General features: G+C 42.3%; 2 protein-coding genes across 2 annotated transcripts; one reads left to right on the forward strand and one right to left on the reverse strand.

Moving 5' to 3' along the window:
• Window positions 1-23,267: 23,267 nt before the first annotated feature.
• On the reverse strand, window positions 23,268-34,419 carry MTX3 (metaxin 3). Its single transcript, XM_028114584.2, has 9 exons — window positions 34,338-34,419; window positions 33,761-33,830; window positions 33,312-33,388; window positions 32,254-32,346; window positions 31,513-31,695; window positions 31,293-31,369; window positions 30,643-30,800; window positions 29,282-29,370; window positions 23,268-26,642 (listed from the first exon to the last, which is right to left on the reverse strand). The coding sequence occupies exons 1-9, from the start codon at window positions 34,416-34,418 to the stop codon at window positions 26,532-26,534; spliced, it is 939 nt and encodes a 312-aa protein (XP_027970385.1). The 5' UTR covers window position 34,419; the 3' UTR covers window positions 23,268-26,531.
• A 37,699-nt stretch (window positions 34,420-72,118) lies between these two features.
• THBS4 (thrombospondin 4) lies at window positions 72,119-116,530 on the forward strand. The gene is made up of 22 exons (XM_028114525.2): window positions 72,119-72,221; window positions 76,962-77,165; window positions 90,567-90,814; window positions 93,104-93,212; window positions 93,595-93,677; window positions 94,010-94,061; window positions 94,273-94,475; window positions 95,961-96,098; window positions 98,404-98,472; window positions 100,213-100,365; window positions 104,163-104,267; window positions 105,041-105,148; window positions 105,392-105,551; window positions 107,446-107,564; window positions 108,438-108,490; window positions 110,950-111,143; window positions 112,118-112,296; window positions 112,923-112,971; window positions 113,069-113,265; window positions 113,887-114,059; window positions 115,800-115,939; window positions 116,469-116,530. The coding sequence occupies exons 1-22, from the start codon at window positions 72,134-72,136 to the stop codon at window positions 116,528-116,530; spliced, it is 2,886 nt and encodes a 961-aa protein (XP_027970326.2). The 5' UTR covers window positions 72,119-72,133.
• Window positions 116,531-144,179: the final 27,649 nt, after the last annotated feature.

The following is a 144,179-nucleotide window of genomic DNA, read 5'->3' on the forward strand; positions in this document are numbered from 1 at the left end:
ATGATCTCAGGGTCCTGAGTCGAGCCCTGCGTTGGGCTCCACACTCACCAGGGAGTCTGCTTGAGATTCTCCCTCTGCCCCTCCTTCCAGTATACTCTCTCTCTAAAATAAAATACATAAATCTTTTTTTAAAAAAACAACTTACTGGACTGAAGGGAAAGTTTGAACTATGAAAAAGCCTACATTTCATAATTCTAAAGAAATCTATTTGCTCATCTATTCACCAGCAAACATTTATTGTGCATTTACTGGCAGGAGACCAGATATATAACAAGCATGCCTTCACGCCCTGCACCCTAACCCATGGCAGATATTGCTAGTCAATTAAGTACTTTGCCAGAGAATCTCGATGAAGCAGTATCTTCCTCAAAACTGCACTCCAGGAAATCATTACCAATCAATAGGAATTGGCCTGTGAAATAAAACCAATTTGCTATTTCTAATCAACTGCACATTGGTAACATTAGATCCTACAGATATAAAAAATAAGATGCTTGCCTTTGAGCAACAGCTGGGTGGCCCGACATGTGGCATCTATCAATACGGGCTTTGAGGGAGGAGGGCTGTGGTAATTAGGGAAGGCTCAACTGAGGAGGTGATATTCACATAACCAACAGGAAAACATCACAGTGGAAGGAAGAAGTAGGGCATCCCAGGCAGATGGAGCAGCACCATCAAAGACAAGTGGGCATGAATGTCCACAGTGTGTTGGGGAATATCTTAGGGGATGGATTATAGTACACAGAAGAGAAGGAGGGAGAAGTAGGTTGAAGCCAAACTTTGAAGGGCCTAAGGAGATTGAATGTCAGTTAGAGGACAATGAGGAGACAACTGAAGGTTTCTAAAGAGGGTAGTGATAAGATCAGATCTGAGTTTTAGAAAATGAGTTCTGCTTCCAGGACGGACAGTAGATGGTAAAGATGTGTGACTGGAATCAGGAGGCCCGGTCATGAAATTAAGTTGACAGACTAGGCCAGTGGCTTTCAGTTAATACTTACTGAATAAATCAATGAGTGACTGATGGAGGCATGGGGTGAAGGAGCAGGGATTCAGCCCCACCCCTGCTCCCGCTCTCTTTTTTGTTTTCTGTTTGTTTGTTTGTTTGTTTTTTAAGCCTGAAAACCATGCTGAGGGCAGGAGGTAGTGAGGGCCTGAATTAAGGCAGCATCCATGAGAGAAGAGAAATAAAAGGCAGTTGAAGAGAGATTTCCAAGTGCACAGGAAGGAGTTGGTGACCAACAGGATATGAATATGGTTTTGGTTTTGTTTTGGTTTGCTTTCAAGAACAGAATAACACACCAACAGGATGCCAAACAAGGTCTAGCCAAATCTGTCTCCAAAATATTTGTGTTTTTAATGAAATTTTGTATTTTAACATTATTTTAAAGATCCTATTCCTAGGTAGATCAAATGTTTCCCTGTAAATTTGTTTGATTTGCTTAGTTACCTCTCCTTCCCTCCCCCCGACACACCTCATGAGTAGTAGGTCCTAACTGAATGATTAGTCTCTACCTGAAATATCATGCATTTCTAATTCATCCTATTAATAAAGTTTGAGGTGCCCTTGGCTTACCCAGAATTTTTCTTATAAACCATTAACGAAATATTCTGAATGAGTGAGCCACGTGCTCCTAGGCACCAATGGTAAAAAAACAAACAAAAAAACTGGGGACCCCTAATTCCCATCTGGTCTTATGATTCACCTTTGGTTCACCTCTTGCAAAGTCCTGAGGAATGAACACTACAGCAAAAAGCCTTCCCCTACCAACCAGAGAAATGGGGATGTATTGAGCAGCAGTTCTCAGAATTGGAGTTCCCAAAACTATAGAATGTAGTTCTGAGCACTGACAATGTAGGACTGCCAATATGTTACTTTTCCAAAACAGAATATTAAGAAAACATGTTGACTACAATCACTTCCAAAAAGACAGTTTAGCCCCAAAGGCAAGAAAAGTCATCTCAGGACTAAAGGGTGGTTCTTTAAATTGAAAACACTTTGCTTTGTGGGAAACTTTCTGCATTGGGTGTACATGTCGTATTTCACCTTAGATCAGTCAGACCTCTGCCAGTGACCAGAACCTTCCAAGGGCCAGATATGACAGCCAGCACTTAGCAACTTCCCAGAGTTTGGGGGAGAGTTCCTGCCTCTTCCCCTGACCCCAAGACCCAGGAGTCCCAGGCAACTGCATGGGAAACCACCACCATGGGAAAAAGAGGAAGATGTGTGGCTGCCTCCCGAGCTGGAGCCTGGAATTTTTTTTCTATGAACAAAACAGACTTATATATTAAAAAAAATTTTTTTTATTAACATATAATGTATTATTTGTTTCAGGGGTACAGGTCTGTGATTCATCGGTCTTAAACAATGCACAGCGCTCACCATAGTATCGACCCTCCCCAATGTCTATCACCCAGCCACCCCATCCCTCCCACCCCCCACCATTCCAGCAACCCTCAGTTTGTTTCCTGAGATTAAGAGTCTCTTATGGTTTGTCTCCCTCTCTGGTTTCATCTTGTTTAATTTTTCCCTCCCTTCCCCTATGATCCTCTGTCTTATTTCTCAACTTCCTCGTATCAGGGAGATCATATGATACATGTCTTTCTCTGATTGACTTATTTCACTTAGCATAATACCCTCTAGTTCCCTCCACGTCGTTGCAAATGGCAAGATTTCGGGGGTTTTTTTGATGGCTGCATAATATTCCATTGTATATATATACCAAATCTTCTTTATCCATTCATCTGTTGATGGACATCTAGGCTCTTTTCATAGTTTGGCTTTTGTGGACACTGTTGCTATAAACATTGAGGTGCATGTACCCCTTCGGATCACTACATTTGTATTTTTGGGGTAAATACCCAGTAGTGCAATTTCTGGGTCGTAGGGTAGCTCTATTTTCAACTTTTTGAGGAACCTCCATACTGTTTTCCAGAGTGGCTGCACCAGCTTGCATTCCCACTAACAGTGTAGGAGGGTTCCCCTTTCTCCGCATCCTCGCCAACATCTGTCATTTCCTCACTTGTTAATTTTAGCCATTCCGACTGCTATGAGGTGGTATCTCATTGAGGTTTTGATTTGGATTTCCCTGATGCCGAGCGATGTTGAACACTTTTTCATGTGTCTGTTGGCCATTTGGATGTCTTCTTTGCAAAAATGTCTGTTCATGTCTTCTGCCCATTTCTTGATTGGATCATTTGTTCTTTGGGTGTTGAGTTTGATAAGTTCTTTATAGATTTTGGATACTAGCCCTTTATCCAAATGTCATTTGCAAATATCTTCTCCCATTCTGTCGGTTGTCTTTTGGTTTTGTTGACTGTTTCCTTTGCTGTGCAAAAGCTTTTTATCTTGATGAAGTTCCAATAGTTCGTTGTTGCCCTTGCTTCCCTTGCCTTCCGCGATGTTTCTAGGAAGAAGTTGCTGCGGCCGAGGTCGAAGAGGTTGCTGCCTGTGTTGTCCTCAAGGATTTTGATGGATTCCTGTCACACATTTAGGTCCTTCATCCATTTTGAGTCTATTTTTGTGTGTGGTGTAAAGAAATGATCCAGTTTCATTCTTCTGCACGTGGCTGTCCAATTTTCCCAACACCATTTGTTGAAGAGACTGTCTTTTTTCCATTGGACATTCCTTCCTGCTTTGTCAAAGACTAGTTGACCATAGAGTTGAGGGTCTGTTTCTGGGCTCTCTATTCTGTTCCATTGATCTATGTGTCTGTTTTTGTGCCAGTACCATACTGTCTTGATGATTACAGCTTTGTAATAGAGCTTGAAGTCCAGAATTGTGATGCCACCAGCTTTGCTTTTCTTCGAAACAGACTTATAAATGGTGTCTTGTAACAGTTGGAATATCAGGAATTGTCAGGTACTTCAGGTAAAGTTATGTATTAAATAAGCTGGCCTAGACGGACCTGGGAATTTAACCAGTTGTTTCATTGTTTCTGCCTGGAAGTATATATGGTTTCCAAACTAAGGACTTGAAAGTGAACTTGAAGCACTGTCTGATCAAAGCTAGAGGCAGCCTATATTCTTATTGGCTTCCAGGTCCCTTTGGATTCAACATGCAGTGTCAGTCTTGTCCCTGGTCCCCAGATGCTGGTCTTGATTGGTGTTTCGATGGCACCTCTTTGTTAATGTGCTTAGAGGACTTTCTGGAAATGTGTGCTCCTGGCACCTCTGGGACATTCGCTTGCATGGTGGAGAGGACTCCAGCTGGGAGCGAGGAGCCCGAGTTCTACTACTGAAGAGGTCTCACATTAGCTTGAAGCCTTTGGGCAAGGGCGAGGGACTGGGCTGTGTACCTTTAAGATCCTTCCATCCAACATTCTGTGATTTATGATTTTATGGCAAGTAGATCATAGATGGTGACAGAATCTTTCCATAGCTCCCTTTTCTGGTCAGATTGCAGTGAGAATAGTCCAAGAGCTTTATTAGGATGTCTTTATTTTTACGACTTTTCCACCAAATACATTGCTTTCTTTCATTGGTCTGGGTTTTGGGGACATAGACTTGGCTATTATGTCCACAAATGCTCTTGACAACAGGCCACAGAGGATGTGGGAGCTGGGAGCTTTGGAAGTTCTGTAACTGACAGTTCCTGCTGGGGTTTTTTTTGATTTGATGAACCTGCTTCATCTTAATAAGTTGCTGAGGCTTCTCCTTCCCCGGAATCATTACTTGTGTCTTTGTTCCAAAACAGCCAAAGAATGTGCTCTAGACATTGGCCATTTCCCTGTTTTGAAGGTGAAAGATTGCTGTGTGTCCCCCAGAAAAAGAGAGCTTTTCTCTTAGCTGTTTCTGTGGTTCCAAGCCCACGGAGGGATGTGCCTTTGACTTGGCAAAGAAAGTCATCGTTTGAAAAGCTATTTCTAACCCAGCACAGCTGTTCATGGCTTGGGTTCAGCAAATGGCATTGTTTTTGCAGACTCAGTCCCAGTACCCCCAGAGAAATGATGACAACCCAAGGGTGTGACTTTGATGCGTGAACAAAGAGTGACCACGTGTCCAAGGTCTCACAGAAGTCACCCATTGGACATTTGATTATGTTCTCTCTTCTCTTTGCTGGCCTAATGCAGGCCCTGAAATGCAAAAAGCCAAAGAGAGTCTAAAACCTTCTGGTTCCTGCCCTGGTTTTTTGCTTAGTGAAATGAAAGGATTAGGTGATAATAGCGCTAGTAATCATAATAATAACACAAACAGCCACAGTAGCTACTCCCATTGATTTGGTCCGCATTGCCTGGCAGGTGATATGCCAGGTACTTTCCAAAAACTGTTCGGCCCAGTTACAGATGTGGGGAAAGAGATGTAGTTTGCAAAGAACTCGATAGCTCAGAAATAGCCTGGAATTTAAACCCAGGTCCACCTAGGAGGGATGTTCATCTTATTCTACTGTGGTGCATGCATTAAAATGGTGATCTAGAGACATGGGCGTGGATATCTGTAGCTGCTTGGCTCCTTCTAGCTTCCAGATCCTTGTTAAGTTTCTTTAACATCTTGCCCTTAATTCCGCTGCAGTAGAAGCCACCTCCCCAGCCGGCTCCCGCCTGCAGAATGACAGCACCTTCTCCCCAAGCCTTCCCTCTGTGTCCCAGGAATATGCAAGCAGCAGCGCAGGAGGCTGTAGCCCACAAAACCCAGCCACTGCTGGCTCCTGTCTTGTTCCTTTCTGCAGGCCTCTTAATTGGCCATGTGATGCCCATGACCTGCCAAAGCTCCTGTGACCTCTCATAGACTTTGGGCCATCTCCCGTCCTCTCTCCAGGTGGTCCTGGGGCCGTTGGTGTCTCTGTGATCCCCGGGGCCTCTCTCTAGCAGAGGGGGAAGGACTCTACCTTCCGTGTCCTGCTCTTTTGTGCATTTCATTCTGCGTGTTTAGGGAAGGGGTGGGAAGATGGAGACCACTAGCACCTGGGCCCATTTCTCCAAACAGCCTTCCCACCCAAGGCCTCTAAGTACCCCGGGGCTGCATCAGAATGGTTCACCTAGTGGGTGTTGTGCTCAGCTGATTGAGCCAGGGCTCTTTCCCCAGTTAAAGGAAAATTTTTCTCCCAGGGCCCCGGTCCTTCCCTGTAATTGGTGTGCATGTTTGTGTGTGAAGTCATAGGTTTGTAGGTCCCTAAAAATCAGTAAACGTGGCTGAAGGGAGTGAGGTAGTATTTCCTAACAAACACAGGGTGTCCAGGTCTCATTAGAGCAAGTCAGGAGAGGTGTGTGTTCAAGCTGGATAAGATTTTGAGCTATATATCTATCATGATTTTATTCCTTTTTCCTCCTTTCTTTGCATTCAAGCAGATAATAGCTAACTCTGCTTCTGCCTCACTGCGGCGCTCCATAAGCTCCAGAAACACTGGCCTACACAGCCAATGGGGGGGGGTGTCCCCAGGAAGGACTAGGGTTATGCGTTTTTTGTTTCTTTGTTGTGTTTTCTGTTAGCAGGAGAAATGAGACCCTGGCATTGGGAAATAAGTTATTGTAGAAAGAGAAGGCAGTTATTACTAAACCTTGAGCTTGCAGACTGGGACCCGTGCCAACTCGCCCATTGCTACCCTTTTCCATCCCCTCCAGGAGGGGAAAGGCTGGGCTGGTGCTCTGGCTGAGTATCTGGCAAGACTCAGACCTTTTGTCCTGAACCCCAGAGTGGGTAGCCTCGACCACGACTGACTTCATATGGTGCTTTCTTTTCCATTCCAACAATCATTCAGCGAAACAGTTTTAAATGGAAAGCATTCAATAAATGGTGCTGAGTTTTTCCAGGACCTAAAAATTTAGAGGGATGTCACAAAATCATCTGCAGAGAAGTTGAGTGCTTGTAAGGTCAAAAAACAAGAGTCCTTCAAGAAAAGTTCTAATTATACAGAGCAGAGCACTATATTTCCTGCCTTGTAATTGTGACGAATGGTATGCCTTTGTTTTTAAACAACACCTAATCTTTAAAATGACTCTGCTGAGAAGCCTAGCACTTTTTCCCCCAGAATATGTCCACTGTGTATATTAAATTGACTAAACATTCAGAAGAAGGAGCACAAATCAGACCCGGGAGAGTGTATTGCTTTAGTGAAAGTAGGAGGGAGGGAGATGTTACCAATACTGAAAATACACTAAAATTCTGATTAAAATACCAGATCCAGCCCGATGCAAGTCTCTTGGGAACACTCAAACTGTTGAAAATAAAATGGAAAAAAGCGATTACCCGCTGGCATCAGCATCTAATTGTTTAATGAACATTACATGGCCCGGATCCTATTACTAATGTTTGTCTTCTTCAGCGTACGTCCACTGATGAAGGAAAGTTCTTTTTTTTTTGGTTGCAAAGTGGCCTTCAGAAGTTGGATGCTCTGAGAGATGACAAACAGGCAATATCTTTTTCTTCTTGCTCACAAGTAAATTTCTGGCAGTTTTTGACAGGTCATAAACACACATGAAATGCTAAACTTAGTGAGTTGTTAGATGCTTTTCTTAAATTTGAAAAACATTTTTAAAATAAATTTTCCTTATGTCTTTTTTCCACATTCTCAACTCTGACATTCAAGTGCACTTCACAAACTGATGTGTAATAACATTTGAAAACCAAATTCAGAAAACCCTCATGAATCCAGACTCCACTCTTGGAGAATTTCTAAGGTTTTAGGCTAGGGCTATAGAAGGGAGCTTATCTTAGCATTCTTAAGGACAGACAGATGAATACTGTAAATAAGATAATGAAGAATAATGTTTACTTAATTAAGAGGAATTTTCCTGCGTCTTATCTTATCTCAGGCAATGGGTTACCTTGAAGTTCTCCTTGTTTGGGTCTTTTTGTTAGAGCACTGACAGTCATTAGACCTCTCTGCAAAGGGTCTCATCCGTTGGTGTCCCTGACATCACTCTTCCTTGGGTTTCCAAATGGCTGTTTGGACACAACTTCTCAAATCAGTTTTTGTTGGCTCCTCTTCCTCCCCCACCCACTTAAATGGTGGAGTTACTTAGGATTCCATCCATGGACCTCTTTTTTCTCACTCTCTGTAAACTGACTGGGTAATAACCCTAAAAGCTTTCCTTAATTCTAGGGAGCTAAAGCTTACATTTGTGTCTTTAGCCCTGCCTTCTTCCTTGGGCTCCCTCATGTGCCTCCTGCCTTAGCAGGTGACCTCACAATCTACTGCTTGCCTAAGCCTCAAAGTCCTTCATTCCTCTCTCCCTTTCCCGTCCTGATCCTAAATTTCACTTTTGCCATCCACTCTGTCTCTTCCCACAGTTGCCAGCTTATCCCTGCTGTCAGCATTTCTTGCCTGGATTTCTAGAACGATCTATTAACTGGGACTTCTGCCTCCAGTATGTTCCCCGCACTGAGGCCACTGGGACCTTTCCAGAGTACAGATCGGAACATGTCATCCTCTGCTAAAATCCCTTGATCCAAACTCTGTAGGCTGACAAGGGCCTTCATGATGGAGACCACATTCACCCCTCAGCATAATCTCCCCTCCCCAGGTACACAGATGAAATGTACTACATTTGCATTTTCTGTTCCCTGTGTTTAGAATACCCTTGCCCCTCACTCCTACTGTCGCCTCAGTCTGTTAAGCTCTCTTTTGGCCAAGACATCACTTCTACTAGGAAGCTTTCTTTGCCTTCCCAGGACTTCCCTGTGCTGTGTGCTGCTAGGTACTCCCTGGTAATTTCCACGTCACAACACTGAACATGCTGAATTGTGATAGCAGGTTGACTCATCAGTTTTCTCCAATGAACTATCAATGCCCTTCGAGGAGAGATGTGTCCTGGTCATTGTAGCCCCGTGATCAGTTCATTCCAGATGCTCAATGAGTATTTGAAGGATGAATGAATGCAGCCCTACCTTAAAGATCTGTTTCTCAGTTTCCTGATTCTAAATTCTGAACAGGGAGAATCTCGGGCCAGTTTCTACCCCTGGTCCAATGAGCTGAGTTAGGGGTATGAGGGTAGGGACGGACTCTCTTAGAAGGGAGTGTAGGGTTGGAAGCAATGGGTAGCATGCTTACTAGAATGATACAGTGTCCTTCATTGAAACAATAAAACTGCATTTTATTTTAAAAATCATACATTTTTCACTTATTTATAAGGCTTCCTCCATTAGCCCACTGTAAAGAAGTGAACCTGTACTTTCATTATAACACATAAAATAAAAATAATATAATCACTTTTATTTAGTGTTAGTCACTCACTCATCCATCCATCCATCCCTTCAAAAATACTACTAACTGCCTACTAAGGGCTAGGCTCTGTGCTAGGTACTGAGTAGACAGTGGAAAATAAATCCTTGTTTTCATGGTGCTTCCTTTAAAAAAAAAAGCACAGGGCGCCTGGGTGGCTCAGATGGTTAAGCGTCTGCCTTCGGCTCAGGTCATGATCCCAGGGTCCTGGGATCGAGTCCCGCCATCAGGCTCCCTGCTCCTTGGGAGCCTGCTTCTCCCTCTGCCTCTCTCTCTCTCTCTCTGTCTCTCATGAATAAATAAATAAAAAGTTTTTTTAAAAATAGCATAGACTCAAATGTGTAATTATCAAATATGAGATATACTATAATAGAAAAGATTTGAGAAGGAGTTATTGAGGGGGGGTGATTCTGGTATGGAGGTCAAGGAAGTCTTCTCAGAAAAAGACAACAACCTTTAAGACCTGGCTTCTTGGGGAAGAATGATGGGGTAGCTGGCTTGAGGCAGAGTAGACCAGAGGACAAGAGTGGAATTGGAGAATCTCCAAGGAATCGTTATGATAGTCTTGGCCAAAGGCTAGGGCACCTGTGATGGAAAGAGGTAGATGGATTCAGGATAGTTTTGGAGATGGAACTACTCGGACTTCTGATAAGCTGGATGTAGGGGTGAATCAGAGGAAGGTGCCTAGAATAATAGTTGGTCTAAAGGTTAAGCACATGGACTCTGATGGCAGATGTCTGAGTTTAAATCTCAATTTCACCATTACACCATTGTGTGACCTTGGGCAAATTATTTCACCTTTCTGTGCCTTGGTTTCCTCATCTATAAAGTGGATGACAGTAACAGTAGCTACCTAACAGATTTGTTAAAAGGACTAAATAGGTTACTAAACGCAAACATTTCAGACAATGCCTGGCATATTAGTAGGTTTTCTTATTAATGAAAAAGAGGTTCATTTCCAGGTTTCTGATTTCAGCAATGGAGTAATTTAGGTGACATTGAGGTGGGTAAAACTAGCAGAGGAAGCAATCGTGGCAGAGCGAGGATCAGAGTTGAGCTTTAGATAAAATTTTGAGATTGCTGCATACCCTTTGGACATCTTTGGATAGAAATCTGATCTCAGAAGAGATGCCTGGCCTGGAGATGTCAATCTGCGAAACTTCAAAATATAGGCAGTATTTATAGACTGGGGAATGGAAAAGACAAACAAGGAAAAGTGTGTAAAGTGGTGTGCAAAGTAAGTGAGTAAAGTGTAAAAACTGGGCCAAGGATTGAACCATGAGAGTTCGCAAAGCCAAGGAGAAAAGAAACCAACAAACGATTGATTTTCAGTGCTGTTATACGTGTGTGTTAGACTAGCAGAAATAGAAACATCTAGTATAATCTGAATATAATGAATACTGAAACAAAGGACTTCCTTTCCATTTCTATTTTAATGGAGCCTGAAGATTTAATTCTGTTTAGTCTTGTTCGGTTGATTTTGTGCCTTCTATTACTCATTGGCGCCTCCTCATCCCAAGACTTTAAAGAAAGTATGGGGATGGGATAATTTTGGAGATTTCTCTAGTTTTGGTTGCTGGATCTTCAATGGTGAGGACAGAAAGTGAGGCATAGTTGAACATGAACCACATAATTCAATGTCTTATAAGTTAAGAAGCTTGGGCTTGATAATAAGGAGCCACTAAAAGGTATTAAGCAAAAATGATGCATGATCATTTTGCACTTTAGAAAGATCACTCTTAAACAATATGGAAAATGGTTTGGAAGGGAGCAAACACAGAAGCTCAGAGACCAATGGTGTACCTGCAGCAGTGACCCAGGACAGAAAAGGCCATGGGGGAGCAGAACCACTCTTACTGGAGTGATGATCAGAATGAGGAACGGAGGGGAGTAGGTGCTTGACTAGATAAGAGCGGGCGAGAGAGAAAATGACACCCAGGCTTCTGGGTTGTTTTCATAGATATGTCTGAAATGCCTTTAAAACATTACATTCTTCCTAATATGTACTTAGGCTTCACACAGCATTCTCAGTGCTTTCTATAGTGATAACCCTTTAATTTTCGACTATGTTCTCATCCTGTCCCCTGATGAATGCGCACGGTCATTAAGTAGCTCACGTGGAAAATAAAGATGCAGATTTGCTTCATTTGGGCTCAGTTCTCCAGGCCCCAGGCCTAGGTAGAAGAAACAAATTCTATTAACCTAAACTGCAGAAGCTGAAATCCTCCAAATAAAGAAAATACTCCAGTGACTGACTTGGTCTCTGTATCATCTGGCTTAACTAATACTTGATGTATTAATATGCTAGACCTTATTTACAAAAGAAAATAATTTAGCTCATCATTGTGAGAAAGAGCCCATGTTTCAAATAGCAATATTTTTGTAATAAATAAGAAGTTCCTTGACAAACTCTGTAAACCCCATTTGGATCTCTGTTAATGGGGAAGATTTCCTAATAACCTTGCTCAACACTGCCGGCTGCATGCTGACTTGATTTGCAGCTATACATAAATATACATAAATAAAGAGGTAGCCTCATCCTTGATGGGACCTCAAGCACCCAGGGGAAAGCATTTTTACCTCTAGATATCTTTCCCAGCCTTGTCATGTCACACTTTTTACAATGATCATATTCATCATTTGCTTCTTCTCACTCTTCCCAGTACCTTTCCTTCTAGTCTCTCTTAAACCTACTCCTATCCACCACTCCACCCAAACTACTCGTCAAGATCACCAATGATTTTGCTAAATTTGATGGTCAAATCTCAGTCCCCATCTTTTATGACCCATCAGCCACATTCATTGCAATGACTCCCTCTTCCTTGATACACACACTATTTTTCATTTGGCTTCAAGGATGCCACATTCTTTTGATTTTCCTCTTGTTGCTTCCTTGCTGTTTCTCTCCATGATCTTGTAGTGTTCAGAATGTCCTCGGGTTCTGTTCTTAGTCCTTTTCTCTATAACTTAAACTCATGATGATTTCATTCAGTCATATGGTTATAAATTACATCTCTATCCTCTTTATGACTCTTCAATTTGTAGCTCCTGAACTCCAGACTTATAGCTACCCAGGTGCTTACTCAACGTCTCCATTTGGGTGTTTAACAGACATCACAAACTCAACATGTCAAAAACAGAACTCCTAAACTCCCCGCAAAAGCTGTTCTACTCATAGCCTTCCCCACTCAGTTGATGGCGACTCAGTCCGTCCAGTGCTCATGCCAAAAATCTCCAAGTTGTCCTTCTCTCTTTCTCTTACAGCCCATATCTAATCAGCCAAGAAATCTTGTTGGTAGTATCCACAGATTACATTCAGAATCCAATCTCTTCTTCCTACTTCCACTGTTACCATCCTAACCCATCTGAGCTACCATCACCTCTTGGCTAAGTTACTATAACATACTCCCAACTTGTCTTCCTGCTTACACACTTGTCCATCCTCAGTACCATAGCTCAAATAATCCTTTTGAAAACTAATCAGTGATATCACTTCTTTATTCAAAATCTTTTTTTTTTTATTAAAGATTTTATTTATTTGACAGAGAGAGAGACAGCAAGAGAGGGAACCCAAGCAGGGGGAGTGGGAGAGGGAAAAGCAGGCTCTCCACAGAGCAGGGAGCCCGACTCTGGGGCTCGATCCCAGGACCCTGGGATCATGACCTGAGCCGAAGGCAGACGCTTAACGACTGAGCCACCCAGGTGCCCCATTAATTCAAAATCTCGAAATGGCTCGGAGTAAAAGCCAGAGGCTTGCAAATGCCTGTAAACTCTTACCTAGTCTGCTCCCACCCTTTAGTTCACTGACCTCATTTCTTTTACTTTCCCCCTTGCTCACTCTACTCCAGAGACCCTGGCCTCTTGGCTGTTTCTCAGATATGCTAGACAAGCCCTACCTTAGGATTGTTACTCCACCTGTATCCCAAATGCTCCTTGTCAGGTATCTGGAAGACCAACCCAACACTCTTTCAAGTCTTTATTCAGATGTCATCTTCACAATGAAGCCTACCCTGACATATTTAATACTGTCATGTGCCCCCAACCCCAGCACTCCCAGCCCCTTTGTCCTGCTTTACTTTTTTCTTTTTCCACAGCACTTGTCACTTTCTACTATATTATGTAATCTGCTTATTCATTATGTTCATTGTTAATTGTCTCCTCTGCTAGAATGTAAGTAACACAAGGGCAGTGTTTCATTGATAGATCATCAGTACCAGGAACAGTGCCTGGAACAAAGGAGACACTCAGTAAATACTTGGTGAATAAACAAACGAATCAGTAAGTCCTGGACACCTTTCCTTTCCAGCTTACACCTTCAACATAAACTTTGCACAGTGTTGTCTTGTCTTGTCCTCAGGATGGGGGATGAATACATTTAACGTTGTCCTCCCTAGAATATTTTGGTTCTTTTCCTCCTCATCTCCATGGGATCCTTACTGTGACCTAATTCCTCAAGCCCTTGTAACTGAAAAACATGAGTAGTGGCCCCATTAAAAAAAAAAAAACAAAACAAAAAAAACAAAGGAGATTCTTGAATTAAGCCAATCCACCAATAAATCTGATTTAGTTTATTGACATCTAGAGGAAATACAAATGGTTGCTAGACTTTTACGCAAGAGAGAAGGATAAGGAATAGTAGGAAATCCGAGCCAAGGGCTGGGATGGGAGCTGTACATTATTAGAGCTCAACACAAGGGCACTGGAAAAGAGAAGGAGAGGGGTAGGGCTGGTAAGAACAGACTACCTCATGGGTAGCCACTATGAGACACACATCTTATTTTTGCTTAAGTTGGACTCCAGTGCTAACTCACCAAAGGTTCTGTGGTGCCCCCATCATGCTGCTGGCAACTAGGACAGCCTGGAGAAAACTGCATCAAGGATTCTCAGAAACACCCACTGAGTAAGAAATGCCTGGGGTAGGAATGTGGAGACTGACCTTTCCTACCAGAGCTTTTTTGAAGATTCCAGGCCATTTCCACAGTGCTCTCCAATACTGGTAATACTAACAATAGGATCAACAGAGTTAGGCTGAGCTTTTGTTTAAGTACTGAACTTTTGTACATAATTCATCCTCAAAAACGCTTTTGCTCACATAGCACTGAATTGCTTAACCTTGATCAAAAAGAAATCAACACATTCATGTTTTCATTTTCTTTGGGTAAATACACAGTAGTGGAATTACTGGATCATATGGTACTTCTATTTTTAATTTTTTGAGGAACCTCCATAGGACTGTTTTCTACACTGGCTATACCAATTAGCATTTCCAAAGAAAACAAAAACACTAATTTTTTTTTCACCCAGGCGTCCCAACACTAATTTTTTAAAAGAGATTTTATTTATTTATTTGAGACAGAGAGATACAGAGAAAGAGAGCATGAGCAGGGGAGAGACAGAGGGAGAGGCAGGCTCCCCGCCGAGCCAAGAGCCAGATGTGGGGCTCGATCCCAGGACCCTGGGATCATGACCCGAGCCGAAGGCAGATGCTTAACCATCTGAGCCACCCAGACGCCCCCAAAAACACTAACTTGAAAAGATATATGCTCCCCTATGATTATTGCAGCATTATTTACAATAGCCAAATTATGGAAGCAACTCAAGTGTCCATCCATAAATGAATGGATAAAGAAGATGAGAGATAGATAGATAGATAGATAGATAGATAGATAGATAGATAGAGATATAACAAAATATTACTCAGCCATTAAAAAAAAATGAGATTCTTGCCATTTGCAACGTGGATAGACCTAGAGGGTATACTGCTAAGTAAAATCAGGCAGAGAAAGACAAATACCATATGATTTCATTCATGTGGAATTTAAGAAAACAAATGAACAAAGAAAAAGAGAGACAAACCAAAACACAGACTCAAAATTCAGAGAACAGCTGGTGGTTGCCAGAGGGGTGGTGGGTGGGGGATGGGGGAAAGAGGTAAAAGGGATTGAGAGCACACTTACCCTTATGGTGATGAGCACTGAGTAACATGAGCACGGAGTAACATATAGAGTAGGAAAGTGGGGGATGGAAGGAATTAACACAGGGAAGTACCAAATCGTAGTGTCGGGCACACAGCAGGCATTCAACAAACACTGGCTTCTGCTTCCCCGCTCTCTTGTTCTCCTCTGGTACCACCCCCCAGCCTCCTTTGAGATGACTATTTTCCATGTTTGTCTCTCTCATGGTGTATCTGTATTTCTTCTTATTTGGCCCCACATGTCAGATTGGCTTGCGTTACTACAGCCTGAATCATTTGATTTCCTGTCCATGTTCCTAACCTTTCCAGCTCCTTTTGTATCATTTCTCTGTCATTCCTGCTGTTTACAATACCTCTCAATTTAAAGCCATCTGCAAATCTCATTAACAAACCACTGACTCCTTCTCCCCCACAGTCACAGGACATATTGAATAAAACAAGACCTAACACCGATCTTCTTCCTTCCATTTGAGGCACCACCACTCTGGGTTACTTTAAATTGTAACCATTTTGAAATACAATTACATTATTATTACATGTTACTTCCACTCTAGGCAAATATGTGAAAATCAGGATTAGTCATTTTTTAAATTTACTATTCACTGTATAAAAAATTTAATTATTAATCCCCTTAGTCACCTTCCCTAGCCTACTTAAAATATCCTTTTGCTTACAAAAAGAAAAAAACATCAGTCAACTTTTCAAGGCTACTTACAGCCTTGAATATAGGTATTTAGACCTATATTAGACCATTTCAGTCTATAAAAAATTGTTTCTTAGTAGAGTTTTAAGAATAAAATTTAAGTTCTTCCATTTTAATAGTAAGCTTCTGAGGAACCCACAAGTTTTCTCACTGCTGATTCACTGGATCTTGGCTTCAACTTTTCTCACTTCTTTTCCTGATATACTCGAAATGTTTTCAAATTCTATCTATTCTTCCTTCCTCAAAAACTTTTTGCGCTCCTTCTATGTTCCAAGCGCTGTGCTAAGGTAAGCTAAGGTAAAATAAAGAAAAGAGTCTTCAGAAATGAGCTAGCTTTCAGAAAGTTGCCTAGAAACTAAACGTAATAGGGAACCCTCATTGACCACTCAAGCACATAATGAGACCCTCGCAGAATCATGTTAAAGGACCAGTTTCTTGGAAGTCTGGTGTTCCCAGTGCTGGGCACGTTGGTGTCACCCAGGAGGCTGAAAGCATTTGAGTTCGGCAGCTTTTAGCAAGCCTACCGTATACAGATTAGGGCAGCCACTCCTGCTTTCCTTCTAAATCCAGTTCTTCCACAGAAATCAGCCTGTAGTTTATATAGGATGTCCTTCCACTGTCTGCCGTTGACTTACTGTAGCATTTTACTGCTCACTTCACTTTCCAGTCATGTCTACATGTACTGTCTTTCCCTCTTTGGACACCCCCCCCCCCCCCGCCCCAGCACTGACCCTCCTTCCTCCCCGTTGTACCCTGACTTCCCTGCCCGCCCCCTCAACTGCTCAGAGAAGACCGCAGTAGGGGGCGCCACGCGCCCAGGAGAGAGGTGGGGGGCTGGCTTTTACGTGCAAGGAGGATGCTCCACGTTGTACATGAAATGCTCTGTAGACACCGTGGAAAGCTTTGGAGATTTTGTTTCCTTCACCTGAGTCTTTGTGATGCTTGTATAGTTGGTGATGCTCACAGTTTTTTCTTTTTCTTCTGTTCTTCCTTTTCCTTTCATTCTTTTTATTTTATTTTAGTCGGAAGGTTCTGGTAAGCCGTGGTGTATTTTTTTTCTATTTCCCTGTGACCTTTTTTTTTTTTCCTTCTTCTTCCTCCCCTTTACCTTATCCATGTGTCTTCCCACTATGCACAGATAAACTTCACCTACAAACTCCTTAATCTGATCTGTGGAGAATGTACAGTTGAAACACATCCTCCAGGAGCTCTTAATCCAGGAAAGAACATGAAAGGAAATAACACTGTTGAGCAACTGCATGGTCTGGATGTGCAACATTATCCCATTTAGACCACATGGAAACCCCATCTTACAGCTAAGAAAACAGGGCTTCAGGGAAGTTCAATAATTTGCCTTTTATGCAGAGGATGAATAGACAACTCACAGGAGAAGTACAAATGGACTATAGACATATGGGGAAATACTCAACTTTACCAGTGATCAAAGAAATACATGTTAAATAGATAAACAGGTTATTTTTTACCTCTCACGTGGTGAAGGCAGAGAAAACCGTGGAAACCCGCAAGGTTGCAAGAATGCAGGCTCCCCTACCTGGGGTGGCACAGAAGATGAAGTGGTGCAGGCTTCCTGAGAAACAATTTGATAATATGTAACAAGGACCATTAACAGAGAAATTTACCTTCACCTCCATCACCAGGGAATGAAATAAACAGTGCTCCATCCATACAATGAAATTGCACAGAGCCTTTAAAAAATCGTATAGAATATGGAATGACCTACAAGATTTTCTATTAAATGAGAAAGCATATTACAGAATGGTACATGTTATGGGATTACAATATATACAGGATTGTGTATGTGAGTGTATAGACAATAGAAGACTGAAAAAACAGATGCCAATGTTAACACAGGTTATTCATAAGAGGTAGGGCTTTGGGGGTAGCTTTTAAATTTTAATAATTAAAACAAAAAAACAAACTTGGGACGCCTGGGTGGCTCAGTAGGTTAAGCGTCTGCCTTCGGCTCAGGTCATGATCTCAGGGTCCTAGGATCGAGCCCTGCATTGGACTCCCTGCTCAGCGGGAAGCCTGCTTCTCCCTCTCCCTCTGCCACTTCCCCTGCTTGTGCTCTCTCTCTGACAAATACATACTTAAAAAAACACACATAAAACTGTTCATACGCTCAGATCCGCTTATTCCGCTGCATTGCATAAACGGCAATGCAGGCTAAGAATCAAATAACTTGCTCAAAATCACCAATTGGTATATTGTGTTAAGCTGGGCTTTCTAACTCTTAACATCGTCTTTCTACATTCCCTCCAGCTTCATCCCCAGAGCCCCAGTGACATCATATCTAGAGTTTCCTTCTCTTGGGTTCTTTTTCCTCCTCATTTCTGCACCTACTATATCCCTTCACACTTTTTTCTAACCTTTACTGACCTCTTTTAGCAGTAGTCACCCTGTAAATTGGCTGTTATATGTAATACAAACTAAATCATGTTCACTAAATGAAAAAGGCAATCCCCTCCCCCCCCCGCCGGAGAAAACTGGGACACATATCAGAATAGGCACAAGCTGAGAGTCTTCAGATAAGTCGGTTAGCTTTATGCATTTAACTTAAAACTGAAGTCTGTTTGGTCTTAACTGTGATATTTGGACAATGTCATACTTTCTTCTATACCAAAAGATTGCCTTTTTCCAAATGTGAATTCTTAAAAGCACCACCTTCCCTGAAGTAGGAGCTGAGGAACCAATCCTTCATTGTATTTATAAACATTAAATTTCTCCTTTTGTTTTCACTTGGCTTACTCAAAAAGTAGGATAAAGAGAATAGCCTCTGTCTCACTTGGAAAAGAACAACTTTTGGAGCCTCAAGTTGCTTAGAAATGTCTTTGATATGCACAGCTGTCTTCATGTCTTCATCACAGATGTCTCACGCATTCCGGGAGGCTGACTAAGGTACCTGGAGAAATGAAGCATGGTTTCTCATTCTTTCCCCTGAAGCTCTTGTCTGACCAAGTAGGGACTAGTTTCTCCTTTCTCTACACCTAGGAACTTAATTACAAGATGCTTTTGAGTAAGACAAATCCTTATATTCCTCCCCAACGCTTTCCTTCTTGTTGTCATATATGCTTGTCTCAAACATGTTCTGCCACACTTAGTGATCTTACTGGTTCCCTTTTATCTCAGTGTTTCTCCTATGGAGACGCACTTAGAAAAGATCCCAAGATGGTGAAACGTAAAAGTTTTCCTGCAGATAGCTGCGATTAGTGGCAAAGGAGAGAGAGAGCATGGTTTATGTCATAGCCTACCATCCACTGAAGGCCATCATACTAAGAGTCCCCAAACAGCCCTAGACCAAAGCCAAACCCCTGAGCTGAGCAATTAAGAAGCAAAATTTCTGGAGATCTTTGTTGTGTGGTTCTCAGCTTTAGAACTCCGAAGAGTTCGCGTTCCTCCATTATTCCACAGTAGCAACTCTTCTTTCCCGCTCTCTTGCAGAAAGCATCACTAACCACCTCAATTTACCCAGGAATCTTCCACCTAGAACCTAAAGTTCATACGCAGTTAAGATTTGTGTTCTTTGGGGATAGAAGTATCAAAAATGATGTAGCCAGCTTTTCGTGTGAGAGAAATACTTACTTAGCTGACACCTCTATTTGGAAGATCGACGCATTTTACTATATGTAAGTTATACTCAATTAAAAAAAAATTAATTCTACTAACAAAGACACTCACCCCCTCAGGGAAGCTGCCCTTACTTGACTAAGTTCTAACGGGGTTCTCTATACCCATATACCCTTCCCCATTTATAAAGGGAGGGGCAGCAAAGAAACATGAATCTCTTCTCCCTCACACGTACCCCAACCCCTCACCCAAACTGCATTTTCCCTCAGTGTATGTCTTCCATTCAGTTACATGGAACATCGCTGGACTGTATAGGTGGGCAAAAGGGAAAATTTAAGAGAAACTTACAGGGCCAAAGGAATGAGCTAACTGTAGCCCTGAAAAATTGTGTGAGCTGAGTCATTTCCATATCGGTGGCTGAGCGAGCAGCCTCTAACCTGCCTCAGCATGGGGTAAAAAGAGCACAAGTGATCTCAACTCATCAGAGAAAGAATAAACATCTTATAAAGAACAGCCTCCTATTGAGTTCACTCCCAGCACTGAATAACCACTTTCAACCACTCAAATATTCTTTCCAGTGAAAATATTTACCTCAAGGAATAAATAACCTTAAATGAGAAATAAACATTCAGGCAATTTGAGATTTTATTGTGAAAATAGCTATTTTGACATTGTATCCAGTTTCTCATTTATCAGAATAAGTTCTTTACAACATTGATCATCATTACCACTTCTGGGTATTTATACATAATCTCTGAGTAAAATATATTCACACTAGGCATGACTAGAGTACTTAAATAATGACCAACATTGCTTATTTTAAGATGTTTACTTTACAACAAAACTATAGTATTTGTATACCAGTACAGATGTTTAAAATATTTACCAAAGATAGGCTTGGTGGAACAAAACCAGTATGTGTACACAGATATTTCTTAATCTTCTTTGCTGTCAATCTTCTAGAAAGCCAAAGTTACATTACAAACACCTCAAATTTCCATTTCAAGATGAATAGAAAAATGGAAACATGTTATTTCCTATTATACAGACTAAAACATCGAGTCAAAAGCAGAATAAAGCTCATCTTTATGCAATTAACATAAAAGCCCGGTTACAGCCTTCCTTCTCTGAGAAAGAGACACCAGCACTGCAAGAGAAGTAGCCTGCAGTCCAAAGAACGAGTGGTCAGCACAACCCTTTCTATAGTGCGTGACTTGCTGAGGACTGATGCAAACTCTCACAAGTCATTTTTCTTGATTTCCAAGAATCTGGGATACGTAAAGTAAATGATGAAAAGGCATTTCTCTGAATCTGCATGAGGAAAACTAAAGAATCAGAACAAAGATCCAACCGCTTTTCACATGGCTAGATGTTCACCATTACACAACTCAAGACCAAAGGCAAGCTTTCTATCAAATATATATCCAAAGTGTGAAGCTCCAAATATGCAACCGTACACACTGCAGAGAAGAAACAAAGAGCATCCTTACACCTGATTAGTGATCCCGTTTTATACTTTGAAATGAAATCAAATAAACTTAGTCCTCTAAAATTTGGAGGCCTAGTGATGTTTAAATTTTTTAGGACATAGAAACCACTAGAATTTAATGAAAACTGTAAACCCTCATCCTAGAAAATCTACACACAAACATACAATCCTTGTTTAGAACGTGGCTTCAGTACTAGAATAGAGCTTGAAAACATTAAATTTCTTTTGCTTTGTCATTGAAGCAACTGTATAAACTTTCTACACCAGTGTGTGTCTATATGCACATATATATGTATGAATATTTATATAGGTATAAAATAAGCAGCTTGTGACTTTAATGCTATGAATCCCATCACCTTTTTGGCACTTTTAAAGCATAGCCAAAAATGATTTGGAAATTTGTTCTGGAATTCCAAGTTGGCTCCCTCTATTCGGAGACACCTAAGAGCTGCTGAGTTCTCTGGAGCCACCAGGTCATGCCCCTGTACAGCTGTTCCAAGCCAGCTGGGATTCTAGGGAAAGGGGCTGGGGCCTGGGGCTGACCAGGGGCCTCACACGTGCCTAAGTAACCCAACTGTTTAAACCCACGCCCCTCCCACCAACTGCAGGGTGCAAGGAAGTCCTAACCTATCTTCCCATTTTTTTTATCACCACTCACTAGAGGGGCACCTGACAACAGCAAACCTTTGCAATTAGCACCAACAAGCAAAAACACTCCAGGGTAGCATTTCCCTAAGTATATTCCTCAGAATACAAATCCCAGAAGATACCTACTTTAAAAAAAACAAAAACAAAAAAAACCCCAAAACCAAATACAATAAATCAGGGAAATAGTGTATACAATACAGGCCCTTCTCGGAGAGTGAAACCACACAAAGGTTCAGAAAAGCCTATAGTAACTTTTTTTTTTTTAAGATTTTATTTATCCGACAGTGAGAGACACAGCGAGAGAGGGACCACAAGCAGGGGGAGCAGGAGAGGGAGAAGCAGGCTCTTCGCTGAGCAGGGAGCCCGACGCGGGGCTCGATCCCAGGACCCTGGGATCATGACCTGAGCCGAAGGCAGCCGCTCAACAACTGAGCCACCCAGGCGCCCCAGCCTATAGTAACTTAACCGAGCATTTCCCAAACTCATTTGGCCATAGAACCCTCTATTCACATAACAATACAATCTGCCAAACACACCTCCTTCCCAAGGAACTAAAAGATGGTTTTTAAAAAATCTTACAGTATAATTTCAAATTAATAAAATCAGGATACAAAGACTTGTTTTCCTGTCATTTTTTTTTAAAGAAACTACTTTGTTTTGCTAAGAATGTTGCTCTCGCAACATTCCCCCAGCTCAAAGTTACCCTTTCTTATATCATTATTCAAGAATGTTAATTCTCATTAGTAATCATGGGCCTCCTCATCTGGAACAAATAATTTCTGTATGCTTTTTGATTCTGAGAATACCTCTCCACTTCAATCGCTGTGGTTTTAAGTCTAGGGCTGGTAACCTGGGCTTCTAGCAAACACAACATCCCAACAAGATTTGGGGCTTCCTAGCAAACCCTAACTATATCCCAACAGGGGCTAAAATATTTTGCAAGCCCTTAAAAAAACCCAAAACTTCATCTTTACTCTCTGTGAAAATCAGCCCTTTGAAGATCTAATGACACTTCAGTTAAACCTTTGAGGGTAAGAGGATTACAAACCTTTAGTTCATGTAATTAACAACAAATTTCTTAATATTCTATTCAGGAAATATGAAAACATTGAAGAGCAAATGTAAATTCCACAGAGCTGGACAAGAAAAAAAAGGCAAAAGATAATTCTTAATGCCAACAACATATACAAAAGACCATAATCAAAACCCAAATTATACTCAGTGGCTCTGCTCAGGATTTCAATTATATAAATAACCAAACCAAGACAAAGTCAATTACTAAATCCCTATGAGCTTAGAACAAAAAACAGACACATGCTGCACTTTCTTCATTAAACCAGTCCTAGCGTACGTCTTGTCACCCTGTATAATTAGAGAGAACACGGCAAAGCAAAGAACTACCACCACATGAAGACACAGAAGAACTTTTTTTAACGTATTTTATCCTAAAAAGTAAACCCAGGTACCATGGGAAGAAGATACTACTGCAAATATAAAATCATAGGATATTTTATAAGGAAATGGAGTTCTTGGTTTTAGGTTGTTGTTTTTTCTTTTCTGGTAAGGCAAAACAAATCTTTAGATAATCATTCATTACAAACCTGAGGTGTTCTTTAAACGTAAGGAAGTAAATTATATTTAATTTATAGTATGTATTTGGAATTGAATACTAAATACTATGTTTGAATCATTAGATTTAAATCACAGTTTATGTAGATAATAAATTTATTTTTTAAAACCCTTTTATTTTGAAATATAGACTCACAAGAAGTTCCAAAAATCATACAGAGACTGTATATCCATCACTCAGCTTCTTGTCTTTAAGTATTTATATTTTGGTTTTAAAGGGTTAACACTTTTGACAGTTTATGGAAAACTGTCAAAAAATCTAATAGGCCTGATGAATGTATATTCTTGGAAGAGGCTCTAGGAAAACATACTGCTGACTTCAAAAACCATTTTTATCACATGAAGGCAGCTTAAAAAATTGGTTTTCTGAGATTCTATCACTGTTACCAATTTCTGCCTCTTTTGACGTCTAGTTTTTGTAGACTTCTGAAAATTGTAACTTAGCTGTGATTGAAATAAGCTCCCTTATTCCTTCATGTTAATAAATCTAGCAATATTAAATGAATGGAAATTGCAAATGCAAATCAAAATGCTTTGGATTTATTGTAAAAATCTTGAATTCTCTAGTACCCCCAAAATAATACAAACATACCTACGGTGAAATTTGTCAGTGCCAATCTTTGTAGGGGAAAAAAAACCACTGTGAAGGAATGACTCTCCTCAATGCTCTTTACAGTGTCTTTAGTGTTCAAAGAAATGGTCAGTCTTATGGATGACTGATGGCAGTTTGTTGATGGAGGATCTTTATCTTATGGGAATTATCTGACCGATTTTCTAATCTTATACTAGCAACAAATATAAACACAAACATAGTCCCTTTGGTCATATTCCACCATCACGTCCTAAAGAAAGTAGCTCACAGTATTTTGTTAAACACTGTGGACCATTTATCTCAGAAACTCAAACTTTACCCAAAGCATATCCTGACAGGCTGATCACAAGCTCACTGCCCAATCTGGAAAGTTGTTCCTTTCTAAGAGCTTCCTAGCTGTGTGTCATCCCTGGAGTGCTTTAAGCTCAGTTATAGTTTCCTGGCATCTTGTTGGCTTATCCCAAAAATGCTCAACTAAGTAGCCCAACGTATAAACACTCACTTTACCTAAATCACATTTTGCATCTTAGGAAAGGTAGTCTGGAAACATCCTAGCCTCTGTAGTGCAAGGCTAAAGGCAATTCAAAGCAGGAATGACCAAAAGGAAGGAAGTCATATTTACAGCTGTCTTTTCTACTAAAAAATGACAAATATGTTATTCTAAAATGCTATCTTTTGATTAAACTTTCAACACGTGAAACGTTTACAGTACACTTACTGGCTGAATTCTGTGTCATAAGAACACGATCTCTACATTCTTATAAAAATTTAAACACATTTTCCTTAGCATGGATATTAGTCGTTTCATTGACAGAAAACTTTACATAAGCCAGTATTATTTTTGTGCCCATGGAGAAACCTGGGAGTTAAATTTACCGTTTGATTTTAGAATCTGTTAGGGTTGGTATAGCTCTTTCTCCCCCATTTTTTATTTTTCCCAAAACTAATTTTAATTGTCCTGTTTTATTTATGTTTGACAATTTTAAGCCACTTCAAATGCTTCTTGGAAGGCTTAATATAAACCATAATTGAAAATGACCAACCCTAACTAAAGCATAAACAGATGTCTGATTAATGTGTTGACCACCCTTCTCCAATATATATCAAACCCAGAGGACGATAAAGTCCTATGGTCATGATTTTCAGTATAGAATATTCATACAGATTTTGGATTGCTGGAATCTAATAGGATATTAATATAAAACACACAAACCCATTGCAGACGTAATGTGAAACTCATTAGTTACTTTCCCTAAATACATCCAAACAGATGAACAAGATTTTGAAGACTACCTTGTTTCTCATTTAATTAAAACTTCCAAGAAAAAATATTTACAATGACTTAAAGACTCCCGCATCCACAGCTACCTAAATACAGAACAAATTGGGAGGATTTAGGTCAAACACAGCTGAGCTCCACTGAGCTCAAATTAGGTGAGTCTCTTGACTACAAAGCTGTTTTCTTAACATGGGGGTTTCTGCACGACGTGATAAGATTTGCTGAGCACCATAGTAATCTTTTGAGACACTAATCAAAAACATGATCCTATATTTTAAAAACCCCAGAAGTGGTTTTAGGACAACAGAAGCACCTCAGCCACTAAAATTAGACAGATTCTGTTATAAGTAAAATCACCTGCACAGCAAATCCTTTAACAGGTCGGCAAACAATAAATAGAAAATATTCTTTAAAAACTACCACTATTTCTGAATATTCCATTAGATCCTTAAACTGTAGTTAAACTATATGGAAAATAATAAGTTGCCATAAAGCTTTTGATTATGTGACAGTCTTCTTAAGAAAGAACACTGGTCCAAGCATGATGAACTTGGTCCAGGCACACAGTAGGTATTTCTATTACTGTAGCCGAGTAGTGTCTGACAATTGGGCAAATTTCAGTAAGACTTTACAGCCTGGCATAATAAGTGATGACCAACATACTCAGTTCTCCTGAAATTAATCCAAGAAAGAGAGGACTAGAGTTAAAAATGTACTACAAATACATAGGTCTAAAGCTGCCATTGGTCCGATAAACTAAGAGTCCTTGCTAGCCTTATACTGAACACATCAGCAAATACCAATGTTCTAGTGAAGTGCATATAGTCAGATGAATATTATATGTAACCACCTTTGATACATATATATATCTCAGACATATATATATAGTACTGATCCCCCAAAAGATTACACTTCTGAGAGCATAATTAAGCACATTCCTCGTTGCTGTTTAAATACAGGCTTTTCTACTGAAGTAAATAGAATACTAAAATATTACATTTTTCCTAATGTCTAAAATTGGCATCAAATTTCTAAACAGAAGAAAAAAAGCCTCAAAGAGCCACATATTAGATATTCAAACTGTTCTAAGAAAACTAAATAAATTAACTTGAATAAATAAGAGTGCACATTCAGAACAGAATTGTAGCTTTTGGTCAGCAACATGTGAACTAAAGGCAAAAATCTGCCGAGATTAAGGCAGGGTTCTTTGTTTTTTTGTTTTTTTCTTTTAAATATACAGTACAATGTGGTTTTTTACCCCCAAGTTCATTTAGCATTCACTCTGATGTGATCTAAAGTGCACTGCCAAGCTAAAATACAAGCTTGCTAATTAAGAGAACCTAGATGTCATAGAAAGTTTCTTGTTAGAGCCTTCCTTATACCTACTAATGGCGTTTTCTTTTTGCCTTCACACAGGTAGTGTAAGAGATGACTGCAACAATCATGACTTTGGACACAAAGCGTGATGACTGTCAGGGTGATAGCCGTTGTAAGGAATTACTTTCTTCTTCTGCTGGAGTCAATTTAAGTGTTGGCAGTTTCCGGGGAGGAAGTTGAGGGCTTTGGCGAAGATTGTCATCCATCTGTGGAATGTACAAAAGGTACATTTGACGGTGGTCTCCCCGTTCAAACTACAGCCTAGAAGAGTACAGAACCCTGTGGTTCCAGGACTGCTCGAGAAACCTTTTTCTTACAAGTGATCTCTCGATTGTTGAACTCGAAATGTTGTACCTCAAATACCAGCTAACTCAGTATATGTATAAAAGCAATACTGCTCATCTTTGATGACTTCACAAATTATTGTAATTCCATAAAATGAATATTCTACTGAACTCAACCAGATCACAACTTGATTTAAGAAGTCTTCCAATAGTAAGTGTAAAAGCAATACTTCTGACACACTGAGCTCCCCAGTGTATAAATTATGTTCATGTACAGTACCTCTTTTGATCTTCCCAACGCGATTGTGAAGGCAAAATGGAAGATGACCATTCCCTATCTTACATATTAGCAAAACGGAGCTCAGCACGGTTAAGAAATTTGCATTAGGTTGCAAAGCTAGTATCATGAGTTGAAATTAGAGCCCGGGTCTTCTTATTCCAATACTATTGTCCTTTCAATTAGACCTCAGTGCCTCAGTGAAAATGACCTTCACTCCCCTCAGGAGGACATTAGCATCCCTGGAAACTCTAGAAGAGGGATTACTTAGAACCCGAGTCAGACCTTAGGAAGCTACCTTTAAGCAGGGGCGCCACAAATAAGAGTGCAAGGTTCAGAGCCTGGTGTTGAGCTCTCTGTCAGCTCAACTTCAGGAGACTGGAAAGCAGCCACCGCCAAGGATACCAAACCAACAGCATATAGCATCTGATTACCCACTTTAAAAGTAGACTTTTCTAGAGTTTTGAGCATGTACAGAGCAAAACTCTCTCTTATCTTCTCCAGATGCTCCTATATAGCAGAGAGGAAATGTCTCCGCAGAGGTACATGCAACTTACAGGAAAACAAAGAGAATATAAGATTAACTTTTAATTTGCCAATGGAAAAAAGTATTCCCAGTGAACAACTTGAATCAGTTGTGTTGTCATGCTTTTTTCTTGCAAGAACTAAGTTCCTCAAATATTACTCTTTCTTTTTTTAAGCTCTAGATTTTCTGTCCAAATGGTGAACTGTAGTAGCCAGTAGGATTTGTTGCTCTAACATCTTATAGCCAACAGTGAACCATACTGAAGAGCAGATATGAAACAGGGGTGGAAAGGAGAGTGCCCGATTTAGAGTTAGGGAACTTTCATATATTGATGATGACCCAAGATGGAAGTGTACAGAGTGGTCACAGGGCCTCTTGGGTCCCCTTTCTGCACAGGCAGGTATCTCGTGGTTCCCTCTACATGGCTGTCATGAAATTGCCACACAGAGAAAATGAAAACTCTACTGGATGGCCCTCATCTAGCGGTTAAGTGTCTAAAACAATCCGAATAATCTTTCCACTACCTACACTTAACACTCAATATATTTCCTCTCAAGGGATTGACTGAGTTGGGCTAAGAAGATAAACTTGGCGTGCAGTCAGCCCACCTAAACTTTAGTACTGGTCTTTTACAGCTTTACTGCTCAGTCCTACTCACTTTTCGTGTTCTAACAATACATGAAATATTATAACAAGAAACAGAGGGTCATTCCAGAGAGTGGCGGAGGTTTCTGGCTACTAATACTACTAGTACTGGATTCAGAATTCCATGTATTTCCTTCATTTGCAACCGACCGACTGCAGAGCCCATGCTGGAATCCAATCTCCAGGGTTCAAATCCCCTCTCTGCCTCTAGCCCCCTGAATGACCCTGGGTAGGGGACGTACACTACTCTTGAAGCTTCAGTATCCTCATCTGTAAAACAGGGCTGAGAGAGTAGCTGTGCACACAGAGCTATTGTGAGGATTCAATGAGACAACTCATAAAGCTCACACAACTCGGTGCCGGTTACAGAGACCTCAGAAACTGCGAACCAGTATTATTAGGGCACAGTGCCTCATTAGTTAGTGAAAGAATAAAGTATCGTGCACTGGTATAAGAAAAAAAGCAAGTTTATCAGACACTTGGTGGAGAAATGCCTAACTCTCTTGTATTTTTTTTCAATTAGAATCACCTTTAAAATTTCCATTACTGGCTATCTCCCCTACTACTTCCTCAATATCTCTCTCTCATCAAATAAGCAACCCCAAAGTGGCAAAATACTCCCACTGATGAAAACCCATAGGCAACATTTAGAACAGAGAAGGAAAGGAAGGAGAAAAAATAACACAGTTTAAGTAGAAGAAAGAAAAAGACATCATAGTGCTAATAACAAGAAAGGACAAGCACAGGTACTTGTGATCTCAAGACATTATTAACCTTCAGAGACAGAACAGACAAGTAAGAAGTGTTTTGGTTTCGTCTTCTTTTTTTAAGGCCAGACTTTTGGGTCTCCTAATTTGAAAAATTACTACTTATGTGGTAAAAGTAAACCCAATACCACTATCAAAGTAATCAGGCCACTACTGGCTTTGAAACACTATATTATGTACAACTTTAATAAATGTATATTTGAGCAGCTTAGTGAAAAAATAAACTCTTAAAAAAAGCTAAGAGGGTAAAGTTAATGCATATTAACTTTACAATTAAAGGTATAATATTAATTTCAGAAAGGAAAATACTAAACTACTATAAAACAATGATTGAAATAAACTTGACCTTTTCAATCAAGTTGGATTCCTTATTTACAAGTTGGGTGAGTTTCTGCAGATTTGCGTCTACTGTTTCTTGTCCAGCAGGAGAGATGCCTAAGAAGCCAGGACAGAAATCAGAAAGACAGAAAATTTTGAAAGTCTTTAAAGCTGTTTAGACTGAAAGAATTTTGAGTCTATCCACCCTCCCAAGTACGCCACCCACCAAAAATAAATAAATAAAACCAGGCAAAGTGAAAAACCATTATGGGTTCAAAGGCAAAGTTAAGAGGGATGGTAATGCTCCAAAACTAAAACCCTAAACCAAAAGACTAAATTTGTCTATTAAGCAGACAGCCAAGTGTTACACAGTTAGCCAAAGTAATTAGTAAATGAGCACAGCAGTCCTCATTTCCTTCTCCAATTAGAGTTGTTCCTTCTCCCCACTCATACCAAATAGGCCCTTAGTCACAACAACTGGGATAGCTTTCTAAGGCAGCGACTCCCAAACAGCGATCAACCAGGCATCAACAGTATTTGGAGGGACTTAAAAAATACAGATTCCTGGGCTCCATCCCTATGAGATTCTAATTTAGTAAATCAGAAATAGGAGCCAAGATTCTGTATTCGTCCTCTAGCCAGGTTTGCTAATCACTGTTCCAGAGTAACAAGGTTGAAAGTTACTTAGTTTCATGACTCTCAAACTGCTAACCCCTCTCTCTCTCTAAAACACATAACCCACCCTGAAAAATAAACTGTCCCTAAACCAGTTATCCTTGTAACTTCTGTCTGTTAAAAGGACAATTTCTGCCAACTCTCCCAATACAGCTTTCGTATCCCGATCACTAAAGCACAAGGCCCCACACTCCCAAGGAATCATATCCTAAGTAACGGGTACCCTCTATTTACAATACCTCCAGTCTGATGCAATCAGTTTTCAAGTAGTGGAATCATGGGAATGTACCTCACCCAAATCAATCTGCTGCTGATTTCTGTTCATGCAGGAAAATGCCAGAAGCAACATTTAAAATAATTGCCCATTTGCATTAGGATAAATGCTATCTTTCAACAGGGACTCAATAAATACCTGTGGTTAACTTTTAGAAGAAAATGATCCACTTTAGAGGGGCAATATTTAAAGAAGAACAAGAGGAAAGAAATGTATAAAATCTAGAAGAATAGACCAAAGGCAAATATCTATTTCTCTTTTTAAAGTAGAACACATGGGAATAAATTTGGAAAAATGCAACTGTTTCAAGTGCTATAACTCAACATTTAAAGATAATACACACACGTATTCAATAAGTCATTAATTTTGCTTCTACGTCCATATGAGAATATGCAGATATTCTAGGCAAACACAGATTAGCTGAAGAGAAGCCAGTTTACCTCCAAGACTAAGCCTAAAATAACTGTGCAGGATGTCGTCACAGAAGCGGCACAGGTTGGAGAGCCGTTGCAAATGTCCTTGTAACTGACCTTTAGGAAAGCGTACTTTATAAAGGGGCGCGAGGAAACCAAACACATATGCATCCAAGGTAGACGGCCTAAAAATAAATTAAGTTTTTTTTAAAAACACATAAGGAAATATTAACTTGGGATTATGTTAAAAATATTTTTTCTCAAATACGTTTGCCAATTCTGGAGTATACGATATAGACTTTTAAAAGATCTACTACACATTTTAGCTTATAAAAAGGATGTAATGAAGGTTTTGTTCAGTAGTTCTTTTTAATATTCTAACCATTTATTTTATTTAGAAGAAAAGTTATAAATTAAAGATGCATTTTTACTCACAAGTGTTACATACAAATAGGAAGACAGGGTGGGAACAGCCTTAGATATTTTAAATTCACAGATAGCACACTGAGTCCATGTTTGATTACCATGGATAGAAAAAGTTTACTAGAGTAATCCATTAAATCTTTTTTTAAAGTAAAAAACTCATAAGGGGGGGGCAAGAGGACTTGCTTTAGGTAACTGTTCATTGACTATATGCATACAAAACATCAAAATGATTTGTAAGGGAATGCACTCACGTATCTCCAAAGAAAAACTGAGATGTTCCCAATCTGTTCGACAGAAGATTTAGGCACTCCTTGGCATCTCTGTATATCTAATAAGGATGAAATTACAACTCAAAAGTAGGAAGGATGCTCTAGAACTCCTTTTAGGCAGGCATTTAGGTATGTTCATCTCTGCTGTCTCTCTTGTCCCTCCTCTGGAGGGCCCTTGCTTTGAAAGTAATCCCAACCATACCTGAGCTTCCACTTCTCGGAGGTGGTAAAGGGGAGGCTCTCCTCTGGTCAGAAGAATTCTATTTAGTGCTCCCTTAGACATCCTTCCAGGCAGGATCAAACTCAAGGGAAATGGAATTCGTGAAGCAAACCACGGCCTTGTCACACTAAAGTAATTGTCACTCTCAACCCAGAATGTGTGAAGCTGCAAAACAAACAAAAACAACTAAAAACCAAACCAAACAAAACAAAAACAAACAAAAAAACAAAAAAAATCAAACCCACCACAAGCATGTTCTTTTATTAAAAGAAAGGTCATCCAATCAATGTGAAAGTTTTTTGATAAATATCTTTGTATAAAGTGGCTTCATACAACTTTCCCAATTAGAACGACTCAAGGATACAACAAGATTTTAAATACATGAATTTGTTGATTGCTATATACCAGGCACCCAAAACAAGGCCTGGCACATATGCACTCAATGAATATTTACTGAATGAATGAATTATAGTTAGCTAAATTCTATACATGGGAGCAACAAACTCCATCTTCCATAAATAATTTTTATTTCCAAAATGACATTATCTTTCACTTCATTGTTTCATGTCTTAGTTGAATGTCTAACAATCCAGTTTCACAGTAACACAAAAGAATCAAGATTAATACATAAACGAAATTTCCTCTCTTAAGCCTTTTTCATTATGTTCCTTATAAACAGACTGAAGTATATTTTTTGTAGGTCACTATAATACCAATGCTCACCACTGCAGGAAGAAGCTTCTCTTCGATGAGAGCAATGTAAGCCAGTGTATCTGCCCCCTGTTTTGCTGAGAGCTCATAATCAGCATTATATTTCTATTAAAAAATATAAAACCAAGAAACTTGAGAAGTCAAGGGCATCCCAAAACAGTGAGGCTAAAGATTCCTATTCTTCCTCAAAAAATGGCAAATATGATATTAAAAAGCAGAACGATACATACAAATTCAGTGACAAATGCTGCTTAATGCAAATAAAGCTCTTAGCACAACATCGCACACACAGTAAGGTCAATAAATATTGTGCTCTTTTTGTTAACTGCTATTATTCAGTGATTGTTTATGAGCTAGTTTAGTTTAGTGCATGGCATATAGTACAAACTTAATAAACAGAAGTTACTATTTTTAACAATAAGGAAGAAGTTCTAATTGGTTACATTTTTCCCCATGAGAAAAGAAAGAAAAACCCCCAATTTAAAACAGTTCTAAATTTTGTTGACAGAGGACTTATTTTTTGAAGAAAAGTATTGGCAAAACCAATTATAACTTTGCTTTTATAAAAATCTTTACATGTTTAAATATTCTGGATACATTATACAAATCTTTACATGCTCACACATTTTAGATACATTACTTCATGAAACATGTAATTGCAACTCTCCAGTTAAAGTGTTTTTTAAAAATAAAATAGTTGCTAGTTGGTGGGAACTCAGATGTCATCTGCAGCAGAAAGTGTGTAGCAGCTTTGTGACTAAATTGACAATCATATCAATAAGCATAAGAGTGAAGATGGCTTCGTTGAATCTGCTTATGTCTAAACTTCAATCAAATCCAAAAAAATACATGAAAGTATAAATTGAGTATACCTCATTATATGACTTTCAAATCACAATACAACTCGTGAGTCAGAGTAGTAATTCTCAAGTCTAGTTTTATATCAAACCTGAGGTATCTCCAATTATCTGATTTGGTTTAAAAAAAATTAAAAACCAAACTTTACAATGTTTTTGTTTCTGTTGTTTTTAAGTAACATGCAGGGAACATGTTAAAAAGGAAGCACCCACCTGTTTTCTTAAAAAGTTTAGTATTTTTGCAGGCTGAGAAATGATGTTGTCTTCAGTTGTCAAAATTGGTACATCTCCTATAATCAAAAACAGTTTACATACTAGGAAACGTTTCTATTTCCTCTGAAGAGATTCCGATCCCCTAAAAACTATACCAATTGCACATCTGGAGGGGGAAAATGAGTTAAGCTCATCTTAGCTTTTTGCAATTTCACAAAGCAGTTCTGGAGAACATTGTCATTTCTCGTAATTTCCATCGATCTGGCTTGTATTTTAAAGTATTACTCATAATGATCAACCTATAAGCAACATACAGCCAAGGTCATGGTAAGAAGAAACTAAAATCCCAAGGTACTCCATGGCTATATACCTCACAGCTTTAAATTCGGGGAGGGGGGGAGTCACTTAAAAAAAAGAGCAGAAAGGTGTATTAAATGTTTACACTGTACCTCTTGAACCTCTCCAGGTGTTATCTATGACTTTGACTTTCAAGGGTGCACCAGAAAATTTGGCGTAAGCCTGAAACAAAGTTTGCAATAAAACACTCAGACTGAGTACGTAGTGCAAATCTGCAGGGCAGCTTTACTTTACAGCCTGGTCCCCCGAAAGCAGAAATGCCTGACACGCGGGCTGTGTCCCTCTCCGGCTGTCTAGCCGAGGACCCGCGCGCCAGATACCCATCTTTCGGGGACTTTGTTTCCCCAAAGGTCTGGGGGATGCAGAGCGGGGCGTGCGCGCACCCAGCTTTGGCTTTTCATTCCACCGCCCAAAAAGCTCTGCAAGGCTGAGAAGACTCGGAGCCCAGCGGGAAAGCCTTGACTCTCCCGCCAGACCTCGGCGGGGTCACAGGCCAGGCTGTAACTCCAGGAGAAGGAACCCAGTGCGGTGTAGCGAGAAGCACCCCGGCCACTCTGGGCCCTGCAGCGCCGCAGGGAACCGCGGCGAGCGGCTGAGACCAGGCCAGCCAGCCTCGCGCCTCTGGCCCCGCCCATCTTTTCTGCGCCCTGGCCCGCGGGGCGGCCTCACCATCACCACCAGGGACTCGCTGTGCACCGATGGGAGCCCCCAGCCACCTCCCCAGCAACTGAGTTCCAAGGGGGCCGCCATCTTGCCGGGGCCGACCTTTGCTACACCGGAAGTACTTAACTGCCCAATTTCCGGCACGTTGAAACACGGGGCGGGGCGAGGGGGAGGGAAGAGTATCTTTGGACTGTGAAGAGATGCGGCAAGGATCAGTGGAGGGGTTAAAAGCCCACTTACCTTGGCTAATCGAATTTAATTTAAAAAAATAATAAAATAAGTAAAAAATAGAAGCCCACTTAGAATCAGCCTGGCCTAATCGTTAAGAGTCCTGGCCCTTAAGATACATCCTCCAGGTAGTCCTTAAATATTTATTGGATGCCTAGTGTCCTCCAAACCCTTGGAACGTTACTACCTTGGGCCTAAATTAGCCCATGTGTAAAATAGGCAGGATTATTGTGTTTGAAATTATGACACAGGGAGAAATAACTTGACATACAATAGGCACTCAATAATTGTTCAACCCCTTACCCCATATATTTGGCTTTTGCTTCTTTCCACTCTCAATCTTATGTCATCCTCATGTTCACTTGCTCCACTCTCCTTAAAGGTAACCCTATTATTGAAATTTGTCAAATGAATTCCACCTTTCTTCAGTCTGGAATATCTCCTTTCCCTTCCACTGCTCCCTCAAAAGTGAGCTTAACTGCCACCACCTCTGGGATGATTTTACAAAGTTAGGAACTTCAGGGTTCCTGCAGACCCTTGTACGCACTTAAATTGTAGCTTCTATTCCGTACAGACTTTTTGCCTTTCGCTGTACTGAAAACTCTCTGAAGACAGGACAGGGCTGGCTTTGTAGATGTGAAACCTGTGTAGTCACACAGGGCCCTGTGCATAGAAGGGCTCAGAATTGCCTTAATGTTCTGCTGCCATTGTCTTGAAATTCTTAACTTTTGAACAAGGGGGCTTCCCTTTTTTTTTTCTACTAGGCCCTACATATTATACAGCCAGCCAATCTGTGGGCATGAACCAAATGTTTTTGGACATCACACTGACAGTTTCTCAGAGAAACTGTTCTCAGAGAAACTGTCAAGGAGGGAAAATAGGCCTTCAAAATGCCACGATCTTATCATGCTTACAGGGTCCTGGAGTTAGGACTTGGGTGCTGGGTCCTTCTAGAACGTACAACAGTCTTTCTGGGATTTCTCTGAGTTCTTTCCTTAACTCTGCCGCACTGAGGTAGTTGGGTCCCCTTAAACAACTGTAAGCTCAAAAGAAACCTCTGCAAATTTTCATAAAATTACAATTCAACAAAGAATTGATAGGCATTCCCTAGGATTAGATGGTTTGTATAGCCATCTAAATTACAACATTAATCTGCCAAAGCTTTTTTTTCATGTTTCAAAGGCAAGAGTTCTCAGAAATGGGAAGGATAAAGTATATCAAAGGTGGGAATCCATTGATAATACTTTATAAATGAAAAATGCTTAATATATGTACCATTGAAGCCAAATATGAAAACATCCATTGAGCAACTACTGTATGCAAGACACTGTAAGGCTCTGGGAGGATATAGAGATAAATAAGCCCTGAACTCTATCCTCAGGAGTTTATAGTCTACCAAGGAAACATATAACTAAGTGTAACAAGTCAGATTATCATGGGTAAAGTTAGAGACATAAATAAAATACTATGGAAGCATAAATCAGGAATGATGCATCCTCTCTAGGATCAGCAGAGGCTGTCTGTTCAGTCTTCAGTATAAAGAAAGTAATTCAACTTTCAAATTCAAGAAATAGGACCTCCCTGTTTTGAGGGCTAAAATCCTAAGCCATAAAGCTCAGAGTCCATATACTGCAATCAGGCATTTAAAGTAATCATATACAGCTTGGGGCACCTGGGTGGCTCAGTCAGTTAAGCATCCGACTCTTGATTTTGGCTCAGGTCATGATCTCAGGGTGATGAGATTGAGTCCCACATCAAGCCCCACATGGGGCTCTGCGCTCAGCACAGTCTGCTTGTCCCTCTCCCTCTGCTTTCCTCCCTGCTCGCTCACTTTCTCTCAAATAAATAAAACCTTTAAAATAATTATACACAGAGAAAGTGGATTACCTGAGTCTTGTTTGCAGGGTGGAGGGGGGTGGTTATTTTTTGTGGACACATAATATAATTAGTCAGTTCAGCCTTCTCCCTTATTGCTGCTGTTAAATATGACAATTTCATTTGCATTAAAGAGAAATGAAATCTCTCCTCTTAGCATTGAATTGAGACAGAAAATAGGCTATTGCTTCTGATGAGAGAATCCTTAGACACAGGTTTATTTGTGTCTATTTAATAACAATCTTTTATTGGTGCAATTCCTCCTGAGAGTCTGTATTTGCTAGATTGAATTTTAAAATCCTAGCACAGCTGATTGCACAACCAGGCTGAATGTTGTTCCAGAGAACCACACAGAAAGTTGAAACCGTCAGAAATTATGCCTGGTATGGATAGTTGGCCCCTGTGCCTTTTTTCTGGCTGCTAAAGTGTGTTGTTCAGAGTTCATCAAAATCATAATTTCAGATTCCTACCAGGAAGCATATTATCTGCAAAACATTCACATATGTGTGGGATGACTTGAATCACAGCTTTATAATGAGTATTCCAGACAATATTTTCTCTTAAAAAGAAATATTATTTTTCAAGAGATGGACATCAAAATTGGCCTCATCTAGTGATAATCATGTGAACTCAGGGGACCTGACCTTGGCATCAATTTCTATCCCTCCTATGTTTCCTAACTTGAAAGCCATGGTGCAAGTTCTATTAGGATCTTTTTGTCTGGGTGATTAAGATATCTGTGAAATGCTACTGTCAACAAAGATGAAAGGTTTGTGACAAGTGATTGTGCGGTATGATAATGTGTAAGAAAGTTGAACTAAAGATGCTTGAATGTCCCTTTCAACTCTAAACTTCTATAATTTAGTTCCGTGTTCAGATATAAAATCCTTGGGGAGGAAAAGCAAACACTGAATAGAAGTCAGAAAAGGTGGTTTCTGAGTTTGCCTCTAATTAACCATGAGACCTTGAGCCAATCATTTTACCTTTATGTCTCAACTCATTCACTTATGAAGTGAGGGTTCTTTTAGCTCTGCAATACTATCATGCTATGTGTAATAAGCATTTAATAATAGTTAACATTCATGGAGCAATTTCTACATGTCAAAAACTGTCTTGGGACGCCTGGGTGGCTCAGTCGGTTAAGCATCTGCCTTCGGCTCAGGTCATGATCTCAGGGTCCTGGGATCAAGTCCCACATCGGGCTCCCTGCTCAGCGAGGAGCCTGCTTCTCCTTCTGCCTGCCACTCCCCCTGCTTGTGCTTCCTCTCTCTCTCCCTATTAAATAAACAAAATCTTAAAAAAAACACACAAAAAACTGTCTTATGTATCTGACATAACTCATTTGATCTTCATAATGACTCCATTAGGTAGGTACTGTTATGTTCCCCTGTTTTCAGGGAGGGAAATCAAGGCACAAAGATGTTAATTAACCTTCCCAAGCTCACCTAGCCAACAGATGATAGAAGCAGGATTTGAACCCAGGCCGTCTGGGCTTGTACTCTTAACCACTATGTCATACTGCTGGTAGCTTTCTAAGTAGTCCATTAAAAATCCTAGTTTCATTCAAAGTGAAGTTATCAATGCCATGATAGTACTATCATGACCTGTTCCAATAATATTTATTTAGTATTAAGGCATTAAATAAGTTCCTTAAGCAACTTCTGTCTGCCCAGCACACACTCCTGGGCTATCAGATAATAAAAACTTAGGTTCATTGTTCATGATTTCAGAGAGATAGTTGACAAGGCCTACATATTTGAGGTAACTAGAGGTAATTAGGGGTACCATCTTGTCAAGAAACCCCAAGTCTAATGTAGTTTTAGACAAAGGACCTTAATGTACTGCACTGTTTGGCAAAGGTCTAATGGAAGAGGTAGGACGTTAGCTGACCTTGCAGGAAGGCTGGGTGGGTACATTGGATTTAGATTGGCAAAGGGAAGGGATTCCACATGGGTTATGCTACATTAGTTAAGTCATAGAGATGGGAATGAATGTGGCAAAGAATCCTAAATAAATGGATGCTGAATTTGATAATAAGCTGGAGACTGATAAGGAAGACTGTTGATTGACCAACTTGAGAACCAGATTTGGTGATATTGGAAGGCATGGAGATACATAGTTTTGAGAAGGTAAAAAAGAAGAGTAGAAGTCTAAATACAATATCAACAGATGCACATAGACAGGAATGGGAGGTACATGGACACCATAGGAAGAAGGGTTTTACGAGCCCATCAATTGTACTAAATGAAACAAAATGTTGTGGAAAATGAAGTGAGGAGATGCTGGTGAATATTAGAAGAAAATCCCTGGCACCCTTGTACTGAGCATTTTTCATTTAATAGGTTGTTAGAAATCAAATTGCAAGGGATTGCTGAAGAACATGGTATTAGGAACAGGGACAAGTATAAGATCATGAGGCATGAGGCAGATAAAGAAAGGAAAGGAACGGGACAGGAGCAGAAAACTCAAGAAAAACATTTTGAAGGAGATGACAAGGTGTATCTACATATATATGAAGAAAAAAGTGGCTGCTAGTGAGCAAAGTCTGAAGATGCCACAGAGAAAAATGCCTAGTATCTTATTCCTAGGGTCCTCAGAATTACCCTAAGATTTGAGAGGCGGAGATCAGGAGAAGGGAAGTTGGCAGTGAAAATGAGAAAGGCTTTCTCTCTGACACTAAAGGAAGGTTCAAAGAGAGCATGGGGTGCTGAGTTAGCCCAAACCAGTTACCTTCAAATTTCTCTGTTACATTAGAAAACAAATCAAAAGAGTCTGAGAGAGAGATTGGGGCTTTAAACAGAAAGGAACTAATTTAGCAAATGTGCCGGGGAGTTAGTAAAAATTGAATGGAGGGGCACCTGGGTGGCTCAGTCGGTTAAGTGACCAACTCATGATTTCAGCTCAGATCATGATCTCAGTCTTGAGATAGAACCCTACATCTGCCTCTGTACTCAGCTCAGAGTTTACCTGGGATTGTTTCCATCTCCCTCTCCCTCTCCCTCCCCCTCTGTCCCTCCTCCCCCTCCCCCACTCATGCGCAAGCTGCATGCACAAGTATGCACATGCTCACTCTCTCTCTCAAATAAATAAATAAATAATCTTAAAAAAAGTCAATGGAAGCATTGCTGACAGTGACAAAGGTCAAATTTAAATTAGTATGATGGAGACAAATCAAATGAGAGCCATGGACAGGCTAATCATTAGGTACCCTTTCAGTTATTCTTTAAATATTTATTCAAACTTCTTTAAAATTGAAAAGAAGTTAGCTAGAGAACATAACTGGATCAATTTGAATTTTACCAGTTCCTTCTGTTAGAAGTCCTATGTGGAGACCTGGGTTCTAATACCACTTGAAGTTTGGTCCTGAGGATAACAGAGAAGAGGGAGAAAATTTTATGAATTGTAAGAAGATGGAACCTATAGCTTCAGCAGTGGGGTTCAGCCAGCTTTAAGTCTAACTAGGTTAGCACCGTTGTGTGGCTTCCTCCAATGGTACTTTGTTGTCCAGAAGTTTAAATAGGGGGCCAGCTTCATTTATTCATTTGGTATGGAAGCCATCAGGCAAGTGGTATATATTGAAAGGGATTCATTTTGTTCTTCCAGCATAGTAAGCCTGATGTCTGTGTTTTGTATGAAAAAGAATTAAATGAAACAAAAACAGTAATGTCACAGGAAAACTCCATTTTTAAAAGTTTTTTGATATTTAAAAAATTTATTCATCTGAGAGACAGAGAGCGAGAGAGAGCACAAGAAAGGGGAGGGCCGAAGGAGAGGGAGAAGCAGACTCTCCACTGAGCAGGGAGCCCAAGGCGGGGCTTGATCCAGGACACTGACATTATGACCTGAGCTGAAGGCACACGCTTAACCGAATGAACCACCCAGGCGCCTCTGGAAAATCCTATTTTAAAAGTGAAGATGGTAAAGGGTCCTAAAAGGAAATAAGGTCTTTATACTTCACTCAAAGTGATAAAGCATCATATACCAGGAGACCGTATATTGTAATACTGAGCAGCCACTAAGAAGAGTATACAAAGAGATATACTCAAAAACACTAAATAAGCCTAAATAGAAATCTAAGAAATGTTAAGACAAAAAACTGTGCACAAAAGTTCATCAGAGCTTTACTCATGATTGCCAAAAACTAGAAAAAAACCAAATGTCCTTCAAAAGGTAGATGGTTAAACAACTGGCTCATCCTTACTCAGCAATAAAAAAGAATGAACTATTGATACATACAACTTGAATGAATCCACAGGCAATTATGCTGAGTGAAAAAAAACCTTCAAAGTATTAAATAGGGTATGATTCCATTTATATAATATTCTTGAAATAACAAGAGATGAAAAACAGATTAGTGGTTACTAGAGGTTGGTTAGCAGTGGTTACCAGGGCTGAGGGTAATCAGGTGGGTGTGACCACAAGAGGATAGCTCAAAAGCCTTGTAGTGATGAAATGATTTTGTACTTTGATTGTGGTAGTGGTTATTCAAATCTGCATGTGATAAAATTACATAGAACTATATACACACAGGCACTTGCAAATGAGCACACGTGCAACTAGTGACATCTGAAAGGCTTCACGGATTATACCAATGTTAACTTCCTGAGTTTTATATTGTATTACAGTTATGCAAGATGTTACCATTGGGGAAAACAGTATGAAGAGTATACAGAAGCTCCCTGTACACTTGTCTTGGAATTTCCTATGGGTCTTTACTTATCTGAAAATAAAAAGTTTTTTTAAAGAATTATGATGTAATGGTGTGTGATGCAAAAAATTAGTACATAAACTATCCAGAACCCTCAACCAAATGGCAACTAAAAATGTGGACCATCTGCCTTCATGGACCTTTATATTTAGGACATTTTTTCATCAGCAGGGCCGTGCCATTTAAATGTTTTCCCAGAAGTGGTGTTGAGCTATGTTCAGCCGACCACATGGTTCTCCATAATCAATAATGATGAATAAGGATGGGCAGCTGGGATTAAGGAACTTTGCAGGACACAATCTCAGCACCAGATGTACTCCTCTGTAGCACTGGGATTGAGTCAACCTTGGAAATCATTGGAATTTCTACATGACCTTCAAATAATCCAGCAACCTCTATTTTGGCTAAAGATATATTTTAGAGTTTTTCTTTTTAAAGCAATGTATAAAATTGCATATATTCAATCCAATGGAGGAAATATAAAGTAATTTATATATGTATATAAAATTATATATGTACATATAAGTATACATACATTATGTATGTTATATAGTTATATTAAATATAACAATTACAATAATAAAATTATAGTTAATATGATTATATTATATATTTAATGTGATATTACACATAATCATATATATAATTTTATATGTATACAAATTCTTTTATGTTTCCTCCATTGAATTAGCCCAATTTACTAGGGGAAAAAAACATTAAATTCAAATGCCTAATTTTTATGGTAGTAATTAAAAAGTTGTAAAGTACCATCTTCATAAATATTTTAAATGAATGTATAAAATAATCTTCGTTATTTCCAGAACTTAAGTCACTCATGACATTGTTAAGTTTTTAGGGAGCTGCATTAACTTTTCCAGATTAATAGGTTACCCTTAATTGTGAAGGACAAACAAACCTACCTTACGAAATCTTGCCATGTGGATAAGTAGGGGTTCATTTGAGGGATTCTTTGCTTTATACATAAGTAGTTTTAAACAGCAAAGGCCACTAGCATTTAAAAAAAGTCCATGTATATAAATTCTATCTATACACAATCATATCAGTTGTGTAAAATGACACATATCTGGTCTGATACCCTACTTCATGGAATCTCCTCTTGAAATAACCATTAATTACATCAGTGTTTTAAATGTTATCTTTGTAGGCACTAAAAGGAATTAGTGCATATTCTGAGTGATGGAAGTGAATTAGAAAGAGGAAAAGACAGAGTACAACGCATTTGAAATGGCATCACAGGACAGTTTTACATGTGTGTATTGTCCACAGCTCTTGAACTCTTTTTGTTCCCCATATTCATCAAGGGGCTGGGTGACAACATTACAACCAAGCCAAAAGGTATATTGAGTAGGTATATCAAAGAATGGAATATATGTTGACTACTTGACAAAATGTCTCTATGTGAATAATTGTGAATTTTTCATAACTTTGTATTATTGTATCTACTCGCACCAAATGGTTGTGTACACATAAAGTTGCACTGATTTTCTGCTTCAAATGCAGGGCCTAAGTCTTATATCCCCCATGCCCAACAAGCACATCATAGATCATAGTTGATGGAGTTCCCTAAAAGGGGAGAGAGGGACACAAAACATGTTCAACTATTAAAAGAACAAATCTTTTAAAAGAGCAGACACTGTTTCTTTGGTTTCCAGTGTCTCAAACTTACTCATTGCATTTCATCACAACGTCCACCCCTTCTTTGTTTTTTGGTTTTTTTTTTTTAAGATTGATTGATTGTTTGATTGATTGATTGATTTTGTGGTGGGAGGAGAGTGGAAGAGGGAGGGAGAGTCCTAAGCAGACTTCGGGCTGAGTGTGGAGGCTGGTGTGGGGCTCAATGCAGGGCTTGATCTCACCACCCTGAAATCATGACCTGAACTGAAACCAGGAGTCACCAAGAGTCCAGGCACCCCAATATCCACCTCTTCTTGTAGTTCTGTCTTTCCATTGCATCTTCTCTCCACTTCTGGAAACTTCTTCCTTTTGCTGGCCCCTGTCTCTATAAAGCATATCCATCTGTCAGCTTCCCAATACTTCATGCCTTCTACTAATGCCATCACAGCCTTCCACTCTGCAGCTCTGCTTCCCTCATGAGAATGAGGCAGTAAGACTACTATGTGAATAAATACAGTTTTTGTGCCTTTCCCCCTCTTTGCTGGAGTAGATAATTAAGTGACCTTGAACTCTCATGCAAGACTAACTAAATACTGAAGACCAACAGGATAAAGGAAAGTGAGCAAGGCAAGTCCAGAGAGGAATCTCTTGGGTGTATTTTCCAGTGTAGAACAGTGACTCAACATGAATAACCAGGGTGGTGCTTCCAAGAACATGTATGTGTGCAGTAGTGGGTGAAGGAAGGGTTACAAGGCAGGAATTGCAGTAGAAGCTTCCTCAGGCAAAAGAAATATTCCCAGAGGATCTCCACTTTGAAGAAAAAATTCTCTTTTCTCTGATCTTTTTATGCGTAGATGTATTCATTATGTATATGGACTTGTTTTTAAAATAGTGTATTTTTAAACTCATTCTTCTTTAAAATAATCTGTATTTGCAGATATGGCCAACAGTTTATAAAAATTAGAAGAGATCAGTTGACTCTCAATTAAACTGCTCATCTGATCCATAAGTATCTTCCCTCTATTTGGATTCATAAGCCAAATGGTGTCTTCAAATTGGCAAATACAGTTGCAATTCTGTTGAACATATTTTTTCATGGAAAATGTTATGAGTACAAAAAAAAAACATCTTAGAGGTGACTGTCAATACATATTTTCCTTGCAAGTACTATATATTTGTTTCTGTATTTTAGAAATACCCTAGGAGAAGGTTGGGTAACAGAATTAGCAATAGCATTCTTAAATTTCTCCTCACAATAACCCTAGGCATAGAATTATACTTATTTTATAGATATATCCCTTTCAATCCAACAAACATTTATTGAGTCCACTAAATGCTGGCATAGGTAATACCAAGGTAAATAAGATGTGGTTCTTATCACTGAGTGGCTTACATCAGAGCAGATAAGCATATAATATACATTCTGTGCAGTTTGTGCTCACTGAGATAAATTCAGGATATTATGAGACTATAGGGGAAGGATAAGTCACCCATCTGCAGAGGCTTAGAGATGAAGCAGTCTCAGGCAGACACCCCTTGGAAGCAGATGGCCAGGAAGGAGTTCCCAGCAGAGATAACAACTCCAGTAAAGACATGGAGTAGAACCCACTGAATGGGAGAAGATACTTGCAAATGACATATCTGATAAAGGGTTAGTATCAAAAATATATAAAGAACTTATACAGCTCAACACCCAAAAAACCAACAATCCAAATAAAAGTGGGCAGAAGACACAAACAGACATTTCTCCAAAGAAGACAGAGATTGCCAACAGACACATGAAAAGATGTTCAACATCGCTCATCATCAGGGAAATGCAAATCAAAACTACAATGAGATATCACCTCACACCTGTCAGAATGGCTAAAATAAAAAACACAAGAAACAAGTGTTGGTGAGGATGTGGAGAAATAGGAACCCTCGTGCATTGTTGGTGGGAATGCAAACTGGTGCAGCCACTGTGGAAAATAGTATGGAGCTGCCTCAGAAACCTAAAAATCAAGCTGTCCTATGATCCAGTAATTACACTACTCGGTATTTATCCAAAGAATATGAAAACACTAATTCAAAGGGATATATACACCCCATTGTACATTGCAGCCTTATTTACAATAACCAAATTATGGAAGCAACCTAAGTATACATTGATAGATAAATGGATAAAGAAGATGTGAGATATACATATATCCATTGTAATGTTTTCTGTATCCACACACACACAGAAAACATTTCAATGGATATATTCAGCCATAAAAAAGAAAGAAATCTTGACATTTGCAACAACATGGGCAGAGCTAGAGCGTATAATGCTAAGCAAAATGTATCAGAGAAAGACAGATATCATATGATCTCACTCATTTGTGGAATTTAAGAAACAAAACAAACCAACAAAGGTAGAAAAAAAAGAGACAACCCGAAAAATGGACTCTTAACTATAGAGAATAAACAGAGGGTTATCAGAGAGGAGGTGAGGGGGGCTGGGTGAAAGAGGTGGTGGGGATTAAGAGCACTCTTATCACGATGAGCTCTGAATTATATATGGAATTGTTGAATCACTATATTGTACACCTGAAATGAACATAACACTGTATGCTAACTACACTTGAATTCAAATTAAAAAATAAAATAAAGTAAAAAGACATGGAGTAAGGAAATAGTATGTTGAGGCCTGAGAAATATGTATAAGTTAATTTTTCAGGAGGGTAAAGTGAGCAGTAGATAATGATGAGAAACAAGGCTATAGGCATAGTCAGAAGCTTATGTAGCCACACTAAGGAATTTGCACTTGGAGGCACCAAGGGTAAGTATCTCGTCCTGAAAAGTGATTACATGAGGATTTTTACCCAGTTCCATTTGTCTCCAAAGCCTGTGCTTTTTACACTATTAGATATTTACTCCACAGGCGTTCTTAAGGTTAACTATTTACCAAAGATGTAAATAAATCATATTGTAAGTAGAAAAAAAGTAACTTTGATTTGGAAAATACTTGAATAACATTATTTGGAAAATGCATGTTATAATCATACTTTCAATAGTCTTTGAACTTAGACATCTTACACTCTGCTATTTTATACCATGCCATGTACTCTATTTGTTTTTGTTAACTGTCATTACTATTAAAATAGCAAACTGATCAGCATCTAATACTAGGATAACAGTTGGTGGGTACTCCACAACAGGCACTCTGCTTTTTGAGCCTCCAGCTGCTGCCTTCAGTAGCTACCTGACATAGTTTGGATCTGAGACCAGACCTTCGCGTCAAGGGCATTTCTACCAAGGTACATCTGCTGGGCGTGATGGGAGCAGAGGTCCCTCCCAGTCCTGGCATAGGGGACTGACATCCCCTCAGTGGAGGTCAGGGGAAACCTAGTTGCTAAGGATGACTCTGCTGCCCCTAAACCATTAGCGTTTTCCAAAGAGGAACAGAGACCCAAGGACCATGCCCCCTGTCATATTTAACAGTTGTACCGCCTCAGGAAGTCTAGGAAGAACCCTCTCAGTGACCTCATGCTCCATCCTGATGTGAATGGTCTTCATCCATTTTCACCAAATCATTTAAATAGAGAGGGTACAGAGAAAGTCAGCTATAATCACTTGGTGCATAGCAGAGAGCAGAGAGAGCACATTTTATATTCAAGAATAAATTGTCCAAGCAGTAAATGTCATTCGGGTGAGTCCTGTAACGAGACAGGAGAGAAACCTCAGACAGTTGAGGAAACTCCAGGAGAGAAAAGAAAGCTCAAGAACTAGATGAAAGAGCATTAAGATTATACAGATGCAGAAAAAGATTTCTGAACAGAATTGCATCGATGGTGCTGAAAAGCTGAACCAGTACATACCCCTACCACAGAGGGTGCGTGGAGGAGCTTTTATTGCAACGGAAGTTCATGTGAAACACCTTGTTTCATCTTTCTCTTTAAAAGTTTTGATGAAATGCTCCAATTCTTATCATAAGAACAAAGAACGTAATTCTTTTCAGTAAGAACAAGTTTGTTGTTTTAAATGTCCATATTACAGTCTGTTGCAGATGCATGCATGTTAAGTATTGTGTTTAACTCCTGGGATGGAGAATGCAGGGTGGCTATTACCAGGAGAGGGATATGGAGGGGGCTTCAGTAATTTGCAATAATCAACTTAGCTGAGCAGTGGGACCGACAGTTTGTTGTATTATTCCTTATACCTCTGTCTGTGCCTGAAGCATTTTATATATGTTTAAAAAGTGAATTGGAGCTTCAGGCAATATTTAGAGAAAGGACAGAGGGAGCAAGAAAGAGATCAAAAGGGCAGGGGATGAGACGAAGAGAAGAAATAAGGAAGAGATAGAAAAAGACAAGAAGGGATGGTTTTTGAACCTACAAGAGCTTTTTGACTCCATGCTGTCTGCTAGTGGTTTGCTCTATTAACTACTGCCCTGATAGAGTAAGCTCTCTAACCGTTTCCCATCCCACATGGGGCTCAAGCCGCTGCCCTTGGCATTCTGATTGCGACAACCCAGACACAAAAGCAGTTCTTCCAAAGGCAAAAAGAGAGAGAGAGAAAAAAAGGACAGCAGATGCAGCTCCTTCGAGAAGAAAAGAAAAAACAATGAACACATATGTATAAATGAGCCTAAAGCCACTCTAACTACTCCCCTTTGGGGACAGAAGCAGATGCCTCAGCCAAGTTCAAAATGAAATCCCATATCCCTCCAGACCCTTTCTTTGCCTTTACTGTGTAATTTACATGCAAGTTGTCTGCATAGTTAATCTTCTCCTGTAGCATATGGTATTTATCATCAGAAACAGATTTGAGGGGAGATTCTGGAGAAGCTCTTCATCTATTGTGGGTTTTATACATTTCTCTGCAAGTCTATTTCTTTAAGAGTTGAGAGTGCAGCTGAGTACAGGGAAATATGTAATAGGAAATAGGGGACACATTACTAGAGAGGTGAAGATAAAGGGAACTAAATTTTACAGCTAAAAGACTTTGAAAATCTTCCAGTTCAGCTCCCTGATTTTCAGCATATGGCAGGTAGCTTTCACAAGGAACACTAGCCACAGTGGCTGAGCTAGAACTAGAAGCTAGGTTTTCTGAAGTGTCGTTCAGGGCTGACTTAAGGTTTGATTTTTTTTCCCCCCAAATGGAGAAAATGGAAAGGTTTTATTAGATTATCCATTTTAAAGTGACAACTAAGATGTGTAAATGATATTGTTCAAATTCATTACATGGGATCAGCACTGCCTTCAACTGGCCTGGGGGAGTCAGGACTCTGCCTTCTGTGCAGGTGCTTCCAAATGTTTGTGATGGAAAATAATCTCTCAGTGTTCATTCTCCAGGGGTGAATCTGAGATCCTGCCAGATACATCATGCAGGCTAGATCTCTGCAGGACATTGGGTTGGACCCTTCTTCCTTCTCACCTATGAGAGCCTTCCCTTCTCTGTGGGCTGTAGATTTGATTTAGAAATTCAGAAAAATCTAGAAATAAACAAATAGATGAACGTTTAGAGAAGCATTTGCGCATTAGGGCAAAACTTCAACTTTTAGCATTCTGTAACTGTGGGAAATGAAAAAATAAAAAAAGGTAAGAACCAATTTAAAATTAGAATAATGATTAGAGCACAGAAATGACAGTAATTAGACAAAGTTCATGTGGGACAGTAGCACTCGATATATTTTGGAATAAGGTAGGTTTTCCTTGTTCTTTTTCTTAGCTCCTTTTGCATACATTTATTTTAGAAAATCCACAAAGTATTGTAAATGTCTTCACTTTTACTGTCATATTCTTCAGCTTCCCCACTATTGGCAAAAGTAATGGATTAAGATTTCTCGAAGTTTAGCAGCTTAGAGTTCCATGTGTAATAAAAATAAGTATAGTTAAAAGTTAATTAGTAAATTTGCAGTTATCTCAATTAACTATTGTTTAAAATTTAATTTACCAGACATGACAATTTTGTGATTAAATGAAGTCATTCCTAATATATTTTAATGTACCTAAATCACAAAGTACCTTAAACTTGGTATAGAGAGAGCCTGGCCTAGAGGGATGAACACTAGATGTGAATTCTAGCGAGTTGGAGTTGGCCACATGTTGGCCCGAGCAGTTCACCTTACTTCTCTGAGTTCTAGAGTCCTGATTTGTGTAGAGGGTGCACTGGTCATCCTTCTACTTGGCTGGGGGAGTGTCGTAAGAATCCAGAGAGACAGTGCATGTTAGAGATGTTTATAACCTGGAACAAGGGCACAAGTATATGTTGTGTTTGCGGCATTGTTCTAAAGTAAAGGGTTTTATATATGTTTTGGTTTTCCTGGAAAGCAACGGTTTTCAGAGAAGGAATTGGGGCAATTTTTTTCTCCTCATAGCTATAAAATATCACTTCCGCAAGTTGGTCAGTCCCTCTGCTCTAGTTAGTTTTGGAACAAGACCTCTTCCCTCAAAGTGGCTCTTGCCACTCCTGGTCATATTGGACGCTGCTCCCCTCACTGGACCTGCTGGCAGAGCCCCCAGGAGTGCAAAAGTCTGAAGTGGGAATGGCCAAGGAAGGAGTTTCACTATTGTCACAAGAGCTGGCTTAGAATAAAAGAGGCAGGCCAATCATTCATTCAGTAAACATTTAGTGGGCACCAACTATGTGCCAGGTACTCTTCAGCATGCTTGGGGTGCATAAATAATTAAAATGGACAAAAATTCCTTCTCCCGTGGTGCTTACATTCCTGAATATGAGTCCAAAGACATCAAAGTCCCAGAAGGATCAGATAGGAGGGCGAGTGGCTGATGCCCCGTGCCCAGGAGATGTTCATCCTCTTTCATAACTTCATAGCCCGTAAACATACACAGACCCAGACTTTACCATAATGTGACTGGATACCAACAGGGAGTAATTAAGCTTATTTTTTCTTATGAATTTCCCAAGCATTATAAAATAACATGGTTAAAAAGGACTAAATTAATTTAATGCTAGTAATTTTTTTAAACTTTCCAGTATTTAGCGTCAGTTCTTACTTGTCCCAGCCATGCCCACTGGTAGGTTTGTGGACATTGAAAGGACAGTGTTCATGCTGCTCTGAGTCAACAAAAGCAGAGCTGAGTGCAGGGGCATCCTGCACTTCCTGAAATTAGTTTGTACCATGAAGCCAGGTGGCTAGTGTTCAAGGTCAGCCCCCCCAAGAATCAGGCATCCCTCCTCCGTCCACTATGTGTGCCCTATCTGTAGGACACACGTGTTACCCAGATCCTGGTTCTCAGTCTGATTCTACCTCAAGACTGGAATCCTGTCAATTGACATAGCTCTTGGGGTCCATTTGCTTCAGGGTCCCAACTTGTCTATGAATCAAACTGAAGCCCAAGAATTGGTGAGAGGCCCAGAGTGAGCCCACTAGCAGAACCTCATCCAGAATGCAGGTCTTCTGATACCAGGCCTGGGCCCATACACGTATCACATATTTAATGAAAGACAAATATTATTGTTTCGGGTCTTACTGTCACTTTTCTTCCGGTGATGTGGATGGTATGTTGAGTCTGAGATTAACACTATCAATTATTCATATTCTTTTCAAATCATAACTACTTCATTTTATTTTGAGAGTGAAGAGGGCCATAGATGCCCCCGCAAGAAAAGAAAATGTAAGACCCTGATTTGTATATTTGGGGTAAGATCTTATTACAAACTGAACCCAGGTCCAAAATACATGTGGACCATCCTAGCAGAGCTTAGTAGTATTAAAATGTTTATTATCACATCACAACTATGCTAACAAAAATCAGATTGGTATAAACTTCAGAGAAGAAAATAAAGATACACACACTCAAGCTGTGTTCAGAGTAATATAGTCTTTGTGAAAGATAATTAGCTTGTTTATGTACTATATTAAAAAATTATTTTAAAGACCAGTGAGCATCTTCTAACTAAAATCAATGATTTAAGTTAAGACATAAAAATGGTTCTCCCAGTGAAAAACTAAGGCAAATGTTTCCATCTAAGGTAAGGTTGCCAGGCAAAATACAAGATGCCCAGTTAAATTTGAATTTCATGTGAATAACAAATAATTTTTATATTAGTAAAAACTTTAACTCAGCTTCCTGTATTTTTATTTGATAAATATGGAAACCATAATCTGAAGGGCAAATTTTGTTTCCAAACACTGTTCCTGTATAAAACCAAAGGATATGATGGCAAATTAATTTGGAAAGTAATTAAATACAATTTCAAATCTTACTGAAGGCAGGGTTTCCCAACATTGGCACTACTGACATTTTAGACTGGATAATTCTTTGTCATAGGGGCTGTCCTGTGCATTGTAGGATGGTTAGCAGCATCCCTGGCCTCTATCCACTGGGTGCCAATAACATCCCCTAGTTGCAACAACTAGAAATGTTTCCAGACATTGCTAAATGTTCCCTGGGACACAAAATTGTCTCTGAGGGAAGAAGCTTATTTATAAGTAAGTATGGTGTGTGTGTTTTCTGGTAGAAAACTAGCCTGTCCTGGTGGTTTTTGTTTTTTTAAGATTTTATTTATTTATTTGAGAGAGTGAGAGTGAGAGAGAGAGAGAGCATGAAGGGGGGAGGGTCAGAGGGAGAAGCAGACTCCCTGCTGAACAGGGAGCCCGAGGGGGGAAGCCTGGGACTCCAGGATCATGACCTGAGCTGAAGGCAGTCACTTAACCAACTGAGCCACACAGGCGCCCTCCTGTCCTGGTCTTGAAGAAAGAAGGGGAAAGCCATATTTTATACAGTTTTCATTTTAAAGCACCTTGGGAGACACACCAATGGAGAACTGATGGAAAGTGGTTGAGGAGTTGGTAGACATGGGATTGTTTTGCAATCTGAGGCTCTGTGAGAGAAGCTTCGATTTCCTCTTTGAGAGAGAAGGGCAGGAGAAAGGACTTATGAGAAGGCTCAGTTTCCCAACATAGCCTTCATCCAGGCTCTGAAAGAACAGTTAGTCCTGAGTTTCCGATTCTGGAAAAGGAGTGTTGTATTTGGATAGCAATAATTGAAATTCCAACCTAGACCACCTAGCTGAATAATCTTGTGTGCGTCCAAAAAAAACCAAATTGCTGAGAGATTGTTGAGAACCAGAGTGGGGAAAACTGTTTACTGTTTGATCTCTGGAAAACAATTTGAGAGGAAACTTTGCTATGGTGTCGTTACTTCTGTTTTCCCCTAGAAAACATATGAATTTAGTTTGCTGTCTAAATCAAGAAAGTAATGTGGTACACATATTACAGAGAATTTTTTAAAGAATTAACCTCTCGAGCCTTTGTGGCTCTAATTACTGTTCTTTGGTCGTACATAGGGAGTCACTAATCATTCCTTCCTCCAGAGAATTTTCAGCATAATCCTATTTTCCACTCAAGTTCTACAGGATTGCCAGATTGGAGTGAAAAATCAAATCAACTTCCAGTGGAGAGAGACTCAGAGAACAGTGGTTCAAACAAAATTCCAAAGAGAATACATGAACTTCTTATTCTGCCTTTATTAATTTGAAATCTACAATTTCGTATTTTGTGAGGATAGTGCAAAAGATGTCTTTTGATGGAGTCATTCTAACTAAATTTAGGGGACAAATATCCCTATTACTGTTCTTTTTTTAAAATTCAATTAGCCAACATATAGTACATCATTAGTTTTTGGTATAATGTTCAATGATTCATTAGTTGCGTATAACACCCTGTGCTTATCACATCATGTGCCCTCCTTAATGCCCATCACCCAGTTATCCCATCTCCCCCACCCACCTCCCCTTCCGCAACCCTCAGTTTGTTTCCTGGAGTCAAGAGTCTCATATGGTTTGTCTTCCTCTCTGATTTCTTCCCCTTCAGTTTTCTCTCTATTGTCCCCTATTGTCCTCTGCAGTATTCCTTATGTTCCACATAGGAGTGAAACCATATGATAATTGTCTTTCTCTGATTGACTTATTTCACTTAGCATGATACCCTCCAGTTCCATCCATGTCACTGTAAGTGGTAGATATTCACCTTTTCTGATGACTGAGTAATATTCTATTGTATATATGAATCACATCTTCTTTGTCCATTCATCTGTTGAAGGACATCTGGGTTCTTTCCACAGTTTGGCTATTATGAACATAACTCCCAAGAACATTGGGGTGCAGGTACCCTTTCTTTTCACTACATCTGTATCAATGTTCTTTTTTTAAAAAGTTGTGTCAAAGCAATTCTGCTCTAAGTGTGAAGCCCCTCAGTTCTGGTCTACAGATCTTTCTTTAGAAAAACAACATACACAATGTCTGAAGATGCAGCAAAGACCCATTGCCCTTAAGATAAAGTCTTGAATCCTTCCTGCGGTCTACAAGGTCGTAAATTATCTGACTGGAGTTGATCACATTTTCTCCAGCTCCTAAGGTATAGGCTAAGCTGCTCTAATATAGAGACCCCAAAGTAGAGTGGCTCAAATAAGAATAAAGTTAATTATTTTCTCACATAACAGATTAGAATTATGCAGGTGTTCAGTGGCCCAGGGTTCATGGGAATCTTGATCCATGAGGTGATCCAGTGCTCAGAGACTCTTTATCTTGTTGCTCCTCCACCTTCTAAGGCATTCCCCTCATCCATATGCTCAAAGCTCACTCACCGGCACTCTCTCTGTGCTCCAGCCATAGAGGGATGGGCAGAGTGGCGGGCAAAAAACTCTCTTTTAAAGATGTGTTGCAGGTTGGTTTCCTAGGCAACGGATTCTGAGATGGGGATCAGCATGCAGGAGGTTGGTTAGGGAGTGCTCCTTAGATCAACAGCTGTAGGAGGAGAGGAAGGAAGCAGAATTGAGAAAAGAGAAATTAGGCTGCAGGATAGTCATGACAAAGCTTCAGCCAACCTTCTAGAGAGTCCTGAAGCTGAGATGGCCCTTCAGAGGTGGGATGGAAAGTTGGGCCTTTATATCCCTTGACCAGTTATCAGCTGTGAACTGCTTCAGGCATGGGACATGACCTTGGATGGGATGGCTCTTTTCAGCTGAGGCAATTCCTAAAGAGGGCTGTCATCCAACAACCATCTGGATGGCTACATGGCAGTGCAGCCCAGCAGCCAGGACACGACGTGACCTGGAAGTTGCACAAATCCCTTCTACTTACAGCTTCTTATCTAGAATGTCTAGAATGGCCACCGGAGTTGCAAAAGAGACTAGGAAATATAGCCTTTGGCTAAGAGGCCATGTGCCTAGCTATGACTAAAAGGAAGAACGGAAGAATGGATATTGGGGAACAATCACAAGAGGGAAGGAAATCATTGCTTGAGTTTATTCTGCTTATTGACTACTTTAGATCAAAAATTATTTCATTGAGGAAGCTACCTGCAAAGTACAGAGGCAGAAAGAGAGCTAAAAATGGGGCAAGAAAAACAGAGGTTGCTTATACCCAGTGATGTCCTTTGAATAGTGATGACTACACATACCTTAGCTAGATTTTGGAATGAGCTAGAGACTGATTCCCCAGAGCTCTGCAGGAAGAAGTTCCTGGAGGTTCAATTCCAATCTACTTCTCCAAACCCCAAGCTACAAGGAAAACCAAATAAAGCAGTATCTCCATGAAGGGCCCTACTTTGGGCTCTATCTATAGCCAACTATGGGACTAGATGCTTTTCTAAGACCTGCTATATATCAGAACAAGTCACTTAATGTAGAGGAAAAAGTACATTGAAATATGATTCTGATTCTATAAAGAATATAGTAATTGTTCTGACCCAAATCAGGCACAAATCAGATTGCACTAATATAAATTTACCATTTTCTGCTAAAGGTACTTGGATTTTCAACATAATGGTGTGGAAAGGAAGGAGACTAAGAAAATCTTAAGCGCCTGTCACCCCCTCTTTCTGAACAAAGCAGCCACACTGCTTCCTGTCCCTGAGGGGACCAGGGATTGGAATCTAAAATTAAAGCCACCACTATAGTCTGAACATAGGGAGATCAGCAACCTCTAAAGAAGTCTGGTAATGAACTCTTACCAATAACAGAACTGTATTAGCTAGCATGGGACTAACCAAACAAGTGACCCTCTTGTGCAGTTGGAACAAGACAGAGGCGGAGCCAGTATGCGGTCACAGGAAAATCATAGTGAAACTATAGAGACCAAAACAGAGGGAGTATGGGGTACCATAAGTCTGACTTCAAAATGGCCGATGGACTCCTAGAGGTATTCCTCTCTCCTCTCCCCTCTGCTCTGATTCCCATCCTCTCCCACACACCCGGGGCTGGAATTCAGGGCACTTCTTAGCTGCATACAGGCAGGTCCATAGGGATCCTCAAAATGGACCACATTTCTTCCCTCCCCCACCAAAAAAATGTTTCATTTCTTGACTCCAGAGGAGTTTTGCCAGGATTCTGCATACTGATATTTTAAGAATAAAGTGATGTTGCCATGAAGGGACTACTTTGAGCCCCATCGATGTCCATCTCTGGGATTTAGCCATAGCCAAGTACATGTGGTAGGAGGTAGTGATGGCTGGCCCTAAATGTATTTGTACCAGGCAGTATAGGATAAAGATTAAGAAAGCAGTCTCCAGAATTCCGCAGATCTGGGTTTAAACTTTAGCTTTGCCACGTATTAGCTATGTGGCCTTGGGAAAGTCATGTATCCTCTTTAAGCCTCCATCTCCTCATTTGTAAAATAAGGACATAAGGATAGTATCTGCTTCACGGGGCCATTCTAAGAATTAAGTGGGGCAAAATTAGCTCTTGGCACAGGGTCTAGAATGTAGTAAGCACTCACAAAATGACAGCTGTAATAGTAGCTACCCCATAAATAAGACTCCTTGGCAGAAATTTACTAAAAGGTAAGAAAAAAGTCAATTCGACCCAGTTAAAAAAAAAAAAAACAAAAAACTCAAAAGGAGAGAATCTGAATACAGTTTGGTGGGGCCCAGCTCTTAGCTCCATTTCCTGACCTACCTCCCCAGCCATTCATCATCAAATTCCATGTGGAGGTAGGATTATAAGTAAGTTATGAAAAGAGCTATTTCATTAAAAACTCATTAAGGCTTTGGGGTACAAGGCAGTGTTGCTTCAGCACCACCACCAATTCCTACAATATATATATGTTCCACCTGACTGGGGGAGAGGTAATCCCTCACCCTTCCCTTCAATACGCTGCCAGCTTTGGAATCTCACAGGATCCAAAGCATCAGAGGTGATACCCAGCAAAGATGACAGGTTTTTCCAGCAGACATGACTGTGGTCCCCAAGCTGATATGATGACAGTACCTAGTAGGCATCAATATGGTTCCCAACAGATGTAACAATGATCTCCAACAGACATGACAATGGTTCCTAGCAGACATGGTGGTATCTCTGAAAGAAGCATAAATGGTGCTCTGTGGATGCAGCAGGACCCTGGGAAGCCACAACAGTGTGAGACTGGTTGAGACCGAGTGGTGCTGGGGACGAAGGCTGTGGTATTGGCCAGTGGTTGGGGGAAGAGAGGAAGAAAATGGCTGACACCAGGGAGTAGTTGCTGGTATTCACTCAGAAACATATGCAGGTATAGCCCAAGGCATAGAAATGTGGGTATGAGGCAAGTGGAGAAGAGACTCTGAGGTGAGCTGGAGTGAAGAAGATAGGCAAGGAGGTATGGCGTATGCTTCTATTATCTGGGATCCCTGTAAGAGCCAAATGAAAAGCTTTGTTTACAGCACCGTATTTCAGTGAGGAAGTGGAATGAGCACTGCACCAGGAGCCCCCAACACTAGGTTTTCATCCCAGCCTGCCACTGACTCTCTGGAGAAGCACCTTCACCTGTTTGAACCTCAGCTTACCCATGTACAGAAAGGAGGGAAGAAAGTCATACTCAGTAACAGAGACCCTTTCTGTAATGGTTTTATTTCATCACTAACAGATTCAGACAAAGCCAAGGTCCCTCTAACATTCTTTTCCAGTTGAAATATGTAACTCCCAAGAATTTGGAAATGTCACCATTCTGGTAAGTAATCTTTTCATGGAAATAGTCCATCCTTTAAAATAATTAACATTCAGTATTCAACCTTAGAACATTATCCAAATTTAGATGAGAAAAGATGAAACAAGGAAAAAGGTGTTACTCTATCATATGTTTTCTTTTGGGCCTTCAAATACTCAATTAGGGGATGGGGAAAGTTTTAGTTTCTTTAGCTCCAGGTTGGTGGCCCCAAAAGCTAAGTAGGAGTTGACTATGTCAGGTATGGACTTCCCTGAGGTGATTCAGGTATCTAGGCCACTTCCTTGCCACCAAGGCAAATGATGCCCTTCTGGGGCTGGCATGCTTGGTCACAAGTAAGAAAACTCCTATAGAGGCCTACAAGTCCCTGGGGAGGTAGGGGGCACATTCTAAAGGCCTAAAGCTGGACTCACTTGGGAGTTGGGGGGTAGGCAACCCGTACCTCTATGAGATGTACCAGGAAAGGTGAACTCATGTTCTGGAGCTTATCCCTATGCCTTCAGGCACATATCTCCCTCTGATAAGGAACCTCTGCTAATCGTGCATTTCGTTGTAACAACTCTAACCTCATCATTAGTAAAATGATTGCTGATTGTGGACATTCGTGGAGAAGGTCCCTGGGGAGGACAGGTGTCCCAGGGAAGACTGGAAGACTGGCTCCCAAGAGGAGTGTTCCTTTCCATGGTGAAACTGCCAGAGCCCAGCGTCCAGGACTCAGTCTTAGACATATAGAAACTCTTCTCTTGTCAGTGTGTGAGGGAGGCTGGAGAATAATCAGCAGATGGCCAGTATTGCCATTAAAAGTCAAGGTGTCTTTTAGGAGGTTGACATTCACATCAGCCTGGCAAGTACATCCTTAGACAAACTGCAAGGAAGCCAATTTAACAGCAACTTGCCTGGCAAGCAGCAAAGGTGCTGCTGAATGGGGTCAACCTGTAATTAACCTGATGCGTCCATTTCCACCGTGTGGCCTGCCTGCTTCTTGGACCAGAAGGATTGTGTTTGGGGCCAGGACAACCCTTCCATGGACAGCACTCACATGTCCACTGCCAACCTTTTCTCACTGACTCTTCCCATGCCACCCATTTCCAAACTGCAATGTCTGACCGATTCCCTTTCTGACTGACACAGTCTTTCCTTAAATGTGTTAAAATCTTTCATCAGGACAGGTCACATTCCAAGATATGGCTGTACACTGGGTTGACCCATTACACATGCTCAGCTGGCAAAGGCTATTTCCTTTCAGAGCCTAATTCCTGGGGTCACCCCATTGTTGCCCTCCTCCCATATAACACCTATACTGTAGTTTTAAAATGTCATTTTGTTTTATTTCATTTCACTTTTATTTTCTGTTCTTTTGAATGTCTCCACTGATTTTTTGAGTGGGATTACTCTGAGAAAGGATGTTATTTTTAGCATAAATTGAATCAAGTGAGATGAAATCTTGTAACAAATTCCACTGCCTTAATCAACTTCATTATATCAAGGGAGGGCAGGGTTTTTTTTACAATTTCTCTTTGAGAGATAAAACTATGTTCAAATAGTGAAATGAAGATACATATATTATCACATTTAGAATTACTATTAGCTCTAAAAGTTGGTCAGTAAAATCCTGGCAATGTGAGGTAATAAGTTTTTATTTCTCTTTTTCATAAGATTTTACTTGTCTTGTTAGTGTTTTGTAACCACTAGCAGCTACTAAAAACCCCAAGCCTAGATATACTGCTTGTGATTCCAACCTTAGATGAACAGATCCAAACAGGTAGATTAATCCATACCTCACTCCCAGTAACAAAGAACACTAAAGAGCAGGCGACATAGTTGCTGCTTTCCAGATTTCAAGATTCTATTTGCTTTAGCCATTTGATTTTTATTTATTGATCCACTCACTTGTATATCTTTTTATTCCTACTTGATTTGTTCCACAAAGCACCTAGGACAGATGACAAGAACACAAGATGGAAGTTAGGATCGGGAAAAATAAAAATCAATGTGAGATCAAGTGAGAGGGAGGAGTTACAAGATATATAGGATAATAGTAGTTCCTGCATAATTATTAAAATGGAGGTCAGTGTTTGGGCCGGGCTTCCTGGTGGCAAAAGGAAAAATGAGAATATAATAGATGAAATTACCTATTACCCATAAAGAAAATCTCCCAAAATAAACAAAGCACTTTTTTTGGCATTTAAAGCTGAAAGAAATTTCTTACTTACATCTTTTATTTTTTAAGATTTATTTATTTATTTATTTACTGAGAGAGGGAACACAAGCAGGGGGAGTGGGAGAGGGAGAAGCAGGCTTCCTGCCGAGCAGGGAGCCCGATGCGGGGCTCGATGCGGGGCTCGATCCCAGGACCCTGGGATCATGACCTGAGCCAAAGGCAGATGCTTAACGACTGAGCCACCCAGGCTCCCCCACATCTTTAAATAAGAAAAACTCAGTGAGGGGCGCCTGGGTGGCTCAGTCGTTAAGCATCCGTCTTTCGCTCAGGTCATGATCTCAGGGTCCTGGGATCAAGCCCCCCTTCAGGCTCCTTGCTTAGTGGGGAGCCTGTTTTTCCCTCTCCCTCTGTCTGCTGCTCCCCTGCTTGTGCTCTCTCTCTCTCTCTCTGTTAAATAAACAAATAAAAATCTTTTTAAAAAAAGGAAGAAAACCACAGTGATATGGATGACACCATCCCACAATATAGTTTGGTAATACACAAACCAAAAGAATTCTGTGTTTTTTGAGGGTTCTTTCTCCTTGTTCATTTTCTTCCTTTTACTAGAGCAATACATCCTCTGTCTATTCTTCCAGATGTTAGCATACATGTTTTAATATTTAATAACATCTAAGCTTAATCAGTATTTTTACCTGCTCCTGAGAAGTACAAGGACATTATAAGACTATCAAATTACTTCCCTCCCAACTTTATAGTTTACAGTAGTTTAGTTCTATCTTGCTTTGTAATTCTACAAATTAAACATCATTGTTGTTGTTTTATAAGACCAATGTTTATATTTATTTATTTATGAATGTCTTTACTCGCCATTTCTTCTTGCTTTTTAGACTTTCAATTTGAGTTCATTTTCTCTGAGTCTGAAGTATATCCTTTAGAATTTCATTTTGTGAGGATTTATACTGTTTTATTTGTCTTAAAATGTCTTTATTTTGCCCTCATTCTTAAAAGACCTTTTCATTAATTGTAGAGTTTGGGATTGATAATTCTCTTTTCTCAGCACATTAAAGATAATATTCCTAATCTACTGGCTTCCAGAAAGGCTGTTGAAAACAGTGCTGTAATTTTAATTTCTGTTCACTTGAGGTGATTTGTCTTTTATCTTTGGCTGCTCTTAAGATCCTCTCTTTGACCTCGGTGTTCTGAACTTTTGCTACCATGTGCCTAGGAATGATTTTTTGTTTCTTTATCCTGTTTGGGATTTGCTGGGATTCTGTGGTTTAGAGTCTTTCAACAATTCTGAAAAACTCTCAGCCATTATCTCTTTAAATACTCACTTTTTCATTCTTTCTAATGTCTCCATCTAGAACTTCAATTAGATATATGGACTTTCTCACTCTATCCTTCTTTACTTGTAATTTCTCATATTTCTTTTTAATCTTGTTTCTCTATGCTATATTCTGTATATTTTCTGTAGCTTTATCTTCTGCTTCACTAATTATCTCTTAATTTTGTGCAATCCATTACTTGATTCATACATTGTTTTTAACTTCAATTACATTTTTCATTTCTAGGTCTATTTCAAATACACTTGATTTTTTATTTAATGCTTTTTGTTTCTGTGTTCCTTGTTCTTACTTTCAGGCTTCTCTTTTATTTCTTGAAGCATATTAAATGTACTATTTGTAGAGTTTGAAAGTCTGTGAAAGTGTAATTCTGTTCTCTGTTGTTTCTATTGGTTCTCACTTATGATCTTTGTTTCTTTGAGTGTTTTGTAATTTTCTTTTTATTGTGGGCTTACATACTTTGGAACATTATCCGTAGGAATTTTTTGAGAACTGGGTTAAAGTTCCTGTCCCCCAGAGAAGATTTCCTGTGACTTTAGTTGCCTGGAAGACACAACCAGTTCTCTATTTGAGTTTTTCACACTGTATAGAAGCATGAACTTGGGACTACAGAACAAGGAACAACATCAACTATGACGCATTCCTGGTGAAAATATTTCACCTGAATCTAGTCATGAGAAAAAAATTGGTCAAACCCAGAAAAAAATTGGTCAAACAGAATATAACTGTTGGCCCAAATTTTTTTAAAAAGTCATTGTCACACATGCAAAAAGAAAAGGCAGGATACTCTTCTTAATTAAAGAGAAAGAAAACGAAAGAAACAGAACAATCAAATGCAATGAGTTCACTTTAATCGCTTGTTATTCTTTTTTAAGTCATAAAACGTATTTGGGAGACAATATTAGAATAGAAAGTATATATTAAATGTAGTATGGAATTATCAGTACTTCTCTGAGGTGAGATAATGATACGATGATTATATAAGAGAATATCCTTGTTCTAGGAGATGCCTGTTCAAGTATTTAAGGGTAAAGTGTCCTGTGCTTGTAACTTCATTTCAGTTGGTTCAAACAAAAACCCCAGACTGTTATCTACACACACACACACACACACACACACACACACACACACACACACAGAGATAAGTATAGGAAGAGAAATTGGTGATTCTAGGAGAACTATTCATTGTGCTTTTCTCTTGACTTTTTTGTAGGTTTTTAAACATTCAAACTTTTAAATTTTGTGGGAAAAGGCAAAAACAATAAATCACATGAAGGATAACTACAGCTACAAATTTTCAGGAGGAAGATTTTCTCTCCTCCACAAGAGCCAAGATGAAGACAGGCAAGTCTCCTTGTTCTCCCCTTCTGAACAGAGGGTTTATTTCTAATCTTCCCTTATACGGAGGTGTAACCCCTTGAGGTCTCAGCTTTATATGGAAGAGGGGGTCCTGTATTAGACTCTTCACCTAGAAAAGCCTTAGGCTTTTTTAAATCCCTTCAACCTAGGAAGCTGATAAAACAGAAGTTCAATATCCCAGGGTTTATCAGATGCTCTCAGGGTAAAAGCTGACTTTCCTGCTCATCCACCTCCCAGGATTCATGCTTTAACTTTATATTTGTCTTCTATGGATTTCTTGCTTTCTTGCAGCTGAGTAATTCATCTAATTTGTAAAATATTTTCCACCCCAGGGATGCCTGGGTGGCTCAGTCAGTTAAACATCTGCCTTGGGCTCAGGTCATGATCCCAGGGTCCTGGGACTGAGTTCCCCATTGGGTTCCTTGCTCAGTGGGAGCCTGCTTCTCCCTCTGCCTGCCACACCCCCTGCTTGTGCTCTCTCTCTCTCTGACAAACAAATAAGTAGAGTCTTTTAAAAAAATATTTTCCACCCAAATTTTTAATTGTTTTTACTAGGAGAATCATTTAGGGCATCTTGTAGTATTGTACTAGTAGAAACAGAATTCTTCATGCAACAATATTTTTCATGAAAGGTATTGTTTTTCCTCCAATTCCTGTAGAGATTTATTTTTTTTTAAGATTTTATTTATTTATTTGACAGAGAGAGACAGTGAGAGCAGGAACACAAGCAGGGGGAGTGGGAGAGGGAGAAGCAGGCTTCCCACTGAGCAGGGAGCCCGATGTGGGGCTCGATCCCAGGACCCTGGGATCATGACCTGAGCCGAAGGCAGATGCTTAACGACTGAGCCACCCAGGCGCCCTCCTGTAGAGATTTAAATAGCAGTTAAAGCCATAAGCACATTTCGAAAAAATATGCCTTATCATATCATTATTATAAAGCCCTGGCCTTAATACATAAATCCGGTATATTTACCTTTCAGCTACCCAGTTGAAAATATAGTTGTCTCAGCACAAAAAAAGTACTCCATCAAGCCAATCTTTTCCCCTAAGTTATGAAGCTCATTTATTCTATTTATTGTAAAGTCATAATTCTACATTCTGTGCCAAAAATATATATAAAGAGAGGCTGGATCATGAAAGAACACCTTCTCAGTAAGTCATAAACACCTTTCATAACAACAGTGGAAATAGCCCTGTTGACAAGAGCAATACATCCCTTTTTTCATGCTTTATTTATTTGCTTATATGAAGAGAGGCTATTAAAGCCAATATCTCTCTTTATTGTAGTGGACTTGGGATGCTCCGGACCAAGCTACTCTAGGATGTCAAACTCCCCTTAACACAAACCTCCAGTTAAGAACCAGGGTGAACCTTTCCCCTAAATAGCTGAGTAGGCTATCATCAATTCCCTCAGTGGTGTGAACACCAGCCTCAATTGATGAAGGGGAACATTTATTAAAGAAAATAGAGAAAGAAAAGAAAAGAAACATTATTTATTCGGCAACAAGCAAATCTCAGCACCATAACATTCCATAATGTTCCACAGTCCCTGATTAGAGTAGAATAATGGTTCTCCAATGTCAGTTACAGGTTGTAGATGGAGGATATTTTTATTCTGGGACCTTCCTTGGCCTGAACCAGCCCCCAAACTCTATTTTTCTGATCTGTATGTTGACCAACATATCTAGGTGTCCCTGTACACACAGAGTTACTCAAGAGTAAGATTATTCTGTTCTATATATAGTAGCATAATCTCCCCCTTAATTTTGGAGCTCAATTTTTGCCCTAGGTTACCAAAGCAGCCAAAAGCATTAATTTTGCTTGTAGTCAGGGTAATTAAAATTTACTCTAAATCCTGCTGTCCGTTTCTTCTTTTTACAAGAGGTTTGGGTGCCCTTTCCCTAGGAGAATATGTTCTGCTTGCTTAAAGATTGTCAAGGCAACCTACTGCTTCTCCATTTCCTCTCATTTAGGCTCAGGATAATAATAGATTAACTCAATGACAAATGAAAATTCCTGAACCTCATCCAGAAAGAAAGAAAGAAAGAAAGAAAGAAAGAAAGAAAGAAAGAAAGAAAGATAGATAGATAGACAGAAAGAAAGAAAAGGAAGGAAGGAAGGAAGGAAGGAAGGAAGGAAGGAAGGAAGGAAGGAAGGAAGGAAGGAAGGAAGAAAGGAAGAAAGGAAAAGAAAAGATAATAATTAAAAAACTCTGTGCCAGGCACTAGGTCAAATGTTTATTCTTTCACCTAAAAAGTACTACTGGCATCTCCATTCACCTTACGGCAGGTACCATTAGCATCTCTATCTTAGGGTGACACTCCAGTCTCAGAGACAAAGCCACTGAATGGCTGCACAAGGGCACACAGTGATGGAGTCAGGAACAAAACCAGGCAGTGTGGCCATAGAGCCTGCTGCAGTCCTAACCAGGTCACTACCTCTTCTCATTTGCACCGACTCTGCTCAGAAATGTTTCAAATTCACACGTCTGGGATGTCAGCTTCAGATCTCCAGAGTCAGAGCCCCAGCCTAGGAATAAACAACCACTACTGATTGAAAGCCACAGTATGTCAGGTGCCATCCTAGAGCTGCCTCTCATACCACTCATGAGGTTGGTGTCATTCACATTTCCTGCTGAAGAACCGGAAACCCCACCCCTCCCACAACAGGAGCTTAAGGGAATTCCCAAAGCCCTACCCCTAATAAGTGTCTGAGGCGGGTGTCGCTCCTCCAGGCCACTTCCCCAGATTAGACATAGCATTCCTTCACAGGCCAGGGCGAGGTCATAATACACTGTGCTGCCGACCACACCATTTTGGCAATGGTCTTTAAAAAGTATAAAGAAAGAAAAAGTAAATACTGGAAAACTGAGATTTGGTTTCAGATAATAGAGCACTTTCGTATAAAATTAAATTAATCACAAGAAATTCATTCTTATGGCTTCATTTCACTTAATCTGCCTAGGCAGCAGGGTTTTATGTGTTGGTCAGATATTCATTCTCCCTAATGCAGTGCAGCAGAGTAGAAGGGTGCTGGGCCTGAGGTCAGAGACCTGAGTGTGGGTCCAAGCTCTGGCATTTCCTTGGGAAGCTTGTTCAGCCCCCCAGACCTTTAGTTTTCAGTCTGTACAGTGGGAGTTATAACCATCCTACCTATCACACTTCATTGAGATCAAATATCTGAGCTACTTATGAGATATTTAAAGCTGATCACTATATTCCGTGGGGTACTAAGGCTCTTCCACAGACAAAAGGCAAGGATGAAGCGTATGTGTGTGCTTCTGCGTATACATGCACAGGTACGCACGCCCGGACACGCACACAGGACCATGTATGAGTTGTGTTATGCAGATGAAGGTGAAAAAAATTAGTCATGATGTCACAGGAAAAGCCCTGATAGAGTGTGCTAAGGCAAGCCTGCAGGCCTCTGATTTCAGCTGCTTGACTTGGGGACAGCAGACAGTGTTGAAAGATTGCTGCTGAGACCAAGATAAGAGGAACGATAGTCCTCCAAGTACTGGCATGAAGCCGCCGACTTCAGGGAGCTGCCTTGGAAACCCCTAGCTCCCCACGCCACCCCGCCCCCCAGGGCACCAGAAATGAGCTCTCAAGTCAGGGGTGGGGGGAAAGGGACGGAGGTGGGATGATGAAAGAGGAAGGTATTACAAGGGGCCTGCGACTCTCTGACAGGTATTTTAAAAGGAATCAGCGTTTAACACCCCCAGACACACAATAAGCTTGTCCTTGAGGGATGCTTTGCAGCCTTCGTGCCTTTCCTCCCCAGGCCCTCCTTCTCTTTTCTTGTTCCCCAGTTCTTCTGCTACTTTTGCTCACTTCTGGTGTTTTCTGGCACAACTTTTACTTCACTGAATTGGTCAGGTCTATTTTCCTCTCCTGCTGGTCAATTTTTCAATGCAGCAGTCAGAATAATCATCACTAGCAATTAGATCCACGCTCAGAATGACTTCTGTGAAGGGACGTGCCAGAACCCCATAAGGAAACCTCTTTCTGAGAATTACTCAAGTCAGAATTTCATTTTTAAATGACACGTAGGATGGAACACAAGCTATATACCAATGAAAGTTGATGTTCAAAGGGAATAATAAAATATGTTTGCTGTTCACATCTCCCATAAAAGGAATCACATTTTCATTACACATTTTTTCAGGTCAGTGGCCAACTCCCTCTCATTTCTTCTGAAACTGATATAAAGCTGGTCCATTTTAATGTCACTGGGAAAATACTATACCTAGAAAGAGGAAGGAGAGGAACAGATTTAATATTTTTTAGTTCGTGGTATTAGGCAAGATGTAACTCATGCCCTGTGCCCCTCAACTCCTACGTCTGAGCAGAAGATAGTAGAGTAAGGAATGGGGTATGAGCAACAGGAGTCCACTAATATTTGCTTCTTCTTCCTTCCCACCCCACACCACCCCCCCTTTTTTTTTATTTGTCTCTGCTTCATAATTAAGCCTAACTTAATGGATAGGATTCAGATAACATATGGTCTAAAACAGAGCTTGGTAACTTTTTCTGTAGAGGGCCAGGGAGTAAAGACTTGAGGCTTTTGCAGGCCATATACACTCTGTTGCAACTGCTCAGCCTTGCAGTTGTATAACAAAAGCAGCCACAGATGAGTGAACATGGCTGTGTTCCAATAAAACTTTATTTATAGCTTAAATTTTACATAATTTTCACATGTCAGAAATAATACTCTTATTTTTTTCCTATCCTTTAAAAAATGTAAAAACTCTTCTTAGCTTGCTGAGCCCACAGAAATAGACAATGGACCACTGTGGGCCAGTGTGCCAATTTCTGGTCTAGAACGTCTCATATATTAAGAGTATTCTTTGCATTAGACCCATCGTAATTGAAATTATTTTGTCTTTTTTTTTTTTTTTGCCCTTCCACTTTTCCCTATGTTGGTTACTTTTTCCCCACAGCCTCCCTCCTACTCTGATTTACCAGTACATCACTTCTCCTCTAGCTTTACTTGTTTTTTTGCACTATGAACCTCACAAGAGAATAAAGGCCATTTGCCAAAGACCCCCCTGTAAGCACCCAGCACTGTAGTGAGCACACTACTCTTTTTCTTCCTTCCTGGTACAGTCTATTCTCACAATAGAAGCTGGACACTAGTCATCACTTCCCACCTCTGCTGGTAGACAAGACATGGGTATGTCTGTGATCCATTCCTAGACAAAGAGAGAGAAAGAGAGAGTGACAGCAAAAGCAAGAGAGACAAGAGCAGAAGCCTCATCTCCTTGCTTCCTATCTTTGGATGATGTCATGTAAAGATATGATGTTTGGAGCTGCAGCAGCCATCTTGCAACCATGAGGAAAGTCCAAAAGCTTTTTGTCACATATAGAATTCCTTCGCATCCTTCATGACCCAAATGAAAAGTCAGCTCTTCCAGGAAGACTTTTCTAATTCTAACTATGAGTTACTTTCTCTTGAGTATTTCCTTATTTCTTAGGGCACCTGTCTATTATAGCCCTTATCATATTTTTTATATCATCTGCTGTTCTGAGTGGACTATGAGTTGGAGAATAAGAACTGTGTTTTTTTCATCTTTGTATGCCCATCGTCTAACAGGATGTGCTGGGTACATTCTAGAAGACTCTCAGTAGATGTTTTTTAAGTGAATTAAGTGATGGACACATAGTAATTATTTGTTGTTTAACTGATCACATTAATGAGAAGAAACTCTCTCTAATTAAGATTTCATACCCAATAGGCAAATATTCTTTCTAACTCAATACTTTTGTCACTGATTGGATAGCAACACCCACATAATTTTAGAATTTGGAGTCGGAAGGGCACCTGGGTGGCTAAGTCGGTTAAGTGTGCACCTCTGGCTCAGGTCATGATCCCAGGGTCCCAGGATTGAGCCCTGTATCCAGACCCCTGCTCAGCAGAGAGCCCGTTTCTCCCTCTGCCCCTCACCCCACTCATGCTCTCTCTCTCTTTCTCTCTCTCTCAAATAAGTAAAATCTTAACAACAACAAAAAAAGAATTTGGAGTTGGAAAAATTGTATGTATCTAGTCCAACGTCTTTATGAACTCATTAAGGCTCATTTGTAATTAGCAGTACCAGTTTTCCTGTTGATAGTTAACTAAAATCTTCCACACATTTGTTCTTTTAGTTAGGTTAAACATGTACCCAAGAATTCAAGTGATACTATTTGTCTGCTTACAAACCTTTTTTTTCCACCGATGAACTTCAATTCAAAGCAAATTATCCCTAATTCTAAACTCCTTACATCCAAATGAATAGAATTTTAGCATTTTTTGCATATTTGCTTTATATCCTATCATTTTATTGCACTTTGTATCATATTTTCTTCACAAATATATTTAGACAACTGGCACTAAATTTGGTATTGTCCTGGCACAATAATCATTATTATCACTTGACACTGAAGGAACTACCATGTGGATGGATTAATGTATTGTTTAATGAAGGAGAGAAGTTACTTTAAGAAATGCTAGTCACAGGGTGCTTGGGTGGCGCAGTTGGTTAAGCATCAGACTCTTGGTTTTGGCTCAGGTCATGAGATCAGGGTTGTAGGATCCAGCCCTGCTGAGCATGGAGTCTGCTTGAGATTCTCTTTCCCTATCCCTCTGCCTCTTCTCCACCAACCCCCCACCCCCATGTGCACTCTCTCTCTCTCCCTTTCTTTCCAATAAATAAATACATCTAAAAAAGAAAGAAAGAAAGAAAGAAAGAAAGAGAGAGAGAGAGAGAGAGAGAGAGAAAGAAAGAAAGAAAGAAAGAAAGAAAGAAAGAAAGAAAGAAAGAAAGAAAGAAAGAAAGAAAGAAAGAAATGCTAGTTGTCAAAACTCTCTGGACTTCAAGTAGGGTGGATATAGTTATTTGTAGTAATGGTCCACACAACTGCATTTTTCTAAGGAATTTTTACACAGTATTTAGTAAAGTATATTAAAGAAGCTTAATGAGAGGGTTTTTTTAATAGTCTACTTAGACCCTTAGTGAGATTGGAAATGAGTGATTTTACGCATTTGTTTTTTGCTTCACTAATCTTCAGTGCCTAAATTGCTGTCTTTTAAGTTCTGGAAAAAAAAAACAAACCTTTTTACTTTTAACTGCACACTAATCAAAAGCCCCCTACTTAATTTACAGGCCCTTATTTGTGCTAACTAGTTTCTAGAGAAGCTATTATCCTGTCAGTTAATCAAGTACCTTCCATGTTATTAACATTCAACTGCAGAGGAGCCCAAAGTCTACATTTCCCAGTGCTGTGGCATAGATGTTATCACACATTAGAGTATAAGCCATATTCCCTTTAAACCATCTTTAAATGTTAATAATTATTTTCCATTTCCACTCCCTTCAAGAATTCAAGTAGAAAACTTAACATAATTCATGATAATCTTATTCAAATATCAATTGATAAATACGTGTAAAACTTCTACTTATTTGTGTCAAATAGCAGTATGTAATATCAGTAACTTCTCCCACTTCTACGGAACATAAGGAGCGGGAGTAGGATGGGGAGCCCCACACCCAACATGAGGTTTGGATGTTGAGATTGATGACGATGCCACACATGCAGCAAGAGGGTTTGAAAAAGTTTCTGACCCACATACTGAGGCTTTCTGGCAAGACTAGGATGGGCTCCCAAGCTGGTGTGAAGATGGCTTGAGAGAGCAGGGAAAGGACATTGTTTGGGGTATTTCATGGTGGTTGGGGGTGGGGCTGGGGTGAGGTCTCCTGGGCATGGTCTAGGGCTTGCACAGTTGGAACTTTCTGGCAGCACCAGAGGAAGGAGCACCAAATCTTTCTTATCAGCTTGCTCAGATGTGGGGCCAATGAGAAGGGGAATGGCAGAGCTTGAACGCTGTAAGCAAACATAAAAAATGGAGTTATACTCTGTATAAAACAGTTATAAATGGAAGGACACCTAGTTTATCAGTTACTATTGCCTCAATAATATTACATAACAATCCTAAAATCTTAATGACATACAAAATAATTTTTTATTGTTTCCATATCTGGAGTTGGCTAGACAGCTCTGCTGATCTTGCCTGGATTCATTCACCTGTCTGAAACAACTGTCAGCTGAACTCAGGTGGCTATGCCCAGAATGACTGTGGTGACTCAGCTCCGCTCCATGTCTCTCATCCTCCAACAAGCTAGCACAGCCATTCTATCACGGCAAAGGCAGAAATGAAAGAATAAGCAAGCCCCAGCACACAAATACGTTTTAAGCTTCTGAATGTGGCATTTTTTTCTAAAATCTATTGGCCAAGGAAATTACCTGGCCAAGCCTAGAAGCATAGTGGGAAAGCAAAAGATGTGTAGATGGAAGAGCAAAGAATTGGGACAATTTTTGCAACTTACTGCACAAATGGATTACTAACATATCACGACCTCTTATCCTTACTTGACAGTGCTGAGAGAAGGACAGTCAATTCAATGAACTACTCATTGTACATGCTAGGCACTAGGAATTGGGGCTACAAAAATAAATGAGAGAGTGCTAAGGAGGTCACAGTCTGATATTGGGGAAAAATTAAATAATACATTATTAAAATAAATTAAAATTCAGTGTAATAAGAGCAACAACAGATATTTTAATGAGATAGCACAGAAAAGACACTGATTAACTCTTTTATCTCCTTTATCATAGATTTCATAGCCAATTTAATGGATTGTATTGTAATCACTGTCATCAAATTTCCTCTTGGTTTTGAAGACATAAAGAAAAAAGCTGACTACGATTCTCCAATGAATGGCTTCATAAAAATTCAGGCTCTTTAAAAGCAAAATTAGATTGTAAGTGTGCTATGTTAGCAGAAAGTCACTGGGTTCTCTTGTTGATCCATTACATTTAGTAGTCATTCCGTTTCAACCAAAATTTATTGTGTGCATCCCTGGGCAAGTTATTTTGCTGGGATTCTAAGAACTTAGGGTTACCTAGCAAAGATGACTAAACAAAGATGACTAAAAAAATAAGATCTGCCTCCAGATAACTTACAGTTTAGTCCTGCTGACTCTGAAGTTCTGCTTAAAGCAGAAGTTGGGAACCTGGAGCTCCCTCTAACTCAGGCCATCGTGGGGACACAGCTTGAAGATCTGAAGATTCTTCAGTCATCTCATGAGCTTACAGTCACACTGCCAGAAACATGTACACTTTGTCTCTACAGTGCACTCTCATATGTAGATAAATGGTGACCGATTCCACGGAAGCGGGGTTAGTGGAATGGGACATTATATGAAGCCTGGAACTAAGGCAGACCGCGAATAGAAGAGATATCTTTAGATAGGCTCACAAATCTCCAGGTCACTAGCTATGACCAGAATCATAATTAGTGAGGGGTTATTCTAGTACAGTTTGAAAATAAGATGATGAGTTAATCTTCCAGCTTGTGGCAGATTAAACTTCAAAATGAAATTCTTTGAGACTTGAAGATAAGGATAGAAATGCTTTGCTGGATCTTCTCCAATACTCAAGATTTCTCAACAGGGAAACGTTTTGCCATTGTTCGGAAATATTTGTTCTTCTAGTTAATCCACGTTATTTCTAGGGGGCTTCACCTAGGAGAAAGACTGATTCCTTATGTTCCTTCCCTCTCTTTCAGTATGTTTCCTACTCCCCTACCTTTAAACTGTCACATGGAATCCTTGGGGAAGACGGAACAGAAGTGGGCAGGCAGAGTGTTTGGAAACTAGACTGAAAATAGATTCTCCATAAAGCACCACCATCCTATCTGGATCGATTCCTTGGGATGCGTTTTATTTCCATTAAAAACTCAAAACTTTCAAACGTTCACTGTTCATGTCTCGAAACTTGATGGGAAAAATATTCAACATTTGAAGTACTCCAGAAAAGCTTGAAGAAATAAAAGAAATCAACTGCTCCCTGGACCACTTTAGGAAGCAGGCGTTCCTGGACAACCTTCAGGGTTCCTTCGCAAGGGGAACCTACGACGGGTGTTAAAAAGCCTCTCCAAACGCTGTTCTTTTTAGAAAACAAAAGCCATACAGGAGGTGGGGGAACTGATGGTGCCTAACGCCAGCGGGACAGTGGCACTTTCTTCCTCCTTTCGTTCCCTTCTTCTCCTCCATCTCTACCCCGTCCTGTGTGCCTATCGCAGCCCTGGCTTCCCGGCTCTCCCAAAGCCCCTCGCCGGTCAGAAGCCGGCGACTGCGCCCAGCCCAGGTCCCGCTCGGCCGGGTAGGCTCCCCCACCCCGCACTCAGGCCTTTCCCTCCGCCGCCCACGCTCCCCGCTCCGGCCGCCCCCTCTCTTCCCAGCGAACGGGCTTGCCCGCCAAGGGGGCCGCCCCGGCCTCGGCCCTCCCCCGGCCCCGGCCGGCCAGACCATAAAGAGCCGGGCGGCGGCCGCCCAGCCAGCCGCTAGCGCACCCAGCTCCGCGCGGCGGCTGGACGCGAGCACCGCCCCCGACGGCAGCCCCGGACGCCGCGCCCTGCACACGCCTCGCGCTCCCTTAACCTGCGCCGCCCGCGGGGCCCGACGGAGGGACATCGCGCCGCTGGGGACACCGAGGCACGGCCAGGCTGCCGTCGCTCGCGAGCGCCCGCGGCTGCAGGAAGAGCCAACATGCTGGCCCCGCGCGGAGCCGTCTTCCTCCTGCTGCACCTGGCCCTGCAGCCGTGGCTGGGGGCCGGCGCCCAAGCCACCCCCCAGGGTAAGTGGGCTCGCGCGCGCCGGGGCGAGGGGCGACGGTCCCCGGGTCCCTCCTTCCCGCTCCGCTTGAACGACAGGAGGGACCAACTCCGCGCGCGCTACTTGGCCCCTGGCACTTCTCTGTCCCTCTGGGGCCCGAGTCACAGCATTTTGTAATTGGAAATGGTGATTAGAGTATAGCATTTTCTGAGTCCATTTTCCAGCGATGAGACCAGTTCCCTAAACAACAGCTTAGGGGAAGCGAAACTTTTCAGTCTATGCGAAGAAGTGGGGTTCATTTCAGAGCTTACCACACGGCTCTAGACCTCTAACAGGTCCTGCCTGGAGTGGGGTGAAATCCAGGTTCTGTTCCCTGCGGTTCTCTCTGGCGGGCCATCCCCTCACGCTTGGCTCCCTAAATTCTCCGACGCGGCTGGAGTGATGTTCCCCCAGAAAGTCTGAGACCGTCATCCCCCAGAAGGGCACAGCATTACTCTATTTGCCCCACCACTCCCCGTTTTCTGTTCTTTGTTTGGACCCCAAAGCCTCCTTTGGGAGTTGGCGTGATCTCTTGATTCCCGAGATAAATGGAGCAGGAAGGACTGAGAAGTCGGTGTTTCTTACAGAGGTTTAAAAAAAAAAAAAATCGATATATACGTTAAAAAGACACCTGAGTAATCTTCAAACCCCTAATTGAGATGGGGTGAAAATAACCGTTGGGCAGAACACAAGCTTAGACTGATTTTTTTTTTTTTTTTTTTTTGGCAAAGGCCAAAAGGAAGAAATTATTTAAGCAAGAAAAGATCTTAGCGCTCTAACTGGCCATCCAGTGATGACCTTCACCTGTTGATGTATTACTAATGAAATAAAGCTGGGAGAGTCACACAGGTCCAAGTAAAAGTTGTTACTCCTCACAAAGCCCAAGTGAAGAATGCCTGTGAGGGAATTCTCAAAGTCCTTCCCCTCCCATTGCAGTAATCACCCATTTAAACTTTGCATTTCACCACATAACTCCTTTTAATTTTAGACCAGGAAACCAAAATAGTGATTTCAGCGGGTAATGTTCTGCATTTAGTTTGCCTTGAACTATTTGAAATGCTGTAATCTATATTCATTGTGACCACTCTTCTAGGAAGTTGGACAACAATGATTCCGTAATTGTATACACTGTGACATGATCACCACAATAAATCTAGTTAACATCTGTCACCATACAGCATTACAAAAAATTAATTTCTTGTGATGAGAACTTTAGAGATCTTCTCTCTTAGCAACTTCCAAATATCCAATACCATATTATTAACTATAGTCACTATGCTGTACATAATATTCCAGGACTTATTTATTTCATAACTGGAAGTTTGTACCTCTTGACACCTTTCACCCATCCGCCCCCCATTCTGTTCTCTATCTATAAGCTTGGGTTGTTGTTGTTTGAGGTTCCACATATAAAGTGAGATCATGCAGTATTTGTCTTTCTGTGTCTCATGTATTTCACTTAGCATAATGCCCTCAAGGTCCATCCATGTTATCGCAAATGGCGAGATTTCATTCTTTTTTATGGCTAAATAATATTCCATTATATACATATACCACATCTTCTTTATCCATTCATTATTAATGGGCACTTGGGTTGTTTCCATCTCTTGGCTATTGTAAATAATGCCGCAGTGAACATGAACCTGCATATATCTTTTTGAATTAGTGTTTTGGGGTTTGGGTTTGTTTGTTTTGTTTTTTTTATAACTACCCAGCAGTGGAATTGCTGAATCATACGTAGTTCTATTCTTATTTTTTCAAGTACCCTCCACACTGTTTTCCGTAGTGGCTGCACCAATTTACATTCCCACCAACAGTGCACAAGAGGTCCCTTTTCTCCACATCCTCACCAACGCTTACTATTTCTTTGATAATAGCCATTCTAACAGGTATGTGGTGATTACTCATTGTGGTTTTAATTTGCCTTTCCCTGATGATTACTGATGTTGACCACCTTCTCATGTGCCTGTTAGCCACCTGTATGTCTTCCTTGGATAGATGTCTGTTCAGATCTTCTGCCAACTTAAAAATCGGATTGTTTGGGTTATTTTGCTATTGAGTTGTGTGAGTTCTTTATATATTTTGGATATTAATCCCTTATCACATAGGATTTGTAAGTATTTTCTCTCATTCTCTAGGTTATCTTTTCCTTTTGTTGATGGTTTCTTCTGTTGTGCAGAAGCTTTTTTGTTTGATGGAGTCCCACTTGTTTATTTTTGCTTTTGTTGCCTTTGCTTTTTGATGTTAGAAAGGAATCTTTTTAACATAATTCAAAAGTTTTCTGATTACAGACATTATTTGGCAGTTTTGAATTTATGGGTATAATATTTTGTGTTACATGAATTCTTGACATTTGAACACACAACTTCATGGTGTGCTACAGGTATGGATTTTGCTGCTTCTTAGAGCTGCCTGTTTTATGGGACTTAAAATCAGGCTATACTACCTAAATTACCGGTTAATTTAGTTGCCGTAGATTATCAGATTAAGTCAAGTTTCTGATAGATTCTTTTATTGAGTTAATTAGTGCTTAGATCCTGGCACTATTACGAAAATGTAATAACATTAATGGAAAATTGTTGTCTCATTTCCTTTTCAAAACACTCTCCAAACTCATTACTAACTAATCCCAACTCTGACCCCTTGAGAGAGAAGCCAATGGATTAGATGAACCTTGCAGACTGAAATAGAGTAAATTTAGCTTGAGCTAGATTATGAACATAATCATAGATCAAGAATCAGGGATAGTAAGAGTTTAGTTTTGAGTGCAATTCACATACCTTAAACTCACATCTGCCGATGCTTTGTCCTGAATAGAACTTCTAGACGTATTGTCTGATTGCCCTTTGCTCTTACTGGTGGAAATGTAAAGCTTCCAGTTCTTTGGAAATTAAAAAATTCTGTTTCCCCTTTGAAGTACAGTAGGCAGGAGTATTCAAGTTTTATGGGAATGTGGAGTGCTAGAAGGAACATAATAGATTTTCTGCTCTCTCTCTCTATATATATATGAATTTTAGTACCAAATTCATTATTTTGTAAGACCCTAAGTGCATGCGAAAGAAACAATACGGATCCGGTATAAAGACAGGTTGTCTTTTAAAGAATAGATATTCTTGAGTAACTAGGTTTTTGCCTCTTTGTTTTATAACTTTTATTTTTTTCCTACTGCAAAAGCAACACCTGTTCATTGTTAAAAATAAAAAATTGGATAGGCAAAAGAAAAGTAAATAAATGTATAATTACACAACCCAGAGATAGCTACTGTTCCTGTTAACATTCTGTTGTGTTGTCTTTCAAATCTTTGCAGGGGTGCCTGGGTGGCTCAGTTGGTTAAGCATCTGCCTTCGGATCAGGTCATGATCTCAGGGTCCTGGGATCGAGCCACACATCGGGCTCCTTGCTTAGCGGGGAGCCTGCTTCTCCCTCTGCCTGCTGCTCCCCCTGCTTGGGCTCTCTCTCTCTCTCTCAAATAAATAAAAAAATAAAATCTTTAAAAAATTATTAGACAGGGGTGCCTGGGTGGCTCAGATGGTTGTCTGCCTTCGGCTCAGGTCATGATCTCAGGGTCCTGGGATCGAGCCCCACGTCGGGCTCCCTGCTCAGCGGGAAGCCTGCTTCTCCCTCTCTCCCTCTACTACTCCCCACTGCTTGTACTCTCTCACTTTCTCTGTCGAATAAATAAATAAATAAAATCTTAAAAAAATTATTAGGCAATTTTAGAGGCTAACGTTCATGCAGGCCGTGGAATTGTTCAAACAATATTTGTATAAACCAACAGAAATACTAAGTAACTTCTAGTGAGTATTACCCATTTGGCCTTTGCCTTCAAAATAACTCTGGATGTACACTCTTTACACCTTGCACAAATGTTACAAAGCTTGAAAATACTGCTGGCTTAATCAAAAGCAATTTATATAAATACAAATGCAGATTACAGTTTTTGTAGACCACCTCTATCGGTCAGATAGAGGTGGTCTTTCTCAGAAAGAGAAAGCCTGTTGTTTTGTTTTTATATCAGAATTTTTCTTTAAGTAAGCCCTACACCCAACATGGGGCTTGAACTCACAATGCCAAGATCAAGAGTTGCATACTCTAGTGACTGAGCCAGCCAGGCACCCCTGCATCAAGATTTTTAGCAGAGAAATGGTGGAGAACTCTAAATGCATAAAGGGAACACTTGGGTCTCACAGAGGCAGCGAATCACTTTTATGGCACACTGTGTCCCACCCCATCCATGCTTTCTGCTGCATTCCCTGTATCATTTACACCGACCAAGAAAGTACCATCGGCTCTGGTCCATGGGCTGCATGAGGGACCCTAAGGCACATATCCATTGCTTGGGGACGTAAGAGAAACGGTGACTTGTGTGCTCTCACCTGTCCCCTTTGTACTCTAGGTCGGTAGTGCTTTTCCTAGTGGCCATTTTCAAAGCCATTCTTTGGCCAAATGCAATTTAGGGTTTGCAAATTTAGTCTTCTCTTGGGGGCCATGACCTGGTGAGGAAAATTGTGTTGCACTTTTTCTGATTCAAATGTCCAGCCACTATAAGAGTGATAAGGAAGAACGGGCAATTTTAGCCATGTGGAAAATGATAACAGTGTTATCATCAATGTCAACAGTTGACATTACTTATAGCTTTACTGTCAAACTGTGCCCCCTCAAAATAAACATGTTTGTCTCAAACTTCTTTCACTGATTATCCCCTTTTCTCTGTTCTCCCCAGTCTTTGACCTTCTCCCATCCTCTAGCCAGAGGCTGAACCCAGCTGTTCTGCAGCCGATCCTGACTGACCCCACCCTGAACGAGGTCTATGTGATCTCCACCTTCAAGCTGCACACTAAAAGTTCAGCCACCATCTTTGGCCTTTACTCGTCAACGGACAACAGCAAATACTTCGAATTCACTGTGATGGGACGCTTGAACAAAGGTAAGCACATTTGCAGAAATCATTTTCTTAAGAATCTGCTTTTCCTATTCTAGCATTTGGGGTCTACTTGTCTTAAATGGTTCCCTCCTACAATTTTATTCTCATCCACCACTCATTTCAGTTTTCAATACCAAGTTCTTCTTATTGTACATTGAGCTGTAGGGGAAGGGCAAGTTGATAGATGGCACGAGAAGAAGAATTGCTTATGGCCAAAATGCCCATCCTCCAGTTATTCGGGATCCAGTTTGCGAAGGAACAGGACCCAGGACCATTAGGCCACCGTCTTAGATTGGGCTGTTACAGCAAATACTACAGACTGGGTGGCTCAAACAAAAGACCTTTATTTCTCATAGTACTGGAGGCTGAGAAGTCCAAGATCAAGGTGCCAGCAGATTTTGTTTCTGGAGAAAGCCTGGGTGCTGCCACCTTCCTGCTCTGTCCTCACATGGCCTTCCCTCGCTGTGTGTGAGTGGAGAGCGGGAGCTCTCTGGCTTCCTTTCCTTATAAAGATACGAATGCCATCATGAGGGTCCCACCCTCATGACCTAACTTAAACCTAATTACGTCCCAAAGACCCACTTCCTAATACCACCACATGGAAGGCTGGGGCTTCAACAGATGAATTGGGGGGGGGGGGGGAGACATAAACATGCATCCTGTAACAGCCACCCACACCATTCTTATGTTCCGTTGGACACACATGTGGCTTAGCAGACCTCACTCCCAGCTCTGCAAGCACTCTCCTGGACTTGAGGGAGAGAATCTGCCTCAGTCAGTAGAACTCAGTGAACAGCTCTCTTTCCCACCTGGCTTGTGCCAACCTACACAGGTCTGACACCTGTTTGCTTGCTTTGCTGTCAAATGTTTCACTGTCACAATGAGTTACTACAAATACTAAGAAGTGGCTCGCAAAGAATAAGGTCACTCTTTTTGCATCTCCTTCCCCTCCACCCGTGCCCCGGGGACAACACCTGTTCCTGCTTATGGAGGAATGTGACAGATACGTGTTCCTGCTGCCACATGTGTTTTTTTTTTTTTTAAGATTTTATTTATTTATTTGACAGCGACACAGCGAGAGAGGGAACACAAGCAGGGGGAGCGGCAGAGGGAGAAGCAGGCTTCCCGCTGAGCAGGGAGCCCGATGTGGGGCTCGAACCCAGGACCCTGGTATCATGACCTGAGCCGAAGGCAGCCGCGTAACGACTGAGCCACCCAGGCGCCCCTGCCATATGCTTTTAATAAAAGAAAAAAAGGACTGGTCCTTCTGGCGAGATTTCATATTTGTTTCAGTTTGTTTTACTTGTAGTGCTCCAGACTCTCTATCAGATTCCAATTGTGATTGAGCACTTAACATTTTCAGATATTAGGAGCTGAAAGAAATTCCTCATTCTTAGCTTTCATAAGACTCCAGAGTTGAAAGCAAGAAGGAAAGGGATTTTAACCCCTTTTATGTCATGTTCCAACCACCCCTTACCCCCCACCCCACTCACATGCGCTCCATCTGTCCCTCAGGCCTCTCAGGAGCTGGGGTGAGGTCTCCGGTAGTGAAGGGAGTCTGGGGACATGGCTTAGCAGATGGTCTAACCATTCCTGCGCCCTTTGCCCCATCCGTAGCTCTGATGGGAGGTGACTTCACTTACCTCCCTGCCTTGAATCAGACAGCCCCATGCCTCCCATCACTGAAGGAACTGCTCATGCTCTACTAATCAGGCTATTCAGTTTGTGATCTCTAAAAACCACCCTTCTTCATCCAAAGATCAGTAGCTTCTCACAGAACTGTGTATTTTAGAGGCATTGAAAGATTTTTCATGGGGTGCCTGGGTGGCTCAGATGGTTGAGCGTCTGCCTTCCGCTCAGGTCATGATCCCAGGGTCCTGGGATCGAGTCCCGCATCGGGCTCCTTGCTCAGCAGGGAGTCTGCTTCTCCCTCTCCCTGTGCCTCTCCCCCTGCTTGTTCTCTCTCTGTCTCTCCTGCAAATGAATAAATAAAAATCTTAAAAAAAAAGATTTTTCATTTAGCTCACCCAGCTTGGTGGCCAAGGGGTCCCCTGTAGAGTGAAAAATGCTGCGTCCAGCTGTTCACCCTCACTGACTCTCCCCCTCCGTTTCGAAATTGGCCAGTATGCATGAGCCCATTGTGGAAAATCCATGTTTCCTGGAAACACAAGGCAGCAACTTCCCGGAACTGATTTTCTGTTTGCTCTACATGGGCAGAGGTAACGCTAGATGGGAAGGTGGAGAGGCCATGGTGTTTGTAAGTGTGTTTCCTTTGGACAACCACCAGTCATGTGATTGAGCTGTAAACACCAGCTAATCTCCATGTTGATGAACACCTCTCCACCCTCCAATCTATTAGAGAAGATAAATAGCTCTTAGAATTCTTTTTATAAATATTTTCTAACAGAATCCAGAAATGAAAATTTTCAGAAAACAAAGAGCAATTTATATCAGAGTTTGGAGAGTTGAAGAATTTGACCTAGAGAAGTTTCACTGGAACACTAGGAAAAAGTACAGAGATTTGCCAACACTGGTGAATCTGAAGGTTCTAGAAAAGAGCAGCAGCCCATTCTGATGGGAACAGGGAGAACGCACTGGGTCCATTAGCTCCCCGGAAGAGACGGGGCATGTGGTTGTGACTCCCTGTTGAGGTATTCGATGGTGACCATGCAGGCCTGACATAATTTGAGGGGGCTGGGGGAGAATCCTCTTCCCAGAAGGTGAGTCCCAATCATTACCTAGGGTCCTAGATGCGCTCCTGAGGACTGCGCGGCACAAGCTTGCTGCCGAGCTCTCTGCTTCTGCTCTCACACTCCCAAGTCATCCTTCCCGTGGCTGCACGTTACGGTTATAAGCATCACTTGGAACAAGTTATGCCTGACAGCAGAGACATTTAGTGTCTTCCTATTCCAAACTGATTAAGGTACAAGAGTCCTTGCTGGGCAGTCAGGATTTTCTGCTGCATGACCCCTAACCCGCCTCTCCAATTTATCCCTCTTTCCAACCCTCCATGTAGCCTATGCTTCAGCTGGATGGACTAGTCACCATTCCCTGGGCCCACCCCTGCTGTCTGTCCTTCTCCATCCTTGTACCCTCGCCCTCTGCTCCCCACTGGTACATTCCTACACCATCTACAGTTCCCATCTCCTATTCCTTCTGACCTCTTTTATTATGGGATTTCGTGCTTCTGTAAAATGTACTAATCTTAGTTTACCTTGTACTTGAATTACCTCTAGGTCCTCTCTCCAGTAGGTTGTGAGCTCCCTCAAAACAGGCACTGAGCCTCCCTTCGCTCACGTTTGTGTCTGTTGCAGCACCTAGCACAGTGCCTCATACATAGAAGTAGCTCATGAGCAAATTGAATAAATGGAGGCTGAGAAAAGTAGCCTTGTTTGTTAAAGAAGACATGCAGTATTGTGTAAATTCTGGAAGTGCACAGTGTCCAGCACATAGTAGGTCTGGCTCAAATTCATTAATGAATCGATGAATTTTGAAGACCATTTGGATGGAGTTATAAAGGAAATACAGTATTTCTGGTATCAATGTTCTATCATATTGTTAGTAATATAGGTGATACAATTTTGATAGAAATAAGCGTTCTACAGAGACCACCTGGCTGGACAGAAGATCTGGTTGATGCTTTTCTTGTATCTAGCATAGGGCAACTTTCCAGTTAGTATTTTGAGTTCAAGTCACAGTTAAAAATCTTAACAGCTGTGTCTCTAAATTGCTTAGCCCTGGTTTACTGTCTCTACAGTGGGGGTGATAATAGCTACTTCACAGGTTGATTGCAAGAACTGAATTATATAAAGTATAATTTTTTTTAGACTGCAAAGCTCAATAAAAATTTGAGGTTCTGCCATAAGCTTCTATAAGATGGGTGCAAAGAAAGACGAGGGAGAGAGAAAGATCTCTACTTTTTTGGCAACTGTCTTCTGAAGATGATTTGGTGAACTCTTGGCTTGCCTTGATAAGACCTTCACCTTTCAGAAAAAGCAAACAAGGGGCACCTGGGTGGCTCAGTCGGTTAAGCGGCTGCCTTCGGCTCGGGTCGTGATCCCAGGGTCCTGGGATCGAGCTCCGCATCAGGCTCCCTGCTCGGCCAGGAGTCTGTTTCTCCCTCTCCCTCTGCCCCTTCCCTGCTCATGCTCTCTCCCTCTCTCTCAAATAAATAAATAAAAATCTTTAAAAAAAAAAAAAAAGGAGAAAGCAAACAAGAAGAACTGCTTCTTTAGTCTTAATTTGACTGCCACTGTGGTGGTGCTGTGGTAATGAAGGAAACCCCAAGAATTTGCAGGAATGACTGCAGACAGTCAAGCTTCTTAGCCTAAGGATAGGACGTGTCAAATAGTTAGAATAATGGTTCACAGAGAAGCCTGTGGGCTAAAGAGAAACACAGCATGAGAGAGAGAGTGAGAGAGAGAGAAGAGTTTCAAAATTAGAATTCTGAACCTGGTACTGAAGGTGGAAAATGAGGTGCATCAGACATTAATATTTATGGAGCCCTTTTAATGTACCAGGACTGTGCTGAAGGCTCGACACTCATTTCTTTCTTTAATCTTCACAGTATTCTTGTGAGGTGCCCTTGAATTAGCTCAATTTTAAAGTGGTCATATACAGAAAATGAAAGAATTTTAGTGAACTTTAGGACAAACTCCTGGAGGGTTATATTATTATCCTTGTATTTGGGGATTACCTGGGAAAGAAAGCTGGGATTATTTGAAGGTAAATGGGTTCACTAAAAAGAAGTCATGCTAAACTTTTTTTAAAGTAAAGATTCTAAACTGATAGATCAAAAAGATGCTATGAGCATAATGTATCTTCACATCAAAAAAGAATTTTTTGAAGTCACTCATTATACCTTTCTGGATATAAAAAAGAACAAGCTAGATAAATAGTACTGTTAGGGGTTGGTAAGTTGTTTTACAGCAAAGCATCTAGAGTTTTTGACAAGGCTCTATCTTGGGTATTGAACCATTGAACATACCAGTGACTTATTTTATCATGTTGGCAAATGGCACATAGCTGGAAAAGACAGTTGAACATATGGGATGCCATCATCAAGATTAACAAGGTCCTACCAGTCTGACGCATATGCCACAATCAGGTGAAATTTAATGGGAATAAATGTAAATCCATCATCTAGGAGTGAAAAGTAAATTGCCAAAGTATAGGATATGGGACACCTATCCTAAAAGTTCTAGTCAGCAACATTAAGAACCAAGTATTGTTTAACACAAAGCCTGACGTCTAGTAGCTATTTAGAAATGTTTGCTGAATGAATAAATGAAAAGATACAGTGATGTAACAGTTTTTTAAAATCTCCTTAAATTTTAGGCTTCATTAATGCATTTATGTGGCCAGATTAAGGGAGCTAATGCATCCTACCTTAATGTTAACTGTCCAGGCCACACCTAAAATGTTGTGTCTCATCCTGGACACATTTCACAGGGACACTCTCAAGTCCAAGATTGCCTTAAGGAGAGTCACCAAAACAGTAGCCCTCTAGACCCCATTTTTTACAACATCACAAAATCAAAATGTTAAAGGATCTGGAGAAATAAAGGAACCAGATAGAAGACGAGAGAGATGAAAGTTGCCGTAAAATATTTGAAGAATAGCATTTAGATGAAGGATAAGACCAAATCTGTCTATAGCTCTGAAGAATACAATTAGGACCCATTGGTGGAAATCAGAGGGAATTGGCTCTGTATTTGGAAAATCTTAGAGAGCAATCCAAAAGTGAAATGGGTTTCTCTGCAAAGTAATTATTTCCTTGTTCCTGGAAATGTGCTGGTAGAGGCTATACTTTCATTGAAAGGATTTGTGAAGTGAGATATTGAGCTAGATGACTTACAGTGCTCATATTCTGTGGTTCTGCTAAGGCCAGAGAGGTTCCATGGGCGCTTAAGGAATTGCTTTGCAACTCTCCTACAACCTGACCTTGGGATTTTTGTACACAATCACAGCTTTGTCATCCACCAGATAATTGAGTACATAATGAATCTCATAACTTCTCAAAATATAAAGCCCTCTGCAGATGTTTAACATCATTGCTGTGCTTCCTTTCCCTGGATGGTTTCTTTGCATGGCCGGGGGGTGGGGGGGGGGGTGTATACTCTGTGTACTTTACATTTGTTCAAACTGCTGTAAGAAGATTTCAGAACTTCCAGACTGCATCCATCACACCTGGGAGTCACCCAGAGTATTTTCAGGAAAAGCAGTTTGATGATTTACCTTTTATATGTCTTTCCAAAGCATTAAAGTTACAAAGACCCAGTGTATAGGGCCTAAAGATAAATAAGCGAAGGCAAACAAGAATATCCATCACAAGAGACATTAATGGCAAGAAGGCTTTTTTGAAATGTACAATTATTTAAAAAGAAGAGGAAAGGTTGACAGCAATGGCTTTCATCATATATTTAAAAGTGCCAAAGAGCAAAGCCATTTGCCAAGCAAAGCAGAAAGCCCCGGACTACCTTGGCACATTTGCTGCCTGCAGGCCAGATCACTCTGAACTCTTTTGCCCAAGCAGACAAAATATTATCATTTCCAGTCCTTGAAAGCTGCCACCCTGCTTCATCACTTTGACATTCAGTACATCATAATATTTTTGACTACCAAGTCCACTTTTTAAACAGCACCTTTTGAGAATTCTTTTCCAAGAAAGCAATATTTCAAATCTTCATTGCTTGGGTTTGCTCTTTCATCTCCCGCCGGTCACAGAGACAGTCTGGAATCAGGCTAGGCTCTGTGGTTCTGGTGTCAGGCTGCTATCCAGGCATGGATATGGAGCCATAAAATCAGGCCCCAGATTGTCCAGTGTACAAAGATGTGAAGTTTAGAAGGAAAGGATTGGTAAAAATAAACCAATAGAAACTGCCCCCCCCAACATTGTTTAAGAGATTGTGGGTTAAAAAAAAAATCAGAGTGGATACAGGACTACTCTATTTTATCTATTTTTCATTCAATAAGTAGTTGTATTTGGTGTTGTCAGATGCTATGGTATATGAGAAAATCAATAAGAAATAGAATCCTAGTCCCAAGCACTTATGTTCTAATAGAGAAGATAAGAAATAAACACAAATAAATATAGTAATACCTACAGTTGTCTAGCAGTTTATAGTTTTTACATTTTATTTGACCACCACTGAAAAAATGAGACAGAAAGGGCAAGTCTTATTAGCTCCATTTAATAGTTTAAGAAATGGACACTTAGCCAAATGAACAGGCCCAGGGTCACATAGCTATTAGGTATCTGGGCCATGACTGGATTCTGCATCCTGGGAAGGTAGAGCTAGAAAAGTCCCGAGCAAGTATTATGGGAACAGGAATGAGAAAAATTGCCGGGCATGGGGAAGAAGGAAGACTTCAGGGAGGAGGGTGCATTGGAGCTGGATGTTGGCTTCAGACGTGTAACAGTGCTGGATCAGGAAAGAGAGGGATGGAGAAGAGAACATTCCACACAGAGGGAAGGAGGAGGGAAGCCAGAGAAAGCTAGACAGGTAAAAATGTAAGACAGGTTGTTCAGCTTGGCTGGGCATCAGCATGGAGGGGAAGGAAGGCCGGGGGAAGGTGGCAGCTAGTCCTGGGATGAGGAGTTTAGGTGTTATTTAGGAACGACTAGATAGCTATTAAAAGATTTCATTTGCTTGCTAGTGTGTGGCTTTGAGAAGGCAATAACTTGGTCAGAAGAGTCCTATAAGGTTAAGCTGTCAGTCCAGAAAAACAGCAAGAAAGCTTCAGCAGGAAGGTGAGTCAGGAATCTGGGGCCACACCCAGCGACAGAGCAGAGTAGAGGTGGGACTTGCCATGGGGAGACCCGCAACCTTTGGTTGTAATCAGATGCGCACGGGTCTTTGTACTGGCCCTATGAGAACTGGATCCATAGTGCCAACAAGCTGGTTTTAGCTAGTGGTGAGTGAAGAGGGATTATGAGAACTCAGCAAGCCGCTACTGAAGAAACAAAGTCGTGCCCATTGACTGTTTCCCCGAGTGCAGTGCGTGGTGATGGGCAGAGGTGTGGTGGACCCAGGAGAAGACCGCTCCTTCCAGCTTCAGGGGGGCTGGCTTTGCACTCATGCCTGAGGAGGAAATGATTGTGTTATTAGCTCTGTGGGTACTTCCCTTCTGTTGTGCTCCCTCTGCTGTGTGTCTGTGAGCTTTAGACTGTTTCTGGACTCACTATGACTGATGTGAAAACATTGAGCTTCCTGAGCAGGTGCCTGTCTGCCCTCTGGGGTAGTCTTACTGCTCTGAAGATAAAATAAGTATTGAAGCACTGAAGTAAGGAGTTTGCAATAAAACAGAAAAATGAAAAATGGAAGCCATAAGAGGAATGAGAATTACTGGATCAAATATGAAGAATGGTAAATGTCAAAGCACTTGATAATTTTTCTGCTAACAGACATTGTGAAGATGGAAGTTTCCATAATTCTTTTCCTTTTTTTTTCTCTTGCTATTGTCACAAGATCTAGGAGCATGAGGAATTTGTCATTTCAGTGTTGCATTGCAACACAAAGCAAGGCAGAAGTATAGAATGCCCTTAAATGACAGCATGAACACAATAGGAGCATTTGCTACCTGCAACAGATGTTGAATTGCCACTCTCTAAACTTTTTAATTTATATATGAAATGCTTTCAATGCAATCATTTTATTATTCATTGAAAGTTCATGTGCACAATGTTTAATGTGCACCTGTTATGTGTAAAGTACTCCACTGGGTACTATTTATAAAATTAAACTTAGTGATTCAGTTATGAAAATAAATCATGGCCCACATGCCCTGGAAGGCCTATTAAAAAGCAGGCAAGATGCCCATGAAAGTGTTTCCTTTGAATTCCACAGAAATATCAGTTTGGGGAAGAAAACCAAGGCCATTTGTTTTAAGCCACTACGGGTATCCTCTTCAACTGTTAATATGAGGAGGCTAGATTGTGGCTGTAAGGAGAATAAGGAGATGTTGACTATACGTGTCTGTGACCCTAACTGAAGTTTGGTGGTCCCAGTGGTATTTTCATGGGCCTGTAAAAATTCCAGGTATTTATAAAACTGTTGAAAACAATAAAGAAATAAGAGTTTAAATTGGACAGCCACATGCAGAAGAATAAAACTGGACCATTTCCTTACACCACACACAAAAATAGACTCAAAATGGTTGAAAGACCTAAATGTGAGACAGGATTCCATCAAAATCCTAAAGGAGAACACAGGCAGCAACCTCTTAGACCTCAGCTGCAGCAACTTCTTCCTAGAAACATCGCCAAAGGCAAGGGAAGCAAGGGCAAAAATGAACTATTGGGACTTCATCAAGATAAAAAGCTTTTGCACAGCAAAAGCAAGTCAACAAAACCAAAAGACAACCGACAGAATGGGAGAAGATATTTGCAAATGACATATCAGATAAAGGGCTAGTATCCAAAATCTATAAAGAACTTACCAAACTCAACACCCAAAGAACAAATGATCCAATCAAGAAATGGGCAAAAGACATGAACAGACATTCTTGCAAAGAAGACATCCAAATGGCCAAGAGACACAGAAAAAGTGCTCAACATCGCTCAGCATCAGGGAAATCCAAATCAAAACCTCAATGAGATACCACCTCACACCAGTCAGAATGGCTAAAATTAACAAGTCAGGAAACGACAGGTGTTGGCAGGGATGTGGAGAAAGGGGAACCCTCCTACACCAACCCTGTTGGTGGGAATGCAAGCTGGTGCAGCCACTCTGGAAAACAGTCTAGAGGTTCCTCAAAAAGTTGAAAATAGAGCTGCCCTACGACCCAGCAATTGCACTACTGGGTATTTACCCCAAAGATACAAATGTAGGGATCCGAAGGGGTATGTGCACCCCGATGTTTATAGCAGCAATGTCCACAATAGCCAAACTATGGAAAGAGTCAAGATGTCCATCGACAGATGAATGGATAAGATGTGGTGTGTGTATACACACACACACACACACACACACACACACGCACGCACAATGGAATATTATGCAGCCATCAAAAGGGATGAAATCTTGCCTTTTGCAATGACGTGGATGGAACTGGAGGGTATTATGCTGAGTAAAATAAGTCACTCAGAGAAAGACATGTATCATATGATCTCCGTGATATGAGGAATTCTTAATCTCAGGAAACAAACTGAGGGTTGCTGGAGTGATGGGGGGTGGGAGGGGAGGGGTGGCTGGGTGATGGACATTGGGGAGGGTATGTGCTATGGTGAGCACTGTGAATTGTGTAAGACTGTTGAATCACAGACCTGTACCTCTGAGATAATACATTATAAGTTAAAAAAAAAAAGGGCACCTGGGTGGCTCAGTTGGTTAAGCAACTGCCTTCGGCTCAGGTCATGATCCTGGAGTCCCTGGATCGAGTCCCGCATCGAGCTCCCTGCTCGGCAGGGAGTCTGCTTCTCCCTCTGACCCTCCCCCCTCTCACGTGTGATATCTCTCTCTCTCTCTCTCTCTCGTTCTCTCTGTCTCAAATAAATAAATAAAATCTTTTAAAAAAAAGTATGAAGGGAGAAATGAAGGGGGAGGAAATCGGAGGGGGAGACGAACCATGAGAGACTATGGACTCTGAGAAACACTGAGGGTTCTAGAGGGGAGGGGATGGGGGATGGGTTAGCCTGGTGATGGGTATTAAGGAGGGCACGTTCTGCATGGAGCACTGGGTGTTATACGCAAACAATGAATATGGAACACTACATCAAAAACTAATGATGTAATGTATGGTGATTAACATAACAATAAAATAAAATTTAAAAAAGTTGAATTAGTGGGGTACCTGGGTGGCTCAGTTGGTTAAGTGTCTGACTCTTGGTATTGGCTCAGGTCATGGTCTTGGGGTCTCAACCTCACGTCTGTTTGTCTCTCTCCCTCTGCTCCCCCCTTCTCTCTCTCTCAAATAAATAAATAAAATCTTTAAAGAGTTGAATTAGTGCATATGTTTTGGTCAATTTCCCCCCTTTTGGGTACCATATATGCCTCCAGTTTCCAGCTATGCAGTTGCTATTTAAATTCTCAACAATATTAAGTAGAGGGGTAAAAATTCTGTGGTATCCCATATTTAAAATATCTCAAGAATTTCTACTCCTGTCTCTTTTCTTCCTTCTTATTCTTTCTTTTCATACCACATTTATTTACATCTTACCAGTACTTTACTTCAGGAAACCTAGTATCGTATTATAGTCATAGAAAGTTTTCCTAGTCAGTCTGTCTTGCCAGGTCTTACCAATTCTTTTCTCTTGGTAAGCAAGCAGTGGTGACCACGTAAGCATAAAAGAAGATCTCCTTACTCCTCCTAGCCTCTCTACATCACAGGACCTAAGGCCATCTGGCCCTCTCCAGCCATGGTCAAATGGAAAAGCAGACCCAGTCAGATTTGAGAAGCAGTGGGAATACCCACCTAGAAAGTGTAATATATTTGGAGGAAGCCTTCAAATAAACTCTAAAGTTTCACAGCAGTGATTATTTTCTCTGGTAGTACTGCAACATAAACAGGCTGCTTACTCCATGAGGCAGCACCAAGTTGGCATTTATACTCTACAGAAAAGGTACCTGAGGAAAGGTAGTCCAAGTTACTGGCTACAAATCCTACAGCTTGACAGAAGCACAGTCTGGGTATATGTGTGTAATTCACTTCTTTTTTTGTGTGTGTGTGTTATATAAGTAATGCGTGTTTCTTGTGCAAAAATTAGACAATGAAGATGAGCAAGAGGAAAAACACATCATCCAAGTAACCAACAATGACCATATTAACGTTGACATATTTCCTTCTAATTTTCTGTATATTTTTTTCTGTATGAAATTACACTGTGACTCAACCCTTTTTTCACTCAACAAAATACTGGGAACATTTCTGTGTTTTTAATATGCACCTTTTCCACAGTATTCCATTTCATGATTACATCATAATTTAAGTAGCCAGCCCGCCCTCTCTTTTTATACATACGTGTTGTGCCAAATGTTTCTTACATATTTCTGAAATGACTGCTGGTAATGAACTTGGGTTTGACAGTGGTACCTTTGAATGGATCTGGAGGTGTTCTTGGTAGGCTCAGTAAGCCCTGGGAAGCAATTCACTTTCATCTTTATAGCAAACCTCACCCAGTGGGCTTTACTCCCAGAGGCTCAGCAGCCAGGAACAGATTTTAGCTCAGGGCTCAATAAATTCAAGGCAATAATGGAGTAAAACCAGACAGAAAACCAGAATCCTAAAGTGTGTATAAATTTTTATTTAACAAAAAGTGGAAGTGCTTAAGCCTAACAAGATAAGTGAATAGATAGCTACCTGCATAGAAAAAAAAAAAAAAAACAGAGAAAATGAGGTAGCGGATCCCCCTCTAGCCCTCCTTTTGCAACCATGGACGTCTTTGGCTCTCTGAGCATCATTAAACTGAAGACAGTATGACGGATTATACTTCATGCAGTATATGCTCACAAAGGCCTAACCCTACGTCACATTCTTTTTTTTTTTAAGATTTTTATTTATTGAGAGAGAGAGAGAGAGTGGTAGAGAGAGAGAGCATGAGAGGGAGGAAGGTCAGAGGGAGAAGCAGACTCCCCGCTGAGCAGGGAGCCCGACGCGGGATTCAATCCCGGGACTCCAGGATCATGACCTGAGCCAAAGGCAGTCGCCTAAGCAACTGAGCCACCCAGGCACCCACGTCACATTCTTTTAGTCATGGAATAAACCACATTCAGTTTCAAATTCTAGGCCTGCCACTTAAACAGTGTCCTTGAGCAAGTGCCTTCACTTCCCTGAGCTTCACTTTTGTCATCTGGAAGTTATTCCAGTTTGCTAATGTCGCAACAAATAGAAATTAAATATTGAAAGCAACTCAGGGCAGCATCCAGACCCACAGTGTAGTGCTCAGTAAATGTTTAGTAAATTAATTTATGCGTTGAGGAGCTTACTTGGATTTCAGTTGACTTTTGATGAGTTCTCCTTCCTCATTTTACTTATCACTGTCTGAAATTGTTTATTTTCAGATTTGCTACTCACTGTCTGTATTTCCATGAGCACAAAACATCCGCAGTAACAGAGTGGCTTGCCAGTGCCATTAGAACAACACCTGGTCGGGGTGCCTGGGTGGCTCAGGTCATGATCCCAGGGTCCTGGGATCTAGCCCCGCATCAAGCTCCCTGCTCCGCGGGAAACCTGCTTCTCCCTCTCCCACTCCCCCTGCTTGTGTTCCCTCTCTCTGTGTGTCTCTCTCTGTCAAAAAAAAAAAAAAAAAAAAAACGCCTGGCACTCAAGATGTTGAATATTTCTGGTTCCAGCTTACTTGAATTCTTTCCAGTAACCCAGCCTTGTGACCTGGAGGCTGTTCAGCAGATACTTGCCCCCTGACGCTCTTTATCTCACCATTCACTGATATGTGCTTGGTTCCAGCCATCCTCCGTTACCTGAAGAACGATGGGAAGATTCATTTGGTGGTTTTCAACAACTTACAGCTGGCTGATGGCAGGCGGCACAGGGTCCTCCTGAGACTGACCAACTTTCAGCGAGGGGCTGGCTCCGTAGAGCTCTACCTGGACTGTACCCAAGTGGATTCTGTGCACAATCTCCCCAGAGCCTTTTCCAGCCCCTCCCAGAGTCCTGAGTCCGTTGAACTGAGGACTTTCCAGAGGAAGGCACAGGTAGGCACCCACAAACCATTCTCCAACGTGGAAAGATGGGTTGCCCTGGCTCAGGGAATGCAGAGGGCAGGAGTGGGGCTGGCTGTGTAATTAGAATCACCTGAGGAACTCAAACTATCACTAGAGGGCCCACCCTCAGGACAAATTGAATCAGAATCTATTGAAGTGGTGCCTAGGCATAGGTATTTTTTAAAATACTAATACTAATGGGAAGCTAAAATTGAAAGCGTCTGCTTTAGTTGCTAGGTGAAGACTTTTTGGATATAATTGTGGAGTTGGAAAGGATTAGCAAAAATTTTTAAAAAGCAATCTTAGTGGGTGCCTGTCTGGCTCAGTTGGTAGAGCATGTGACTCTTGAGAGTGGGGTCGTGAGTTCGAGCCCCACGTTGGGCATGGAGATTATTTAAAACAAACAAACAAAAAACAAAAACAAAATCTTAGGACAATAGGATCTACTTTTAATTTTTCTATAATGATATTATTTTTAACAAAAGTGATAAAGAATGATTGGAAACTGCCAAGCACTTAGGAACAACATTTTCACAGGTCTTTTTAGAGCGTCCCTAACAAAAAAGGACCTTATTGCCAACTTAGTTCCATGAGGCCTTAATAGTTCCATCACCTCTGTCGTCTGTTTTATGCCATGTTGATGGTATTTTTTATTATATCATGATACCTACTGTAGAAATTGCCACATGTATTTCTTTTAAAATTTTGTGTTAGGAAGTAGTTTGTTTCCTATAAAGAACTAGCATTCTTTGTCCTTTCCATTAATTATAACTATTACTGGTCATAGTTCCCGAATTTTATCTGACGTGGAAGTCAATGCCAAAATCAGTAACTGTGTTCATCTGTTATGGCCCATAATGTTATTTTTCTGTGCCTCAATCCTCATTTTGCATTTCTATTTTATTATTTTATTATATGTGCTTGAGTTACAAGCTGCTCTGAACCCTTTGTACAAAGAGGCTGGGTGTAAATAATAATAATCATTACAACTAGGAATGCTGAGAAGTTTTACATAATAATATAAAAACTATGAATCTGATACTAAAATTTTGTGCTTGGAAAATAGGAAGCATCTTCAAGCAGAAATTGCAAGAAAGCTAAAATCCAAGGATTTTGTTTTGCTTTTTGCAGAAAAAGAGAGATGTTTATACGAAGCATAGATTTACATAGAAAAAGAGTAGTGAATAGAGAGAGATGCAGAACTTTATTTCTGAATCCCCAAAGTAGCCCAAAGAATCAGAATGATATAAATTATATCACTGCCATTTCAGAAATTAGTGTCTACCACCAAATAAGTCAATTTCTAAAAGCCAGGAGTCAGCCACGACAAGGTCATCAGAAACTATACTTATCAGAATTTTTTCAAAAGTTCTAAATCCTTAGACTGTCAGAGACTACAGTGCTCTATCTTCATAGTCACTTCATTTATTCAGGGAATTAACAAATAGCTATATTCGAGGCATTAGGGATAAAGCATAGTGGACAAAATAGTCATGGCCCTGCCTCCATAGAGCTCATAGCCGGATGTCCAGAACAATATCCGTTATATAACACGTGTTGTATATGTCATAACTTAGCTAAATTAAAAAGTAGAATTCCTCTGAAAATCCTTAGCATCCTCATTTTTAAAATAAGGATGATGACTTTACATTAGCAATTAACATAAACTTTTTCTGTCATGAATATATAATGGTACAATCAAAAGTTATAAAATAAAGGGGTGAGGAAATTGATGTTGTGACTAACAATGAATGATTGATATCAACCCATAATGCAAAAATATGATTCCAGCTACCTAATAACCATAGTAGATACTGTTTATTCATTCTCCTAGCCCAAGACTGTCAGGGACTTTGCTAAAACCTGGAGTTAAGACATCCTAAAAACAATAGTGTTTAAAATTGAGATCAGTATTTTATTTATTACGGTCTAAACTCCATAAACAAATTCCAGACAATTCTTAACAGGCTCCTGCCACAAAATAACTTGTTTAACCATGAAACTCAAAGCCTTTCCTCTTCTCAGATCTACCTTGATGAACCCTCAGGCCAAGCTGGATGCTAACATGTTCCTAGGCTATTGGCTCCTTCCATATTTGCTTCAGTCAAAAGGATAGGGCTGGCAGGTTTTAGGAAGAAATCAAACCCACAAAATTATGTAAGATGTCAGAGTCCAAGGATACAGGGCTACTTAGTCTGTTGGGAAAATTGGGTGAGTATGCAAGCACATTGGCTTTTGAGCAGTGTCAGCAATGTGTGGTATGAATGTGATTTCTTCCAGGACTTCTTGGAAGAGCTGAAGCTGGTGGTGAGAGGCTCGCTGTTCCAGGTGGCCAGCCTGCAAGACTGCTTCCTGCAGCAGAGTGAGCCACTGGCTACCACAAGCACAGGTGTGGGCTCTTGGGCAGTTGGCACGCCTCCATCAATCCAGATAAAGCCTCAGCCCCTAAGGGCCCTGGGTCCCATCACTGAAAGGTGGACTTCGGCAGAGCATCCTGATAGGATGTGTCTATAGAAATCAGGCTTTTGTACCAAAGTCCAGGACAAGAAATATCGCCATTGCAATTTTTATTTTTATAACTCAAGAATTTGGGCTAACAGCCAGTGGCATCATTATCATTTTTTAGGTGAATTAGATGAATTAACCCCAAGTTAAATTCCTGTGCCCTAGGTATTTGTCATGATGGTTCTCTGGGAAATCATTTGTTTTTGAGCCACTGTAGGAGCATCTGTTCGTGGCTGAATGCTCCTTGTCTTTTATTATTGCTACAGGAGACTTTAATCGGCAGTTCTTGGGGCAAATGACGCAACTAAACCAGCTGCTGGGAGAGGTGAAGGATCTTCTGAGACAGCAGGTAATGACGAGGACAAAGCATCAGAAAACCCTAGTCCTGCCAGAGCAACTCACTGTACAAGCTAGTGGAACTGCAGAGGTGGGGAGGCGGGCGAGGGGGCAGACCTCAGTGGCCCCGTGCACCACCCTGGAGGTCTCTCTTAGGGCTCTGGAAATGGGGGACAGGTGTGTGAGAAACACATCATGGCTCCGAGCAGAGAGGGAGCCTTCAAGGGCTACCTGAGCACTCCCTTAAGAAGGGTTTACTAGATTGCTACACGTGAATTCTTTCATTCCTGGATTACGTATCAGATCCTCCTTTTCCATCTTGTTTTTCCCTTCCCGTTTCTAAAGGTCAAGGAAACCTCATTTTTGCGAAACACTATAGCTGAGTGCCAGGCTTGTGGTAAGTGCTGTTCCAATAACAGCTTCGTTCTGAGTTGTATGGGCATGTGAGGATAGATGAAGGACCTGGGGTGAGGCTACATTGACTATGGTTTCTGGACGTTTGGCACAGAGTTGGAGGGAAGGGAGAACTTGTTGGGAAGCCAAATTTCATTTTGTATCAGCTGTTTTTCTGGTGGTCACTAAGTATGTGGATTATTGTTTTTCTCTAGGTCCACTCAGCTTTCAGTCCCCAACCCCAAACACACTGGTGCCCCTGGCACCCCCAGCACCCCCAACACCCCCAGTGCGCCGTTGTGATTCCAACTCATGTTTCCGCGGTGTCCGGTGTATGGACACCAGAGATGGCTTCCAATGTGGGCCCTGCCCCAACGGCTACACAGGAAATGGGATCACCTGTTCTGATATTGATGAGGTAAAAGTTCAACTTGATGGGGTAGAGGCTCCCTAAGTATCTGGGACACCCTACAGCCAGGTGGATGACTAAGGGATGACTTGGGGTGTCCTCCAGGTGACATAAAAACTACACCCTCCTGAACCCTTAGAGACCACGAGGGACCGGGAGCAGGGGGACAAAGGAGGCATGACGCACCATTGTGGCTGCGTTCATCATATCTCCTCTCCATGTCTCCAGCTGCTCCCCTGGGCCATGTTGCTACCGTGCTGACATTTGTACTCCAACATTGATGATTTCTCGTATGCAGTCAACATTACAGTTTTGATTTTTCTACACTTCTACATATGTGGGAGGAGGAAGATCTGTGTTAGGGTATATTTCAGGGCTTGCAACTAATTTCTTCAGCCTTCCTAAATTAGAAATGCAGAAGGGACTCTCAAACCAACAAGCCCTGTTAAGGAGGTTCTATAACCTGTGAGTAATCAGAAGTGCTGAAGGATGGAGCCAGAAAGACACATACAGCGAGTACAGGCTGTTTGGCCGGCTTGCGAAGCCTCCGCAGGAGACTGATTCAAGGGCGTGGTTAGCCAGTCAGTAGTCCAGTCCCAAAGCAGTGTTCACATAGGTAGCAAGGCTACCATCAGAAATATGCCTTTCCCTTCCCACCAGGCCAGGGGAGGGTAGTAAGCAATTAAGATGGTCTGTAGTGATCCCTCAGTTGCAGAATCATCGTGCGTGTTTCACAGAACTGCATCTGGTTTCTGTCTGTGAGCTGGAATTTTCCTCCTTTTGAAAGTGCAGGAAGTGGTCATGTTTTTTACATTAGCTGAGGTGGTTAAAAAAAAAAAAAAAAAAAAAACAGTCTCCTAGACTCCAAGAGCTTTGGAAGAGCCATGGCTTTGACAGGGCATGAAAGGAGGCACAGACCCTGATAGACCACATCTTACCAAAAACACAAGTACCTTGGCTTTGTCTTCTCTGGATCTCTTCATTTGAGAAGTTGGTTCAGCATTGTGTTTGGATTAATCTAACAGCCAGCTGACAAGTGGTCCAGGAGAACCGTCCTTTCATGGTGATTTTTATTTTTTTTTATTTTATTATGTTAATCACCATACATTACATCATTAGTTTTGTATGTAGTGTCCCATGATTCATTGTTTGCGTATAACACCCAGGGCTCCATTCAGTACGTGCCCTCTTTAATACCCATCACCAGGCTAACCCATCCCCCCACCCCTTCATGGTGATTTTTACATTACAAGGTAGAATATCAGGGAATTGACATGGGGAGGTAGACTGGTGATCATGAAGGACCTTTTCACTTGACCATGCCATTATTCTGCGATACAGCAAAGCCCACTAAAAGGCAACCCCATACTGCGTGTGTCTAGGATAGTTAAGTAAATAAGCATGTCTGAATAGATGAATGAAAGTTTGTGTTTTCCCTGTGTAGCTAAAGACTTTGGGGTTTGTTTGTTTTGTTTTGTTTTGTTTCCTTCCCAGTGCAAATACCATCCCTGCTACCCAGGCGTGCGCTGCGTGAACTTGGCTCCTGGCTTCCGATGTGAGCCCTGCCCAGTGGGCTTCACCGGGCCCGTGGTACAGGGTGTCGGCATCAGTTTTGCCAAGTCAAACAAGCAGGTGGGCTGAAGTGATGGTCTTTCTATTCATTTTTTTAAAATCTGAATTACAAACAGAAAAACTTTGTTTTTTTCCCACCTCTTTCATTATAACCTCTTTGAACTGCCAAGTGCCACGTGGAATGTCACGGTGCACGGTAGGCAAATGAGGACGCTTTCCGACTCCTTTCTGAGCATATATGTTCATGATGTCTAGTAGGAAGGAAGCTGTTAAATCAGGATAATAGAGTGTCGCTAGGAAAACAATGAGTGGGGTAATATTAAATATGTGGTGTGATTTCAAGTCCTTTCTGTTAGCTGTTGAACATTTTGTCCCACAGAATAACTTGAGAATCAGGGAAACAAAAGCTTTGAAAAATTAGGTCACTTTTATAGAGTCACTGTTGCTGATAAGAAGCTAGTTCAGAGATGAGAGGATTTCAGGAGTGGAAATTATCCCCTGAGGAAACCCCTCTTCTTCTTATATAAGCTATAAATTGCCATAAAGCACTTGAGCACTTTGTGACAGTCTCCATTTGTTCCCAAATGTTCTACTATATCCTGGCCATTATTTAACTGACTGGCTGTGAAATTCTTTTTGATGTTTTCAGCCCTTAAAAATGGTTGGTCTATAAATATATTTTACTACCTTAGGGAAATTATTAGGTTTGAAGAAGGACAGGAGTTCATTATTTTCTAGCCACCTATCAAAGGATTCTAAAGGGCATCATTTTTTTTAGACTAGAAAAGGGGGGCAGGCTGGACACACAGGAATGACAAGAAGCCATTAGAGTAATGACACAGAGTTGTTCTTCCTCTCTTCTAAAGACAAAATCTCCAAGACTAAACCAAGGAAAATAGACAGAATGAAATAGTTGGTGCTTTATGTGAGCTAGTAAGATTACCAACAATATAGTAGACTGAATGGAAGTAGAAGGAAGCCACTCACTACACCTTAACAAATTCATGCTCATGGGAGGTGGGAGCAGGGTGTAGGCCCTTGGAGTGGGGATCCAGGGTTTCAGCATCTATGCGGATCTTGAGAAAGACATAACATCCCTTCAGAAAGACACGGGCCTCAAAGAGCTACCCTACCCATTAGAAGGAGATGAGAAAACTAGCCCCCCACAAGCGACAAGGAAGCTGGATGTCATCTCTGAGACATGGTTGACAAAAAGGAAAATTGCTCACAACAAATCAAAGCTCCAGGGTTGTACCACGTACTGTTAAGAGTTTCAAATCTATGTTACACATATAATGGGGAATACAAGCCAGAAAATTAACAGAAAAAATTATCCCTGGAGCAGTAAAATCCCCAGGGCCCTGGCTAATGTCAAAGCCATACCACTTGTGAAGAACTCTGAAACTCAGTGCCAGTGGAACATGGGAAAACAGAGCCAATAAAGATAGGTTCATAAATAAAAATGGTGATTTACATGAAGAAGTTACCATGAGGAAACATGGTACATATAAAACAATTCAAAAGGATAAAGAGAAAAAGGAAAGAATAGATACCATAACTAAAAAATAGGGCAATGTGAAAAAAAAGGGAACTCTGAAAAATAGTCAAGTTTCTTCAATGAAAAGTGTAATCATTGACATTAAAAACTCAATAGATTGGCGGGGGTCATCTGGGTGCTTCAGTTGGTTAAGCATCTGACTCTTGATCTCAACTCAGGTGTTCATCTCAGGGTCATGAGTTCAAGGCCTGTGTTGGGCTCCACACTGGGCAGGGAGCCTACTTAAAACCAACCAACCAACCAACCAACCAACAAAAACCCACAAAACCCAATAGCTGGGCAAGACAGCTATCAGAGAATGTATAGAATGGAAGGTGGATCTAAGGAAATCATCCAGAATGCAGCACAGAGAAATAAAGATATGGAAAATATGAACAAGAGGTTAAGAGTCAAAAGAAGAGATGAATGAGAAAGTCTAATAGTTGCTTAATTTGTAGTTCCAAAGAAAGGATTGAAAGAGTAGGAGCAGAGGGAAGCTGAGAATTCTCCGGAATTGAAGAAAGCTAGGAATCCTCAGACAGCAGTACACGGAGTACCAAGCAGGATAGAGAAGAATCTTCCTGAGTTAAAGGTTTGTAGAACAGATTAACCATACCGGTTGTGTTTTCTGAACAACTTGAAATACCAAGTCTGCAGCTATCCCTTGAAATTGGGTTAAGCACAGACCGGTCCAACACAACGAGGTGGCTAAAGTGATGTTCCTATTAGCATTGAACCTGAAATTCCATGCCCTCACACAAAGCTCGCAAAGCAAAATTTATTTGCATTTCTGCTTAAACAGAATATCTCTAAACTTTTCTGCACTAGGTCTGCACTGACATTGATGAGTGTCGAAATGGAGCATGTGTTCTCAATTCTATCTGTATTAACACTTTGGTAAGTACTTTTCATGGATGATGTTATCAAAGCAGACCAGTGATTAAAACAAGTGTGTGTTTATGAATCATAACCCCAAAACACACATAGAACAACGGATGGGCACAATATATTTAATTGGCAAATGAAGATAAAAGTTTATGTTGAAAAATAGTTTTCCATATAAGAGTAATTTTATAAGTAATTTTTATGTAAGAAAAATTTTATAAGTGCCAGACTTTATATCAAAGTTGCCATGTTGGGCTTTCAGAAAAATATGTATGGAATAAAACATTGTTCTTGTATTTTAAAAATGTGAAGAGCTTCTGGGTTTATGTGGTTCAGAATATGCATTTTATTGGTGATGACACAATCCCCACAGAGTATTCATTATTTTTAGAAATCTTTTCAAAAGTCATTTATATTAAAATGCTTAGCCCTGGGGGAGGGTTCTAAAATGTATATATTTAATGTGGTTTTATTTCTGAAATTTCTTGTCCACTGATTGCAACATAGAGGTGTGGCCCAGTAAACCGTCCACAAGAGAGCCACTGATTCCATGATGGAATGGCGGCCTCCAACTTGATGTCCCTGGTGAAGTTATTCCATCTCTAGGTTCCTAGTTGTCTTGAATGTAAAAACATTTTATAAATAACAAGGCACGTATCTGAATCCTCTCAATCACTCTGTCACTAGGCACTATAAATCATTTGAAGACAGTAGGCTACGGAAAAGTAATGGGACCCAGGCCACTCATCCCCTAAGGCTTCCATCTGGCTGCGGAGCCTGTGTTCTCATCCACACACTCTGCTGCCTCGGAACGGGCGGGGATTGTTGCTTCTTTGCTTCTCCCCAGGGCTGTCTCCCCTAGTGAGCAGATACAGATTTGGGAGACACCGACCTAACAGGAATCACTACACCACCCTGGGGGAAGGAACCTAGACAGTGGAACTTTCTAGAAAGTGGAACTCCAGAGAACCTCAAGAAGGGGCAGAGGCAAAAGAGCAGGAGCAGAGAAGAGGAGAGAACTGGCCCCACGGAGCAGTCCAGTGAGGCTGATAGATCAAGAAAGACCACCGAAGAGCATCCTTAGGATGTGGCAAGTAGGAGGTTGCTAGTGACCAGAATCATTGAACTGTAGGCTTTACACGGCTGTCTTTCATGAAATGTGAATTTGACCTCAGTCAAGCTGTTTAAAAAAAACCGGAGAGTCCTGGCTGGCCTTCACGGTGCCGTTGCCGTGGAGCTGACAGCTCATTTGCCGGGCTGCCCCATCGCTGCCTCGCTCATCGAGAATTCTCAGAGCAAGGCCACTGACATTTCTCTGTACACCTGTTCTCTGTCACTCAATTGTAAAAAAAAAAAAAACCAAAGAACGGTTAAAAAACCTTTTTCTTCCCCTTACTGGCTTTTCACTCAAATCCCCTCCCTTGTCCCCAGAATAAATTCTCACTCTGCCTCCCAGGGCTTCACTGGCACCATCGGCCCTTTCCCCTCGTGTCCTCACACTGGAGCTGCAGGCCAGTGACAGGGGTTCGTTCCAGCCTTCTTCCCTCATGCGTGGCTCGCAGCAGCCTCCAGGCTGGTGGTGTCTTCCTCCGTACTCCACAGTCTTATGAGATGGACACATACTCGGAGAGGCAGCCCCGAGTGTCACGTCCTCTCGGCATCATCAAGTACATGTGAAAATAAACACGATCACGGTAGCTTTGCTCCCAGTTCTGAGCCCCTGGCTCACCAGCTGATCTTTGCTCCCTGCAGGGTTCTTACCGCTGTGGGCCCTGCAAACCCGGGTACACGGGTGATCAGACAAGGGGATGCAAAACCGAAAGAAGCTGCAGAAATCCTGAGCTGAATCCCTGCAGTGTGAACGCACAGTGCATCGAGGAGAGGCAGGGGGATGTGACATGTGTGGTGAGTTGTTTGTCACCTGCTTTACCATGTTTTTCTCTTCCGTTTTAAATATCTCCCCTCCTCGGGTTCTACTTGCTTCCCAACAGGGAAGCAAAAGAAAAGTGAAAACATTCCCGTGGAGATAAACACAGAATGCAATAGTAACAGGGTTCGCTGTGCTCCTGGAGAGCAATCACAAGTCCATCTCACATCAGCTGCCTTTTCTCTCCTCTTGCCGGGGGTCTGACACCATATCCTCAGGTACGTCAGCAGCGGAGGCCCGCGCCCCCGGGCACCCTCTGCAAAGGGCCAAGAAGTGAGCAGCAGGAAGGGAAGGAGCCTCCTTCCCTCCCTCCGTCTACCCCCCTATTTGCTTGTGTAACTTAGAAGCACACCGCCGTCCTTTCTAGTGGTCCTCAGAATCTGGCCTCCTACTGCAGGAAGCGGGTGGCAGCGAAGGGGTAAGCTGTCAGACACTCTCCGAGGGCCCCCCTCTCCCCGCAGTGAGCAGGAAGGGGCGCACGGCACTGTTCCGTGTCCGTCTGCACCCGGATTCAGGAACAGCTCAGTGGACGGTCACTCTTCTTCCTCTCTAGTTCCCAACCTTGCAGCCGATCCGGGGAGGAAGCAGCGGGGCAAGAGAGCGGGACGGTCCTGGGCCGACACCAGCCTCATGCCAGGCGGGGGTGTGGTGGGCTGTAGGTGAAGAAGGCGGCCCATGCCTGCCATCCACTTCCAGATCCCAGGCCCCAGAGGCCCCAGGGCTTCTAGGTGCTGAGACAGCCACCACTCAGCTGCTCATCCTGTCCATCCTTCCCACTAAGCCAGACCCTCGGCAGGGGCCCTTTGGGTTCTGGGATTTGCAGGTTCACAGTGATCACCTGATCCTTCTTTCTACCTCAAACTTAGACTTCTTCGACGTTAGGCTCGCAAAACTTTCTATAGTGAGCATTTCGCTTTTCAAATAGGGAAAACTACAACAATCAGCACGGAGTGAAAGGAAGAAATGTAATAATAGCATCCATTCCCTCTGGCAGCACAGACAGTCCGTAACAAGGTCCTGACGAAGGAGCAAGCCGGGTCAGACGGGAAAACCCCACAACTTTCCTAATTCCTGTTGCCTGGGCATGTTTGTTACCGTTGAGAGGCGAGGGCAAGTCTATGTGTAAATCCTAATTTGCTGTGAACAAATTAATGACTTCCCTGGGATGGTGGGTGATGGGGCTCTTAATATGTTTTTGAATTTGTAATAAGGCACAACGACAGATGGGAAAGGATTAATATACTTGGTGTGACTACTAAAATAATTTAATCTGCCAGAAGATGGCTCATTGAAAATGTATTTGTTCCTAGAGGAAATTTTTTCTTCATTAAAATGAGTCAAGGACCATACCCCACAGCGGAGCTTTCCAGGCCTTCTGAAGGCCCGCCGAAGCAATTGAGCGGAAATAGGGGCCCTTACGGGAGGGGCGTCTTTGGCCTCCTGCCTTCTAAATTTCTGGTTACAGAAGGAGAGCCTGGATGATTGAGAACAGAAGGAGAGCCTGGATGATTGAGAACAGGCAGGCTGCTGCTTAGGAAGTCACTGGTCTTTAATCACCTTATTTTGATTAGCAAAGCCAGGAAATTTAACGTTTATTCGTGGAAGGTTCTTTTCCCTTGGCCCTGCTTCTGTTCCTCAGACTCCCTGCCCTCTCCCTGCATTTCTGGTTCCCTCCTCTTTCCCAGACCTCTTCCTCTGTGTTCCTGCTGTCCTGCCTGCCCGCCCCCCCGCAGGTGCCTATCCTGGGCCTGGCTCCCAGGTCCCACCTCATGCCCAGGGCCCCACGGAGGGAATCATTTCTTTTCTCTCTGGTTTGCCAGTGATCCTTGCTCAAGAGCCTAGTTGTCTCTGGTACAAGGGATCACAGTGACCTTGCAGCATCACTGACGGATTGGAGACAATGGTTATACAGTCTGATATAGGCTAACTGTTACTGCCTGTTATTCTTGCTGTGAAGTCAGTGGCTGGTAGTGGCAGGATACTTGGGTAGACTCTTCCAGAGACAAAGAGAACATGCAGACCCAACACTGCACCCGGGGGAATCTTTTTCTGTTAAAAGAGCATGAATAGAGGTAAAGCACCTTGGAAGGTTATTTTTATTTATTTATTTATTTATTTTGGTGGGAACTGGTCTAGAAGACTGTTAAATTCAGAGCTCGGACTGTAGTTCAAGAATGATGAGGAAAGTACCACAAAAGCCACACACGTTTGTTTCTGCTGGGAGAGGAAATTAGACAATCGCGTGGAGAACATTTCAACAGTAACTCCAAATTACAAAGACCTATTGAACCAGGAATTCCACACTGAGAAACCAGTACAGGTGCAGAAGGACAAATGTACTAGAATTCCTTGTTGTAGCATTGTTTGTAATAGAAAAAAATGTTTTAAAAAGCCAGACACCCACCAGTAGGGGACTGGTTGAATTCATGGAGGCATACGCATACCACTTTATGTATGATGCATCTGTGACCATTAAAAAGAATGGCATGAATCTACATGGAGTGATATGGAAAGAGCTCCAAAGTATGATACTAATATTTTTTTAAAGATTTTATTTATTTATTCATGAGAGACAGAGAGAGAGAGAGAGAGAAGCAGAGGGAGAAGCAGGCTCCCAAGGAGCAGGGAGCCTGACGTGGGACTCGATCCCAGGACCCTGGGATCATGACCTGAGCTGAAGGCAGACGCTTAACCATCTGAGCCACCCAGGCGCCCGATACTAATATTTTTAAATAAAGTGCAGAACAGTGGATATATATGCTCTCAGTTGTGTCAAAAGAAAAAAGAAAGTGTATTTGCTTGTCTGTGCATAGTGTTATCTCTTAGAGTATATAGAAGAATGGATGGCCCAACAGATGAATGGTAAAGAAGATGTGGTGTGTGTATGTATATATATATATATATACATACATACACACACAGTGAAATATTATGCAGCCATCAAAAGGAATGAGATCTTGCCATTTGCAACGACGTGGATGGAACTGGAAGGTGTTATGCTGAGTGAAATAAGTCAATCAGAGAAAGACATGTATCATATGACCTCACTGATATGAGGAATTCTTAATCTCAGGAAACAAACTGAGGGTTGCTGGAGTGGTGGGGGGTGGGAGGGATGGGGTGGCTGGGTGATAGACATTGGGGAGGGTATGTGCTATGGTGAGCGCTGTGAATTGTGCAAGACTGTTGAATCACAGATCTGTACCTCTGAAACAAATAATGCAATATATGTTAAGAAAAAAAAAGATAGGAGGGGAAGAATGAAGGAGGGGAGATGAACCATGAGAGACGATGGACTCTGAAAAACAAACTGAGGGTTCTAGAGGGGAGGGGGGTGGGGGGATGGGTTAGCCTGGTGATGGGTATTAAAGAGGGCACGTTCTGCGTGGAGCACTGTTATGCACAAACAATGAATCATGGAACACTACATCAAAAACTAATGATGTAATATATGGTGATTAACATAACAATAAAAACTTTAAAGGAAAAAAAAAAAAGAAGAATGGATGGCCTGAGCTGAGAGAACAGGAATGGGAAGGAGTTTTCACTCTATGTCTCTTTGCACATTTTGATTCATTAGACTATTCAAAAAAATAATAGTTTTATAGAATCCTACCCAACAACACCGTGTCGCTCTGGACCCTCCCTCTGGCGATGTGCACAGGAGAGCAAGGATTCACAGGTTCAGAGCAGAGGCCCTGTCAGTCCTTCCCGCCCCCGCCCCCCCGCCCCTAGGCTCAGCTCCTCAAGCGTGTGCTGCACTTTGCCTTCACAGTGCGGCGTCGGGTGGGCTGGTGATGGCTACATCTGCGGGAAGGACGTGGACATCGACAGTTACCCTGACGAAGAACTGCCGTGCTCCGCCAGGAACTGCAAGAAGGTAAACAGGGCGCACGGGAGAAAAACTACACCCACCGTGGCTTTCCGGAGCCCTATCTTCTTTGGAGGAGAGATTCTTTTTTTTTTTTTTTTTAAGATTTTATTTATTTATTTATTTGAGAAAGCGAGAATGAGAGAGAGCACGTGAGAGGGGGGAGGGTCAGAGGGAGAAGCAGACTCCCCGCCGAGCAGGGAGCCCGATGCGGGATTCGATCCCGGGACTCCAGGATCATGACCTGAGCAAAGGCAGTCGCTCAACCAACTGAGCCACCCAGGTGCCCTCTGGAGGAGAGATTCTATGGCTTCCATTGAAAATGGCATTTTTCAAGTAGCTACATCTCACACTTCGCAAAACAGCCATCCACAATGAAGTCAGGCAGCTGCCGTCAGTCTTGAGGTTGGAAATCCTTTCTGACTTAAGACTGAGGTAGATGAGGGTGGGGGAAATAGGGAGAAGTTGATAAAAGGGTAGAGACTTTCAGGGATCAGATGAATAAGGTCTGAAGATCTCATGTATAACATGTGACTTTTGTTGATAGTACTGTCTAATTGAAATTCACTGAAAGGGCAGAACTTAAATGTTCTCGGGAAAAAAAAAGTGGATATGTGAGGAGCTGGACGTGTTAACGGTGGGAATCCTCTGACAATATAAATGTATGTTAAATAATCATACCGTACGCTTCACATATGTTACAGTTTTGTCAATTATGCATCAATGAAGTTGAAAAAGAGTCAGATGTAGATGTTTCTCTGAGCCCTGTTTCTTCTCCCCAGGACAACTGCAAGTATGTGCCCAACTCTGGCCAGGAAGATGCAGACAGAGATGGCATTGGGGATGCTTGTGACGAGGATGCCGATGGAGACGGGATCCTCAATGAGCAGGTACTGGCTCCATCGGGAGGGCCCAGGATAGTGGAAGAAAGCCCGGGAAGTCACCTATTTATATGAGTCATCCGAAGTGTTCGTTTCCGTGCCGGTGATCCTGTGGCATTGTGACTTTTTACCCCGAGCACTGACTGCTCCTGCCCATGGGGGCGGAGGTTGGCTGGCATCCAGCATGGGACCGGCAACCTTAGGAGGGCTTCAGGATAGTCTGAATAAATGTTTGGTCTTCCAATCCTTTAGGATAACTGTGTCCTGACTCACAACGTGGACCAAAGGAACAGTGACAAAGATATCTTTGGGGATGCCTGTGATAACTGCCGGAATGTCCTGAATAATGACCAGAAAGACACTGATGGGGATGGAAAAGGAGATGCCTGTGATGACGACATGGATGGAGATGGTGGGCTTGTCTTGCTTTGTCTTTTATTTGGGACTCATTGGTCCTTTTGCCCTTGTGGTCTGTTAGGAGCAGAAATAGAATTGTTGGCTCGGAAGGCCTCCCACACTGAGTGTTTCCCCGAAGCTTGTGTCTGGACCACCTGTTTCTTCTTTTTTAGAGACGGAGCGGTGGGGACAGGCAGAGGGAGAGGGGGAGAGAGAGTCTTAAGCAGGCTCCACATCCAGTACAGAGCCGGATGCCAGATTCTTAGCCCACTGAGCCACCCAGGGGCCCCTGGCCCACCTGTTTCTGTGGGAGGAGACTCCATAACCCACTCCCCTATTTAATAATCCTGGGTGTTTCTGGAACTCTACATCATGGCCAGAAATTTTGTAGGAATTACTTCAAGCAGTGTCTTGTCAGGGCTGTGTCTCTGTAGGGCCTCTGTCTTCCCAAAGAAAGTGTCTCTTTCCCCACCACCCCCACCAGCATCCTTTCCATGCCTGGGAGTCCTCGAAGTGGAGAGTGGAATGAGGGGACCTTGAGCAGGGTCTCAGGCTACAGCTGGGTCTGGCTCCTCCTGCAGAGAATCGGGGATCTCCTGGGAGACGTGTCCATGTCCTGCCTATTCTGGGAAGAAGGTGGAGGCAGGGAAGCTGCATTACCCTGCTCCTGGCTCCACAGAAGGGGCCTTCGAGTGTGGGCGGTGGGAATGGCACCCCCTGGAGCACAGCCAGAGCGCTGGAGCCTCTCGGGATGTGAAGAAGGACATGTTTGGGGTTTGTTTGTTTGTTTTTAAGATTTATTTATTTGAAAGAGAATGAGAGAGTGCAGGGGATGGGGGGAGGGAGAGAGAGAGAGAGAGAGAATCTCAAGGAGACTCCCTGCTGAGCTCCACACGGGGCTTGATCTCAAGGCCCTGAAATCATGACCTGAGCCGAAATCAAGAGTCAGCCGCTTTACCGACTGAGCCACCCGGGCGCTCCGAAGGACATTTGTTTCTGTATCGCTTCCATAACACATAGATGACTATCGTCAAAGTATAGACTGGATCTGGTAGTTTCTGAAAAACATTTCACATCACAAGGGCCTTGAAGGAAAATCTTTCCAGAAATGTACACCCTCCCTTCCACCCAACCAGCCACCACACACACACACACACACACACCACACACACATACACACCACACACACACCACACACACACACACACCACACACACACACACCGCACACACACACACCACACACACACACACACACACCGCACACACACACCACACACACACACACACACACACCCCACTCCAGAATACCTACACTCCCTAAAACATGACCTCATCTTCTACAGGCCTGACTGATGGCCAGATCCAGGGTTATGCTGGCAAACTAGCTCAACAAAACAAAAAAGCCCCAAGTTGTAGCATTTGCCAGTTTCCGTGACAGAAATACCACTCCCTCCGTGACTGATTACCAGCTGCTGGTGCGAGAGGACATGATGAGACAAAGCTGAGAAGAGAGGGCACGGTGGGCCTGGCTTCAGCACGCCACCGCGCCTGCCTTCAGATCCCAGTCTTTTTTCACATCCCCACAAGGTCCCTCTCCCGGGCCAGCCCACCTCACCCTCATGACCTCCTCGTCTGGTTGCCGTGGTAGCCCTTGACGTCTTAGACAACTTAAAATTCCATGGATAAAGGCCTCAGGTGACCATTCATTTTAAGTCTCCCAGAATCAATCCGTCCTCTGGTGTTACTTGCAGATAACTGCGGAGAAATGTAGTGGCCCTGGGACGATGGCCCAGGCACAAGTCTCCCCATGTGCCTGGGTACAGGCCTGATCTCTTAGCACCTAGAAGTCTGTGTTCTAAACCTCTCTGCGATGTTCACCTGACTCAGGGAAGCTTTCCTTTCTCGTAGGAATAAAGAACATTCTGGACAACTGCCCAAAAGTTCCCAATCGTAACCAACAGGACAGGGATGGGGATGGCGTGGGGGATGCCTGTGACAGTTGTCCTGATGTCAGCAACCCTAATCAGGTGAGTAGCATTCAGGGTATTCAGACTCTAGGCTGAGCTCCCCTGTGCAAAAAGTCTTTATGACAAGTGCTTAAAGACACCGGCTCAGCTCCTCGCTGTTGCCATATGCCTACTGGAGCAGAGGTGGTGGGACTGCGTACTTCAGGCCTGGAGGTTCTAGGAAGGCCGCTACGGGGATGCTGAGGCCTTCTGGACAGATCTCACAGGCTGCAGACTGCCTGTGAGGTGAGGAGCAGCAGTTGAGGGATGCCCCAAGCCAGTTGTTTTTGCTGAGAGGAGCGTGCAACGTGGCAGCTAACCATTGGGAGCCTTGTGTTCTTTTAGCCCCCAACCCTACGCAGCCTGTGTGCGGACGCCTCCGACGCGGTTCAGTCAGCGACACGTTGCTTCCCTTCCCACTCCTCCTTCCTGTCTGGATAGCTGGATGGGATGTGTCATGTATTTTTAAAGCCCTGCGAGAGGGGCGTCATCGTTGCCCTCCGTGACTCACTCCCATTCTGGCTCAATTCCAACATGCAGAAGCAAAGCAAAATCAGTTTGCCTTGCCCCCAGGCCTTTGGCTGGCTCCCCTCTGACCTGTGCCAGAGTTCCACGTCTCCACCTGCCACCATCCTGCCCCGGCGCCCTCTCCAATCAGCTCATCTGGTGTGTAGGCAGCCCAGCCATGTGGCTTGGTATTTCGGAAGGCTTTTTTGACAATTCAGCATTGTGCCTACACCAATATGGTGTTGTCCTTTTGCAGTTCTGCACCAACCCAATTCCAGAGAAATAATTCTTGAGATGCAGTGATGATGGGCCAGGTCTGCCTTCTCCAGAACATTCTGTGCATGAAGGCCCAGCGATAAACAATAACATGTTCTATTCTCTTTGCAGTCTGATGTGGATAACGATCTGGTTGGGGACTCCTGTGACACCAATCAGGACAGGTAGGGAGCATTTTCCCAGCTGCATTAGGGCCAGATGAAAAATTCAGAGACAATTTTAGCCTTCAGAGCTCTCTGCTGCTGCCTTGCTTTGGGATGTCTCCGAATAGATTGAGAGAGATTGAGCTGCTGGGGGGACGGCAGCCCTGCCTCTGGTCAGGGTCACTACACCTCCTTGAAAGTTCTCTATAGCCGGGTGACAGTGTCAGGAGGGGCCACGAGGTACTCCATCGAGTGAGACTGAATGACAGAAGCAGTAGAGCATCATGCCTCAGAGCTGGAGTCTGGATGACACAGCTAGATAGATACACATCCCAGCCCCTTCACTTACAAACTAGCTAGCCTTAAGCAAGTCACCGGTCTCTGTGCCCCAGAAGTCTCATTGGAAAGATGGGGATGACAGTGGCATGTAGCTCATAGGTCTGTTGTGAAGATTGAGTTAATTGACAAAGAGTGCAGGTTACGGTTTCGCTTACACAGAAGCATTCAATAGGTTTAGCTCTCTTATTATTATACTCTTTTGGCTCGGGAAAGCTTCACCACTATCCCAAGATAGAAAGCTGTCAGTTTGCTGAGGGGTCACTGTGATTTCATTGTCTTTGGAATTTGTTCATTCTGTGTTCGTTACTTGGCGGTAGTGTTCTGGGCAAATGAGTTTTGTCAACCCTCCCAGCCCCACGTGGAGGTAGTCCTATATTAAGACATGGGGCTGGATCAGATGCTGTCGGAACATCACCAAGAACATAGACAAGCGCACCTCTGTCCTGGAGGCGCCTGCGGTCCAAGGCTCTGTCCCCTTTCATCTGCAGCGGGAAGGCTTAGAGAGGCAGCGGGACGGGATGTGAGAGGGAAGGGACTCGGGAAGGCAGAGCAGGAAGCAACAGGGCTTCCCTCCCCGACCTCCTCTCCGAGGGTGCCCTATAGCCAGTGGTTCTTGAGCCAAACCCTGTGCAAGGACAGCTCCGAGAAAGCCCCAGCTCGGTCCTTGTGCTCAGTGTCCTTGAGGCCGAGTCCACGTGAGCCAAGCGAACTTAAATGGGTTTTTGAATTGCGCTCTCAATTTCTTCCTCTGCAAAATAGAGAGAATGAAATGTCCCTTGCAGCTTCGGGTAAGAATGAACGAAAAAATAGGTAAAGCTCCCGGCAGAAGGCCGGCCCTTGGGTGACCTGCAGCCAACCGCAGCTGCGTTACTGTTACCACACATGAGGAGAGGCAAGGCAGCAACAGAGTCTGCCATAGGACGTCGCCATTTTTGCATGCAAGGTGGGACCGGTACCCTGTAGCCCCGCTAAGTGGTGGACATCAAGAATGTTCCCTGTTGCAGGTCCTCTTGCACAGACTGCCATCCAAAGAATCTCTAAAATATCCTACCCAGCCTCTAGATATTTGCCTAAAATACATGACTCATTCTGCTCCATTTTAGTTCCCACAAGCTTGAACCTTGGGGAGGAGGACAGGAACTGCTTGTTTTTGCATAAAAATGTTCAAGGCTGTAGAATGGCCGCTAATGGAAATAGCTCAATCGTATGACTTAAAAAACTGTTTGCTATAGGCACAGGCATTCCACTCTTTGAGCTGTGTCACCTTCTGCTTGTCCAGGTGGGCCTCGTTTCCTCTGGGACCCATCTGATCTGAAGGGCATGGACTGGTCTCTAACTTCCCTCCCCCCGTCCTCCCCTTGCCTGGGACAAGCCACGGGAGGAGTGGGGCGAAAGGAGCATCCGTTCTGATTCAGAGCAGCCATGGGAGGCCTCTATCAACTCAGGGGGACCTCTGGGGACAGGGCAGTTTCATCCCTGGGTGGCCATTAGGCCTGGAAAAAATGAATTGTCACGTGGGGAGAGAATGAGGTTTCTGAGAAGTGCCTGAGAGCCGGAGTGAGCCCAGACTCCATGCTCCCCTCTCAGGAAGGGGCGGCCCTCGTCTCTTTGCCGTTCTCCCTGTGGCATTCACAGCTGATCCTTCTTGGGTCTGCTGGCCAGGGAATGGGAAGAGGAATGGAAGACATTGTAGGAGCCAGCACGTAGAAATGCTTTATCATATGTTCAAATGTAATATGCAAAATTCTCATCACGTAAGCATTCAATCTTTGTAACAACCCTATGAGGTAGGCTCTGTTATGCCCATTTTACAGATGAGGACACTGAGCCAAAGAGGGGTCACATGCTGGTAAGCGGCTGAGCCAGCCTGGCTCACTGCCCTTCAACCTTTGTTCCCCTTGTACATTTTCCGGGTTGGGCAGGGAGGGGGACTGATAGGAGCATCTGGTCACAAAATCAGAAATCAGCCTTCATCTTCTTCAGTAGGATATGATCTGCTTGTTTCGACAAGATGAGGAAGTAGGAGAATGGTCTGAAGACATAGGGGTTTGACAAAAGACAAGCTCCCAAACCCCCACTCGGTTTCTTATCCCTGTTCTCTGCTCACCGGTGCCACACATCTCCTCTTCTTTCTCCCACAGTGATGGAGATGGGCACCAGGACAGCACCGACAACTGCCCCACTGTCATTAACAGCGCCCAGCTGGACACTGACAAGGATGGGATTGGCGACGAGTGTGATGATGATGATGACAATGATGGCATCCCAGACCTGGTGCCCCCTGGACCAGACAACTGTCGGCTGGTCCCCAACCCAGCCCAGGAGGATAGCAACAGTAAGTGGGCTCAGCCCAGGGCTGCATGGGACCCCCAGGCTCCCTTCAGCCGGGCACACGGCAGCACACCTCTCCCAGAGCTTCTCTGAGCAGCCACAGCTTCTGTGGACAGTAGACAGCCGGTGGACACCGTTCTCTAACTCTTCAGAGAGGGGCTGCTTTACAGCTTCTGAGGAGCTCTGGGATGAGGTCACATGGGACAGGGAAGCAGCCGTATGCTCCTGCTCAAAGGGCTTGGGCAACTGCTCCACCATCTTGCTTGCTCCTCTCCACCAGGAGTCACAGAAGAGGAGCAGGACAGAGAGAAGGGCACAGCAGCCAATGGCTTAGATGGGCTCACAAACTCAGAGGGCTGCGAGGGCCAGGCCGATAAGGAAAAGCATGCACAAAGCCAGAAATGAGACAGAGTAGTGAGGACATGGCGAGTTAGTGAGGCATGTCCATCCACGGCTCTGCAGTATTTAATTCAAGTATGTTAATACCATGTGAGCTGCACAAAACATACCACGAGCCAGATTCAGCCTCAGGATCAGCAGAAATTATGATCTTACAGACACTCTGGCGACAGTAGTTTCCCTGTTTTTCATACGTTCTAGAGAAAGTGCTCCAGACATGTGCTTATGTAAGGTCAGCCTTAAGATCCACCAGTTGGTAAACCTCAGTGTCCTCAGAGAACATGCAAGGTTTCTTATAAGATCAGTTTTGAACAGTTGCCTTTCACTCTGTCCCCAGGAAATTCTTTTGGTCACATACAGTGGGGCTTACCAACTCACCATGAAGACTGCAGGGTGGGGCCCGGGGCCACCTCAGCCATGGCTAATTCTGGGCTCCTCTGCCCACGTGGGTTGCAAACCGTCACCCTGGAGGTGGAGCATGGGCTCCCTTCGGCTCCTTGCCCAGCCCTGTCTCTGGCAAGGAGCCGTGGTGTGTGTGGGCAGTAGCCAGCTCCTCTCGTCCTCCCGAACCCCACTTAGGCGATGGCGTGGGAGACATCTGTGAGACAGACTTTGACCAGGACCAGGTCATCGATCGGATTGATGTCTGCCCGGAGAATGCAGAGGTCACCCTGACCGACTTCAGAGCCTACCAGACTGTGGTCCTGGACCCTGAAGGGGACGCCCAGATCGATCCCAACTGGGTAGTCCTGAACCAGGTATGTGCCACGTGGCTGGCAGCAGCTCAGCTCTGCCTCTCAGCACAGGCCCTTCTGGGAGAAGCAGGTAACCGTGAGAGGGTGCACCATCCCACACTGCACGGACTCTTCACAGTGGCCCTATGACAAAGCACTGCCACTAGCCCCGGTTCACACGTGACACGGAGCCGCATCCATCTGAAGTGCTGGCTCATGGGAGCACCCCAGGGAGTGCCTGGGAATGCTGGAATGAGGACCCAGGCAGTCTGGCCCTAGAGCCATGCTCCTGATCTCTCCCCCACCTCCTCCTGGTTGGGAAACTCCAGAAGGCAGGCACAGAGAGGCTTGGATTTTTTACCCAGCAAGTCACATTCATTAGAAGTGTATGTTCTCTCAAAATTAAGCTGATTCAACAGACCCTTCATTACAGTTCTAGCAAAATTATTTCTATTCCGCTTTCTTTTTTTCCTCACAAGTCTGTGCTTTCCTGGAGCACATAATAGGGTAGAGCAGTTGCTCAGATAATGCAGTCTTTGTGTGGAGGTCAGAACACGCTGACCACTCCCCAGTGCGCCGGAGGCTCGGGACCTCCTCTGAGCTTCTCCACCCCCTACGATGGCCCTTAACCCCTTCAACTTTCTCTACAGGGCATGGAAATTGTGCAGACCATGAACAGCGATCCTGGCCTGGCAGTAGGTAGGTCCAGGGCCTCCACACCATGTGGCGAGAATCCAGTCTTTGCAGCTACTCACGTGGCTGGTCCGCTTCTCTGATCCGCTTCTGATCCCTCCAGGGTACACGGCGTTTAACGGAGTTGACTTTGAAGGGACCTTCCACGTGAACACCCAGACAGACGATGACTATGCCGGCTTCATCTTTGGTTACCAAGACAGCTCCAGCTTCTACGTGGTCATGTGGAAGCAGACAGAGCAGACGTACTGGCAAGCCACGCCGTTCCGGGCTGTTGCCGAGCCCGGCATCCAGCTGAAGGTAGCCACTGTTCTCAGTCACTCATCTCCCCTCTGTGCCCTTTACCCTCCTTTTAAGTCCTGTTCTTCCATAGGGCATTTAGTTCATCTGTGAAGTTGAGGGGTTTGTGCTAGAGTTCAGGGCAGGGAACGCCAGAGCCCACCCAGGGCCTTGCCTTCATTCCTGCGTACAAGCCACATCCTAACCTCTGGGTGACTGACGGGGAGAATATCAGCCCGAGTGGGGATCACCAGTTGGGGGAGCTCCGGGGGCACGTCAGCAGGTGCACTATGCCGGAAACTGGCTCATCTGTTACCGAGCTGGGGCTAGCTCTGGCTAGGAGGGCCAAGATGCTGTCTCTGTCCCTCCTGCTGGGAGAAAAGGCAGACTTCAGAGCACTCATGGGACAGATGTGGGGAGCACTGGATTTACAGATGGAAAAGCAGGGAATGGGTTAATGGGGTATCGGCCAGTGCTGAGGATTCAAGGATTAAGGGTCACCTCAGTAGAAAGGGCATTTAAGTGTTTATGGGCTATCTAAATCCAAGGCAGCCAGATTGTAACCATGAAGTCACCACCCCAGGGACCCAGGAAGGGTGGGCTGTGCATTCTGTTCTAAAACCTTGCCTATGGCCTTTCCAGGCTGTTAAGTCTAAGACCGGTCCCGGGGAGCATCTCCGCAACTCCCTGTGGCACACTGGGGACACCAGTGACCAGGTCCGGCTGCTGTGGAAGGACTCGAGGAATGTGGGCTGGAAGGACAAGGTATCCTACCGCTGGTTCCTGCAGCACAGGCCCCAGGTGGGCTACATCAGGTACGTGGAGGACCTGTCTCCTCACCCTGCACCTGAAGCAAAGCCCACCCGCATTCTGCATCACAAGGCCTTTGCTGTCCCGAGCAGTCGTGACCCAGGATGGCTTCCAAGGGCATGCCGGGACTTCCAAGATGTCAGGCTATGGCCCACAGTAAAGAAGTGGGAAGGAGACACCCAAGCTCAGACTAACCACCTGGACATTAGGGCCAAGGTGGGGATAGAGGGACCTTCTAGATGGGGGCGGGGGGGGAAGTGGTCTCAGCATTGGAGGATGGAGGGGCTCAACTGGGGAGCTCCGGCTCAGCCTCCCATCCACACCTGCCCTGGATGGCGGCTTATTGTGGTGAGTCCCTCACAGTCTCTTCCCTGCTGGACTAGAAACGCTATGAAGGCAGTGCCTAGAGCTCTTGGTCTCTGGGCTGCCAGGTCTTCCCACACGTGGCAGGAACTGATCTTCATGTGAGCCCATACAATCTGCCTCCTTTCCCTCTAGGACTATTAAAAAAACAAATACTAAAAAGTATTCTCAAGAGCAATGGATGGCTTTGGCTGAATCCTTGAAATTGAGACCACGTACTTACTTCGTCGGTCCTCAAACTTGCAAATCAACAACACTGACGCTGGTTTACGTAATGCATTGAGAAAGGAGTACCAATTGCTATCTCCTGACCAGGGCAGGAAGGCAGCCTCGCAGGAAAAAAAATCCTGACGGCTAATTCACATTTTGTTCTTCTGTGAGACGTTAAGTCCAATGTACTGTTGTCGCACAGTAAGACGATCACGTTCTCAGTCCTGCAAAGCCTAATGCCTCCTTTTCTGTCCCAAAATGAAATCATAGAAAATACAATCTGATCCCTAACACCTATAATAGAAAAATAGTAATTTATAACAAAATCACGCAAATGCTTAGACACCACTACACCACAACACAACATGAAATAGAAGCAGTGACCTTCTAATGCAGATTGTTCTGCCTCTGACTTAATGTCTAAAAGGGAGAACAGCTCTTTTTAAGCAAAACAAAGTGCTCCATAATTTCTCAGTTTACCCCAGAAAATTCAGTATATATTAAAACAGTGCAAAAAAAATACTTAATGTAAACAAGTAAAAGGAAGTTCAGTTCTAGGTCCAGATAATTATAATTGGGCTCTTCACCTACGCAAGTGTCTGGAGGAACACTCCATAAAGCATATAGGGTGCAAGACAAGTTTTTCTTGTTCTCTCCAGGGCCTTGCAAGCCATTCAGTATCCCTGGCTTCTGTCATAAAATGCCAGAGAAACAGCCAGAAATGTCCCCACAAATTTCTAAAAGCCTTCTTTACAGAGCACTACTGCTCCTGATGGGGATCACTATTCTGAGATTCTACCAGAGTCTATCATTCAGACCAAAGGAAAAGCAGTGGTTTTTAAGCATGATGTCTAGACAAGGTAACCCAGAGGACAGTGAGGTCACCAAGTGTCTTGGTCTTGGGTCATACTGTGATTTAACTCCTCAGCAGGTACCCATCAAGTTGGACTCTGTGCCCAACATCATGTTGGGCCTTTGGAGAGAGAGAATATGGGAGGGCGTGAACATACAGTCCCTGACCACATGGAGCTCCCAATCTAGTAGGGAAGGGGCAACAGCTAGAGCACAGTCCAGGCCTGTGAAAAATGGATCATGAAACCGCAAAGAAGTGGGTCTGACCTTGACCTTGGTTTGAGTTTCATGGTGACCAGCTTGGGCTGTGTTGTCTACAGAGTGCGATTTTATGAAGGCTCCGAGTTGGTGGCTGACTCCGGGGTCACCATAGACACCACCATGCGTGGAGGCCGGCTTGGCGTGTTCTGCTTCTCCCAAGAAAACATCATTTGGTCCAACCTCAAGTATCGCTGCAATGGTAACATACCTTCTTGTTACTATACAATATTATTACTAGAATTAAATAATACCACCTTATTTTTATAGCACATTTTCCTCCCAGAAGCCCAAAGCTCAAGCCCCATATTCATTAAAATGTAACCATCTCTGTGTAACTGAAGTAAATTATAGATCTTTTCTTCCCCCTATTTGATAGATGAGGAAATTGAGACTCATTGAATTTAACTGCTTGGCTGAGGATTTGGGGGTTCAGTGAGAAATTCAGATTTAATTTACGGGCAGCCTTTATTTTCCTATGGCTCAAACATAATCACACTCAAAATCCATTCTGCCTGCTAATTTCCTTTAGGCCTGTGTGAATGAGCACTCCTGGGCTTTAAGCCAACAATTTGCAAAGCAGCCTGAGGTAGAAAATGGCTGTGGAGCCTTCTGGGGCCTGTTGCTCGGGCTGGCAGTGACCCCTACAGGACGCTTGCACAGCACAAGCCGGACCAGAATTCCAGGGGAAAGAGCCTTCCTAACCCCTTCGTGCCTGTTTTTGTTTGCAGACACCATCCCAGAGGACTTCCAAGAGTTTCAAACCCAGAATTTCGATCACCTGGAGAATTAAACCAAGGAAGCAATCCGTAACTGCTTTTCCAAGCACTAAAGCCATATATTTTTTAACTTCGTACAACTATTTTCATATACACTGTGGCTTTCTTTTACCAGTCCAGATATATCAAACTTTTTATATGAATGGGGCAATAAAGAAGAGATAATTTCTAAAAAGCACGTTACTCAGATATTGCTTACGTGTGGCTCAGGCTTTGATGGTGTGTGTGCCGTTCTCTGAGGGATGCATGTTGAACTTGCAGGGACATCCTTTTTGCTCAGATGGGGTCAGTGAGATTGAGCAAGTGCGTGAGGCAGAAGGCTCAGGCCAGAGGTCTCTTTGGTCACTCCAGCTTAGCTTCACAGAAAAGCCTAACAGTGCCATCAGCAGCCTTCCTCTTCTGGCATAGGAGCCTCAAAAACACGACTTTTCCTGACCAATACTGGAGCAAATTTGTCCAATCCTTTCTGACCCCCTCTCCCACACCACACACCGTCCGTCCACACCCGCACCTTCAACGTCTTGTTACGCTTATTTAATAGATTTGGCTCCCCCTAGTGGAATGTAAGCTTATTGAGCTAAAGGACCCTGTCTTAACTATCATCGTCTCCCCCATGCCCAGCATTGTACCTGGCTACAGTAAATATGCAGTACGTGTTTGCGGGCTGGCTGCCTCTTAAGTAACATGGACAGTAGTGTAGATGGATCCTATAAGCCCTACTACAACTGAAACAGCTTCAGCTATGATGGTATCCATGACATCACATCAGTGCAGGGCAGAGATGTGCCTCATCTCTACACTAGCCTTTTCACCATTCCATTTGTAAGGCAAAGATCCTGGCAAGTTTTTTATAAATTCCCCAAGAATTCTGTTTCAAATTCCTGGAGGTCTCTTAAATCCTAAATAAGGAAAGACACAGTCGCCACAATTTGAGCATGATTTCAGGAGGCAGAAAATACAATGGCATATGCATGACCAGTATGAGATATGGAGGATTTCGAGGTATCTGCCCACACATGTAAAGCCTAGAGACAGATGTTGCCTCGTCCCGCAGAACGCTGGGTCTCCTACCTCGAGATTGTCAGTGAGTGGACGGAACTCAGGCCTGTCTACCAACTGTTCCCTCTGCCGACACTTTTCGTCTCCCAGGGGGATTTTGCTCCAGGAGCTGCCTTCCAAGGATTTCTGTGCCATGCTGCAGTCACGGGCTTTATCCAGTCTGTGGTTCTACACCTATAAACCTTTCCCCGTCCCGAAAAACCTCAGAAGGCCAAGTTCACATGGTTAGAGATTATCCTCTTTCGATCTTACCCTTTTTCCTCACTTTTTGTATCTCAGTGAAAGGTGATTATTTCCTGAGCCCTTAGGGACTCTAGGAGCTCTTCCACCCATTTTATCAACAGTACAGTTAGGTGAGACTTTTATAGTGATTCTAATGCCCTTTTACTGAGTCTTTGGCACTTTCCTAGGCAGTCTGTGATGAAAACTACAGACCCACTTCTTGAGAGATTCCATTCTCATCATCGAAGTACATACCAGATCCTGGACAGGAAATACACTAATCTCTAAGGGAAAGGTGTGTTGACCAGATCTGGACGTGAATCTGAGATGAATTCTTACAGTATCTTGATCTGACTTTCGGTGAGCCTGGTTTCCTTAGCGAAACCATCCTGTGGCTCCCATGTTCTCTCTTCCACTGCCTTCCTGAGGCTGGTGGAAAGAGGAGCCAGGCTTCCTGTGCCCTCCCTACCCCCAAGTCTCCCTGCTATTCGCTGTGTCATTGTTCTGAGAAAGCACTGTATCCACAGGAAAGTCTCCTTAATCGGTACTTTTGTGTCTATAACCATGACAGTACCATCAGCCTGCTGGAGATCAAGAATCTAATTGCATCCCTTAAGGAGCTTATTACATTGTTGGGAAGACAAAAGTCATTACATACAGAGAGCAAATAGATCCAGTGATGTGCTGAAGCCAGCACTCACCAGCTCATGAGAGCCAACCATTGAGTTTTGAGGAATTTTTTGAGCTAGTTGTCAAGCTGTTGATAGTTTGAGATTAGCCATGGTGGAAATATTTATACCACAGAAATGGGCAAACACTACAAAGCAGGGCACCAGAGAGCTGACTGTCAAACATTTACCAGCACACAACTGGCTGGGCACGCTATCTTGTCTCACGTCTAGTCACCCCTCCTCCGTATCTCGGGAACCGGTGTAGAAAGCCTGAAACTTTCAGAAAACTTCTTGTTTAAATGGAGAAGTAGTGGGGCGCACCTGGGTGCCTCAGTTGGTCAAGGGGCCAACTCTTGATTTCAGCTCATGTCATGATCTCAGGGTCTTGAAATCGAGTCCCACGACAGGCTCTGAGCTCAGCTGGGAGTCTGCTTCCCCTCTCCTCCTGCCCCCTCCCCCCTACACACGCTCTCGCTCTAAAATAAATAATTTTTTTAAATGGAGAAGTACCAAAAAAAAAAATATAGGAAAAGCTTTTTGACATTGGTCTTGATGATGATTTTTTTTTAAAGATTTTATTTATTTCACAGAGACACAGCGAGAGAGGGAACACAAGCGGGGGCAGTGGGAGAGGGAGAAGCAGGCCTCCCACGGAGCAGGGAGCCCGATGCGGGGCTCGATCCCAGGACCCTGGGATCATGACCTGAGCTGAAGGCAGACGCTTAACGACTGAGCCACCCAGGTGCCCCGGTGATAATTATTTTTTAATATGATGCCAAGAGCACAAACTGCAAAAGCAAAAGTCAGCAATGGAACTACATCAATCTCAAAAACTTCTGCACAGAAAAAAAAACTAAATGAAAAGACAACCTACAGAATGAGAGAAAAATTTTTCAAACCATCCATAAGGGGTTAATATTCAATATATATAAAGAATCATACTACTCAATAACAAAAAATCTGATTTTAAAATGGACAGAACTAAATAGACATTTTTCCAAAGAGGACATCAAAATGGCCAATAGGCATGGAAAGATAGGCAACATCACCAAGCATCAGGGAAATGCAAACCAAAGCTATAAGGAGCTATCACCTCACACCTGTTAGAATGGCTGTCATCAAGACAAGAAACAACAAGGCCTGGTGAGGATCTGGTGAAAAGGGAACATTTTTACACTGTTGGTGAGAAAGCAAATTGTTCCAATCACTATGAAAACCAATATCGAGTTTCCTCAAAAAATTAAAAATAGATCTACCACACCATCCAGCAATTCCACTTCTGGGCATATACCCAAAGGAAAGGAAAACGGGAGTTCAACCTGATACTTGTGCCCCCATGTTTATTGCAGCATTATTCACAATGGCCAAGATATGGAAACAACCTGAATGCCCATCAGTGGATGAAAGGATAAAAAAGATGTGGTAAATATACATGATGGAATGTTGTTCAGCCATGAGAAAGGAGGATATCCTGTCATTTGCAACAACACGATGGACCTTGAGCATGATATTCTAAGCAAAATAAGTCAGAGAAAGTTAAGTACTTATGTATGATATCACTTATATGTGGAACCGAAAAAAGTCAAACTCCTAAAAAACAGAGTAAAATGGTACTTACCAGAGGATGGGGGTGGGCAGGGTAAGATTGATGGTATTTTGGTTGAAAGACCTAAACGTGAGACAGGAGTCCATCAAAATCCTAAAGGAGAACACAGGCAGCAACCTCTTAGACCTCAGCTGCAGCAACTTCTTCCTAGAAATATCGCCAAAGGCAAGGGAAGCAAGGGCAAAAATGAACTATTGGGACTTCATCAAGATAAAAAGCTTTTGCACAGCAAAAGAAAGTCAACAAAACCAAAAGACAACTGACAGAATGGGAGAAGACACTTGCAAATGACATATCAGATAAAGGGCTAGTATCCAAAATCTATAAAGAACTTATCAAACTCAACACCCAAAGAACAAATGATCCAATCAAGAAATGGCAGAAAACATGAACATTTTTCCAAAGAAGACATCCAAATGGCCAAGAGACACATGAGAAAGTGCTCAACATCGCTCAGCATCAGGGAAATCCAAATCAAAACAATGAGATACGACCTCACACCAGTCAGAAGGGCTAAAATTAACAAGTCAGGAAACGACAGATGTTGGCAGGGATGCGGAGAAAGGGGAACCCTCCTACACTGTTGGTGGGAATGCAAGCTGGTGCAGCCACTCTGGAAAACAGTATGGAGGTTCCTCAAAAAGTTGAAAATAGAGCTACCATATGACCCAGCAACTGCACTACTGGGTATTTACCACAAAGATACAAATGTAGGGATCCGAAGGGGTACATGCACCCCGATGTTTATAGCAGCAATGTCCACAATAGCCAAACTACGGAAAGAGCCAAGATGTCCATCGACAGATGAATGGATAAAGAAGATGTGCTATACACACACACACACACACACACACACACACACACACACACACACACACACACACACGCGGGAATATTATGCAGCCATCAAAAGGAATGAAATCCTTTTTTTTAAAGATTTTATTTATTTATTTGACAGAGACACAGCGAGAGAGGGAACACAAGCAGGGGGAGTGGGAGAGGGAGAAGCAGGCTTCCCGCTGAGCAGGGAGCCCGATGTGGGACTCGATCCCAGGACCCTGGGACCATGGCCTGAGCCGAAGGCAGACGCTTAACGACTGAGCCACCCAGGCGCCCAAAAGGAATGAAATCTTGCCATTTGCAACGATGTGGATGGAACTGGAGGGTATTATGCTGAGCAAAATAAGTCAATCAGAGAAAGACATGTATCCTATGATCTCTGTGATATGAGGAATTCTTAATCTCAGGAAACAAACTGAGGGTTGCTGGAGTGATGGGGGTAAGGAGGGATGGGGTGGTTGGGTGATGGACATTGGAGAGGGTATGTGCAATGGTGAGTGCTGTGAATTGTGTAGGACTGTTGAATCACAGACCTGTACCTCTGAAACAAATAATACATTATATGTTTAAAAAAAAAAAAAGAAGAAGAAGATAGCAGGAAGGGAAAAATGAAGGGGGGGAAATCGGAGGGGGAGACGAACCATGAGAGACTATGGACTCTGAGAAACAAACTGAGGGTTCTAGAGGGGAGGGGGGTGGGGGGATGGGTTAGCTTGGTGATGGGTATTAAAGAGGGCACGTACTGCATAGAGCACTGGGTGTTATACGCAAACAATGAATCATGGATCACTACATCAAAAACAAATGATGTAATGTATGGTGATTAACATAACATAATAAAAAAAAGATTGATGGTGTTTAAGAGTACAAACTTGCAATTAGTAAATAAGTCACAGAGATCTGAAGTACAGTATAATGAATATAGACAATATTGGGCTGCAATCATCAAACTACTGAGAGACTAAAACTTAATTATCCCAATTGCTGAAAGGAATTATGTAACATGATAGAGATGTTAAATATCACTACGATGGCAATCATGTTACAATATATAAATGTATCAAATTAACAAATCGTAATGTTTAAATTTACACATTACATGTCAAATAGATTCAATTAAAAAAAGGGGGAGAAGTGGAAAAAGTAGTGAGAATCAGGAAACACTTGAGAAAGTCTAGCCAGATACCAGCAACACACTATGGGAATGGACTAGCCAGTGTGCGACCCTCTCCCCCAATTTGAAACCTGGGACTTTTAAGTGTTTATACCCAACCCTAGTGCAGAAACCCAAGTTTCCATGAGTTCTATTCATGATAGTAAGGTCTTCATTTGAATCTTATTAGGAGTCGGGGCAGTCCTCACTCACTCACCAACTAGGATGAATCCATCCTAGTGCCTATCTTCCTCCTGACTGTTCACTGAGACCAAGGCTCCTGAGGGAGGGGTGACTGGGAAAAAGTAGAGGGATGTCACCATGGGGACAGACCATACCAGGGTAGACTCCCGCGGGATGTGGGGAGAGTTCCCGGGGCAGGAGGAGGGCCCCGGGGCCATGTAGACTCCCGCGGGATGTGGGGAGAGTTCCCGGGGCCTTCTCCATAGGAGAAGGCCGAGGAGCACGGAAGCAGGGGCAGAGAGGGAAGTGGAGCACGTTTTGTCTTCATCCAACAAAAAGGAAGCTCTTCCTCCTCTTCTCCCAGGTTACCATTCCTATATCTGAGAATTATTACAGGTGACTGTCCCTAGCTTAATGCGGGGCTACGGAGTGAAAGAGAATGAGAAAGATATAGAATCCAGTCACCCATTATTTCAGTATCTATAAGCATTTTAATGGCCCAGACTAGAAAGATAACTTGAAGTATATTGACACAACAAAAAAGAATCTGTCCTGGAAGAAACTAGAGAACTAGGTCATTAGTGATATGAATCAAGGGGAGTGAGGCATGAGGTACCCTTGTTAAAGGCCATACACTTAGGGTCCCTAAAATCATTGAGTTTATGAGCACTCAGTCTTCCTTTCAGAGGTATGAGCAAAATCCCCGGCAGTGTCCACAGCTCCAAATCTTACATCCTTGTCCAAATTTTGGTTAATAAGTAACTTCAGTCCACTGAGAAGTTTACCATAAATTTCTTGAGACAGTGTAGTTTCCTTAATGGGTCAGGGTTTTTAATTCCTGAGAAAACTTAAAATTAAGTACAGAGATGCTAAACCTACCGTCCTAATACTGCTGTGTAGTGTTTAGGAATTATCTTTGAATATATGGTATTACTTTTTTTTTAGATTTATTATAGAGAGCATGAGAGTGAGTGAGTGCATGTGGGGGGAAGGGCAGAGGGAGAGAATCTCAAGCAGACTCCCTGCTGAGCATGGGAGGGGGAGAGGGGGCTCCATCTCTCAACCCATGAGATCCATGACCTGAGCTGAAAGCCGAGTCTGACACTTAACCACCTAAGCCACCCAAGCACCCCTTAATATGTGATATTTAAAGTACTTGAGGAGCATCTGGCTGGCTCAGTTGGAAGAGCGTGCAACTCTTGATCTCGGGGTTGTGAGTTTGAGCCCCAAGTTGGGTATAGAGATTACTTAAATAAACTTTTTTAAAAAATAAAAAATAGCGGCCATCGGAAAAAAAAAAAGAAATCTTGCCATTTGCAACTACGTGGATGGAACTAGAGGGTATTATGCTAAGTGAAATAAGTCAGTCAGAGAAAGAACAATCATCATATGATCTCACTGATTAACGTGGAATTTAAGAAACAAGGTACAGGGGCGCCTGGGTGGCTCAGTCGTTAAGCGTCTGCCTTCGGCTCGGGTCATGATCCCAGGGTCCTGGGATCGAGTCCCACATCGGGCTCCCTGCTCCGCGGGAAGCCTGCTTCTCCCTCTCCCACTCCCCCTGCTTGTGTTCCTGCTCTCTCTGTGTCTCTCTGTCAAATAAATAAATAAAATCTTTAAAAAAAAAAAAAGAAACAAGGTACAGGATCATAGGGGAAGAGAGGAAAAAATGAAACAAGATGAAACCAGAGAGGGAGACAAACCATAAGAGACTCTTAATCACAGGAAACAAACTGAGGGTTGCTGGAGGAGAGGGGGTGTGGGGGATGGGGTAACTGGGTGATGGACACTGGGGAGGGCACGAAATGTAATGAGCACTGGGTATTATATAAGACTAATGAATCACAGACCTGTACCCCTGAAACAAATAATATATGTTAATTGAATTTAAATTAAAAAGGGGAAAATTTTTAAAAATACAAATAAAGAAAATACAAAGTACTTGACGTATTTTAAAGAATTTGGCATATTAGAGAATTTAGTAAATTGAACTTGTGATTCAATTAAAAATGTATAGTTATGTATTTGACTTTAGACTTCCGGTTTTAAGTTAAATGGTATGAAGGAATTTGGTTGACTATATAAATAAGAGTGAGGTGGTTAAGATAAATTAAATCCACAATATTTATGTTTGTATTTGTAAGAGTTACTTGAGTACCTACATAGGTTTTGTCAAATGACCAAAAAATTAGATTTATAAATGAAAGTTTATATAGTCTATTATAAGTTAATATATTTTAGGTGCTATAAATTAACATATTCAATTTATAAATGCAATTGAAAATGCTTGTGGAAATTTAAGTTTGCAAATGAGACTAAACAATCAGAAGCTTAAAAGTGATGATAAATTTTGCTATAGAGTAGTAAGTACATTTGTATATTTATAGAGTATAGAAGAGTAGTAATATTTTTAAGTTGAACTTATAATCTTAAGGTTTTGCAATTTGTATCTTTAATTAATCGAACACTAATTTTAAAAACCAAAGTAGCCATAAATTTTGCTTTCTATGTACAAAAGCTGCCCTCATAACGGAAAAACAAAACCAACGAAAAACAGCCCAGCGCTAGTCTGGGGCACTACATCCTCAACTCCAAATTAGTAGTGACAGTTCGAGAGCGCAGGGCACTGTACAGAGGGGAAAAGAACATTGGTGCAGTATCCCGTAGCTCCAGGGGTGGCTGCGGCCTCTCCCAACGGCCAGGGCGACCCTGCTCCAGCTATCACAACCTCATTTGCTGGCCATTTGGCCCCAGGAATGTGCTAGGCTGGACTTGGGCCAGCCTTCACTGGGGATGTGGCAAGAGGCACCTCTCTTTCCTCCCGCCTCCCCTGTATTAAACCTTAAAAAGGATGCCTAAATGCACCTACTTATCTGGAGGTGGGGGTGAAGGAGGCCTGCAGGATGAAAGCTCCCTTTTCTGGCCAGACGCCTGACTGAGAAGTGACCGCGGCCTATTCCTGAGCCTCTCATAAAAGAATGAAAAGTATTTTCTTCATATCGCCTGCCTCCTCAGCTTATGCAGTAGACATGAATCCAGACCCTGAACTCAGGTTTGTGAGAAAAATAGTTTTAATTCCCAAATTTCAACTTGTTTTTATTTTGAAAGCTCATCCTGCCAGACTCCAGAGAAATACTACTCCAGTCTTCCTTGGGGTTTCCATTCTTCTCCCAGGATCAAGACTCCAGGATACCTTCTCAGTACCAAAGTGTGAGGGGGTGAGGAGTATCTGTCCACACGGATTCCTGCTAACATACCCATGGTCAGCACCCACCCTCCATTCTCTGAGGCTAAAAGACCCCAAGAAGGGCCCCCAAACCTGTATGAACCTATGCAGACATTTCTTTACTGGCCCTCACGTTTGGGGCTGCAGGGAGCCCTACAGGCATATCCCCTCCGCCACTTCTCCCTCTCCCTCTGGTGTGAGAGAATCTATCCCCAACCTGAGGAGGAAAGCCTCATCTTCTCCCTCGCTTTTGGCCAAGAAACTCTGTCTGTTCCCAGTCTTCCTTTACTTAACGCCCCCGAAGTTCTCCTAAAGGCTTAGCTTGCAGGCTGGCTCTGACTCACACCCGCCACATGCCTTCTGAGGTAATAAGCTCAGCGTCCACCCCCTGCCTGAATGGGAGAATTGGGGAGCAGGGAAACATGAAAGGGAGATGGAGTCAGGGTCTTAAGGAGCTACCCCACCACAGTCTGAACGCCCTCAAATGTTGATGATCTAAGATGCAGGATCCGCTCTGGGTTTCTGGGGCCTACCAAAAAAAAAAAAAAAAAAAAAGAGAGAGAGAGAAAAGAAAGAAAGAAAGAGCCGCCAAGAATACTGTTTGGAAAAGTCAGACTTGCAGAATGAAATCAGAGTTGCTCAAAAGCCAGAGGGAGAGTGGCAGAAAAAGAAGAAAAAGGGATTCCCCAAGGCTGGAGGAGCAGAGCAGCCTTGTCTGCCCCACTCCTACATGGTGGGAGAGAGTGCCAGGAGCTTCTCACGGCACACCTGTTCCTGACTGTGGACTGGACACCCACGCCACAGCCCTGAGCCATCTCCAGAGGGCCGCGATCGAGAGGGCAGGCAGGCCCATCATGAGGAGCGCCAATGGAGCCATCCTGGACAAAAGCACCACCTCCTCTCCCCCTTCCCCCTCACCAAGCCCAGGGAACCTCGGGAATGGGGTTGAGGAAGGAGTCCCAGTAAGAGCGGACAGGGCAGGCTGGAGGAGTGAGAGGCCAGGGGGATGGAGCAAGAGCAGGGGGCAGGACTCTGCTCAGCCCTAACAGACGGGAACCGACCAAAGAGAAGTTGAGGAGGGGAGGACATGGGGGGCAAGGCCAAAGAAACCTGCACTCAGGGGAAGGGAGGGGGCCGTAGGGAGAGCCACGACCACTTCCAGGCCCCACACTCCCAACTCCAGAAGGTGTTTCTGGTGACACTGTCCCTCCAACCTGGTCACCAGAGGCCGAAGCAGGCAGCCCTGGACCCATGTGCAGAAACAGAGAGCCTGCCAAGCATATTCACAGTTCTAAAACTCCTGCATGTGTGTTGTTTCTCTAAGAAGAAATGGAATGGAGTCCTCCATCTAGAAATTCCACAAACAGCCCCTGAGCTGAGGGCTCCATGGGGGTGGAGGGACTCAGGTCTGGACCCCACCCTCGAGCGGCAGCTCTCAGAAGTCACAGCTTTGGTTCAAAGTTCCCTGAAGAAAGGATTCCTTTCAGACATTTATCCAAGCTATGATCTAGCACACAAGTCTCCCCTTCAGTAAGTTCACCTTGCTAAGTAATATCAGATTTATACATCATAAAACACAATAGGAAATCACTGTTGGTAACATATGTCTCGATGAGAAAAGAGTTTTCCAAAACTAAGTGTAAACATCTCTTACCATATTTGGGGGGTTTTCTTCTAAATAGCTGTTCTTTAATTGCTTTTTTGATAGCACCCAGTAGGAAAAAAAAAAAAAAAAACAGTAGCAGACATCTAATGTCAAAAAAAAATTTATGGAAGGAAAATTCTCATTGAAAATGTTCTCCAGGGGCACCCGAGGGGCTCAGTTGGCTAAGTGCCTGCCTTAGGCTGGGGTCGCGATCCTCCGGTCCCAGGACTGAGTCCCGCATCGGGCTCCCTGCTCAGCGGGAGCCTGCTTCTCCCTCTGTCCCTCCTCTCCCCCGCTTGTTCTCTCTCTCATTCAAATAAATAAATAAAATATTTTAAAGAAAGAAAGAAAGAAAGAAAATGTTCTCCATTAGTTTATTTTTAACGCATTATCCTCACAAGAAGCCCCTCTCACTCCCACCCCTCTCTCACCAGACTTCTGAGGATCGGGGGTTGAGAACTAACATCTTGAAAGTCCCTTCCAACCCTGTGGTTTCTGTGAGCTCCTGGAGGACGAGTACTGTGCAATATTTATCTCTGTACCCTACCCCCAGCCCCTCAATAAAGTATTTGTTGAATTGGAAAAGCCAGTTGACTCAAGCCCCAAAGCAAGAAGCTTCAAATTCTTGTCTTTCTCCATAGACTCCACGAGGGGGCAGCAATTCTCCAAAAATAGACCTATTCTTAGCAAGCCACTCTGCCAGTTAAAAAACAACTCCTGAAGTTCATTAAAAATAAAATAACAACTACAATTTATTAAACACTTTACTCCTAGCATCACCACTGCTAATAGTCCAGTACTTACGAACTCTTATTTACCAAAACATTCAACTAAATAAAAACCAACAACCACACATGAAACAAATGAAATGTGAATTATTGCCAATTAGGCTCTAAATAAGTACAGAAGCCTCATTTTCTTTGTTTCTTTTCCAGAAGTGCCTAGAGAAGACCTTCCTTGTCCCTCAACCTAAATTCACATGACAGTCTTCTCTGTGAGCCGAGCAAAGAGCCCTGCATCCGTCCATTCATCACTCACCCACTCCACTCATCAATCGAATACCTACTGAGCAACTGCTGTGTGCCAGGCCCTGTGCTAGACCCTGTGAGGGACACAAAACAGTAGGTCAGTCCAGCTGGCTTCAGTCCAGGTCTCTGAATGAGTGAAAGCCATTTTCACTCTAATGCTGATAAGTGCAAAACAATAACCTGTTTTATTAGGACCGGACGAAACTTAAAGCAACCCTCTGGATTCCCTTGCTCTCTGACTATCTGTAAAGCATTTGTCTACTGGCAGAACTCCTACTTCCTTCGTCCTGAGAGTTTTTAGCTAGGCCAAAAAGAGCCTTGTCCTGATTGCACCACCGGGGAGAGTCACCTGCCAGGGAACAGAGGGCAACTTCTCAGGCAGGGACAAGGGGGCCTGACAAAAGTTGCTTCAGTCAAAAACTGTTTGGCCTGCAGTGTTCTCATTGTTCTTGGCGTTTTTTGTTTGGTTGGTTAATTTCTGCAACCACTTAGAACTTGGAAGGGTTTGTAGTCCAAGATAGCCATGTAAGAAGACCCTGAACTCGCCTCCTCCACAGACACACCAAATCTACCCCCTCTATAGAGCAATTCCTCCTGAAGAAGGACTAAGGGCTATCTGAGCGGCTTCTGCACAACAAATGATAGAGAGACCCCACAGAGAACATCAAGAGATGGAGACACAGTAACAAGGGGCACCCCCCCAATCCCCGACGCTATAAACTGCACCAGGGAGGGACGGTACCCAGAGCCCGTGAGCGCATTTATCTGTACTGAGGCACAGGGGAAAAAAAGCTATAGTTTAAAAGGGCAATTAGAGGGGTGCCTCGGTGGCTCAGTGGGTTAAGTGTCTGACTCTTGATTTCAGCTCAGGTCATGATCTCAGGGTCAAGAGGTCGAGCCCTATGTCGGGCTCCACACTGAGTATGGAGCCGGCCTGAGATTCTCTCTCTCCATCTCCTTCTGCCCCTAATCCCCTGTATGCTCGCTGTCTCTCAAAAAAATAAATAATAAAATAAAAAATAAAAGGGCAACTAGCACATAAAGGAACCAACCCTAGAACCCTGACAGACTGCGGGAGAGCTGCTGGAATGCTCTCGGGGTTAGAGGGACTTGTGAGCACCACATTTTATGCCCCCTCCCCAGTCCACCTTGATAGTGTGGACAGGAACAGGGTCTGCACCATAGCTAGCCTGCCACCTCAGTGAGCCCCAGGTCCCCTAGCCCATATCATCCTCAGCCAACCCACAAAGGTGGTCCCAGCATGGTGTATACCAAGACACCCCTGATCAGTCATTTCATCAAGGCAACACAGGTTGCAAAGCACCTTGGAACACTCCAGGCTCACATTACTTTGGCTCCAGACAACTTGTCAGGGAACCCTCAATGCAATACAACCCAGGAGCCCCTGAGATACACTGACCTTGGCTCCGGCCACCCTGGCAGGCACCACCTACACAGAAGACCCAGAATCCTCTGGTCAGTGCCCACCTCAGCTCCAGCCATAATGCCTGAATGCTCCCTGCACAAGACAACCTGAAACACCCTGGGGCTTATACCCACTTCAGATCCAGCTATCCTGTCAGGGCACCTTCTACAGAGAGGGTCCTGGGACCACCCTGGCCCATGCCTACTTCAGTTCCAGCCATCCCAGCAGGGCAGCCCAGTACAGAGTGTCCCCAGATGCCCAGCCCATGACAGCAACAGCTCCAGCCAAACAACCAACCAAAGTCACCAGGAAAGCACGTCTTCATAGGGAGTTACCATACACAAGACCATTCCTTCAAAGTTAGAAGATGTTCCACCTAAGTCATAGAACCAAACACAGAAAGTCAAGCAAAATGAGGAGACAGAGGCATATGCTCCAAACAAAAGAATAAGACAGAAACCTCAGCAAAAGAACTAAATGAAATGGAGATAATCAATCTACCTGATAAAGAGTTCAAAGTAATGGTCATAAAGACGCTAACAGGACTGAAGAGTGGATAAACTCAGTGAGAATTTCAACAGAGAGAAAATATAAAAAAGAACCAATCAGACTTGAAGAGTACAATAACTGAAATGAAAAATACACTAGATGGAACTAACTGTAGATTAGAGGATACAAAAGAACAGATCAGTGATCTGGAAGGCAGGATAAGGGAAAGCACCCAAGCTGAACAGCAAAAAGAAAAAAGGAATTTTTTAAAATGAGGATGGGAGAGACTGAGAAGATGGTGGAGTAAATAGACCCTAAGCTTGCCTCGTCCCAGGGATACAACTAAGTAACACTCACATCAACATAAGTAACGCAGGAAATAACCTGAAGACTGGCAGAATAAACTCCACAACTAAAGGCTGGGAAGACGCCACATCAAGGAAGGTAGAAAGGACAAAGACACAGTTTGGGAACAAAAAGGACCACGGCCATCCATGGTGGGGACGGAGTCGGTGATGCAGAGAAGAGTGAAAAACAGATGTTCACACCATGGAGCCAACATAGGGAAGATGAATCCTCCTAATATTTTGCTTTGAAAACAAGAAGGGACAATTTTAGTGAGTTTTTACAACCAGGAGAGCTTAAAGCCTGCGATTTTAAAAATCAGAGGTCTCAGTTCTGGCAGAGCCCAGAGGCTGTTAAGAAGTCAAGTCCCCACCCTTCAAGAGACACCACCACAAATAGTCTATACAAATACAGCCCAGAACCAGCATTTTGAAACACACCAGGGGCAGACAGGAGGGAGAGTGATTTACTCATCTCAGAGTGTGACTCAGAGAGGCAGGGATGATGAGGAGACCCCTCCAGGAACAAAGGAACTGGCACATGCCATTTACGTCCCCCTCCCACCAGCATAAACAACAGCCACCTGCGAGACCCGGTGCACCTCCACACTCCTTACCTAACTTGCTAACACCAAGCCCTGACCACGCCCCCCCCCACTTTGGCAGATCCACACTTTCCAGTCACACTTGCCTCAGTCCTAGCACTACAGGCCCCCTCCCCAGAAGACTGCTGCAAACCCTGCCAACACATCTCCCAACCTGCGTAATTTGCAGGACCTCAGTTCCAGTGGCAATGGTAGTAGCAGGTCTCATTTCACAAGCAGACCAGCACACACCTTATAAATGTGCACCCCACCCCTGTTGAGGAAAAAACACTGCCCACAGCCGGCAAAGAGACACTGCACTGAAGGAAAAAGAGACCAGGATTCAGCAGCAGATCTCATGCCACACACATAGGAGACACTCCCTGAAGCACCAGGCCCTGGGGAACAGGGGACAGCTCAGGGCAGGGCATTACAGGACCTCTTCTTCTGAAGGCCATTACCATCCAGAGCAAGAGACATAGGTGATTTTTCTAATGAAACAGAAAGAGAGTTAGACAGAATGAGAAGACAGAGAAATATGTCCCAAATGAAAGAACAGGACCAAACCAGAGCAAGAGACCTAAGTGAAACAGATGTAAGTAATATGCCTAATAGAGAATTTAAAGTAATGGTCACAAAGATATTCACTGGACTTGAGAAAAGAGTGAAGGACACCAGTGAGACCCTTAACAGAGATTTTAAAAAAAAAAGAGCCAGATGGTGTTCTTCATGCTGAATTTTTTTATATAAAAAAATGAAATATTTCTACCTCTTCACTGCCTGACACAGCTCTAGAATACACTTTTCCAATTTTTGCCTCTTATAACAACAATGTGTAAGTTCATTTTCTATAAAGATTAAAAAGATAGATCATGCCAATATCTAGAATACTTGACCAGCATGTTTTCTATCACTGATAATTTTTTTTAAAGTTTCCTTCACTTTCACAACTCATTATTGATAGGTCATGTACATTTCTCAGAATGTTGTCTCTTTTGGGAAAACATTGATCAAGTTCCTTTCATACAGAGTTGTTATATCACTGTGCTGTATCCCTGAAACTAACATAACACTGTGTGTCAACTATACTTCAAAAACGATGTAATGAAATGAAATAAAGAATATTTAAGATTCTGGGGACACCTGGGTGGCTCAGTCGGTTAACTGCCTGCCTTTGGCTCAGATCATGGTCCTAGGGTCCTGGGATCGAGTCCCACATCAGGCTCCCTGCTCAGCGGAGAGCCTGCTTCTCCCTCTGCCCTTCACCCTGCTTGTGCTCATTCTCTCTCTCAAATAAATAAAATCTTAAAAAAAAAAAAAAACAAGACCCATCTATATACTGCCCACAAGACACTCATCTCAGACCTAAAGACATGCGCAGACCGAGAATGAGGGAATAGAGAAATATTTATCATGCAAATGGAAGTGTAAAGAGAGCCAGGATAGCAATATTTATACTGGGCAAAACAGACTTTAAAACAAGACTGTACCACAAGAGACAAAGAGAGACACTATATAATAATAAAGGGAACAATCCAACAAGAGGCTAGAACAACTATAAATAATCGATAGTAATATGGTAATAGTAGAAGACTTTAACACCCCACTTAGATTGATGAACACATCATTCAAGCAGAAAATCAACAAGGAAACAGTAGTTTGAATGACACACTGGACCAGAAGGATTTAACAGATATATTCAGAATATTCCATCCTAAAACAGCAGAGTACACATTCTTTCCAAGTGCACATGGAACATTTTCCAGAACAGATCACATATTAGGCCACAAGTCTCAATAAATTAAAAAAGAAGTCATTCCATGCATCTTTTCTGACCACAACACTATGAAACTAGAAAGCAACCACAAGAAAACATCTGGAAGGAGCAAAAATACATGAAGGTTAAGTAACATGCTACGAAATAATGAATGAGTCAACCAAGAAATCAAAGAAATTGTAACACACATGGAAATAAATGGAAATGAAAACACAACAGTCCAAAATCTTCGGGATGCAGCAAAGGTGGTTCTAAGAGGGCAGTCTATAACAATATAGGCCTACCCAAAGAAGAAAAATCACAGACAACCTAACCTTACACCTAAAGGAGCTAGATAAAGAAAAAACAAAACCCAAACCCAGCAGAAGGAAGGAAATAATAAAGATTAGAGCAGAAATAATATAGAAACTAAAAGACAATAGAACAGATCAATGAAACCAGCAGGTGATTCTTTGAAAAGATGGACAAAATTGATTGATCTCTGACTGCAGGCATAAAACACACACACACAGAACCCAAATAAACAAAATCACAAGCAACACTACAGAAATACAAACAATTGCAAGAGAATATTATGAAAACCTACATACCAATAAATTGGACAACCTAGAAGAAATGGATAAATTCCCAAATATATATAACCTACCAAAATTGAAGCAAGAAGAAATAGAAAATTTGAACAGACTGATTGCCGACAATGAAACTGAATCAGTAATCAAAATCTCTCAACAAACAAAAGTCCAGGACCAGACAGCTTCAAAGGTGAATTCCACCAAATATTTAAAGAAGAGTTAATACTTATTCTTAAACTATTCCAAAAAATAGGAGAATAAGGAAAATGTCCAAATTCATTCTATGAGACCAGCATCACCCTGATACCAAAACCAGATAAAGACACCACAAGAAAAGAATACTACAGACCAGAATCTCTGATGAACGTAAATGCAAAAATCCTCAACAAAATACTAGCAAACTGAATCCAACAATACATTAAAAAATCATACACCATGATGAAGTGGAGTTTCTTCCCAGGATGCAAGGGGGTTCAGTATTCACGAAACAATCCACATGCTATATCACATGAATAAGAGTAAGAATTAAAACTATATGATCATTTCAATAGCTACAGAAAAAGCTTTTGACAAAGTACAACATCCATTCATGATAAAAACCTTCTACAAAGTAAGTCAAGGGAACATAACTTAATGTAATAAAAAGTATATCTGAAAAACCCACAGTGAACATCATAGTCAATGGGAAAAAACTGAGAGCTTTCCCCCTAAGATCAAGAACAAGACACTTTATTCTACACAGTATGGGAAGCCCTAGTCACAGCAAATAGCAACATAAAGAAATAAAGGCATCCGAATTGCTCAGGAAGAAGTAAACCTTTCACTACTTGTAGAGGACAGGACACTGTATACAAAAGACCCAAAAGACTCTACCAAAAAGTTTCTAGAACTAATAAACGAGCTCAGTAAAGTTGCAGGTGATAAAATCAACATTCAGAAATCAGATGCATTTCTTTACACTAATAATGAAGCAACAAAAAGAGAAATTAAGGAATCAACATCATTTACAATTGCACCAAAAATAATAAAATATCTAGGAATAAACTAAACCAAAGAGGTGAAAGACTTATACTCTGAAAACTGTAGTACACTGATGAAAAAAAATGAAGACAAGACATAGAAATGGAAAGATGTTCCATGCTTGCGATATAAAATATTGATTAAAATGTCTGGACTACCCAAAGAAATCTACACACTTAATGCAATCCCTATCAAAACACCAACAGCATGGGGTCCCTGGGTGGCTCAGTCAGCTGAGCATCTGACTCTTGATTTTGGCTCAGGTCATGATCTTAGAGTCGTGGGATCGAGCCCCATGTTGAGGCCCATGTTGGGCTCAATGCTCAGTGCAGAGTCTGCTTGTCCTTCTCCTTCTCCCCAACTCGCTCTCTCTCTCTCTCTCTTTCTAAAATAAATAAATAAAATCTTTAAAAAAAATACCAATAGCATTTTTCACAGAACTAGAATAAACAATCCTAAAATTTATATGGAAGCACTAAAGCCCCCAAATAGCCAAAACAATCTTGCAAAACACACACAAAACTGGAGGTATCACAATTCCAGACTTCAGGTTATATAACAAAGCTGTAGTAAATAAAACAGTATGGTATGGGCAGAAAAACAGATAGATCAATGGAACAGAATAAAAAATGCAGAAATAAACCCACAGTTATATGGTTAATTTATCCTTAACAAAGAAGAAATGAATATACAATTGGAAAAAGACAAAATATATCAGGAAAACTGGACAGCTACATGCAAAAGAATGAAACTGAATCACTCTCTTTGACTATACATAAAAATAAACTGAAACTGGATTAAAGATCTAAATGTGAGACCTGAAACCATAAAAATCTTATAACAGAGCTTGGGTGGTAATTTCTCTGACATCGGCCATAGCAACGTTTTTCTAGATAGGTCCCCTAAGGCAAGGGAAACAAAAGCAAAAATAAACTATTGGGACTATGTTAAAATACAAAGCTTCTGCCCAGTGAAGGAAACAATCAACAAAATTAAAAGGCAGCCTACTGAATGGGAGAAGATATTTGCAAATGACATATCTGACAAAGAGTTAGTATCCAAAATATATAAAGAACTTATAAAACTCAACACCCAAAAAACAAATAATCCAATCTGAAAATGGGCAGAAGACATGAACAGACATTTCTCCAAAGATGACATATAGACAGCCAACAAACATGTGAAAGATGTTCAATGTCAATCAGTATCAGGGAAGTGCAAATCAATACTACAATAAGATATCACTTCATACCTGTCAGAACGGCTAAAAGCAAAAACACAAGAAATGACAGGTATTGGCGAGGATGTGGAGAAAAAGGAACCCTCTAGCACTGTTGGTGGGAATGCAAACTGATACAGCCACTGGGGAAGAGTATGGAGGTTCCTTAAAAAGTAAAAAACAGAACTACCCTGTAATCTACCAATGGCAATATGGGGTATTTACCAAAACAAAACAAAAAAACAGTAATTCAAAGAGATACATGCACACGCGTGCGTGCACGCACACACACACACACACACACACACACACACACACACACACAGGAATATTATTCAGCCATAAGAAAGAATGAAAACTTGCAATTTGCAATGACACAGATGGAGCTAGAGAGTCTAATGCTAAGTGAAATAAGTCAGTCAGAGACCAATACCATATGATTTCACACATATGTGGAATTTAAGAAAGAAAACAAATGAGCAAAGGAAAAAAAGAGAGAGAGAAAGAGAGAAATCAACAAACAGACTCTTTACTATAGAGAACAAACTGATGGTTACCAGAGGGGAGGCAGGTAGGGGGATGGGTTAAAAGGTGAAGGGGACTAAGGAGTGTACTTGTCGTGATGAGCACTGGGCGACCTATGGAATTGTTGAATCATTACATCGTATACCTGAAACTAATATAACATTATATGTTAACTATACTGGAATTAAAATTAAAACTTAATAAAGAACGCCTGAGTGGCTCAGTTGGTTAAGCATCTGACTCTTGATTTCAGCTCAGGTCATGATCTCAGAGTTGTGAGGTCAAGCCTCGTGTTGGGCTCCACACTCAGTGTGGAGTCTGCTTGAGATTTTCTCTCTCCTTCTTCCCCTGCCCCTCTTGTCATTCACACGCACTCTCTCTAAATAACCAAATAAAATCTGAAGAAAAAAAAAACTTGAACAAAACAAAAATAAAATAAAATGAGGATAGAGTACAGGATCTCTTAGATAACTTCAAGAAAAACAGATACTTGCATTATAGGAGAAGAGAAAGAGAAGGGGGAAGAAAACTTATTTGAATAAATAATAGCTGAAAAATTCCCTAACCTGGGGAAGGAAACAGATATCCAGATTCAGGAAGCACAGAGAGTTCCACATCATGAACTCAAGGAGGTCCACACCAAGTCACACAATAATTAAAATGTCAAAGATGAACGAGAGAATTTTAAAAGCAGCAAGAGAGAAGCAACTAGTCATAAACAAAGAAAATCCCATAAAGCAATCAGCTGATTTTTCAGCAGAAATTTTACAGGCCAAAATGGAGTGGCATGATATATTCAAAGTGTTAAAAGGAAAAAAAAATCAGCAACCTACCACCAAGAATACACTATTCAGCAAGAAAATCATTCAGAATTGAGGGAGAAATAGTTTCCCAAAGAAAATCAGAGTTCATCACCACTAAGCCAACTTACAATAAATGTTAAAAGGACTTCTTTAAGTGGAAAATAAAAGGCCATACTTAGAAAAAAAATTATAAAAGGAAAAAATTGGGGAGGGCACCTGGCTGGCTTAGTCAGTAGAGCAGGCAACTCTTGATCTCAGGGTTGTGAGGTTAAGCCCCACGCTGGGTATAGAGTTTACCTAAAGATAAAATCTTAACAAACAAACAAACCAAAAAGGGAAACAATCTCATTCAAAATCAAACATACAGTAAAGGTAGTACAGCAATCACATATAAAGCTAGTATGAAGGTTAAAAGACAAAAGTAATAAAATCAATTACATCTAAAAAATTAATAAGAGTTGGGGCGCCTGGGTGGCTGTCAGTTAATCATCAGCCTCTTGGTTTCAGCTCAGGTCATGATCTCAGGATCTTGGGATCAAGCCCCGTGTTGGGCTCTGCACTCAGTGTGGCGACTGTTTAGATTCTCTCTTCCTCTCCTTCCCACTCACTCTCTCTCTCTCTCAAATAAATGAGGTCTTTAAAAAAAATTAGTTTAGAGGACTTACAAAACAAAAAGATGTAAAATATGAAAACACATACATAAAATATGGATGAAGGAATAAAGTTTTTAGAATGTGTTCAGACTCAGGTTATATAGACTATTACATACATAGAATGTTATATATGAACCTCATGGTAACCACAAACCAAAAACCCATAATAGACCCACAAAAAATAAAGAGAAAGAAAGCCAAGCATAACTCCTAAAAGTCATCAATCATAAGGAAGGAGAGGAACAGAAGAAGAACTACAAAAACAACCAGAAAACAATTAATAAAATGGCAATAAGTACATATCAATAATTACCTTAATTTGCAAATAGTCTAAATGCTCCAATCAAAAGACAGCAAGATGGATTTAAAAAACCAAGACCCATTTATATGCTGCCTACAAGAGACTGACTTCAGAACTAAAGACACATACAAACTGAAAGTGAAGGTATGGAAAAATATCCCACACAAATGGGCTGGGGGCAGGAGGGGGAACAGCCAGGGTAGCAATACCTGTATCAGACAAAATAGACCTTAAGACAAAGGCTTTAAGAAGAAGCAAAGAAGGGCATTACATAATGATAATGGGCTAAATCCAACAAGAGGATATAACAATTTTAATATCTATGTACCCCACATTGGAGTATCTAAATACATAAAGCAAATATTAACTGACATAAAGGGGAGAAATTGACAGTAGTACAATAGTAGTAGGAGACTCAACACCCCACTTCCATCAGTGGATAGATCATCCAAGCAGAAAATCAATAAGGAAAGAGTGTTTTTTTTCTTCCTCCCCATTCCCCAACAACAGTGCTTTTGAATGACACATTAGACCAGATGGATTTAAGAGATATATACAGAATATTCCATCCAAAAACAACAGAACACACGTTTTGTTTGTTTTTTTCAAGTGGGACATGGAACAGTCCCCAGTATAGATCACACATTAGGCCACAAAACAAGTCTCATTAATTTTAGAAGGAAATCACATCAAACATCTTTTCCAACCACAACAGTATGAAACTAGAAATCAATTACAAGGGGAAAAAAAACAAACAAATGGAAAAGACACAAACACATAGGGGCTGAACAACATGCTACTAAACAACCAATGGGTCAATGAAGAAATCAAAGAGGAAATCAAAATATACATGAAGACCAGTGAAATTAACACACAACAATTCAAAATTTTGGGGGCTCAAAAGAAGCAGTTCTGAAAGGGAGATTTATAGTGACACAGGCCTACCTCAAGACACAAGAAAAATCTCAATCTAAACTTATACCTAAAGGAATTAGAAAAAGAACAAAGCACAAAATTAGTAGAATGAAGGAAATAATAAAGATCAGAGCAGAAATAAATGAAATAGAGACTAAAAAAAAAACAAAAATAAAAGATTAATGAAACCAAGAGCTGGTTCTTTGAAAAGATGAACAGAATTAATAATCTTTAGCCAGATTCATCAAGAAAAAAAGAGAAAAACCCAAATAAATAAAATCAGAAATGAAAGAGAGTTAACAACTGACACCACAAAAATACAAAGGACTTGGGGTGTCTGGGGGGCTCAGTTGGTTAAGTTCCAACTCTTGATTTCAGTTTGGGTCATGATCTCACGTTCCTGGGGTTGAGCCCCACGTCAGACTCCACACTCAGCATGGAGTCTGCTTGAAGATTCTCTCTCTCCCTCTCCTGCTGTCTCTCCCCCTGCTTACATCCTCTCTCTCTCTCTCTTTAAAACAAATAAATAAATCTTTTTTAAAAATACAAAGGATGGGACGCCTGGGTGGCTCAGTCAGTTAAGCGTCTGCCTTCAGCTCAGGTCATGATCCCAGCTCCTGGGATTGCGCCCCACATCGGGCTCCCAGCTCAGCAGGGAGTCTGCTTCTCCCTCTCCTGCTCCCCCTGATTGTGATCTCTCTCTCTCTCTGAGTCAAATAAATAAAATCTTTAAAAAAATAAAAAATATAAAGGATAAGAGATTACTATCAAAAATTATACACCAACAAATTGGACAACCTAGAAAAAAATGGATAAATTCCTAGAAACATATATTCTTCCAAAACTGAATCAGGAAAAAATAGAAAATCTTTACAGTCTGATTACTAGTAACAAAAATGAAACAGTAATCAAAAACCCCAAATGAACAAAAGTCCAGGACCAGATGGATTAACTAATGGCAAATTATACCAAACATTTAAAGAATTAATATTCTCCTCAAACTATTTCAAAAAATAGAAGAGCCTGGAAAGCTTCCAAATACATTCTATGAAGCCAGCATTACTGATGCCAAAAGTAGGCAGAGACACCACAAAAAAAGAAAACCACAAGCCATTATTCCTGATGAACACAGATGGAAAAATCCTCAACAAAGTATTAGCAAACCAGGGGCGCCTGGGTGGCTTCAGCCAGTTGGGTGCCCAACTCTTGATTTCAGCTCAGGTCATGATCTCGAGGTTATAAGATTGAACCCTATGACGGGCTCCGTGCTGGGCATGGAGCCTGCCTGGGATTCTCTCTCCCTCTTCTTCTGCCTCTCTCCCCCACTCACACATGCTCTCTCTCAAAATAAATAAATAAATAAATAAATAAATAAATAAATAAATAAATAATATATATATGTATATATATATATATACACACACACACATAAGCAAACCACATTCACCAATACATTAAAAGAATCATTCACCACAATCAAAAGGGATGGAGGTTCCTCAAAAAATTAGAAATATGGAAAAAAATTAGAAATATGAGGTGCCTGGCTGGCTCAGCCAGTGGAGCATGCGACTTTTGACACCCCCTATGTTGACTGTAGAGATTACTTAAAAAAAAAAAACACTTTTAAAAAAATTTGAAATATCATACAATTCAGTAATTCCACTACTGGATATTTACCCAAAGGAAAAAAAAACCCACTAATTTGAAAGCATATATGCACCCCTATGTTTATTGCAGCATTATTTACAATAGCCAAGGTATGAAAAGTACCCAATGTCCACTGACAGATGAATGGATAAAGAAGATGTGGTGTGTACACACACACAGGAATATTACTCAGCCATATAAAAAAAGAGATCTCGCCATTTGCAACATGGATAGATGTATAGGGTAGAGCATTAGGCTAAGTGAAATAAGACAGACAAAGCAAGCGTCCCTGGGTGGCTCAGATGGTTAAGCGTCTGCCTTCGGCTCAGGTCATGATCCCAGGGTCCTGGGATCGAGTCCCGCATCAGGCTCCCTGCTCCTTCGGAGCCTGCTTCTTCCTCTGCCTCTCTCTCTCTCTGTCTCTCATGAATAAATAAATAAAAAGTTTAAAAAAAAAAAAGACAGACAAAGCAAGACAAATACCATATGATTTCACTTCTATGTGAAATGTAACCAAACAAACAAAAGCAGAAACAGACCCATAAATATAGAGAACAAACTGGGGTGGTTGCCAGAGCGGGGAGGGGTGGAGGGATGGGCAAATGGGGGTGAAGGGGAAAGGGAGGTATGGCTTCCAGTTACGGAACCAGTGACTCATGGAGATGAAAGGCACAGCAGGGAATAGGCTTAGTGGGGCTAGAACAGTGATGTATGGGGGCACACAGCAGGTCCACTTGTGGCGAGCACAGCATAATGTAGAGTCATTGAATCACTGGCTGCACACCTGAAACTAATGTAACACTGTGTGTCAACTATACTTCAAATAAAAAAAAACTTGAAAGAGTTCACGTTAAAATCTGGATTTTCAGCTTCTTCTAAAACATCAAGTGCTCTGACCAGTGGTTATCATGTTCACCTCACAAGTGTAAAGGACCCCAGAGTTCAATCCTAGGTGGAAACACACTCATGCTTTCCCTCACTATAGAATTTTAAAATTTATTTCAAAGTAACAGTAACAAAAATCAAAAGCTTGTCCACACTACCTACATTCCTGCAGGAGAATCTTAGGGCTGCATCCTCCACACGCCAGCTTCATTCAACCCTCTTCACTCATCAAGCTCTTGACACCCCTCAGTTGGTGATGTTCAAAGCACACTGAGAGGCCAGTCGGGGGTACAGAGAAGGGTTAGACTCTACCCCTCTGATACGTGTTAGGTAACCTATCCCTACTCCACAGCTACTGAATGGCAAGGTCTGGGCTCTAATCCAGGAGTCCTAACTCCTCGTACCAGCAGGGCTCCACTAGAAACAGATGGCACATTCAAATTGTGAAATTAAGATTTTAATAAAGGGACCATTTATGAAGGTTGGGGTAGGTCTCAGAAAACCGAAGGAGAGTACAGCATCCCTTCCCGAGTTCCCCTCTACCTCTACCCACCAAGCAAGAGCGGGGAGCTGCTCCAACCCCTCCCCACCAGCCTTGCCAGAGGAAAGAACAATCATTCTTGGAGAGGGTAGGAGTGCAGTGAGGGTTGTCAACAAGACCTATGGCCTTGGATAGAAGGGCACAGCAATCCTGCAGAACCCTAGGGAGAAGAAGCCAAGGAAATAAGTAGCCCAACCTCAATCCTGTCCCTCTCCCCAATTATTCAAACTCAGCACTCCGGTGTGCGAGGGGGTCCATTAATGCGAAACATTCATGCCAGCCGCTTCAGAGGGAAAACGGGGTGGAAGCAGTTGGGGAGTGCGCCTGACTTTTGCTCCAGGAGAAAAAAAAAAAGACCTCAACATATTCTTACCCTCCACCTTAATTCAGCCCCACCACGCTGCCCTCTGCCCAGGCATCAGGCCAAAACATATTGCCGACAGACAGGGAGGAGAAAAGACTAACAACAGGAATAGCTTGCTTAGCATTCCAGACACTTTGCACACATCACTTCTAACCCTGACAATAGCTCTGCAGAGGACAGGGGGAAGGAACTGCTTTCTGTAAAGGAGGAAATTGAGGCACAGGATGGTAAGGACTTGGCGAAGAACACCTACTTTATTATTTTTTTTTTTAAAGATTTCATTCACTTATTTGACAGAGAGAGAATCACAAGTAGGCAGGCAGGCAGGCAGAGGGAGAGGGAGAAGCAGGCTCCCCGCCGAGCAGGGAGCCCGACGCAAGACTCGATCCCAGGACCCCGGGACCACGACCAGAGCCGAAGGCAGACGCCCAACCAACTGAGCCACCCAGGCGCCCCAGAACACCTACTTTATAAATGGGAGGGGCAAGATTCAAATTCAGTGTCACTAGCTCCAAAACCTGAAGTTATTATATAGTTACAGAAAATACTCATCAGTTCTGCAGGAAAGAGTTAACTGAGCTTTTTAAGAAGCCTGCTTGCAAAGTTAGCCTTTGGCTGGCATCGGAGACCTTGAATTTCAAGAGGGTCCCTGCCATTCCTGGAACTGATAAATGTGGCATGCTGGGCCTGAACTGTACAATATGGTTTATGCTGAACACCTCCTTTCCTTCTGGGAGTCTAGAACTTTGGTATGTGGTAGGCAGAGTGCACTTACATGTCTAGACCCCGGTAAAAAACCTGCGTGTGGAGTTTCTAATGTGCTTCTCTGGTGGACTTTCCGCCCACATTGTTTCAGAAACTTGGCAGGGGGATTGGGGGTAGGGGATGGGAATTAAACATATTCCTCTGGGAGAGTAATCATGGAAGCTTGCACCTGATTTCCTCAAGATTCTGCCCCATGCACCTTCTTCCTTTGTTGATTCTGCTTTGTACCCTTTTCTGTAACAACTCAGTACCATGAGCTCAGCGATATGCTGATTCCTAACAAGTCACTGAACCTGGGTGTGGTCTTGGGCACCCCTGATACATCACCTCTTTCCAGCAGCTGAAAAGAGGCCTCAGAGCTTGTGCTCTGAGCACAGAGCAAAGTGCAAAGACTAAACAAAGTGCTAGTTTCGCATCACTAATCAAGACATAAAGGGAAATGGGGACCCAAAAGTTAAGGCTAGTAATTGCAAATTGCCCGTAGAGCCAGAGAGCAGACTCAAAATGTAGGTTGTGGGAATGGACACGTGTAGCCAACAAGGAGCAGGTGGAGTGGCTTATTTGGCTAGTCCTGCACCTGGAGAAATTTAAGTAGGGGCAGTGACTCCCAAGGTCTTGCCTACCCTTCTTTCAGTCTCAGAGCCCACAATTCCATCTAGAACACAGATGCCCAGAATAAGACTACATCTCCCAGATTTCCTGGTAGTTGGGTGTGGTCACATGACCAAGTTCTGGCCAATAGCATATAAGCAAAAAAAAATAATCATAGTAGCTTCTGGCTACTGCCACGCTCTCTCCTCCCCTTCCTAGGGTTCCTTCACCTTCCAAATAAACAAGTTGTATTTGTTGAATTCTTATCTCGGTCTGCTTCTGGGTAAGCCAAAGAGAAGTAAACTTCCCTCGGCACTAGCCCATGCAGATTTCCCTTAATCCAGAGTTAGGGAAGCTACATGGATACCCTGTGGCTTATGAGCGAGTGTGCCGCAGGCGCACACGTGTGTGTGTGTGTGTGTGTGTGTGTGTGTGTGTGTGTGTGTGTGTGTGTGTGCGCGCGCGCGCGCATAACTTCTCTCTGAACCAACCATCCCAAAGACATCCACATTCCTCAGCCATTTGGCTGGGCTTTACGGCCCCTCCATGAATAGCCCAGAAGACCCGTAAGTGAAATGAACACCACAACAATGAAGGAATAGCGGAACT

The sequence above is a fragment of the Eumetopias jubatus genome, unplaced genomic scaffold, assembly GCF_037043125.1.
Source record: "Eumetopias jubatus isolate StellerSeaLion01/CBP00866 unplaced genomic scaffold, mEumJub1_p1.0 scaffold_5, whole genome shotgun sequence".
Classification (NCBI taxonomy): Eukaryota; Metazoa; Chordata; class Mammalia; order Carnivora; family Otariidae; genus Eumetopias; species Eumetopias jubatus.

Coding starts and splice junctions, on each gene's coding strand:
- THBS4 (XM_028114525.2), top strand. CDS start 72,134: ATGCTGGCCCCGCGCGGAGCCGTCTTCCTCCTGCTGCACCTGGCCCTG. Junction 107,565..108,437: donor ATGTCAGCAACCCTAATCAG/GTGAGTAGCATT, acceptor TTCTCTTTGCAG/TCTGATGTGGATAACGATCT. Junction 114,060..115,799: donor CCCCAGGTGGGCTACATCAG/GTACGTGGAGGA, acceptor TGTTGTCTACAG/AGTGCGATTTTATGAAGGCT.
- MTX3 (XM_028114584.2), bottom strand. CDS start 34,418: ATGGCGGCCCCCTTGGAACTCAGTTGCTGGGGAGGTGGCTGGGGGCTC. Junction 33,831..34,337: donor GCGAGTCCCTGGTGGTGATG/GTGAGGCCGCCC, acceptor ACTTTGTTTCAG/GCTTACGCCAAATTTTCTGG. Junction 29,371..30,642: donor TTTTAGGCTTAGTCTTGGAG/GTAAACTGGCTT, acceptor CTGGCTTCTTAG/GCATCTCTCCTGCTGGACAA.